The 144,179-nt window shown below is 35.5% G+C and overlaps 1 long non-coding RNA gene and 2 pseudogenes across 1 annotated transcript; 2 read left to right on the top strand and 1 right to left on the bottom strand.

Moving 5' to 3' along the window:
* Positions 1-42,903: 42,903 nt before the first annotated feature.
* LOC120597978 (uncharacterized) lies at positions 42,904-43,022 on the top strand (annotated as a pseudogene).
* Positions 43,023-44,995: 1,973 nt separating this feature from the next.
* Positions 44,996-80,673, top strand: LOC120597862 (uncharacterized). Its single transcript, XR_005651460.1, has 3 exons — positions 44,996-45,034; positions 52,461-52,621; positions 80,526-80,673. It is a non-coding gene; the product is annotated as an uncharacterized LOC120597862 (long non-coding RNA).
* A 43,671-nt stretch (positions 80,674-124,344) lies between these two features.
* Positions 124,345-124,463, bottom strand: LOC120598012 (uncharacterized; annotated as a pseudogene).
* Between the last annotated feature and the right edge of the window lie 19,716 nt (positions 124,464-144,179).

Here is a 144,179-nt window from a genome sequence, read left to right as displayed (position 1 = left end):
AAAGGTGGGGGAGGAAAAAAGGATAGGAAACCCTATGCTACATAGCTCCAATATTTGCTCTCCTTCTTCTGCCACTACTGTTTCTCCAAAATTTTCCTTTACTACTTTATTACTACTGCCTCTTAGGTTGGAACAGGAAGTTGTAACATGATGCCATCATGATATCATTACTTTCTGCCTCTGAGTTTTGATGCCATCTCATTCCTTTTCCTTCTTTGTAGTCTGAGACAGTATAGAACAGCCAAAGAATTCAGTTCCTCATATTACAGCAAACTCTCCACATTATGAAATATTTCCAATCTGTAGTCAATGATCTATTTATTATAGGTAGATTTAGATGTAATGAAATTCCTGAACTTCTTAAAAATATGACACTATCTTTTGGAGTTATGGTAGAATTTAATTTGTAGGACAAAGTGGCATTTATGTTGTTTATGAAGAGACAGAATGAAAACATTCATCTGAGGCTCAAGGCCCTTCCCAATATCCTGTTGTCCTTCAACACATTGCACCTGGTTCTACAAGACAGTCTAGAGAAACTGTCTTCAAACTTTTCTATAGGGAAGAAAAATTGGCTTCTGGTTGGAAATAAAAGAGATGAACTTAGTTGTTTGCTATCAGGTCAGTCAATTTTATAAATCATTGTAGTTTAAAATACATATATTTCTTTAAAGGATAATTTCTGTTCAACTGTATACATTTTTCAGTGTTCAACACCCTCAGGTATTCGGCACCCCTGATGTTGTACAAAATGACCTGTTGCCTCCCGAAGTATCTTTTCTACATTGTCTACTGTTGTACTAAGTCAATTACCAAGTTGTCTTTTCTCATTTATATAAAGCCATTAAAGCAATGTCCTGTCCTGTGCAGAAACAATAAGCAATCACTGACAGTTTTCCACTTAATTACATGCTTCACTGGGTGCTTCTTGATAGAAAACTCTCTCATAATTTCCTTTGTTTCATGGTCATGATCTCAACCCTGTAACATAAGGGATGATAAAGAAAGATCTGTTTCAACAAGATGGCTTTTCTGGGGAGTGACTGTACCTATCATTCCATTGAAATAGGCAACGTCTTTACCCTTTACCTTCAGGCTGGGATATTGGATCTTGGTTTTCCCCTGTGGATTGCTGAATCTTATTTTCTAGGAGACATTACTCAGCCCTTGGGTTATAACTTCTCCGGAAGCTATTCTTCAGAGCCCAAACACCCGCTTCTACTGGCCTTTTCTGGTATTTGTTAAGAGCAAAGTACCTGTGACATTTTTATTCAAATTTTTTTTCAACATCCTGACCTCTTGGTCAATGAACCAGTATGTAGTGAGCTCTTACAATCCTCACGACATGGCAGATAGCTCTCAAACAGTTTTTAAAAAAAGAATTCCTGAAACATCTTGGCCCAATCAATAGTGTTATTTATTGGACCTAGAAAAAACTTTGAACTAGAGTTGAAGCGATGGGTTCTTTGAAATGAAGGTTTTGTTTGAATTCTTGTTCTTATATCACTGAACTATTAACCTTTGATTTTTTTTTTTTCTACTTGATAGTCATGTTATTGCCCTGGAATGATAAAAATATGGGTATACAGGTTGACCTCATGAATAAGAAACTACCCATTGCATTCAGCATTCACTTCCTTTTCCTTTCCAAAATTCTCTTTCTAGAAGAGCTGGAGAAAATATAGATTCATTTATTTTATTTAGAGTATTAGGACTACTGAAATAAAATTACTCCAAAAAGAAATAAAAACTTAGGAGTTATTTATTAATCACTGGTTAATTATTTACCATGTCTATAGTGCCATATATTGAAAAATGTTAGAACTGAGAGGAAACTTAGAGAATCATCTTATTCAATTTCCTTATTTCACAGACAAAGAAAAGGAGGCACAGAGATGAAGTGACTTCTCTTGGTATTGACTCTATTAGAACTGGCACCAGAACACAGATCTTGTCTTTTTGTCCATCATTCTTATAATATAGCTTGCTCGTGGAGTCCTTCATTAGAGCAAGTTTTGTCAGAAAAGGTAAAATCTTAAAGGTTTCAGTACAGAGAGGCCAGCCCGAAGGGGCAAAGGAGGTAGAGGAAAAGAAGGCTGAGATTATTATTATGATAATTTTTCTGGAGGCTAACTTGGTTGGGCAGTACATCTCAATTCCATCTGTAGTCTGGGAGGCATCTGATATTGTCTCAAATACCTCAAGATAAAAAATGTTTGTCTTTTTAAGACTGAGCCATTTCTTGTTTTTCACTCAATTTGGGAACTTAAAATTTATTAAAAGAATTTATACAAGAAAGATAAAAAGGCATTTATTAATATTTGCATCTCTATGAGAGAAGACAGAACCATTTCTAACCAGACTCCTTGGGCCCTGGGTGACCTGGGGAATCTGTAGTAGTTCTGGGTGAAGTCAGAGAAGGAGCAATTAAGTTTAGACACAGTAGTCAGGATAAAAAGTGAGACCTGAGCTTGTCCTTAAAGGCCAGGCAGAATTTGAACAGATTCACAAAAGCTGGGGGGTAAGAGTGCTCATTTAAGGCACGCATTTGGAAATGAGCCTTGTCCCTCACTCTTGAGTAGGATTTTAGAGATTAGTGGGAGATGAACTTGGTGAGCTAGAGTGGGCCTTGACTGGGAACCACTCGAAGGCTCCTCATTTAGGATAAGATCAAGTCAACAGTAGGTTCCTGAGTCAGAGAATAGCTTTGGAAATGTAGCTCTGTAGGAAATTGAATCTGATGTCTGGCATGGATTGGAAAAAGTGGAAGCAATGAAAGGAGGATGCTACAGAACCCAAGACAGAAAGTGAGGATCTGGTAGCCCTCTGAAGAGGAGGAATAAGCCTGTGAGACAAAACCAAAGCAGCACTGATTGAATGCAAGAAATCATGGGAAACACAACTTTCAAGATTTCAAGTTGGAAAAAAGACTGGCATCAGTGATAAATCTTATAAACATTGAATTAAAATATAGGGCTACTTGGTGAAAAGTTGAATATCAGAGATGAAGAGAAGAGATAAGTAGACTGTGATTACAGTGTAAACCTTTACAGAATTTTGGCCCCGGCCTCTGGTTTATTTGTCATTCTTTCTGGGAACATGTTGGGGGTGAGGATTGTACTCCATTTCTCTGTCCTTAGTATATGTCATAGAATCACATATTAGGTGCTTAGTAAGGTAACATGAATGTGGGTATCTGAGAGAATGGTAATATTATAAACAAAAAGTAGAAACTGTAGATGGGGAAGGAATAAAACTTAGAAACTGTGTTTTTGGAAATGGAAGGAACCCCACAGAGAAAAGTCTTAACTATTCTTGGGAACACTGGACTTTGGGTGAAATGTCAGGCCCAATGATAAAGCATCAAGAATTGGCAGAATGGAATTTAGAGTTGAAGTTTTAAGACTGGATTAACTCTCTGAGAATGGGGAATTAAGGAAGGAAGAGTAGAGGTTTGAATATAAAATGTCAGTTTCCACAAGAGTACAGTCTGAAAAAAGGAACTATATGCAAATCTACTATTTATTATTTTTAGAAACTTTTGTTTGCCTGGCAATTTAAAGCAATTCCATAATTTATTTGTTATACGTCTTTTTCCTCTTTATTTCCGTTCTCCAAAAGCAAAATACAGCATCTCAACCAAGTCAAGAGGGGGACGAGGAAGGCCAAAAAGCCTTATTCTCGTGCTGTCCTCGCTAACCTTGAGACATGAGCACTAAAGGGAGGACTTGGAGGTTAATGGAAAGATGATGAAAGGAAAAAAAATACAAAACCTAAGAAAATAAGACTAAGTTGCAAGAGAAACCTGAGCCAGAGTAATGAGGAGTTGAGCATGAGATGGAATTTTTAGTAATATTTATTACTAATATATGAAAAGAGAGTAAGACCAATAGAGAGGATAAGAGAGTAGATTATGGAAAAATGTGAATGGAACGTCTGAAAGATCAAATTATCTTTTCATTACTGCATTTAAAAAATACGAACATTTCAGAGATTGAAATATGTTCTGTTTTCCTGGGGAATTATATTATTAAGAGCCCATTATAGCTTCTTTCTAGATATTAATGTACTTGTGAGACCTAAGGAATCATGGCTAAAGATTTTGTAGCACAAATCAAAAAGCATTTAATGAACATTATAGCTGAGTAGTGCCAGAAGGCAGAAAAGCAATGGCCTTGAGCTGTATGAACATGTCTCAAAAATCACAAATGCTGGATCCACCTGCAGCCCAGACTAGCCTCAGGGTCTGTGGTATGCCTGGGCCATAATGGAAAGTGAGTGGATGGAGTGGTGAGAAATGTGGCTAAGGAGATCACCAGTGACGAGGTTACGTAGTCCTTGTCTGTAAGCCTGTTTAAGGAGTTTGGATTCTCTTGAAGAAGTAATGTGATCTATTCCCTGTTTTAGAAGTATGGTGATTGGATTGTTACCAACATTTGCGGAAGGGAGACAAATAATGTAGGTAAGAGAACTAGAATGAAAGTAGGGGAAGTGGAAAGAAGTGGGTGTATTTAAGATCTATCTAGAATCACGAGTTGGGGTGAGGGACTGGGTATGAACTGGAAGACTCAGGAATCATTCCTAGAACTCTCCTTGGTTTGAGCCATTGGGTGGATCCATTTGATCACTGAGAGAGGGAATCTGGGAGGACACACCTGGTCTGGGATACTAAACTTTAAAAAATTTTTTTTTTACTTGTAAAATACCTAGAATGTAAGTTTACCATCTTAATCTAAGTGTAGAGTTCAGTAGTGTTAAGTACATTCTTGTTGTACAACCAATCTGCAGAACCATATTCATCTTACAAAACCGAAACTCTATACCCATTAAACAACTCCTCATTCTTCCCTCCTTCAGCCTCTGGCAACCACCATTCTGTTTTCTGTTTCTATGAATTTGACTACTATAGGTGGATACATCACATAAGCAGAATCAAACTGTGTTTGTCTTTTTGCGATTGGTTTATTTCACTTAGCACATGTCCTCGAGATTCGCCCATGTTGCAACATGTATCAGAACTTTTTTCCTTTTTAAGGCTGAATGCTATTTCATTGTATGCATACACCGCATTTTGTTTATCCATTCAGCCATCGAGGGACACTTGGTTTGCTTCCATCTTTTGGTTATTGTGAATAATGCTGTTATGAACATGGGTTTACAAATAGCTCTTTGAGATGTTTTCAATTCCCAGAAGTAAAATTTCTGGATCATATGGTAATTTTCTTTTCAATTTTTTTGAGAAACTGCCATTAAATTTCCTATGGCTGCTATACCATTTTACATACTCACCAATAGTGCATAAGGGTTTTAATTTCTCCACGTCTTTGCCAACACTCATTATTTTCTTTCTTTTTTCTTTTTTTTCTTTTTTTAAATAAAAGAAGTCTTAAAACAACACTATGTTTATGGGAAAATTGTCCCAGAATAGCTAACAATGAGACATATTCTCATAAAACTATTGGATAAGTAAGAAAAAGAACAAAATTCTTTGAGTTTTGGGGCAAAACATTCAGTCACTTATAATGGGGAAAATGTCATAGTTAAAATGCTTTTTTTACAGCAATACATTGTGCCAAAATAGAACATTTACTATACTCGAAGAAAGAAATGTAAGTTAAGAGTTTTGTATTCTGCCAAACTGACAGCCTTCAAGCATAAAAGCCACTGATACACTTATGAACATGTAAGGACTCAGGGGATATTGTTTCCAACATCCCTTTCTGAGGAATCTTCGGACAATTAACGTGACTGGAGAACATTGACATATCGATCTATGAGTATCAAATATACATTTACTTGTAAAACTGAGACTAAATGATAGAGTTAAGGGAAACAATTTATGTAGATGATAGCAATGATCTGACAATGCAGATTCAGCACGACTCTAAAAAATATTAGGAGATAAATTATACACATAGAAAATGTAATATAAACTTGCTGATGGACTTATTGTTTTATCCTGAAGTGAGCTGGAATTTCAAATTTGATACTGGTGGGGAAGAGAAACAAAAGATAACTAGCTAATTATCAGTATTGTTCTTAGTAGAGAACCCACAGAATGCATCTTAAATGACTAATGAAATTATATATATTTTATGCACTGTCTTGTAGGAAAATCATGCATTTTTCTTATCTTACTTGACTCTGAAAGTAACAGAAAAGAGCAAGATCTGCATTGCAAAATCAGTTTTACCTTTCCTCCCTGCATTATAAGACACATAGACATTCCCCCAATCCTTAATTTGGTTTGGTTAACATGGTACATGGAATAATGTCCCCTCACCCTCAAGATGTCTATATCCTAATCCCTGGAACATGGAAATATGTTAGGTTACGTGGCAAAGGGAAATTAAGGTGGCACATGGAATTAAGGTTGTCCATCTCCTGACTTAAAATAAGAAGATTGTCCTGGATTAGCAAAGTAATTACAATAATCCTTAAAAGGGGACAATGGAGGCAGAAGACAACCAGAGAGTTAACAATCTGGGAAAGGGCTGGTCTGTTGTTGCTGAATTTGAAGATGAAAGAAGAGGGCCATGAGCTAGGAAATGCAGGCAGCCTCTAGAAAATGGAAAGAAGGAACTGGACTCTTCCCTAGGGCCTCCAGAAAAGAATGCCACCTTAACATTTTGATTTTAGCCCAATGAGACCCATTTTAGACTTCTTAGCTATAAAACTGCAACCTAATAAATTTGTGTTATTTTAAACCACTATATTTGTAGTAATTTATTATAGCAACCATAGAAAACTAACACAGTTACTTTAGATATAAATTCATCTTTATTGAGTTTATGTTGGTTTTTGTGATTAGTGCTCAAAGTCCATTCTACCTTCCTTATAGTACAGTGGATATCAAACTTTTTTGACTCTAGTCCATGTGATCATTTTAAATCATAACCCAGTACATGCACACACAACCCTGAAATAAAAGGTGTTGTAAAACAATCCTCCTCTATTTCATAGAAATATATTCTATTCTATTCTATTTCATTAAAAATCAATTGATTTCATGGCCTATTAAATAAATTGATTTTATGATTCACGAGTAATTTACAATGGGGAATTTGCAAAATGCTCTTTTAATATGTCTACCTGGCTGGTGAAACTATACTAGAATGCTAAAATCTTTATTTTCTGGACTCTTTTGATATGGGTCTAGAGGTCACACTTCAACTTTTTTTTCCTTCTCTTGTTTCTTCGGGAAAATAGAGTTGTGGAGACACTGGATTTTTCCACAGTAGAATTCTCATGTCCATTCACTAGCTTTGTAGGTGTAGGGAGGTAGGACTTGGAGCAGAGCAAAGACAGAGTGTTCTTGAAGTCGACATTTCCAGTGGCAGCTTCCTGATTGCCCTATCTGTTGATTGTGGCAAAAGAAGCAGTTCTCTTGGCAGGTCAGTTCTGAAGTGATTTTATGGGAGCCATTCTTCAAAGTCCAACCTAGAGCTTGCTCCTTTAGCTCCACCAATGATTTTATAAACACCCCAATTTTTTTTTAATTAAATTAAACTCCTTTCTTTCTAAAGTAATTTCTCTCTTCTGCAAATCATAACCATGACAGTATTATAACTCTGTGGGTATAATCAGTGAGTTGATCCACAGGCAGATCACATCTACATATCCTGGATGGCACTAGACCTGAGGGTCATCATAAGGTGCAGTCATATCAGAGATTCAGAATCTTCCTCTTTTGAGCAAATCTGACTTTGAGTGACTATTGAGCTTTTGGAGGTGACGATGAATTCTTAATGGTCTTTATCTCTTTGTCGAGTACCTGAAATTACGGCTGTTACTATAGGCCATTAGAAGATAGTTACTTTGTATGATATGTTTGATTGAAGTTGGGATATGTGTTTTTAATTTTGAGGTGATTTTTTTTTTTTTGCATTCTTTGGTTTTTGAGAACCCAGAGGAACAAGGTTTTTCAAAAGCACGGGTTGACTTTATATGCAAGTATACATACATATGAAAAATATTTAACTACTGGGATGACTCAGTCATTGACAGACACTAGGCAGCTGAGCCAGTGTCCCACAGGCTGACCATCAGCTTTGTTTACTAATGACACACAGCTTGTCCAGAAAGAAGGAAGTTTGTTTACAAAATACAAGAGGATAAAATAAATGTAAACATAGAAAGGTAAAAAGTTTTGGCCAAAGGAAAGAAAGTTGGAATGGCGAAATGAAGCCTGGGAGAAATGAACATATAACATGCATAGTATAAGATCTTAGGCATTTTTTAAGGGCCAGAAGGAAAAAGAAGGTGTCTTTCATCCTATTCCACCAGGGGGCACTGACCCTGTGAGTTTACTACTCTGTATTTGAGGTCAGTCATATTTTCCATAAGCCAGATTGATCATCTCTATATTTTAATCATGATTAGTTAAATAAATCTTTACAAAAATTCAGAGCATTTTTTATTTCCTAATGCAAAAATTTCTCTGAACCTTCTCTTTTCCCTCAGGGCAGAGGGAAGAATAAACGAGACATGGCTCCTCTGAACAGAATGAGCATATTTGAATTCAACTTCATATGGCAGACTGTCTCTGAGTCACGGTAACCACTTAAGCATCATGCAGTTTAGTAATAAAACCAGAGTCTGGTTTTCAGCTTCATTCTCTTAACCAGCTACAGATGACTTCTAATAATCACTAGGCTGACCACTCCATGCACTCTTTCTCTTATCAACCTAGCATATACATGTTTGCTTTGTAGAATTTTACTTAGCTCTTATTTTCTTTGAAATACTTGGCTTGAAATACTTGCTGTGGGGAAAATTCTAATAAAGAGTAAATAAAGTTAGCTCCTTTATATTGGGGGCTCCGAACAATACTTAATGTATGAAGTTAATGTATGAAGAACAAAGCTGGCATCTAGCAAGTGCTTTTATTATTATGCTGTTCAAAAGTAACTATTAGAAATATTTCTCATTCCCCATATCAGTTTTCATATTCAAGGGCTAAATGGTTAAAGATATAGGATCACTTACAATTCCAGCAAATTCGTTAAAGCTGTTTTGCTCCTCGAACAAATGTCAAAAAACAACACGACTTTAGTCTGTTAACTGCTAATCTCCCAAGTAGTTGAAACAAGAGAATCTGCAGAGCTTTAGGTTTTAAGCCTGAAACCAGAGATTAACGACAAATGCTTTTTTCTTTTTTTTACCCAGGTATTTTCCTCAGGAGAAATCATCAGCCCTATGGCTACTGGAAGATCCTAGCAATTGAAATATAAAAATATCTCCCGAGGAGAGTCTCCAAAGTAGAGGACTTCACGTTAAGTTTTGAGCAGAATCACATAAACCCCCTTTAGAACATTTGAGTGAAATTGACTCAGATTTCTTGCTAATGATAATAATAATAAATAATAGCAACCACAGCCAACATTTATTGAATATTTAATTATGTGTCAGATGCTGTGCTAAGTATGCAAGTCTGTTGCATTACGTAATCCTCACAACTACCTTATGAAGAAAGTACAGGTTTTACAGGTAATGAAACTGAATTCAGAAAAGTTCAATAATTTGCCAAAAGTCTCACATATATTGTGGTAAAGCAGATTTCTAATCTAAGCAATCTAACTCCAAAGCCCCTTATAACTTCTATATGTCCTGCCTTCTGCACCCATATAGCTGAACAAATATGAGTCGAGCAATTTCCCGCCGTAGCTTCTGGGCTGACTCAATGATTCATGATCATTAGATCATATATAAAACCTATTTACTGTAACCAGAGTTGGTAGTTGATAGGTTAATCTAAAATGTCCATCAGTGTGGAAGAATTGTGACAAATGATAAATGCATTCAATCAGATTCTTTTTGTGTTTTTGGGACAGCTTTTTTTCTTTTTTTCAAAATAAAGATTGTTTAGGAATTAGATTTTAAAATAAATCTTTGATTTCTTAAAGCAATAATATCAAGAATCTAATTTATCTTAAATATTCAGTTTAACTTAAAATATTATGATTCTACGTACATCCATACAATTACTTTTAAAATAGGTTTTACAACTTTTTTTGCAATTTATAGATTAAATTATCCTAAGCATTTAAAAATATCACTAATAAATTCTTTTAAAAGAATTTTGACAAAAACTTTGCTTAAAGTACTCAAATAACTCTATAGTCTAATGAAATAAAGTATAAATATGGTAAATTCTGAGTTATCTTAACATTCGAATAGTATTACCAAACAAAAATTTTTATATATTTATACTAAAATTCAGACAAATAAATCAATTAATTATATATATTTTTTATTGTGGCAAAACACTAATAACATATTACCATTGTAACCATTTTTAATTATATAGTTCACCAATATTAAATATATTTACATTGTTGTGCAACTATCACCATCTTCCATCCCCGTAACATTTTTAGTCTTGTAAAACTGAAACTCTATACTCATTGAACAATAACTTTCTATTTTCTCCTCCCCTAGCACCTGAAAACTACCATTATATTTCTGTCTTTATGATGTTGACTACTCTAAGTATCTCATATAAATGTAATCATATAGTATTTGTCTTTTTGTGACAAGCTTATTTCACTTAAAATAATGTCCTCAAGGTTCATTCATGTTGTAGCATATTACAGAATTTACTTTCTTTATGAAGCTGAACAATATTCCACTGTATGCATATACCACATTTTGCTCATAAATTTATTCATCGATGGACATTTGGCTTGCTATCATCTTTTACTATTAACAATAGTTAATAGCGCTGCTATGAACATAGATGTACAAATATTTCTTTAAGACTCTCCTTCCAAATTTTGGGGGTACATACTTAGAAGTGGAATTTCTGGGTCATATGGTAATTCTGTTTTTAATTTTTGAGGAAGCTGCCATACTGTTTTCCATACAGTCTGAATCAGTTTACATTCCCACCAATGGTGCACAAGGGTTCCAATTTCTCTATATCCTCACCAACACTTATTGTTTTCTGTTTTTTTTTTCTTATAATAGCCATCTTAATGGATGTCAGGTGGTATCTCACTGTACTTTTAATTTGCATTTCCCTAATGATTAGTGATGTTGAGCAACTTTTTATGTACTTATTGGCTAAAGACATTATAAGACATGAAAACTACAGATCAATATCCCTCATAACATAGATATAAATATTCTTAACAAATTATCAGCAAACTTAACTCAACTATAAAACTACATATAGTTTATGTAACTATAAAAAGACTACTATACCATGACCAAGAGGGATTTATTCCAGGAATTTAGGTTGTCTTAACATCTGAAAATCAGTTAATTTAAGACACCATATTATAGGAATAAAGCACAAAACCACATGATGATCTAACACACACACACACACACACACACACACACATACACACACAAACACACAGAAAAAGCATTTGACAAAATTCAATACCCATTTATAATGAAAACTCTTAACAAACTAACAGTACAGGGAAACTTCCTCCACCTGATGAAGGGCATTGGTCAAAAATCTACAACTACTATCATATTTAATAGTGAAAGACTGTCAACATCTAGACTAAAAAGGAAGAAATAAAAGAGTATTATAAGATATTAAAGTACTATGCTAAAACATGATCCTGTATGTACAAAATCCTAATGAAGCCCAAAAGAACACTGCTAGTACAAATAACCAAGTTTAGAAATGTTGATTCTGAGAAACATGGAGGAGAGAGAGACATCCTCAGATCTTTCCCCTTGAAACAACAATAAGCTGAACATCTAAAACTCAACAAAAAACACTCAAACTGCACACCAGCACATTTGAGCGTGATATCTGCACATAACTACCACAAGTCAGAACCTCGGGTGTCCGGCGGTGGACTGGGAGAAATAAGGAAGCTGTCTCTTGCAGCTGGAGCTCCTTGGGGGAGGGAGGAGGGTTGGGGGTGGCAGGGAGAAGGAGCGGCGACTTCCCTGATCAGCCCTCCCTGGAAGTACTGGGACTTCTATGCAGCCGGCAACAGGGCCCAGTCATCAGGGCAGAAAGCAGAAAAGCGGGACAGGACCGCAAAGAAACAACAGTTGATTTTTACTGGCCCCAGCCGAGGCTGAGCTGCAGCCCCCAACCCCCAACCCAGAGGGCCTCTCCCCTCATATCCTTTGAGACCAAACACCGTGGAGCCCCAGGGGAATCGGAGTAAATGCTGCCAAGACTGAAGCTACCTCTCCCAGCCTCTGGAGCTCCCTGCATGAGGAGGCAGAGGGGTGAAGGCGTGGCAACTTCCCTGAACAGCCCTGCCTGGAAGTGCTGTGAGTTCCATGCATCCAGCGGCAGGGCCCAGTCATCAGGGCAGAAGGCAGAGAAACGGGGATGGCAGAAAAGTGGAGATGCCAGAGAAATAACAGTTAATCTCTACTAGCAGCAGCTGCAAAGCTGAGGCTGAGCTACAGCACCAGCTCCCAACCCAGAGGGCCCCTCCTCCCATACCCTCCAAGACGGATCACTGCAGAGACCCAGGGGAACCTAAGCAAATGCTGCCAAGACTGTCGCTGACACTAAGAGGGACTGAAATTGAGGGTAGCAAGCATGATTAAATATCTACAAGAAAATTTTTAAAAAGTGTTATTAAGACTTTATATAAAACAGGGATCCAAGAGGCTTAGACACCACCTACTGGAAACCAAAAGAAAAGCGCCTTCTTCGCAATAGGCAAAAGAGAGACCTTTATATAATAAATCTTATTTCCGGAAAAACTGCAGAATACACTTCCATTAATGCCCAGGCAGAGAAATAGTCCATTAAACACCATGAACAACCAAGGTGACAAGGCATCTCAGAAAGAAAGGGAAAAATCTCCAGAAAATAAGCTTACAGACATAAAAATATGCAACTTAAATGACAGAGAATTCAGGATGGAACTTCTGAAAATACTCAATGAGATCCAAAATGAGTCATATCAACGATTTCAAGAATTCAAAAAACAACTAGATGAGCAGAGCAAGGAGACTGAAATCCTCAAAAAGAACAGAATAGGTCTTCTGGAGATAAAAAAAACACACTGCAAGAGTTGAAAAATTAAATAGCAAGCTTGGGACATAGAGTTGATCAAATGGAGGGAAGGATCAGTGATATCAAAGACAGAAATCTAGAAATAGATCAGAAAGAAGAAGAGAGAAACCAAAGAATGAAAAATAATGAAAGAGAAATACAAGAACTAGCTGATACCATCAGGAGAGGAAACAGAAGAATAATGGGCATTACTGAAGGCGAGGAAAAGGAGCAGGGACTAGAAAGCATTTTCAGACAAATAGTTGATGAGAATTTTCCAAATCTAAGGAATGAGCTGGAACCTGGAATTCAAGAAGTCAGCAGAACACCCGATTATCTCAACCCAAAAAAGCCTTCACAAAGACACATTGTATTAAACTTATCAAAAATCAATGACAAAGATAGAATTCTCAGGGCAGCCAGGGAGAAGAAAACGGTAACTTATAAAGGAAAGTCCTTTAGATTATCATTGGATTTCTCAGTGCAAACCTTACAAGAAATAAATAGAATCAAATTTTTAAATTATTAAGTGAAAAAAACTATCAGCCTAGAATAATGTATCCAGCTAAGCTCTTCTTTAGATACGAAGGAGAAATAAAGACCTTTCCAGACATACAAAAATTGAGGGAATTCTCCACTACGAGGCCTGCACTACAGGAAATACTGAAAGGGGTCAGCTCACCTAAAACAAAATAACAACAATAAAAATATATAATTAGGAGTAAAGTGACTATCAGACAAATAGAAGCAGAGGAATGCAATACTAAGAACTGGGCATTATAAACTTAAATAATAAGAAGAGAATTGCTATAGCAAGATAGTAATGAATGTTCAGCATACATAAGAACAAATTGAGATAACAATGACTGAAAAGGGCAGGATTCAAAGACCCAAATTTGCAAAGGGGAATGGAGATAAGGCACACACATATATATATATATAATATATATATGTGTGTATATATATCCAAGTTTTTCATATTCATAACCACACACCAAAGATTCAGAACTGAAGTATATAACATAAAACAAGAAGAATCAGATGGTAAATCCACAAAAGCTAACCAAAATAAAGAAAACAGAAACACAAAGCCAAGGAAGCAATGGAAACACTGAGCTACCAAAAAGCAAAAGATAAAATGGCTATAAAAAGACCTCATATTTCAATAATCACTCTAAATATAAATGGGCCGAGCTCACCAATCAAAAGGCACAGAGTGGCAGAATGGATCAAAAAACAAAACCCAACTATATGCTGCCTCTAGGAGACACATCTCAGCTCCAAAGACAAATACAGACTCAAAGTGAAAGGGTGGAAAATGATATTTCAAGCAAATGACATTCAGAGAAAAGCGGAAGTAGCAGTACTAATATTAGACAAAATAGACTTCAAAATGAAAATGGTAAAGAAAGATACTGAGGGACACTTCATAATGATAAAGGAAATCACGCACCAAGGAGACATAACACTTATTAATATCTATGCTCCCAATCAGGGAGCCCCAAAATATGTAAAGCGATTACTAACAGAACTAAAGGGAGAAATAGACCAAAACTCTATCATAGTAGGGGATCTAAATACCCCATTGTCAAATATGGACAGATCATCCAAACAGAAAATCAATGAGGAAATAACATCCTTAAATGACACATTAGACTAACTGGACATAATTGACATTTACAGAGGTTTCCATCCCAAAACAGCTGCTTATACATTCTTCTCTAGTGCACATGGAACATTTTCAAGGATTGACCACATCCTGGGACACAGAGATAGTCTCAGCAAATATAAAAGGGTTGAAATCATATCAACCATATTCTCTGATCATAATGCTTTGAAACTAAAGATCAACTGCAAAAAGAAAACAGGAAGAACTACAAATACATGAAGATTAAACAACATGCTACTGAAGAATAACTGAGTCAGAGAAGAAATAAAAAGAGATATTAAGAGATACATAGAAATGAATCATAATGATAGCACAAAATATCAAAACTTTTGAGACATGGCAAAAGTGGTCATAAGAGGAAAGTTCATATCATTACAGACCTATCCCCAAAAACAACAATGAGCCCAAATAAATAACCTAATGCTTCATCTTAAAAAACTAGAAATGAAAGAACAAATGAAGCCTAAAGTCAGTAGAAGGAAAGAAATAATCAAAATTAGAGCAGAAGTAAATGAAATTGAAATTAAAAAAATAGAAAAAATAAATGCAATAAAGAGCTTGTTCTTTGAGAAGGTTAATAAAATTGACAAACCCCTGGCTAGACTCACTAAAAAAAAGGAGAAAGAACACAAATAAACAAAATCAGGGATGAAAGAAAGGAAATTATTGTATAGTCCACAAAGGATTATACAAGAATACTATAAAAAAGTATATAACACTAAATTTAATAACCTAGAAGAAATGGACCAGTACTTAGAAAAATACATCCTTCCTAGACTGAATCAAGAAGAACTGGAAAATCTAAATAGACCAATCAGCAATATGGAAATTGAAACAATCATCAAAAACCTACCAAAAAGTAAAAGTCCAGGACCAGATGGCTTCACCAGTGAATTCTACCAAACATTCAAAGAAGATTCAATACCTATTCTCCTCAAACTCTTCCAAAAAATCAAAGAAGAGGCAATACTTCCCAGCACATTTTATGAAGCCAATATTACCCTGATACCAAACCCTGGTAAAGATAACGCAAAAAGAGAAAACTACAGACCGCTATCTCTCATGAACACAGATGCAAAAATCCTAAATAAGATAATAACGAACCGAATACAGCAACATATTAAAAAGATTATACACAACGATCAAGTGGGCTTCATCCCTACTTGGATTGGGATTGTTCAACAAATGCAAATCAATTAATGTGATACACCATATAAACAAATTAAAAAATAAAAATCATATGACCATATCAATGGATGCAGAAAAAGCCTCCGACAAGATACAACATCCATTTATGATCAAAACACTTAACAAAATTAGTATAGAAGGAAAGTACCTTAACATAATAAAGGTCATATAGGACAAACCCTCAGCCAGCATTGTACTTAATGGTGAAAAACTAAAAACTTTCCCTCTAAGATCAAGAACAAGGCAAGGCTGTCCACTATTGCCACTATTATTCAATATAACATTGGAAGTCCTAGAGAGTGCAATCACTAGAGAGAAAGATATAAAAGGCATCCAAATAGGAAATGAAGAAGTCAAACTATCACTATGTGTGGATGACACGATTCTCTATATAGAAAACCCTAAAGACTCCACAAGAACACTACTAGAAACAATAAGCAAATACAGTGATGTCTCTGGATACAAAATCAATGTTCAAAAATCCATAGCATTCCTATACTCTAATAATGAAGCATCAGAAAAAGAAGTGGAAAAAATAATTCCTTTTGCAATTGCAACAAAAAGAATAAAATACCTAGGAATAAATTTAATGAAACGAGTGAAGGACCTATATATTGAAAACTATAAGACCCTATTAAAAGAAATCGAAGAAGATACAAAAAAATGGAAATATATTCCGTGTTCAACATAGTTAAAATGACCATATTACCTAAAGCATTATACAGATTTAATGCAATCCCCATCAAAATCTCATTGGCATTTTTTAAAGAAATAGAACAAAAAATCATCAGATTTATATGGAAGCATAAAATCTGCCAATTATAGATCAGATAAAGGACTTGTATCCAGACTAAATAAAAAATTCTTACAACTTAATAAAAAGAAGACAAACAACCAAATTTACAATGGGTAGATTCAGAAGTGGTCCTAATTAAGCTTTTATAAAATGTACCAGCCATCTGCAGAAACCTCTATTGGGGATTGTTCCAAGGATCAAATAAGATCGGGCTTGTAAAAGTGCTTAAAATTAGTAAAGGATTACAGATATTTAAGGCATTTCACTTAAATCCTAATAAAGAATGTACCACTTGAATCAGGTGGATAAAGATATTAGCTTTAATGTCTACAGTTAGAAATTGAAAGATTTCTCTTATATGGAACAAAAATAGAGCTTTTCTACCTCTGCTCATCTACTTATTTTGCTTCCTTATGATTGTTGCCTGAAGCATGGACTGATATTGCTGTGTTGGCTAGAGGACCACACATTCCATTAGCTGATCCAATCATTGTATTACAGCAGACTTGGTAAAGTCTGACTTCTGCAGTGAGGGATAAGGCACAAAGGGAGGAACAGTTAGATGTCTTGATCTGGGGAGAACGACACATTATTTATCTCAAATCTATGCTCTTATCTGCCACTCTTTCTCATTTACTTCCCAGGAAAGAGCTGAGCACCCATGAAGATTCCCCAGATATCTAGGAGCTTGGAGACAAGTGGCTTGAGTATCATTATGTCTTACTTTGAGTGAAATAAACATGCATGTGTGTTTATTTCCAGTTGTTAATCCTGCCTAACTAGAACACAGAGTTTTGAACCAATTTGTTTCTCAGGTTTAAAGAAAGAAAGCAAGTGGCAGATTTTGAAGTGAAAAAGCACATCAATATCTATCTTTTAGAATAGGTATTGTTGAGTTAAAAATGAAATGCAGGCACGGAAGTGAATGCTCCTCAGCCCTTTTTTTAACAAAGGAGAAATACGTCTAATTCAAATTAATACAAATTTGGCAATAACCATGGTTACTAAAACCTGTTCACTTTATACTCATTAAGAGAAAGCAGCATGACAACAGTTGCTCAATTTACAACAGTAAACCTCTTCATAGCTACTAAAAATGGAAGAGTCAGACTATCTTTGTAAGCAATTTATTACAGCCTGGGACTATTGATTTAAGCTAAGCAACACGATGAGATGCTTAAGGTAAACACCATGATGGGATGCTAAGATTTGGTAAACACGCAGACATGCTCGAACGAAGAAACAAAGTGATGAAAGTGATTAAAGCATGGCACAAATGGCTTAGAGAAGTGGAACAAGATTTTTCTTTAGTACATTTATCAAGCATAGAGTGGATCTAGATAATGGGACTATTCACTGAATTATTGCCCACTATTACCAGAGTTTTGATTTTGGGAATATCTACAAGGCACAAATACATTTGATGAAAGAAATTGATGCTTAGATTCATTATACATTTTGACAGTATAGAAAATGGATTCGTATTATTTGACCTACTTTCTGAAGAGGAAGATGCACTTTCTTCTTAATATTCAGTATGCTTATATTTGAATTTGATGTATTGAATTTGAGAATTCCTGTTTTTTTTGACACTTACCTGCTATTGATCCATAAAGTATCCGTCCATTTTCCTTTATCTACAACAGTTTGCTTATAAAAATGGAATAGTTAAAAATCATACATAATATTGATTATGGGCTAAAATGTGAGTTAATAAAATACTGAATGAAGCATTTAGAGAATTTCAGGATTAACAACTGGAAACATACACACATGCATGTTTGTTTTACTCATAAAGATAATAACACTCAGGCCAGTTTTCTCCAATAAGATGTGAATACAAAGAGTTACTTGATTTTTTTGTCTTTATACAATAACTCTTTTAGTCTCAACTTTGAGTCTCAACTATGTGACAGGCAGTGTGAAAATCCTTTCCTTATTTAATTTTAGGGAACTGTCCTAACAGATCATAAATGAATGTATTTTAAATACTGATCACAATGCACAAACTACAGAATATTTTGGTTGAACTATATGAGAGTGCCATATTTGACCACTATTTACTTCTAAAAATAGCAAGCTCATAAGCTTTAATATACACACACGTAAAACTTCAGCTAAACAAAACTTTGCATTTACAGTCACATTTTTTTTCCTATATTATATTCATTGCTTATTTCTATCAACTTCATGATTGTATGGAGTATGGCTGAGTTAACTACTGCTTCACAACAAACCACTACAGAACCTCAGTGGCACGTAACAATAAACACACAAGACACTCTGCTTATGAGTCAGATTTTCTGGTCTGCTTTACTTATCTCTTAATCTCCTTGGCCCATGGCACTCTCAATGTCTGTCCTTGTCAGGACAGTGTCAGCAGTACAAGAGGGCAAGCAAAGCATACAAGGATCCTTAAGTCCTAGACATAGAATTAGCACAATGTCACTTCCAACACCCCATCCTAGGGCATAGGTATAGGAAGGAGGTGAAGAATTGAGGTCAATAATACAATCTCCACAATGACCTAGCATTAAGAAAGCAACATGTTATCTCTTTATGTCACTGAAGGTTGCTGGAAAAGTACTTTTCTGGAAAGAAAGGAAAATAGCATCATTGTCATCATCATCATCTTCATTGTCATCATCATCACCACTATGATCTCAAACACTGTTTTTTATACGACATTCTCCTAAAAGCTTCGCATTTGATTTTTGTAAGAACTCTGTGAGGTAGTCACCATTACTATCCATAATTTACAGTTAAGAAAACTGAGGAACAGAGAAATTAGTAAAAATGCTCATTGCTTTCCAAGAAATAAAGACTATCTGGGTGAGTTTTAGACTGTGCTATTCTAATCACAGATTCATGTGTTACAGGATGTGGCCATGTTTTAAGAGATTTTAATTTCTTATCAGGGCACTTATCTTCCCTCTAAGTCAGGGGTCCCCAACCCTCAGGCCACTGGTCCATGGCCTGTTAGGAACCGGGCCCCATGGCAGGAGGTGAGCGGTGGGCAAGCGAAGCTTCATCTGTATTTGCAGCCTCTCCCCAGCGCTAGCATCACCACCTCAGCTCTACCTTAGATCATCAGGCATTAGATTCTCATAGGAGCACCGATCCCTGGTGCCAAAAAGGTTGGGGACCACTGTCAAGAGAGGAGGAAAAACTCTACAATGGTGTGGCCACAGTGCACCAATGGGATTCTGTTGGTTACTGCCCCAATTCAGTGGGTTAGTCGATCAGGTATTTATTGTTCTGAAATGTTTAGACCTTTTTTTTTTTGGCCTGAGAATGAGGGAGTCAGGACTTACCACTCACCATTGTTACTTTCCTTCTTAATGATTATTTTGTTCACCTGTATATTTATCCTTTTAGCACACTGGTAGGGTTCCACTTAAACATCTTGCCAAAAGACTTTTATATACCTTTTACAGCCAATAGATTAATACAGCCACTAGTCCTGCCTGCCATACTTAACCCTTTGCTCTTTAGAACATGAGTTTCCCTTTGGCTGCAGGAGTAACTTGACCCAAAGAGAACCAGAGAGCTAGGGCCAAGGTGGAGCCAAAGGAAAAATGGATTCCTGAAGCATTCATTTCCATTTAAAACCTAGGCAAAAAAACACAGGCTAAGTCCAGTCCAGTGTGAGAAAATACTCTCAGTACTGTATTCAAAGAAGAATCAAGGCCTAAAGGAATATATATTATATACATTCACATAACTTTGGGTATATTCTTGTATATCATTAATTGCTACAGGACTTAAAAGAATCCTTGAATATATTTTTTTAGATGTGCTGCCCCAATTTTTTAACTCAATTTTTAATTCCCACAAATCTATATTAAAAGATTTTTTGCTGCATATATTAAATTATAGCTTTTCTCTTATTTTATTTTAATGTCTAGTCATTTAAGAATTATTTATATACTCAAGAATTAGGAAAATGCTTCCTAATTAGTTCATCAACATCAAGTTGCTCAGGATGTTCTACCTGCCAGGGGCTGGTCCGGCTGCTAGAGCCACTGAATAAATAAGGCTCAGGACTCCTTGTCTCAGTGCTGTGTTTCAGGTCTTACCTGGGAATCTGACCTTGCCGTTCCCATCATTTACAGGGTGAGTGACACAGGCTTCACATGGAAAGGAATGCTGTGACATTGCAGAGTAGTGATCAAGAGCTCATCTTTCCAAGCTCCTTCCCAACCATCGAGGAGGTGTCAATCACTAGAAATGTTTAAGAAGTGCATTTGATAACACGATCCCTTTGAGGAGTCATTCTGGTCAGAAACTTTTGGGCTTCCCAGCTTTAACTGCAATGATGTTTACTAGATTACAAGCTCTCATCTCACTAGGCAGTGGAGGTGCTATCTGTTTCATTCGTCAAAGAACCCCCACACCTAGTATGGGTCTTGGCCAGCAGAAGGAGTGAGTCAAAGGCTGCCATAAAGCTTTGTCTTTTCCTCAGCATTGATTGCTTTGGCAAAACACTCATGAATTTTTATTTAAAAATGTTTATTAACTTTTTGTTATGGGCTGGGCACTATGCTAGGCATTGGAAATAAAACAGGTAATGAGAGAAGCATGATCCCAAAAATAAAAATAAAAGCAAGATAGTTCATGGCAAACTTTGGGGTAAGGTTAGGACTGTAATCCATGAGTCTTGGGATAAATGCTGTAGCTACAAGCGCCACTGGCAAGTATTCTTGTGGCAAATGGGACATGGTTTACAAAATGATGGATGAAACCGTGGCTCATGCACAAGTTTCTCTGGAGACCTTGACATTCTGCTCTCTAACTCCCAGACAGAGCCTTGGCTTTCCTACGAGCTGGGGTCCTGTTAAGCTGACAAAAGCTTTTTTTCAATTTAAATGACTTATGGTACAGAGATGATGCTTTCCGTAGAAATGTTCCTGAAGATTCAGTTATTAAAAGAAAAATGATTCAACTAGAACATGGTATGTTTTTAGTTTTTAATATTATTTGTATGTGCTTCACTCTGAAGCTAGTTTTACACAGAAGCATTCCTCTACTGATCATAACATGACTAATTAAGTCTTTCTTCTCAGAAGAATTTTAAGCAATTTGGTTTAGGGCTCTAGACTTACAGAAGACAAGTAAAATATTTGTTGGTTGAGTGCTATGACATTTGAACTTGAAGAATTAAACAAATGTGCTATAGTCTGGATATACCATTGTTGAATGAACTACTAGTAAACATATTTTTACAAATTCTTCTCGGAGAGATGTCTTCAAACAAAGAGTGTGAGTGTGTACACATGTTGTTTTTCAGGAATATCTACTATCTACAAAAGCAAAAAAAAAAAAGAAGAAAATTTAAGACAATTTAAAAAACATAGTGAGCTGATTTTATAACCCCTTTCTTCTAGGGAGTGGAATTTAGGATTTTTCTTTTAATATGAGCCTCTGGGCTGTGCTAATGGTTGGACACATACTGTGTTGCCAATTGAGAGAGTCCACTGATATGTAGCTAAGCTCACAGGACAGTGCAGGGAATCATCAGGAAATCATCAGGGAATGGAAACTGAACTATAGATCAACGCCCAGCCCCCTTCCTCACTTGAACATAGGCTGGAAGTGGAGAGCTTCACTAAATGAAGAGCCTGTCTGCCTAGGATCTAAATGAAGAGGAGAAATAAGCTTGGCCCACTTTTCCTACACATGAGGTGGATCTCCAGCTCATAAAGAAAGCCCTATGTCTCTTCTTACTCGACTCCAAGGGGTTCATTGACAGAATGTCTCTCTTGCTTCATGATCAGTCCAGATAGCTCATAGAAGCACCAGCTTTTCAACAGCTGCAGAAAAGAGAAGGGCAGAGATGGAAGAAGCCAGTTAACATCCTGACAATGATTTTTCTTTCTTTCTTTTTACCTCCCTCCCTCCTTCCCATCCTCTCTCTCTTAATTGTTTCTTTTGTTCAAAAGTATGTTTACAAAAGTATGGCTTTCCTACTTGCTCTTGTCATCTCTTGGAATTGAGCAAGGCTTTCAGTGATAAGATATTGCTGGCAAATTGAACTTGGTACCTTGTTCCAATTTCATTGCTACACCAACAAAATGATGTATTGAATTTCTCTTATCAAAGAGATGAGCAGTAGGTCCCAGCAGCCAGGCTGATAGATGTCAATAACCTGTTGAGAATTTCAGTTTAAAGCAACTCCTAGCAAACTGGGTCCGAGTCCAGGATAAACTTTTATGTTTCTTTGGAATTTCAGGAATCTTTAGATGTTTATAATGGAATAGATGGTGAGGACTGTTTTTTGACATTTTTTGTTCCTCGAGTGGTTTATCAAATAGTAAAAACCTCTTATACACTTTCGAAGGTGAACTCATTTTTCTATGATCACACACAAACTCTGGGAAATGATAACGTGATTAATACTGTTTCTCAAGCTTTAATGAACACATGGATCCCCTGGGAGTGAAGATTTCACTTCAGAACATGCTGTCGAGGCCCAAGATTCTGCTTTCTAACAGGATCCCAGTAAGGCTGCTGCTGCTTCCCCAGGACTACACTTTGAGAAACATGAGGCTATGATGTTTGAATAACTATGATGTAGAATGGACTCTGGAGGGTGAATTCCTACTTTTCAGAGAGTTTACTATTGCCAGATCCAATTCGAAAATGTGTCCCTAAGTGATGCTAAGGGAATTGCCTGTGGTGAAGCTTTGCAAATTAGCTTGAAAGATAACAAACTGAATACTCGTGGACTGTCTGCCCACAACTAAAGACTGCTTACAGGCTGAAGTTGCTCATTGCCTTTATAAATCTTGTCTTTTTTTGATATGCTGAAAACACGAAGAACCACAAGGGAAGCTATGACCACAAATTCAATGGCAGAGGATGTCCCAGTTAACAGGATGCCCGTGGCTGGGACTTCCTGTTCCTGCCAATGAGTTTTTGTGAACCTGAACAACAAAATGACTTTTTCTGCCTCAATTTCTACAGTTACACATTGTGAAAGTGAGAAGATGGCTCTTTTCCAACCCAGCGTGAAGAGTTGGTGAGGTTCTTTACTGAGATTATACAATGAAACATGGGACTTATGACTTACATACTATATATTTCATTCAGATGGATCTAGGCAAATTTGTAAAAAAATGTAATCTTGAATAATATTGCTTACTATATGCCAGATAGTCCAAATGCTTACCATACAATATCACATTTAATCCTCCAAACAATCCTATTAGGAAGGTATCATAATTATCCCCATATTATGGATAGAGAAATAGAGGTACTGAGATGATAAATAACTTCATCCTATGTCAAATCAAGCACAGGGGGCTTTTATGATAAGTTGCAAGTTGGGAGTCTACAGGTATATTTTGTTTGATCTGCTTGAAGATTTTTTAAAAGTTGCAATAGTTGTTTACAGTTACAGGCTACTTCTTGCTTCTTTTGAAAAACCATAGTGTCTGGCAGCTTTAGGCTTGGCATTCCTGGAGCAGAATAGCGACCCTGCCCTCACACACCTCAGGGTGTGAGTGCTCCAGGTTGCCATAGTTCTCTCTTGGCCAATTTCACTTATATGTACTACTTTCTAGTTCCAATAACCATTTGCATTTAAAATCCCTGTGCACACTGGCATCATCAAGGCTCTTTATGTAACCAGGAATCACCACTCTTAGCGTTTTGTCGATATTTCACAGGGTGGAAGTCACTGCACTGGACTCCACAGGGCTCTAAGAACACATGGCCCAGCCCTCAAGATTTCTTTCTTCTGTGATCATGGACAGAAATATTTTTCGTGGTTTAGAAGAATAACGTTTCCTGTCAGTACATCTAAGGAATGTGATTCAGGAAGCCTAGGGAATTAGTAAGCATGACTCCACAGTGACGTCCGGGGTACTAATGCACTAATGTCCCATCTCGCCTCTCCTTTTCCTCTTCTGAGATCTACCAATGTGCTTTTTGCAATAATTAATTAAATAAGAGGCAGAAGGTACTGAGTTTATTCCCCAAGAGAGGAATAATTTCAAAGATTTGTTCTATAAAAGCCAAATATATATTTAGAGAGATTATGAGTGAGATAAATGGGTAATTTCACTTGTTAGATGTTTTATCTTTTAGAAAAGAATTGGGATATCTTCTTAAAGAATTAATTGAATAAAGTCATTTTCAAAGTCAATGACTGACCCTTTACTTTCCACAATTTGAGTCACCATAGATGTAGTTCTTCTAGATCTTCTAGAAAGAATGTCCAGGACCTGGGGACGGTCATATGAGGGTGTGTGTGTGTGTGTGTGTGTGTGTGTGTGTGTGTGTGTGAGCACGAAGAGGTAGAGTATATGTGGATAAGGTAGGTGAACACACGTTTAATTAGCATGACACAGTAACTAGCATAGATATCTTCTGCTTCCAAGCAGTAAGGCTGGGCCCTTAGGAGAGAGCTCATTATTATTCCTGAGGCATTCTAGAGTCCTTGGCCTCTAAGGAAGTGGGACCTGCTATAAATCTCTCTGTTCTCTGACTTCTGTAATCCCTCAGCAAAGCCCTCCTGCTCCCCACTCTGCAAGAGCTTCACAGGATGCGTTTTTGGACTATCTATCTCCAGAAAGTGACAGGGTCTCCACCAGCCCACCCAGCTTCAAGGGCAGCAGGAGTGGTGATGCTGAGCGTGTCCTGGACACTGCCAGCTGAGGCGTGGCAGACAAAACACAGAAGTAATGGAAAGAGGGAATATAGAGAGTGGTCTACTGCTGAGGACAGAGTTGTGGAGAGATTTCCAAAAGGTCTGAGATAGAAGAGGGGAGCAAGAAAAGGAGGATTTGGCATGACAGAGGAGCCAGCGAACAAGGGCTTGGGAAGCATCACAGGGAAAAGGAATACAATCATAACAGCAAAGTTACTGAGCTCTCACTGTGGGACCGGTACTACGAAGTACTATGAGGTACTATTATCATTCTCATTTTACAAAGGAGGAAGCAGAAACACAGCCAAGTTAAATAATGGGCCCAACGTCACATAGGTAGTAAGTGGCAAAACTGGGACTCAGGCAGTCTGATTCTTCTGCCGAAGCTCATAAAACATCGGCGATTATGAAACAGAGAGGAAGTAAGAAAACGAGGCCAAGGCTGGGGCTGAACTGGTTAGAAGACAGCAAAGTGAGAAGAAAGTAGAGAGTTCTCCACACTGTTTGGTCACATTCCAGGTGAGGGCCCCTGAGATGTGAAACCAGACTTGAAACTTGAGAACGTGGCTTTGAGCCTCAGTCTCCTCATGTATAAACATGTATATAATTTGAGTAAGTGCTGGTCAGGATTCAACACAATAAGGCAGACAGAAGGCATTTTGGGCATTATTGGATGTCTGTATGGGGTGGAAGCTTAATCCGACCATTGCACTTGTGTGCACGGTAAACAGGCTTCCTTATGTGACTTATTTTCCTGGCTGATGTCCCTTCGTCCCTGCTTTTGGTTAGAGCTGTCTTCTTCTTTATCTGGCTCTTGCTGCTCGGCTGATTTTTACAAGTGTCTGCAAGAGCGGCATGTTTTCTTCCTTTCACAGGATCAGCGATCCTGGCCTCCTGAGATGGAGTTATTGACCACCCTGTTAGTTACTGCCATTGCTAAGAGGTATCAATGGCAAAGTCACTGCTATGAACCCAATAGCTACTTGGACTCCCAAGACTGCCGCCCCCCCCTTTTTTTCTGCCTTCCCTTAGCAGGGTCATTTGCTCAAAGTCAAACAGAATTGATTCTTCTATTTTCTTTACAGTGACTGATAGCATCTCAGAGTTTACAAGTCCCTGTTGTCACTGACCCTGGTGCTGTGTAGAGGATGCTTTTGCTAAATGGACAGAGTAGGAAGAGGAAACATGATATGCACAGTGGAGAGAGAAGAGGCAGCAATTTCACCCTGTTTCCTGACTTGCCTGTATATAGTTTATCTCAGTACATCATCGTCTCTATCCAGCACTGGTGTCGGCACACCAGTGACAAAAGCAAGTCCTATTTCCCTTTGGTCTTTCCTTTTGGGGACCTGCTCTGCAATTCACTTCACTCTCTGACTCTTGTTTTATTCTCTGCAGGTTGTTAATTAATCCTTATTTGAAATGTCACTGCTGCTAGCGGTGTTTGATTTTTAATAGAAAAATGATGAAGAAAGAAAAGCCTGTAGGACCAAAGGACACATATTTTGGATGTAGAGTTTCACGTTTTGGCACAAGGATTCATAGCACCTGAAATCTCTAATTCTGGGCCTTTTCACTTTGGCTTCCCTGTGTTCTGATTGCTTTTCCTCCTGAAATGCAGTAACCATTCAAATATATTAATCTGAATATCAAGCATGATGAATCATGTTCCAGTTACTGGGCAGTTTCATTTTCCATAAAAGAAATGAGGGGAGAAAAGGTCATTAGACTTTTTAAAGGCTGTTTTGCAAATGTTTTCATTACCATTATTCTGCCAAAATTTAACATTTTTAGGATTCGATTTCTTACTACACAAAATAGTTCATATCCTTCACATGCTGGTAAATGTTATGGTCATGAAGAATTCTACCTTTCTTTTTTCCTATTTTCTGCAAATTTTATTAGGAATTAATTAAATTCTGGAAAACTTATTAAACACTCATCATGAAAAAGTGTGGTTGCCACCCTCAGTAAACTCACAGACTGGTTAACAAACCCCAACTCAGAGATCACCTGGTGTATGAAGGCTTGCCTAGCTTTTGCCAGTCATTGGTATTTTCTGCTGTATGTGCCTGTAGCTTCCTGGTCTTAGCCATATTATAGAAAGACGTTTTATAATTACCTTTTGTTTTTTTAAGCTTTATTATTATTTTATTATTTTTCAATTATTGTTGACATACAATAACATATTTGTTTTGTTTTTCTCTCTAAATGAATAGAAGGTGGAAAGCATGCTATGTTCTTCTTTGTATCTTTTGAGATATTATTTTCCATGACATTTCACATCAACTTTTGTTATGGACTATCTTTTCAAGGATGTTTGTGTAATAAACAGCTTTGGAAGATGTAGTGTCTCACTCTAAAAAATCTTCAGAGGGAAGATTTTTTTTTTTCTGACCAGGATAATAAAAATGTCTCCCTTGGGGTAAAAGTTAAGTAGATTTTCTAGAAACCACCTTCAAATGATGGCATTTCCTAAGCTCCAGATTGCTTAACTGTGACACAAACCCAATGAGTATGCAGCATCTACCTAGGACCTACTTCACATCGCCTGCAATCAGTTTGGGAGGAGGAGGGAAAGGAGGTTGGTGTGAACACAAAGTTCATACTGCCCAATGTGCTACGGGTTATCAAGTCTTTTTCTCTGATCCCAGGGTCTTGTATCTTTAGCCAACATCCATGAAATGGGGCCAGCGAACTCGTTAGCTTGCAAGTAAGGCAAAATCTCAGACCCTTCACCATTCTTCTCCAATATCTAGTATGTTGCCTGGCACAGTGGAGTGGAGTGAACTAGATGTTCAGTTTGCGTACATTTAATTTGATTGCAATTTTATTTTATTTTAGCTATAGAGTGAATGTTGTCATCAATATTTTCACTTACTAGCTGTATTATCTTAGTAAATTTCTTAATCTGCCTCACCTCAGTTTCCTTCTGTGTGAAATGGGAAGAATAAAAGTATCTTTTTTATAAGTTTGTGGCAGATATGGAGATGCATTGCCCAAACACCCCCTTTGGGGAAGGGTTTGTTGCTCAGCTACAGGGACTGCCTTTAGGGTCTGTTTTAGCTGCAAGGTCATATCACCTGAGGTCACACCCTTCCCTGGACAGTCTGCCCCCAGTAACTACACTGTGTTTCAAAGGTCCCTTCTGTATTGGTAAGCCTGCATAACAATTCGATTTCTTCTTCTATGCAATTATACTTCCTTTTATAGATTTCTCTTCCTTTTACAGGTTTTGATCCCTAACAAACATCTTACTCTCCCACTTACTCCCTGCCCCAACCTCTGTCTCAGCATCAACTTCTGGAGAACCCAATCTGCATCAGGATTATTGAGACAGCAAGAGAGTTAGAACACGTAAAACACTCAGAGAAATCCTTGCACATAGTTGGTATATATTAAATACTAGCTTATTGTTATTGCTAATATTATTATGATCAATCAGATGGAGTACCTTAGAAACATGGTTCTTGAAACTAAGAATATTTGTGCCCTCTTAAGTGTGTCTGGTGAAGAGCACAAAAAGATCATGAAGTAATTCAAAACCATACTGTAAGGTGATGAAACAATCGGAGATACTCAACCTGGAGATGGAAAGCTTACAAAGAACCTGGTAGCTATCTGCCAATACTCAAAAGGTTGTGATTGAAAATGACATTAGGCTTATTTTATAGGTGAAGTGAAGATAGGACAAATATAGATATCAAAACGAGGAGATAGGACAAATGAAGTGAAGATAGGACAAATATAGATATCAAAACGAGGCGTATTTGGGCTCGAGATAAGGAAAGATTTTTGAACATGGCTGCTTAGAATAGTCCAGGCTCACAGTAGAGGGGTCCTTGTCAGAAATACTGTCGAGAGAACTCAAAGTCTTGATGACGATGGGCAAGAGGGATATGCCCTGATGATTGCTGAAATTACTAGTGGGAAGAAAATTTAGAACTACATTAGTTAAACTTTTCATAGGAAGTAGAAAGCTCAAATTTACTTTCTCAGTATTTCTAAAAGGAGTATCTTAGAGTTGTTAGCTGTGTACTGTTGATTCAATATAAGTAATGAACCAGTTCTTAGTGATGGCAATTTTAATTTCTGCTCTGCTAGTTTATTTCATCTATTGTAACATATGTGCTCAAATAGACAGCTAAACATCTACACAGCTTCATTGTGTAATGGAATTCCTGGAGATGCGAAACCTTAAAAAAAATATACACATATTTAACAAGAGATGCTGTCATAAAAGTTCCTAGAGAGCAGGGGGTTTAGGACATTCTGGAAAAAACTTTTTCATTAAGGAAGACAACTTCAGTGGCTCCTTTCAGTAAAGTAGATGTGAGGTAAGGATCCTACTTCTGACTGTTTTAAAAGTTGCTAGGGAAGAGATAGGCAGCTTTGCCAAGGGATCAGAGTCTTGTGGAGACATGGTGCTCTAGCCTTTGATAATTTTCCTTTGAGTTTGAAAGTTATTAAACTCTATCTGATGTACTGAGGTGGCTCTTCCTGGACCAGCCCTGAGGTAAAACTGACTGGAAGGAAAGTCACGTTCTAAATTCTGAGCTGGTAATGCAGGCCTTCGAGAGGTTCTAGGGAGCCTGCTCACAGAACAGCATATGGCCAATTCAGCATTCCTGACATCATAAAGAGGGCTAGTAAGTGTGCATGTGAGTGGATCTGGGTCACAAAGAAAGGCATAAATAGCATACTTTTACTCTGAATTATTTTAGTCACACATTGTTATCTTCCCTCAAGCCCTGGCAATGCCTTTTGTTTCCCCATAGTCCTGAAGGGGATATGCTGCTGTCAAACACCTTAGTTATGGGCTTTTCAGTGGCAGTGGGCAGGCTACATGGACAGTGGCTGGAAAGGGAGGTTTTATTACCTGCATCCAGTTCTGGTAGACATCAGAGTCAGGTGCTTTGTGGCAATTTGGGTGGAGCAAAGTTATACATAATAAGCAGTGTTCTCTCTCTCTCTTTCTCCTCTCTCTCTCTCCTTCCTCTCCTCCCTCTTTCCCTCCATCTCTCTCTCTGTGAGTGTAGCCATGTCAAACTAGAGGTTTCCAGTCCCAATCCAAAACAGATTCCTTGGGTCTATATGAGGACTTCTCAAGAGAGCTCTTTTGTGATGTTCTGAACGAGCAACTATGCATTTTCAGCAGAAGGTGCTGCTAGCTAAGTCTGGCATGCAAGCTCAGCATGCTGTCCTATTTCAGGCTATGCAAACTGGCCCACCCTTTTTTCTTTGGTTGTGTTAGCCCGACAGACTCATTTCACTTTTTCCTCCCTGCATCCATTTGATTTTCTTGGGTGATCATTGCAAAGCTTAACAGAAAGTGTCCTGTCACCTAAGAAGGCTTTCTCCAGTTTCCAATAAGCTTTTACGGGGAGACAAAGGTAGTTATAACACTGGGAAGAGACTTGGCCTTTTTTCTGTTCTCTTCTGAGAAACTGCCACTGGAAAATCTGGTATCTGCATAGTTGATGCCTGGATCACTAAATTACTGTAGGACACCATGATTTTTGGCAGCAGCAGGAGCAAATATGATTAAGAAGGTTGCATTTCAGGGGACTGATGAGACTTTCCGATGTCTTTTCTCTGAACACTAATAACTATGACTGGCCCTCTTTGCTTGAATAAGACCCTGGGCTTCATAGACTTATTGTGAGAAAGGAGTGAGACCCTAGTGAGAAAAGAAAAACATTTTTCAGATAAGTGGGAGGAGCTCAGAATGAATTAATTTAAATACTAAAAGGGATATAACCTTCTTTTGTGAAGTGGAATATGCCAGATGCCACTGGTTAGGATAAGCTATCTCAGGACAAAATCTACAACCATGCACTCAGAGTCCAGTGAGCATGATTGGATTTCAGTCAAGCTAAATTTCAGACCCATATTAATATTAACCACCATATTAGTCATTCTCATGGTGCTTATATCTCCTTTGTTAGTTTGGGAACCTTTAGGTGATGAGTGCTCCTTATAAAGGTAGAAATTCAGTCATGACTCAATAAATTTCAAGCACAAAGTTATTTGTTCAAAAAACATCAGCTTAAAAGTCTGATGAAATGATGATGCATCAAGGACATAAGAACTATTTTTTTTAAGCACTCATGAAAAAATGGAAATGAAGGTTTTCTAGCTAGTAATGACACCCTCAGTGAGTGCTTCGGTGCTAAAGCAAAAATAATGTAAAATTCATATGTCTGCAGGGGTAGATCATGAGGACATATGTAGAGAAGCCAGAATAGAGGGTCCTGCTTAACTGTACCTGTAAGTGCCTTGTCAGAGTGTATAAATGTTTAACTCAAAAAAAATACAGAAAGAAATTGTGCCCACTATCTTCCGTGATATGATCTGATGTTCTGATGTTTTCCCAAATATTCTGCAGTTGAGAGTAGCAACTTTTCTATCCTTTGAAGCAACTGATAGGAAAGTCTTTGAGGTCTTACTTAAATTAAGTGCTAAAAGCTGATTCCAGAAACTTCCTATTGTCTGAAACTATTCAGTTTATAAGCTCAACGCAGAGTCTCAGAAAAAGAAAAAAAAGGTAGAAAGAAAAAAATGAAAAGGAAAAGACAGGCATCTCATTCAATTTCTTCAGGTGTTCCCCTTTACACATAACCTTTGAGTTAGATAATTCTCTCTCAAAGAAATAACTCTTTCTGTCACTAATCTCTGGATAACACAGCCAGGGGAATTAGGGAATAGATACAATAATAGATTTGAGTCTCTGTATTTTACACTTAGCCATTATTAGGGTAGAAAAGGGGCCAGACCAAAAAATAAAAGAACCTAGAGAGAAAATATCCACTTGTCCATAGAGAAATCACATGGACTTGATGGAAAGAAATCCAGAATATATAAGATATTTTTAACTTTTTTTTATTTTTTATTTTTGGCAAATTATAAGTGTTTTTAAATGCTGTATAGGCAGGACAAAACTAGGGTGGTGCATCAGCTGTCAGTCTGCAGGTTGTTTGTTTGTTTGTTTGTTTTGTTTGTTTTTTAACTTTTAAAACAATCCTTCAAATACTCTGGAGTGGATTCATTCTATTTTGACCAAAGCAAGTGAGTAGGTGTTATAGAGTTCCATAGCAGCATTGTTCTTAAGAGCAACTGACACGAAATAATCATTTCCACCAGTATGTGATTATATAAATCAGGAGTCAGTAAACTCTGATCTATGGGCCAAATTCAGCCTGCTCTCCTGCCTTCTATGAATCAAATTTAGTTTATTTTCAAATGCAAATGTATTTTCTGGAAAGTTTTGTTGGAGTACAGCCATGCCATCAATTACATTTTGTGCATGGCAGAGTTAAACAGCTGTGAGAGAGACCATATAACTCAAAAATCTGAAATATTACTATATGGCCCTTTGCAGAAAAAATTTGCCAACCACTGATATAAATGGTTGCACATATGCTCATTGGAACACTCTACCACCCTTAAAAAAACAGAAAAGATTGTTATATGATGATATAAAAAGATATCTGATATCGAGAAAAAAGTGAATTAAAATAGCGTGATATTTTTAGATTTCATTTGCTTAAAAACAAAGAATATAAACGTACACCAAATTTTTCTAGAAGAGTATACAAGAAACTTAACAGTGATTACTTTTGGGGAGTGGACGTAGAAAGCGGCACTGGGATGAGGGAGAGAAGAAGGAGGGAAGGAGAAATATTTATTTGATGTTCTTCTCTATCATTAATATTTTTAAATTCCCATATATTAGATTTATATTTGAAAATAAGCTAAATTAGATTTATAGAAATCATGGGCATTTGTTAAGAACATACTTATTTGTAGCATGAATGAATATAATGTCCAACAGCATAATAGCAATGCTAGTCTTTTTTTCTTATCTTATGAATATTTTTGCTGAATATCTACGTAATATCTGCTATTTATTTTAACTAGTAAACAGAATAAGTGTTGTCTCATGTTTAAAGATTTACCTGCAATTTTAGGTTCACTATTTGCTTTAAGTAATTACAATTTACCTCTTCATTAATTTAGTGAAGAAATCATTAAAGCACTTTATCCCAATTAAATAGTTTATATCTTTTTAATATATTTTCAATATGAAGAATTTCATATACTGGTACTTGTTTTCCAATGTAATTTATAAAGCACTATTTTAGATCCCACTTGAGTCTTTAAAATTTTTTTCCTCTTGAAGACCTATTTTGTTAAATTAAATGTAATGGTGTGACATTGGTTAATAATAATGCCATATAAGTTTCAAGTGTACATCTTTACAATACAACATCTGACACTCTACTTTGTGCTTGTCACCTGAATTCCTGTGTCCTTCCATCACCATATACTTGACCCCCATACCCCTCCTCATCTTGAGTCTTTTGTTTCTAATTTTATAGAAAAATGTTTATTTAGGACAAATTTAAATGCTTCTTGACTGTTTAATCTGCAAAATGGAAAGAAAAATGCCACTGGCCTCACCAAATAAAATTTTTGTGTTATAAAGAATTTTCCAGTGTTCGACTAATTATCAATTTTGTCAAATATATCATTTTGGCACAGTTTTAGTACATTCAAAATGTAGACACTCACAATAATTATCTTTTTTATAGTAAATGTGTATGGAACTGATTAAAAGAGGCATTGTTCTAGAAGATCTAAATTCTGGAATTTTAGTCTCTGACTACAAGTGATCCTGGGAAATTACACATCAACTCTGAAAAATTAGAGAACATGAGCTTCAAATAAAAGCAATATGCGGGTAACTAATTTTTTTGGAGCTAGTGCCTCAGTTTCTCATCTTTATAATGGGGGTGGCTATGTTACTGAATCACCTCCCCAAATTCAGCTTCCTGTGCCCGATTACACTAATAAAACCAAAAGACTGAAATACCAGTGCTTGGAGACAGAGGAACTTTTATTTGATTTGGCCAAAGCGAGAGAACAAGAGAGCAAGATCTCTCAAATCCCTCTCTCAAAAAGCAAAAGTAGGGCATGTTTATGCAGCTAGAAAGTAAGGAAGTTTCCGGGAACCGAGGGGAAAGTCTGTGTTTCTTCAGTCACAGACACCATGTTGTGCAACCAGACTTTTGGGTGTCAATGGGTAGTCACAGTTTCTTAAAGACGTTTATTCCTTCTGCAAAACAAACTCAAACTCTCCTTATGACCCAGGAGTTATTGTCCCCTGCTTGACAAAAGAAAAAAAAAAAAGCAAAAAAGCAGTACATCAGCAACACAAAATTATATTGTGAGAACAAGGGATAATGGGTTGAAAACCAAGATTGTGCAAAATATCTCACAATTGTGCGTCAGTGAGGTTACCTTAAAGCAAAAAGCAGAAACTAGACACCTTGTGACTACTACCATTGTTTATATCATTGTTTTGTGCTTAACTAGCTATATTTTTCTATTATATCAAGCAAAGCATACTTTTAAACATTTCTCCTAGGTCTTGCTTTACAGGCAAGCCTTTAGAACATGACTAACATATTTTGACTATAAGCTAGGTGACAACTAAAATAATCGAAATATTTAGTTAAAGCCTATACCTATATCTCTAGACACTATAATCTAATATCTAAACATATTTACTATTGACTGTAAGCTTCAGTTATACCTGCTTTGTCAATTTTTGTGAAAATTAAATGAATTAGGGTATACTAGAGAAACTTATAAACTATAAATGTACATAACCAGAATTTTTCAAAATATGGTATATAACCATTTTTGGTTTCGCAAGATGACTTTTGGGGGGATGGAAAATTACATATTCTAATGATTACATATTTATTTTATATTTACTTTCTACTTATGGTGAGTGATATGTTATACTTATGGTAGCTTCTTTTGAAATTAGTTTTCAGAAGTAAAAATGTGAGTTACCTTAGCAAAAAATATTAAATAACATACTACAGGTGAAATGCAAATATGATAAAAATGATGATCTTATGTGAATGACTAAAGTTCAGGAAATATTGTATTACAGATATATAAATTTAATTTGGATTTTTATATTTTGCCTTATGGTTCTTGACTGGCGTTGTTTAATCTGCTGTGGCCGCAAACATACCATGATAGAACAAAACATATGGAGCCCTTTTGCAGTAAAGGAAGAGAGAAAAGAAGCAGATGCTTGAAATATTTAGGAAAGGAAACGCAGTGTAGCTGAAATACTGGCCAATGTGGGGTCAATAGTGCCAAGTTAACGTAGGTTGGGCTGCTTTCACCAGAAGAAGAAAAACAACAGTTAACCAGAGGATTGAAAAGTATGCTTCTAGAAAGGACTTACGGTCTATGGCCGTTCCACCTTGAACAAGCCCAATCCCATCTGATCACCTAAGAAGACCAGGTGCTGTAAGGTGTAGAAAATAAAAAAAAGGGATTGTAAACTGACAAGGTTCTTACAATCTGTAAGGTCAACCAAGGGTTGCCTCGCCTAAAATAAATAAATAAACATAGAAAGGACTTCCAATATTTTTGAGAAATTAACTTTAGGCACACTAAAGAATGCTCCGGAGAAGTGTGATTCCCATGGTAGGCAAATCCAACTGCTTGTCTAATTTGACTCACAGATTTGCCAGCCCAGTGTGTCGCCATCATTAAAGCTGCTAGAATTAGGAAAGGGCAGCAAATAAGAGAGAGGAGTAGCCTGAGGAAACCCACCTCTGTGTTCACAACCGAAAGCTTCTGGAATTCTGCTTGAATATGGCTTTCACGACTGTAGGTGACAGAGGCAAACCAAGTTCAGTCTGAAAGGGAAAAAAAAGTTGGGTTGGGGTGCGTGTCTACCTCTGTGACCTGGAAAACAAAAATGTCATGTTCATAACACAGTGACAAACCCATCCAGGAATTTCCTCCCAAGTTTTTCCTATTTTTCCCAGGGCAGAGGCCTGAGGGCACTTGTTTATTTTTACCTTTCTTCTCCTTAAATCTGTCTGAAAAGAATACACTTAGTTCTCTCATCCAATTCCATGCCCTAGAAATAGGAGTCTGAAGCAAGCAACTGCGTTGAAAGTTGAGGACTCTCAGTCTCGCAAAGTTCCAATCTCTGCCCTTCATTTAGGAAATGAAAATTTCTAGATGCTCAGTACCTTCCTGTATGACTACTGATTTTTTATGTCTCTGTAAATTCAGATGACTAAGGAACTGCTTACACAGCAGCTCAGTAACAAGATGGAGTATCTATCTTAATTATTTATTTAAAAAATTCTTTGAAGCCTGCCATTTAACCCCAGCAGGGGATTTAGGCTTTTTCAGCCACACATCGTGATTTTATTCCTCTGGAGCCTTATATGAACTATTAAGCTTTTTAGAAAAGGGAGCAAATAGAGTTCTGCAAGGTAATCAAAAGCAAATATGCTAATTTGGGTCTATACGACAGCATTTTTATCAGAAAGAACATTAAGCTTAGATTAGTTATTCATCTAAATTAAGAAAATCGAAAAAGAGAGCAAGACTAGCAAATTACCTTAGCTGATGGTCGAAACCAGCCCTATCTTGGACTCTTTCTTAATCGTCTTTCTCAGTGTAAAATCTAGTTACTAGGATACGGCCGTGTGGCAGCATCTTTATTAGAAATTGTGTGGGAGAAAAAAGGTCAGAGGCTCATTTCCAATAATGGTTTGACAAGTAACATGAAGAAAAGGGCAGGAAGGAATTGAGATTTGTGGTGTTTCTCTATATCAAGATTTTGAGATAATAGAACTTATATGAATGGGAAGTCTCCAGGAATACATTTTATTATTCTCAGAATTGAAAGAAAAAAAGATATAACAGCATATTATCATCAAAATTAAAGCCAGGAAGCCTAAAAGTATATGTAAATATTCTTTCTAAAGGACCAAGTAAATATCAAAATATCAAGAAAAGTACAAAAAGTCCATCATCTATCATTAATGAAAATGCTCTTATCTTAACTCTAGCTAAATCCAAGAGCTCTGCGATTATATAGATAAAAGTCAAAGCTCCAAATATCATTATCTGGAAATAGTGAATAGTTGAATGGTTAAGCATTTAGAAAACTTGACAAGATTCAGGTTGCTCCCCTTGAAGAAAGTCTACAGAGAGGACATTATTTCTCTCTGTAATAGTATATCTTTAAATCGAAAGAAATGTATATTTGCAAACTTTGCACTAATGAAAATTTCTTTGAATTAAAAAACTATCTTATCGTTTTTTAACAAAATAAGAGCTACACTAACAAAGTACTAAAATTCACATAAAGTAAAAGCTCTGCAGTAGAATGTTTAAATTATTAACAATATAATTTGCTAGATTGAGAGATGAAAAAAAAACACAAGAAAATAAAAATACCTGATATCCCAGATGCTCTGCCTTATTTTACCTTCCCTGCTCTCCTCTCCTATCCTTACCACACACTGGAAAAGTCTGGGCTACGAAGAGCTTGATAGTTTGGCTTCCAGTAAACTTGGCATTGAAACTCAGATCTACCGGTTTATTAGCCGTGTGACCTTCAAGAGATTACATAGCTCTTCCAAGGCTTAGTTTCCTCAAATATAAAACAAACTTAACAATTATTTTTAGGCTTATTGTGATAATTAGATGAGATCATATATTTAAGCCGAAGGTATTTAATAAATATTAACTATTATTATTATTTTATTATTATTACTGGAGTTTTAAGGGGGAGCCAATAAAGAACACTCTTCTTCCTTGCATAAGGTTGGAACCAGCAGAGAAATGGACATGGACATCGGACAGATGGATCCCAAATTACTAATAACAGCTCGATTGAAGACCTGACTAGGTATGGAGGCACATTGGGCTGGCTAATGATTCCCCAGTGACTAAAATCTACCCATCCAGTCGCTGACACAGCTGAATAGGAACAGGCCTCTTATATCATGGAAGAAGATAGCAAGAACATACTCTACCACTAGGCAAGGCTGCTTTGAGAGAGAGAGCGTGCCTGGAGGACCTGAGTCCTGCACCCCCAGACAATTCTCAATGCACCTATTATTCCCTTTCCTGGGAGGAGTGGACAAGGGATGTGAAAGAGGCTGGAAGTCCCTCCATGTAGGAACATGAGAGGTAGAGGAATTGAGATTTGTCTCAAAATATTATTGTATTTTTGATAGCTATAATTTTAGATTTTTAAACTTTTTTATCAGTTTAAAAATTGATTAAATTACTTATAAATTTATATATAAGTATATATATATGTGTGTGTTATATGTATACATATTTTTTTCATCCCTTCTTCTTTAGATATTTTTCTCTTACTACAGTGAATTGAACTGTTGCTCCTGATTATTACCTCCCTTGCACTACAAAGGATTTTACATGCTTTTTGTAAAATTTGCCACAAATTTCTCAGTATCTTCCCCATAGGAGGAACACACGTCCTTGTTCTATTAACTTTGGCCATGGTCATGGGACATGCTTTGGTAAGTGGAATATGTGTGGATATGAGATAATCCATGTCAGAGCAGAAGCTTTAAGTGAGTTTGTGTGATTTGTCTCCATCTACTGTTGACCATCCGTCTTCCACTGTGAGAACACCAGGACTTAAGTCTGGTCACTCCTTCAGTCTGGATCCCGAGATGAATAGATACACGGAGCTGGCCCAGTGGACCCAGCTCAGCCTAGGCATGCCCCTACTTGATTACCTGTGTAACCAATACACCTGCAGCTGACTAGTATCTTTTATGTGAAAAAATGACTATTGTAAACCACTGCAATTTTAGGGTTGTTAGTACCACAAAACAGTTGACTAAATTGTACATCATTTGTTCTTACTAGACTCTTGACCAGACAGCTTGCAGAGTTATATCGCAGGTGGGAGGCAAGGACAGCAGTCAAAGCTCAGGACCAGCCCTTCCAAAACCTGTGGAAATGTTCTGAGTAAACTTGACACCTGCTCACTTGTTACTAACATAATGGTGATGGCTAGGCTTCTCACTCAGTCTGTTAGCACTTTTTCAGCTGGGCCAGGAATAGGATGTGGTCAGACGCTGGACAGGTGCTGAAGTGTTCTGTGAATACCAGAGGCAGTGCCACATGTACCAGGGGCATCTAGATCTCCTCATCTGTTTATTCAGAGGGAGTGTTCTCTTAAAGTGACTCTCCTTATTTTAAGTTCTAGTAAGTTCATGGCAGTCAGAAATATACTTAATTGTCTTAGCCCTTCTGCATAGTATACTTTAACAAGTAAGCATTCCATTTGTGCAGTTGGATATGTGAAAATGAATTATGGCAAACAGATTAAATCATATTATAATAAAACATATTATAATGGAGTGATTATGATCCAAAAGACTTCCAAAATCCAATAGTGGCCAATCTATTCCGAGAAATACTGAAATAAAACTTGGACAATGTAATTTTATTTACAAATGTTTTTCTAATGGGGACAGTGTACTGCAGAATGACAGGGTAAAGATGCGTAATGAACAAACAGGACTCATTTTAGATGCTTAGTTACTCCAAGGACTAACTTTGTATTTTGGGGCAAATCACACTGAGATGTTTCCACTTTCCCCACCTGCAAAACAGGGACAGTAAAAACCAACATAACGAGGTTGAATAAGAGTTATATGAGATTATATATTTAAAGCACTTAGTACACTGCTGGCATATTGTAAGCACTTGATTTTTGTTAGACATCTTTTTGCTATCAGCTTTGCCGTAAATAATTATGTGTAAAGTACAAACAACATTCAATATTTTTGAAAAGTTTCAGCTTTTGATACTTCCAAATGATTAAACTATGCATAAAATTTCATCAAAAACTGAAACTCTACTGTCATGATAGAGGGGATAAAAGGAGAAAAAGGGAATTCTATTTTGTTTTGACAAAAGACAAGGCAGTAAATTCCATAAATATTCAGCAACTAACATCAAGTAGTTGAGTATTTCAAAATACCTTTTAGTAATAATTATACTCCTTTACATTCCATAATACTTACTCTTTTCAAGGTATTTTGCTGGCTATTTTTAAATTCTCCCAGCTATTTCATTATAAAAATTATTTATATATTTCATATCCATATGTCTTCTCTATCAAAGTCAATGACATTTCTAGAAATACTGAATCTTGAAAACTTCCATACCAAATACTTTCAAGGTTTTATTTTTTTTTTGCTCAGCTAATTCACTTCCTTCTTCTAGATGCTTGTTCCTTTGACAAAACAGACCCAAATTTATAGATTGACTCATTTCTTAAATTTTTTTATAACATAAAATTTCAAACACACAACAAAAGTAAAAATATGAATATGAATACACATAATCACACCCCGAGTTTTTATAATTTTATTAATTTTAAAACAAGACACTAGAGAAAAAGCTGAGGTCCTCTTTGTAACTTACCTTCTTTTTTGCCTCTGTACTCCAAATGCGCTTACTATTCTTGAATGTGCTACATCTTTGTTTATTTTAAGCTTTATATAAATGTTTCATGTTGTAATTATTATGATGCGAATTCCATTTTTCACAGTATCATATTGAAATGTATCTATCTTGGCTAATGTAGATCTACAGAATTTGTTGAAACTGTCGCAAGTGGCAATTTATTCATTTTCAGGTTTGTGTTTATATATTTTTGCTATTTGGCATTCACTTCTTCAGACTTCTTTAGACTTTAGCTTTGTTCTTTGTACTTAATACTAGTAAATCAATGTGCTGAATTTGATTTTTTAATAAGCATCCATTACCTCTTTTTAAAGTATAGTTGCCCTAATTTTCTCTATGTGGTTGAGAATATGAACTCTTAATTTTGTGTATAAAACCTGGTGGGCCTATTCCTACCTCTCGAAGCTCATCTTAAAATAGCCTGTCTTTGCTTCAGCCACACTGACTTACCAGCTCCCCCAAAGTGTGTGCTCCTTCTGTATCGGGGCCTTTGCACATATTATTCCAAGTGTAGGATATGATCTCTCCTTCCTTCATTTATTAATTTTCACTTGTTTTCAGACTTGATCTCAATTGCATCTTCTCTAGAGAAGCCTCCATTATCTTCTTGACTATACCCATTTCCCTCTTGTCTGCCCTAATAGTACCATAGACTTTGTGTTGGCAGTATTTATCAGAGTGGCAGTTTTATATTTATTTGTATGATTATTTGATTGATGTTAATATTACTCATTAAAACTTATTCTTCATCAAGACATAGGGTATTAGTTTCCCCTCACCGTTGTATCTCTGGCATACAATACAATGCTGAGTACATAGTAAATTCCCAATGAATATTTGTTGAATGACTGACTAAATGAATAAAGTGTTGTTCTGTTTCCTGCAAAATTAAATCCAAGGTACAGTCCTCCTTTGCTCTCATCTTCCATGAGCAGCAAGAAAATACATATGAGCAGAGCATAAATTGAACTTTACCTGCTTTAGCCAAGTAGTTTGGAAAACTTCCAGGATATCAAGATACCAGTCATAGCTTTCAGAAATCAGTGACTTCCTGCAGCAGTTCTTAGTGACCTACTAGTGCTGACTCTTGCCCTCTGAAAATTATATCGTCCCCAAGCAAATGCCAGAATGCTGTCTGTAATAGTTGGACTCCAACTGCAGTCCACTCTAAATATACTCAGGTGCCATTTAACTTTAAATTTCTATCTAAAAATAATCAGGTTGTTGAACCACAGAAGAATAATGCACAATTTAAATTCAGGTTCCAAGTGGCATCTTGATGTTTAAGAATAAGCCATCTGGCCTTTGTTTTCTGACATTAAAAAACCTGTCTTGTTAAGAGGCACAAGTTATAGGCAATCCAGAAATAACATCACACATCAAATCTGACACTGACACTGAGAGCAGCCAATATATTATATAACATACATATATATCTGTATGTACATATATGTATATATATACAAAGATATGTATAATTATACATGTGTAATTATTAAAATATATATATACATGTTTGTAATTGTTATACATACACATGTGTAATTATATATTATAATATATAATTTATAGTTGTGAGGCTTTATTTACAGATAATAATGTATGTAATTAAATCTGACACAAGGACAGAATATATATACATGTGTAATTATTATTATTATATATTATAATATATAATATATATTAATATATATTACTCTGAGGCACAAATTATAGACAACCTTGTAACATCACACACCAAATATGACACTAAGGGTAGCCTATATATACATATGTATATACATACATATGTGCATACATATATGTGTGTAACCACATGTGTAATTATTACATATACATATGTGTTGTATATTATATGTGCATGTGTGTAATTATTAATATTATATACACATGTACACACACATATGTGTAATTAAATCTGACATTAAGAGCAGCCTATACATATATACACATACGTACACACACACACATACACATATATATATATATATATATATACACACACACACACACACATGTGTAATTATTATTCACACTTTATATTTAAAAAACTTATCTTTGGCAACACTAGACTTTATTGTCACTTTTTAGTCTTAATACTATGGCAATAGATTATGGCAGAGAGGATTTTAAAAAGCACTTACCTTTTAGCAACTTTAGTAAAGTGAGTTCTCCTAACTCTATCCCCAAATCTCTTTTTTAAAGTTTCCAAAATGACCATGAGGTTGTGCAGATAAAATATTTTGACTTTAGTCTATGACCATGCCACCTTGAACAAGCCCAATCTTGTCTGATCTCAGAAGCTAAGCAGGGCTGGGCCTGGTTAGTACTTGGATGGTAGACCACCTAAGAAGACCAGGGACTGTAGGCATAAAAAATAAAAAATAAGGGATTCTAAGCTGGCAAAGTCCTTGCAATCTGTGAGGTCAACCAAGGGTTGCCTCTCCTAAAATATTAAAAAATATATATTTTGACTTTAGAGTACCATATTTATGCATCCTTATTATAAATATCCTCACAGTATTTATAGCTATGGCAAGAACACGGTCCATTAACAGATGCTGGCAGTTAACAGGACGTATACAATGGCAACACATCTATGTTGTAACTGGGCCACGGCCTGCCGTGGCAGCATTGTCTGCTGTCTCTCCACAGCCCTGTTAGCGAGTGCTGCTCAGGGCCACGCAATTGAACCATAGAGAATTGTCTTCTCCTATGTTTCAGTGTAGACAAAACATTACTTGATCTAAACTTGCCTCTTTCAGACCATGTGAGTGAAGGAACAAATGCTTGCTTTAAATGAGAGGAAGTGATCAAAGTAAATGGTTTGGATAATATGGCTTTGAGTACTGATTTAGTCATTGACTTAATCAGGAAGAGAAATTATTGCAGAATATGTTCATGTGCAGTCCTGGATTTCCTAAATTAATGAAGACTCTCATTTCCATTTTCAAAGAGCCCTGCTGGGTATCATTCCTGTTTCATGTCACATTGTGGCTGGATTGGTAGTGAATTGGCACTAATGGGGTAGAGAGAAGGTGCCAGTCAATGCTAGAGTGTCCCAGGAAGTAAGAGCGCTAATAGAACATCTGGGTTAGAGAAACAGCTGCTTTGGGAAGACGCTGATCCTTACAAATTGAGTGATAAAAGTCGGTGAGTCAGAACTTATATTATCATGTATTTCATAATAACTTTCCAGCACAGTATTAGGGTAGTGTGCCAGGAATGCTATTTACAGAGGAACCATTTGTACTTCATTTTATTTCACTTTGCCTCCATTGCATTGTGGGAAAACTTGTGCAGAATTTTTTGAAAAAGACGACATTTTAATAGTGAACTTAAGAAATAATATTGAAAATTGAATCTGTAGTGATGTAAAAGTCTGTGTTTTAAATTAATTTTCTTTGATGGAGTAAATGAACATTGATGTGAAAGGGGCTTTTTACTACAAAATGATAAAATCCTGTAACAACAGTGGCTATTTCTGGCTGGAGGGTTGTGGATGATTTAAAATTCTTCCTTTTTGTTTGTTTTTATTTTCTAAATGTTTTATTTGTAATATAAAACACATATATATGAACATACATGTATGCAATCATATATGTGTGCACACATACACAGTTACATATATTTAGGTGAATATTTTCCTCAGGCAGAACTGTTATTTCAAAGGAACATCTATTTTTACACTCTGGAATTCCATCTGAGAAGTGTTTATGGGATAAGAGAAATAGAAGGGAAAAGAAAGGATAGAATAAAGCAGGAGATTTCACCTCCTTCCTTGTCTGTAGCTGTTGTCTGAGTTGGGCTCTGAGCTCCCATCTCCCTCTCTATCGTACCTGGCTTAGTTATAGGAATGTCACTTTGCAACTTTGATATTCAAGACAGGATAAATTAATGACTTGGCATACTGATGACATTCTGAGATCTATATGCTTCACAAAGACCTTCACTTGTGTGCTTCATGAACTTTCCTTAGCAAAGTTTGTGGTCTGTTGCTGTCATGGATATTGTTGTTTGCTTATAGAATAGTCGTCTCCTCGACCTTAAATGTTTCCTTGCTAATGAAACCCAGTGTTCATTCAGGTATCGTGTGGCCGGCCACATTTTAGTCAAAGTCAGTAGTGATCATTCTATTCCTCTTGCCAGCTATGGTGTAAGCATGGACATGTGACACAATCCTGGCTGATTATGTACAAGTGAAAGTTCATTGGAGGGCTTTTGGGAAATGTTTCCTTAATCTTAAAAAAGAGATATCAAATAGTGGCTTGGGTTTTTTTTCCTCTATTTGAATATTGTCGTATGAGGATGAAAACCATAGAACTGCTGCAGTCATCTTGCTGCCATAGCAGAACAATGGACAAAGTCAACATGCTGAAGAAGGTAGGAGAGAAAGATGGGAAAGGCTTGGGGGTCTCTGTTGATATTGCTCTGCCCCTGAGACCTTCTACCTTTAAATTCCTCATGATGCAATAAGTTTGCTAAATGTTTTATCCACTTTCTTTTGTTGTTCGATCTCTTATTTATAGCTGAAATCATGGTTCAACTTACAATCATATTTCAAAGTGAGTTTTTTATTTTCTCTCATGCCTCAAAAATAAATGATAACCTCTACTTGGATAAAGGCAGTATTGACTTCTGACCCATAAAATGCTCTATTTTAAGGAAAAGGAATACGCAAACACAAACACGCACACCCACACACATACCCTGCTGAGTGCTTTAAAATAACTGTTTAATGCTTCATTCATGTTTGGAGTAAGATTTTGGAATCAATTGAAATACCTTCTAATACAGGGATACTTGAATATGGTATATAATAGACAATGGAATACTAGGCAATAGGTCCATATGGATTTATCTGGAAAGATCTTCAATATATATTTTAAGCATAAAGTTGCATACCTACATGTGCAATAAATTATTTTACATTTATGCATATGCATAAATGTATTTGTGTGAATAAATTATATTTTCATTTATATAGATTGATAAATAGATAGAAAAAGTTCCAGGAAATTTAACAATAAATAGATGATAGTGGTTCTCTATTGAGAAAAGGAGCTAGACTGGGGGATGCAAAAGGGATGTTTAAAAGTTGTACTTTATATATTTAAGTAATATTTAAATTTTTACTGAAATAATTTCTTTATGTATTACTTACGTAATTAAAACAAAAAATTCGCATCAGGTTAAAATGTTTACAATTGCTTTTAGCCCTGTGATTATTCCCACTTAATCCATTAAGTGTGATTATTCCCACTTAATCCATTAAAATATTTATTAATATTTTGAACAATACATAGCACCTCCCTTTTGTGGGACTCTTCTATTGTGTACAGTTTACAAAGGGTGAGTGTTTTCTACCTTCAAACTTCTACTTCTGGTCTCTAATTTGAGGAGGGTCCAATACCTGGTTCAGTCAGGAGTAGGAAGGGCTTGTTCCTGGAGCTTTTATGTGAGAGATACAAGGTGAAAAGAATGTTTTGGGATCAGACTGATCACAGAAGGGACTCAAGAACCAAATTTTCTTGTGGTAGGGCATAGACTTTTTATGATCCACGCTACACAACATTCAGACCTCTTTGGGTTTCTGCTACCTCTCCGTTGGAGCCCCCACTGTCCTTCCTCTCTTTTTGCTGGATAGCTGAGCTTACTTTTCTTGCATGCAGCCAAAAACTGACTGATACAACTAATATTAACTACAACAGACGTGTCTCTTTTTCTATGTGAGATGATCAATAATCATTAGGAACATCCTATGGGAAAAGACTATTTTTGGAATATAAATGTCCACAACAAAGTTTTAATTTGTGATTTATACAACAGCAAGCCAACTTTGGAGCTTTCTCTAGTTAATCACAATAATGATGATGTATTGTTCTTTTCCATCCCTCAGGCTACTTTCACTTTTGATTATATGGAGAAGGAACAGAATTCATAAAGATGTAATGAATCGAGATTTTTGCCTGAAGTTTAACTTTTTTTAAAAAAAAAAATTCTATTTGTAACTTCTTTACAGTTGTAAACTATGGACCTAGAGAATGATTGTCATTGAGTTTAATTCCTGAAAAAGAACTCAGTAGTTGTTTGGGAACATACTTTCATTTTATAGCTAAGAAACCAAAGCCCACAGTAAAGACACTTACCCCAAATCAAACGCTATTTAAAGGCAGAAATGGGCTTAAAATTCAAGTTTTCTGAATCCTAGTCCAAAGTTCTTTCTCTAGATGATACTCTCCAACGTTTCCACAATTAAAATAATGAAAGACATAATTAAAAAGCCACTTTGCTTTGAAAAGAATCGAAACATATTTATAATAACGCTTTTCAGACTATGGCTCAATAAAAACCCACCCAGCATTTGCTTCACTTACCACTTATGTTGTTTTGCTTAACAAGTTATAGGAAACTCTGCCTTTAGATAAGAAATGGGAAAAAGTAAAACATAATTTTAGATGTTTCTTTTTTTCAATCCTTTCCTAAATTCTACATGTCAAATGTGTTCATTTCCCTAGTGTAGTAAAGGTATAAACAAGCAGAAAACCCATCTCTGAGATGTTACCTTCTTTCTAAAAGCACGATTGTAGCATGGGCTTCTGCTTGGTGCAGCAAATTGGAACAGTTTTAGTGTTTTGGGTACTGTCTCCAAACTTCCAGGTTTTGCTTTTTCATATTCTTCTTCTTTTGTTTATGTTGTGCTTCCCGAATGAAATTGTCCTCTCAGAGAGGGCTTTCAGCGGATGAGTTTTGTTGGTTTTACTTTCATTCGACAAACATGCACTGAGCAGCTACGATGTGATCTGCATTAAGATAGGGAATTAGTGGCCCAAGGATGAGAAATCCAACACCTGCCCTTAGGAAACTCTCTATTTGGAGCAAGCATTTTAAGGTGACAGGCGATAAGAAATGATATACAACAAAAGTAGGGTACTATCATTCCTAGAAAATCTATGATATCTTTAAGAACCCAGATTAAGGAGTGCTAAGAACTTCTAACTAGGTTTTACTTTGGGCAGTCTAGATGTGGCTCTACAGTAGTCTGTGAAGACAATTTTACTGATAATTTGGACAAAATACATTTATTTCTATAATTAATAATGAAATTATCCTTAACATTACAAATTGGTCATTCAATTTCCAAGATAAATGGAGTCTATGTTTTCAGCAAATGTAGATAAGAAAATGCTTTGAGCAGACCATTGTAAACCAAATGGTGGCAAATGGGCTGAAAGCTCTGTGAAGATTAAAGGAGAATGGGCAACATAAAGATTATAGAGTAATAGGGTTGATAAGCTATGGGCTTAAAAATCTCCTTTGTCCTGGGAACAATATTGGAAGGCTCTATGTTTTTTATTGCTGTTACAGATACATTTATTTATTCAATATATTTCTTTTGAACCTAACTTTGTGTCAGGCACTGTTCGAAATACCAGAGATACAATAAAACAAAAGTGCTTGTAATTGTGGGACTGCATTTTTGTCCTTATTGCTTAAGACACTTTAAATTAATTGCTATACACTCAGGATAAAATCCAATAACATTAGTACAACATACAAGGCCCTGATAATTTCTTTGGCTCTTGAAACCCTCATTTTCTTACTCTAAGCTCCAGCCATGCATAGCTACTTCCAAATTCTGAAAACAAAGAAAGAAAATTCTGTCCAAACTTTATATTTCTGCACATATTCTTCTTTCTGCTGTGATGATCTTTGCAACCCCCCAAATCCTACTCAACTTTCAGGTATCAGCTAGCTCAAATGTCAGTTTCTCAAAAGCTTCTCCTGATTTCCAGAACAGTCTCTTCTGTGCTCCCTTAACACACATCACCACACTCTATGAAAATTGCCTCTTTATCTGTTTGTCTTTCATTCTAGACTAGAGAGCCCTTGGGATCATGGACTATGTCTTGTACATCATCACATCCCAAGTGCCTCACGTGGTGCCTGATACCTAAATATTTGCTTAAAATGAACAAAACATGAGGAACCAATGAGAGGTTACCACCTAAACAATTACATCAGCCATAGGATTTTTTTTTTAAAAGAATTCACAGATGATTAACTATCTATTACCTAAATCAAGTATCAAATCTCAATCACAAATGTTTCATCAATGGATTAAATATGTTGTAAATTACAATCATATGCCAGGCTACAGTTAAATGCTGTTGTATCTTTAGGGAGACCAGCCTCAAGGTGGAGGTAGAAAATTAATATAATTAGGGAGCAAGCTTGAAAAAAAACAATTAGAAAAAAATCTGTACAGGATATATTTAGAAGTTCTTAAGTATGTGAGGCAGATTATGCTCATTGTTGGCACTCAGCAGAGAGACCAGAGACATGAGCAATCTCTAAAAGCTTTTTACATATACTATTTCATTTAAACTTTAAGCTACCCCCATTGTGGTAGTTACTGCTATTATACAGAAAACAGAAGCACAGAGAGGTTAAGGGTCTTGTTCAAGATCACACAATTTGTGAATAATGGTATCAGGATTCAAGACTTGCTCAGCTCTAACTTCATGTTTCCTCTTGAACATTTTATTGGGGATGAGGACATCTAGCTTTTGAACTGTGGCACAATTCTAAGCACCTACTTTAAAAAAAGAACATACTCAGAACTTTTGCCTCTGTGCATGTTAGAGTAACTAAGACAAGACTTCACCATAAACAATAAGAAAACCAGAAGAAATATATAAAAGAACTGTTTGCAAACATTGGACATCAGGAAATGCAGAAAGGGAAAGCAAATGAGGTAGACCACACATTTTTCTTGGCTTTCTGCCTGGAGATATTTATGGACCACAGTACAAGAAAGGGACCCAACCAGAACACAATGGTCTCACTAAGTTGAGAAGAAAAAGATTCATGAGTTGAGGGAGGCTGAGGTGGCTGAAATTTTCAGGAAAAATAGCAGAGAAATAACTTTAGAAATTTGCAAGAAATCCTTTTGATCCTGCTGCTAAATACTCGGCCACAGACGATGTTGGAAAAAGAACAAGAGGAAGCTTTCAGCTGAAGCAATTTTCATAGTTTATAGGAGGCTGGAAGACATTTGAGTTCCAGAGTAGAGTTCTCAATGAACACTTGGGACATTCAATAGAGACCCAAGAAGGCTCATGTTTTAGTGGTAAATCTAAATTAGACTCATCCTAACAGCATTTAAAATACAAAAACAAACAAATAAACCCTAAAAATAATCAAGTTGATTCATAAGTAACTTAACTATCTGACAGAAAAAAGTTCAATACTTTTTAAGAAAGAAAACAAACCTGGAACTCAACAACATAAAATTTAAAATGTCCATCTCATAATTCAAAAAATATAATAAAGAAACAAGAAAGTGACTTATTACCAGGAGAAAAGGTGAGCTACTATAAGCAGACAGAAACAATATAGATGTAAAATTAGAAGACTAAGACTTTAAAAGATAGATAGACATTGAAGGAAAATATGAACATAATGAGAGAAAAATGGAAAAAAAAAGACCCAAGTAGAAATTGTATAGCTGAAAAATACAGTGTCATGAATGACAAATGCACTGGATTGTATTAAAAGAGGTGAACACTGTAGAAAAAAATAAGACCAGCAAACTTGACGACATAGAAATATATATATTATATATTATTATCCAAAATGAAGTCCAGAATGCAAAATGTCTGGAAAAAAAAAAAAGTGAACAGAGTCTCTGTGACCTATGGGACAATGTAAAGCAGTCTAAAATATGAGTCAATAAAATGCTGGAAGGAGTGGAGAGAGAGGAGCACAAAATATTTGAATAAACAAAGAATTAGAAATTTCCAAACTTGGTAAAAATTATAAATTAATAAATTTGACAAGGTTAATGAGCTACAAAGAGGATAACACAAAGAGAATCACACTAAGGTATATCAAAAACAAATTAATGAAAATCAACGATGAAGATAAAATTCCTTAAAGACTATGTAAGTGGGGGAAAAAAAAACACATCACATGTAGAAAAATGATAAAATACTGTAGACTTCCTATCAGAAATAATGCCAGCCCTAGGACTCTAGAAAACATCTTCAAAGTTTTGAAAGTAAATATTATTCAATCTGTAATTCTATATCCTGCGAAAAGATCCTTGGACGATAAAGGTCAAATAATGACATTTTCAGACAGATAAAAGTTGAAAGAAATTTGTCACCAATAGACCTGTTTGAAAAAAAAGTTAAAGAGATTTCTTGGGCAGTACATACAGAGAAGCCATTATAGTGGTTGGTCATGGAATTTACGTCAAGAAAGGGAAGGAGAGAAGATGTCAAAGGGACAGGGCAGAGGCAGATAGCAATAGATTGGTTGTCTAGATAGCATTATGAGAATGTTCAAACGAGGTTCTTGAAGGAATCAGGTTAAAAATAGAGATTATCAAAAGGTAGTATGCATGAAATTAAAAATATTGAAAGATCTATAGTTGATGATGAGGAGGTTCACAGTAAGGTCCATGAGTGTGGAATTTCTTTTAAAAATGAATGCATGTAGAAATGATACATAACAAGAGATACATCCACAAAGGTGCAATTTTAGTCATCCTGACAAAAAGGAGGCACCCTCTATCTTTTATTACCTACACAACTGCTGATTATTCCTACAGGTACTTCTTTCTGGCCATCATCTGCTACGACTTTTACTTACTGTCTCAGGCTCAAGGGCAGTGGTGGGCTACCTTCCAGTTTTGACTTTGCAGTAACTATTTTCTAGTGGGGATGAGCTTTATAAAGTAATATAAAAGCTGAATTCTATAGTATTTAACTGAATTGTTAAAATTTAAAAAAAAAAGCTTTCATAGAGAAGAGGAGACAGAGATAAAAGCAGTTTTCAAAAGTGCTGTGGGGACACTGTAATTCCAGTTAGACCCATAGGCCATCACCTTGGCAAACTAGTGGACAACCATTCAAACCTAATGTCACTAGGGACGTGTTTGCCGTTTTGACTAAGTGGTGTGGAGTGACTCCTCTTCAACTGCAGGTCACTGTGATTTTTTTCTCTGAGAAATTGATGGATTGCTAACATTGGGTGAAACGGGCAAAGGCTGGCCTCATGTACAGCTCTGTCAAGTGTTTTTGAAACTTTCTACTTTCAGGCTAATTATCCATAGACTTCTTCAGGATTTATGTATATATTTTTCTAAGCTGAATAACAAAATAACGCATGAGGAATAAGGAAGTCTATTCTAGAATGAAAAGAGAGAAGAATAGAAATTTTTGAGAATTTAAGAATAGATTTTAAATTAATTCGATTACTTCATTTCCCCCAAATTATGATTCTAATCCTTCGGAAAAAGAGTTTTTACCCACCAAGAGAGTGTAAACAATAAAACGAGAGACGGGCCTATTTTCAGTAACCCGCAGGTAGTTCCTCCTAAATGTGACCCGTCTAAATTCTACCCTTCATTATAGAGATTGCTCAGGATTAACTTCCTCAGTGAATTCTTCTCCGGCTATTTCAGTTTTCTCTGGTCTCTTTCCTCTGAGTGCCAGCAATGAGCATAATCTCCACACCTAATTATGCACTTCTAGATTTATCCTGTATTGCTTTTTTCCTAATTGTTTTGTTTTTAAGCTTGCTCCCTAATCGTATTAGTTTTCCCTTTCCAACATGATGCTGGCCTCCCCAGAGACACAACAGTGTCTAACTGTAGCTGGGCACGTAATTGTAATTCACAACTTATTTTTTTCCATTGATGAGAAACTTGTGATAGAGATTTGGTATTTGATTCAGGTAGTAGACAGTTAACTAACTGTGAATTTGATCTCTATCCCCATGATTCCTCCTGGACCATCAGCACCTCCTGGCACTGGTTCTCCTTTCCGGGTGATGGGGCTCAGAACCTCTGCAAGTACTGCTGGAGTGCACAAATGTGCCTTGTGGGAAGTGATGCTGAGGAGTCTTTGAACTGATCTGGCTTTGAAGCGCTGATTTCCTGGTCCTGAATAGGGCTTTGAGGTAAGATTGAAAAGTCTGATATACCTATAGGGACTGTCTCTATTTGATTCTTGTAGTGTCCACATTTTATTAGAAGCTTTCTTATGGGTTATCTTATTTGATAATTATAAGTACTCAACCAGATCGACTGGGTATTTTTGTACTCATTATATCTCCATTAAGTTTCAGAAGAGGGAAAGTTCAAAGCTAGGCAGTGATCTGGCAATACTAGAGACATCTCCTGAATTCCAGTTAAATCATCTTCTCACTAGACCTGGGAGGTTATTGAGAAGAATTAAAAGGTTTCTTAAGGTGCTTTAAGTTACTTTAGTAGGTGTGAAATGAAACTCCCTGAGACAGGCCTAACAGCCAGAGGTCTCCCAGATGTCCAGAGTCATTTCATCAAACCTGACATCCCTTAAATTAGTGATGATACTGAAGGTGTCCTTGCTACTATTTAATTTGGAACAATAGAGCAAGGAGGTGGTCTCTGAGAGGAATCTGGGAGACTCCTGGAAGGTAGGAGCCATGCAGTGAAAATTTGTTTGCTACCTCAAGCTAGAAAATATCCTGTGATTGGGTCCTTTGATTTTGACAATGAACCTGGATTCCAGTTTCCTAGCTCATTCTTAGGCTCAGAAAATATCCAGCTGAAAGAAGCAGAATATTGGTCACTGCCCTGGACATTGTGCATAGAATGGGGAACTTTCTGGTCTGGTCCCCAAGAACTGTCGCTTTAAAGCCTCGCAAGTTCAGACCTGAAGATTCATCACTGTGAGTGTGTTGAGAGCCTTATGACAGGCAGTTCTGTAAAGTGAGATCCCAGAGTTCAACAGTGGAATATGTTAGAAAGGGAAACACTTTATTGTGTGAAGAAACATACCCTTCAGCAAATCTGTTAACTTTATTTTAACCTGGACCCTTTCCTTCTTGAATATAATAAAGCCTCTGAAATGATTGTACTTGGTGAGAGGGTCTCTTCTGTCATTTACAGTAGCAGAGAATTCACAGAGTAAGTGAATTACTTTGGTTTTCAATAAAAATGTTAATGTCTACCTTAGATGTGAACAAAGGGCACTGCATTTCAATAATGAGACGATCAAATCTGTAGGGGCTGAGATAGAGTGTGTGGCACTGCCGCCAGTTATTGAGAGAAAAAAAGGAGGGAGGGAAGAAGGGAGGAAAGGGAAGGGAGGGGAGGGAAGAGAGGGAAGGGAAGGGAACGTAGGGGAAGAGAAGAGAAGGGAAGGAAGGGAAAGGAGGCAAGGCAAGGTGAGGCAAAGAGGAGTGAAGAGGTATTAGGAGTACACGTGAGCGCAGAGAGGAATACAGGTAAGCATAGAGAGGAAGAAAGACTTGGAGATGTGCAGGCCTTTAGAGGAACTCAAACTATGCAAAATGGGATTAAGAAGACAGCAAATCTAACTGCCTGCATTACATAACATGTAATGCTGTGCTAGTAGTTTTCTCTCCTGAAGTACAAGATGGCTGCGTGTGCCTTTCTTCTCTGACTCAGATACATGGACCCCTGAAAATTCTCTTTGGCCTTTCTCTCAGCAGTCATAAAAAGACACTTTAGAAAATAATGTTTTTTTCTTCCATTGCATAAAATACAGGTAGCCATTAATGAAGAGCAGCATAATTTTAACACAGAGAAATGGTCATACCTATCAGCATTATTTTTGTATTTCAAGACTCAAACTGCCTCCAACTAAAACCCACAGTTTATAGATACCTTGTTAATGAGATAGCAAGACTTATTCATACAAGATTCTGATTGAATCATTTTTTCTATATAGTGTTATCAACAATAGCTATCATTTAATGAGAATTTACTCTGTAGGAAGCGCTGTGTTAAAAATAGTTGCATGTAATATCTCTTTAATTTTGAGCAATTTCATAGGTTATTTTACAGATGTATAAACTGAGGCTGACTAAGTAACCTGCCTAAAGTCAAAGAATGAAAAAGAGTTGAGTTTTAGCTCCGGTAGTATGGGGAGGAATCTGTGGAGAAAATTCACCATAAATGGCATTTTCAGGCAGTGTGCTTCCATTTATCTACATAAGACCCAAGAATAGGCAATCCTAGCACTTGGATTCTAGTTAAGGATTTTTTTTTTTCAAAGATAACTTAGGTAGAGCTAATGTCTTAGCTTTATCTTGGAGCTTCACTCATGCCAACTTCATTTATAAGTAGTATAATCATTGTTTTGTGTCAGTGATAGATCTGAATAACTGAATAGTGATTGGCATTCATATAGATGGATCTGAGGCCTTTAAATACCTTTTTCCTTGAAGACTTTGTTCAATCTTGTAATGTAACATATGAAGTGGTCTCATTCAATGAAGTCTATGTGTACTGTGTTCCTTCATACTGCTACTCCAAACAGTTGACCTATTTCAGCTTCTGTAGTTTTCAAGGGTAAGTTATGTAGAAATGTAGGTTACTTATAAATAGATGTACACTATTAACCAGCCTATAATAATTTCCTACACAAAGTGAATTTAATCATTATGCTTTTTAACCATCTTCTCAGCAAAAACTGATACTTATTCTGAGGAAGCGACTAATCAGGTCCTCCAGGGCTCAGTTGAATTTGATAATTCTAACCTTTCTCAAATAAATTTGGTGACTGGAGAAAAGGATATGTGTCTAGAGGTTACTGAAAAGGAAATGAGAAAGGGATCAAGAGACCCAGGAGCCTATAACGACCTATGCCCTTGGATATTATCTCCTGACCTATTTCTGAACAGGTGGATGCTATCTTCTTAAATGTCAAGATTTGAAGAAATAACAACAACAAAAATTTCCCAGGGTGAATATATCCAAATGTCACATTTGAGTTGCAGTAGAAAATAGATAATTTCTGGAAGCATGGTCTTTTTTTTTGCTGTGTGTTTGTTTTAAAATGTTCCTGCTGGCATAGGTTAGAAGGCAAAAATCAAAACAGCTTATAGAACATGGTCATCCATGAATTTTTCATCTACAAAAATGTTTACATACGGTTTCCTAACTACCAAGTAGTATGTCAACCAATATTACCACACCGCGATCTCTGCCAGATGTTGACATTGTCCTCATCTGTATCACATTAAAATTACTTTATTTTATCCCTTACACCTTCTTTAATGGGTAGTAAGATCATACATTCCTGACTAAGCTCTCAGGTGGGATGCTGTGGCAGACATACTCTAAGATGACCCAGTGAGTCACACCCTTGGATAATCCTTCCTGCTGAATTCAGGATGGACATGTAGTAACTTATGATCAATAGAATATGGCAAAGGGATGTCACTCCCTTGATTAAGTTGCATTATATGACAAAGGTGCTGAGACCTCATTCCTGTCTTTATGTGATGTTATATCACTTAGCAGAGCAGAGTGAGAGCTCCTGCTGGCCTGGGAGAAGTAAGCCAGATATTGTGGGATGGCCCATAGAGGGGCATATGTAGCAAGAACCTAGTGAGTCCTCTAGGAGCTGAGGGTAGTCTGCAGCCAACTGTAAGTAAGACCACTAGGAAAAACATTTTCCAAACAACTTGAATAAGCTTCAGTCTTGTGAGACCCGGAGCAGAGGCTCCACCTAACTAAGAATCCTGACCTATGGAAACTGTGAGATAATAAATGTATATTGTTTTAAGTTTGTGGTCATTCATTACACAGCAATAGAAAATGAGTATAGATGATATGGCCCACCTGTCCTATTTATTCTCATTGTCCTGTTGAAAAAAACTGAGTCATGATAGAATTCTAGAGTATTACTATAATTTAAAATGGTTCCAACTTTTAATAAACTTTAAACACTCACTTAGAAGTTACTAGTAAATTATCGGCTCATTAATTGTATATAAAAATGAAAGGCTAAGGAAGGGTAAGTCATTTTTGCATTCAGATGGGATCGAATATAGAAACCAGTTGTGGGATCTCTTTGAATGAGCTAAGGACTCGTGTGGAGAATCACTGCTTTCTATTTTCCCACTTGGGTCTTCTTTTTTGGAAATCTCAGTTGCTAAGCACTATAGTCACAAAACACAAAGATGTTTTCATGATACCAGTTGCTATTTTCTGAGGTTACAATGGATAATGTAATCAGAAGGGGTATTTTATAGAAGAGAGAGGAGAGAGAAATTGTGGACTACGACATTATTCCTGAATAAAGCTGAGGACTCTAATTTAATGCAAAGACCTCTTTAATTAGCTGCTTGTTTCAGTGTTTTAACAACAACAAAAAAATCTACCTGGATTTATAAATTATAAAATTAAAGTATTCTCAAGGTAAAAAAAAGTCAAGCCATACATAAATATACACTAAAATATCTGTTTAAAATATTTTAAGATCTTGAGCCTTTTCCCCACAGGCAACTACTATCATCAGTTTCTTGTGCATCTGTAGGAAATGCGTGATACATTTAGATGTTCACATCGTTTTGGAGCTTTATGTGAACACATATCTTTTTGGAGATATATAGGCGCACAGGACTCACTCTGTTTTTTATCTTCTTTTTTTTGAGTTTTTTTGATTTTTTTCTTATCAACAATGAGCTTACATTGTTTTAAAATAAATTAATATATTACGAGTTAAAATAATTTTAAAAACTTATAATTTTTAAATATCACAATATTGCAAATGTAACTTAAAAATATTACAGATGAAAATATCGCAATTTAAAAATACTGTAATTTAAAATGTATACATATATATTTTTATATACATATGACCCATATTGTGTCATAAGTACTTTGAATGTGTTAACTCATTTAATGTTAACAACAACTCTCTGAAATAGATACTTCTTTTAGCACCACTTCACAGCTGAGGCCACTGAGGCAGGGAGAGCTTAAGGAGCTTGTTCAGGGTCACAGAGCTAGTTAGCGGTGAAACCACCAAGACACTGGCCCTGGCAGTAGAGCCCTAGGGCTCATGCCTGCTTAACCCCCCTAACTATGTGGTACTTAGGTTGCTCCCAGTGTTTTGTTATTGTTGTTGCAAATTATGCCTCTAAGCATTTTTTTTTGTACATTCACAATTGCACACATGTGCAAGTCTATTTGTAGAATAAATTCCTCAAGATCAAATTTCTGAGTTGGAGGATAATGCACATTTTCAGTTTTCATAGATACTGTCAAATTGCCTTCCAAAGAAGTTATGGTAATGTGTACACCCACTGCCAGTGTGTGATAATGTCTTTTTCCTCACAACCTTGCCAAGACTGTATACTATCAAACTATTGCCAATCTGGCAGCTAAAAAAATGCTATCTTTATTTTGCTTTAATTTGCATTTACTTGTCAGAGGAATTGGGCATCCCTCCATCCACTTATAAGCCAAGCCATATGTGTTTATTTTTCAGTGAAATGCCTATTAATCTATATTGTTCTAAAGTATTTTGGGTATTTTCTTTATTGATTTTTAGGAGAGTTCTATATTTTAAGGAAAATAACCTTTTACCTTTGAATATATTGCAAATATTCTCCCCCAATTTGTTTTTTGGCTTTTGTGTTTGTTTATGCTATTTTGTCTTAACCACATAGAAGTTTTAAATTTTCATGAGAGATAATTTACCAACATATTCTCTTATTGGTTTCTGGATTTTCTAGTCTCGATTTTAAAAATTGTTAAACCTCAGGATTTTGAAAAATTGGGACATATATATATATATATATATAATGGTTATGATTTTTATGATTTTTCTTTCAAAGTTTAATCCAGCTGGAAATTATTTTGGTATAAAGAGTGAAAAAAGAATTTACCTTTTCTCTTAGTTTAAATAGCTAACTGGTTTACAGTAGTCCCTTCTTATCCCTAGAGGATATCTTCCAAGACCCCCGGTGGATACTTGAAACCTTGTATAGTATTGAACCTTGTATATACTGTTTTTTCTATATACACATACCTATGATAAGTTTAATTTATAAATTAGGCACAGTAAGAGATTAACAACTAATAATAAAATAGAACAATTATAACAATATAATGTAATAAAAGTTATGCGAATGTGGTCTCTCTCTCAAAATATCTTTTTGTACTGCACGTACGGCATAAATATACTGGACAAAGGGATGATTCACATCCTAAGTGGGATGGAGCAGTGAGAGATTTCATCAAGCTACTTGGAACAGTATGCAATTTAAAACTTATGAATTCCTTATTTCTGGAATTTTCTACTTAGTGTTTTCAGACCACGATTGATCGTGGGTAACTGAGACTGCAGAAAGCAAAATCACGGATAAGGTGGCATGACTGTGTTTATATCTCTGACCTCTTTGTAACCACGCCACCTAAGCCTCCCTCCATTTCCCGTCTGCCTTCCTGATTTTCTTCAGAATTTTCTGGCTATTCTCACATGTTTATTTTTCCCAATTAAAATTTATTTTTAAGATAAAAATTGTATATAAGGTATACAACAGGATGTTTTGATATACATATACATAGTGAAGTGATTACTGTAGTCAAGCTAATTAACATACACATCTCCTCACATGGTTACCATTTGTGTGTGTGTGTGTGTGTGTGTGTGTGTGTGTATGTGCGTGCGCGCGTGGGGAGAGTACCCGAGATTAACTCTTTTAGCAATTTCCAGCATATAATACAGTATTAATATAGTCATCATGCAGTACATTAGATCTCTAGAACTTATCATCCTACACAATTGCAACTTTGTACCCTTTGACCAACATCTTTATACCCTTTGACTATTTCCCCTTTCTCCTAGCCTCTGGTAACTACCACTCTATTCTCTTCTTCTATGAATCAACTTTCTTAGATTCCACATATAAGTGAGATCATGCAGTATTTCTCTTTTATTTCTGGCTTATTTCACGTAACATGATGTCCCCCAGAAATTAAACTTTAAAAATAGTTTTCCTCTTTACCAAAAAAAAAAAAAAATGTTGTTATTCTTAAAGACACAGCACTGAACATTTAGATTAATTTATTGGAAACTGTAATATTTATTATTGAATATTCTTAACTGGGAATAGAATATCTATTTTAATTAGTTCATAATCAGAAAATTTCTAAGTTCCCTTCCCATTTCTTGTTTGTGACCAAGTTGTATGTAAGTGCGTGTATCTGAGTATTGGTATTGATAAATAGGATTTTTCTGTATATTATTTTTCAATCTGTTATAGTTTTTACATAGGAAAGTATTGGACTTTTAAGATATCAATTTCATAACAATTGACCGAAATATTTTGTGGTTTCTTTCCTTTCTTCCTCCCGTCTTCCTCCCCTCCCTCTCTTCCTCCTATCCTTCCTTCCAATTGATTTTCTAGGATTGTTCAGAAATATAACCATATCATCTGTAGAGAATTTTGCCACTCTTTTCCTCCAAAACTTGTATCATTGTTCACTTAAATAATTGAAACATTGAGACTTTCAGAACATTGTTGAATAAAACATTTAAAACTTTATCTGTTCTTGACTTTAATGGGTAAACTGATGTTTAACCATTAAGAGTGCTTGCTGTAGGCTTCTAGTAAATATCTGTTATCAAATGTATAACCAACTGTTAATGGTATTTTCCAGATTTAGTCAGGAATTCTTGAATTTTACTAAATAGTATCTTTGGTTATCTACAGAAATAACATGTTTTTGTTTGTTTGTTTGTTTTTTGGCTTTACCCATTATGGAATATTATATTAATTGGTTTCCTAGTATTGGTTTCCATCAATTATGCTTATATTTCTGAAAAAAATTCTACTTACTTCCAATGTATTGGTCTTTAAATGTGCTATTAAAATGTATTTCCTGTTTTATTTAGAATATTTTTATTGTTATTTATTAGAAACGAGATTGGTCTCTAGTCCATTTTGTGGGCTTTCTTTCCCAAGTTTGTGTTGAAAATTATGCTGCTTAAAAAAAAGTACTTGGAGACTTTTATTTGTTATATTTTGGAACAATATAAATAACACTGAAATGTTCTGTTCCATCTACAGATACTTTTTTATTTTTTGAACTATTCTGGACTTTTTTCATTAGAGAGAAAGTTCTTATTAAACTCTTATCAGAACCTGATCAATTATTAAATATGATTAGTCAATTTTAGCTTTCTGGAATTGATTTTAGTAAGATTTTTTTCTAAAACAGGTAGTTCATCCAGATATTTCAAATTTATATGAAGAGTTTTACAAAATATTTTTGGTAATTATTATTCTCTATTTATTATTTCTAATTTTGCAAATTTATGCTTTTCTTCTTTTTCTTTATGATTTGCTGGCAGATTATTTCCACTGCACCAAGAACCCCCTCTTGTCTTTGTTCATTATTTCTCTTATTATATTTATATTATGGAAGTAACTTCTACTTTCATCTAACTTTTCTTAGGATATTTTTCATTCTGCATTCATTTTTTTCTACTTTACTCAGTTATTTTTAGTATTTTTTCTTGCATAACATGATTTAAATTTCTACTGAGTATTGCTTTAGCAAAGTTACAAAACTTGTGATTGGTAGTGTTATAATTATTATAATTTTCTGCAGTAATGTAGAGGTATTATCAACCCTTCCTTGCTTCCTCATATTTTCGTTATTTTGCTTTCTCTGATTATATAACCATGCATTTAAACATCCTGAAGATCCTATTACTTTATTTATCATCCATAGATAGAAACTGATGACTCTATCCTATGAAAGATGAAGGAATCTCAGTCTTTTTTCTCCTATCTTCTGAAGTTTATTTTCTAAATTTTGTTAGTTGAATTATACATTTTTATTTTACTTCATAATACTGATATCATTATATTCTGTATCTGTAATTTATTTAACATTATATCTACTTTCAAAATGATTCAATGCCTACAGTCACTAATTTTAAAATGGCTTGTCCAATTATTTCTTGTTTTTTTGGACTTTTTAATTCTATTTTTCTCCTCAAAACACATGGTGTTTGTTGCATTTAAAATCAAACTACCTTATTCATGTAATTTCTCGTGTCTTATTTCTTTGGTTTTAGAGTGTGCTCTACTGTCTCCTTCTTATCCATTTTTTACGATTTCATTATTTTATTTTTAATAATATTTTATTGCTACAAAGCAATACATATATGTTGTAGAAAATTAGAAAAAAAATAAACAAAAACAAAACCACAAGATCACATTTCGACCCCCAGATATTACCACTATGAAGATATAGTGCCTATCCTTCAGATATTCCCAACCGTATATAAATACACACATACATAATATTTTCTCTGTCATCTAAAATATGAAAGTTCTTGTTAATAATTCAAGGCCAGCCTGTTTGTATTCCTCCTTTAGTACCTTGCTTTGGCCTGGATGGTGGCATGCTCTCAAACTTGAAAGCTAATAATTTTACCAAATTGTGTACTGTATTTATTGGTCATTCTATAATTTTTCACCAGGATATGTTTATCCTTTTAACTTTCAGTTTCAGAATCTTCTTTATTTCAGTGTTCTGATATTAAAATCAGAAAACATAACAGTTTATAGGCTCAGGTACCTCTGAAAATAATCTTAAAGTATCTTGGACCACGGGAAGAAAACACTGAGACCCTCCACAGGGTTGGCAGCATTGTCATTTCAAACCATATGTAAAGACCATTTTCCAGACCGCTCTACAGATAGAATTATAACTTTATTAATAGTTTTACAACTAGTTCCCTGGTTAAGAAACACAACCAATTCTTTTTCAGTTAGTTCATTTATTTAAAAAGACACCATTTCCAGCTCTTTCTCTTGGCACTTCCCAATTTCTACCATAAATTTTAACTGGTACATACTAATTCGTGAAGGATTTTTGTTTTATTTTATTTCAGATTGTTCCTTTTATTGCTTCTTGTTTTCCTGTTCCTTTCTCTCTCTCTCTCTCTCTCTCTCTCCATGTATGCATATACACATGCTAACACATACAAGCACCCCCATGCAGACACACAGATACATTTTCAATTTTTCACTGTGTCATGAGCACAGTGACAATCTGAGAATTAATACCATTATATGGTACTGCATATGAACTTACTGCATACTCACTGGATAGCTTTCTAAGTATTTGTGAGGTCAATGGAGGTTTCAGTTTCTGTTGAAATTTCCCAGGGAAAGGAAGTGAAACTTCAAATATAATCCATTCTAACGATATTCTAAAAATTGCTTTGGGTTTCCTTTTTTTCCCTTCTCGTAAAGATTCCTAGGCAATCATGGAACACCCATACAACATGAGGATATATGGGAGATGGTGGGAAAAAAGGATTAAAACAAGGCTAACTGGTTTTATAACCCAATTGTCCTTAGAAAACCAGGCTAATGAAATGCACTTTCCCTCTAATGGCTTTCATGTCAGGATATTGCGTGGTTTACCCTGAAGATGCGACGAATTTTTGCTTTACAAATCATTTTGATCTCCTCATGTTGTCACATTCTGTCTAATTTTGCTGAGTTACTGGCTGTACATTGCCTACAGTGATGGAAAGCTATCACTACCCGTATTACCAGGGATCAGAAAATATGACTGAAATCATATCTCTCACTAAGAATGCTGGGACCTAATTTTCCTGCAGTTTAATTAGTATGGGAAAGAGGAAATGATATGTTGCTTTATAATCCCATAGGCTTGACTGTGAAATACCAAGTATAGAATCTGATTCGTTATTAAATGACTGATAGGCAAATAAAAGCATGTGATTTAAAGAAATAATCATGAGGTTTGGGCTCCTTAAAAGGGACTGTTTATGTCTAGGATAATGTAGTCATTTCATCCTTGATTATTTGGTCCAGATTCAAAACAGTTCGTATTGCGGAGACTTCTAAACCTCTGCTACTGAGAGAGAGCAATTCTGTGCCCTTGGATGAAAATCTTTTTTGACAATGGTGCACACACCCACACACATTCATATGCTCATTCACACATACACAGTCACACCCAATGCAGAAACATTGTAGCTTAAATTAGCATTGCTCTTGCTATCATACTATAATGAGGGAAAAAAACTGGGAAATAGATCAGCTTCCCATTTTATTGTTCATTACTGGCTGACTCGAGCTCAAAGCTGACAAGATTAGCTCCCAAGTGGTCCCTTCAAAGTTTGGAGATTTATTTAGGATAAGCATCTGAAAGATTGGATGCTTATCTATACTAGTTAGTCGCATCCAGCCCAAAATCTGTTTAGAAATACGACAAAATTCTTTCCTGTGAGATTAAGCTGGACCTTTCTCTTGTCAGCAAAACTCAAATTGTTGGATTTAAATTTGTGAGGAGTAATTTTCCAGCTTCTTGTAATTTAGCTGTATTCAGGAAGTGACCATTATAACCAAAGTATAATTTACATATTTTCCACTCTTTCTGAAACCTTCTTTGGGAAATTAGAGGATATTGGAGATTTATGTGTATTTTTTATTCTTAATAAATTCAAATGTGATTGGTTTTGTGAAAAAGAACGAATTGAATACCTTAAACCTGTCCATTTTGAAACAAAGACTTTTTATTTATCAGTTTGTTTGACATCACAGAAACACTAAGTAGAGTGCAAACTATTTTAATTCTCTTGAGGATATACAGATAAACGATTTGTAGGATATGTTCCAGTACCAAGGTAATGGCATTATCTTGTTTTGAAGGGACAAAACTTTGGGTGGTTTGAGAACTTTTCTGGGTCAGGGACTGTAGCTTTGGCGAGTCATATATAGAACTCATCTTACAGGGGTTGCTCATATAGATTAATTTTAAAAGCCCAGGATCTTATGTATTATTCATCATAATTTAGTGATGAACCCTCTCCCCACTAGAATCATAGATTTTAATATAATAAAAAATTCAAATAATCTCGTCCAGTAGTTTTCTTAAGATAAAATTTTAGTGTTCAACTTTGAAATTCCCCAAACACACTGAGAAAGAATGGAAAATAACAATAACATGCATTCACTGCCAGTATTAAGCAGATGGTAACATTTTGCTCTATCTGTGTCACTTCTCTTTTTTAAAAATAAAAAAAAAAAACTATGCCCGATGCATCAAACCTCCTCTCTTGTTCTCTCCAGCCCTTTTGCCCAGAAGTAAACTAGATCTTGAAATGCATACGGGTTTTCTAAAATCTTTTCAACACATTTATTTATTCAATTATACGATATGATATTGTTTTAAAATTTACATAAATGGAATCATATTATGAATGTCATTTTGCAAAGCTTTTTCACTCACTGATTTTTGAGATTTTTACCAACACGTTAACATAACATGTTGGTAAATGGAGATTTAATTCACTTATTTTAACTGTATTATATTCCATTTCACATTTGAGAAATGTTAAAATTATTCTCAGGTTCTTATTATTCTAAACAGTGCTTTGGTGAGCATTCTTGCATGTGTCTCCTTGTGCACATATCTCTTGTACTTCTCCGAGGTAAAAAACATGAAACTAGAAGTGGAATTTCTGTCATAGACTGTTTATGTTTTAGATTTATTGGCTCTTGTTCTGTTTCTCTCCATACTGCCTATAATGACTTACATTCACCCCAGCAAATTGCCACCTGGCTAAGAGTTTATGCTCTCAGATTTATTAATTTTTTCCAGTCTGGCAGGTGTGAAATGGTATCTCATTGTAGTTTATCTTGCATTTCCCTGGTTTATTAGTGACAGTGAACATCATCTCCTGTGACTTATCATATGCAACATTTTTTTTACTGGTTTCTTATTCTTCTCCTTATGGTTTTCTATGACTTCTGTCCATATTCTGGATTGTTTACTGATTGATTACATGGGTTCATATCTCTTCTCTTCATGTGTGTCTTACATTCACTTTGTTAGTTATGTCTTTTGGTAACGAGAAATTTATTTTTATATTTTTTTGTGTCTTGTTTAACAAATTCTTATTTTCTCCAATGTCATAAAATATTACGAATTTTCTTTGAAAATTATCACATTACTGAATTTTCTTCTTTACTTCTTTAATTCATTTGCATTGTAAATGACCTATAGTAAGAATGCCTTCTTTTCTTTTTCCTTATAAATAGCCAATTTCCTAGAACTATTTATTGAATAGTCAACTCACAACTCATTGGCCAGATCTAGTCACATGGCCCCATCCAACACAAAAGGGCAGGAAATGCCATGTCTACAGTGTGCCAGAATTGAGGAGAACTGAACACATTGATGAACAACAATAATTACCTATGTAGATGTTCACAGATTCTTTGACACTACCCTTTTCAAAAGGTGAAGGCTCTGCTTTTGAATGTGAGCTGAACTTAATGACACACTTCTAATGAATAACAATATGGCAGAAATGATGATGTATGACTTGTGGGATAAAGTCATCAGAGGTATTCCTCCTTGCTTTCCTTTGGATCACTCGCCATAGAGGAAACCAGGATGTCATGCCACAAGGATGCTCAAGCAGCCTTATGGAAAACACACGTGGTGAAAAACTGAGGCCTCTTTGCAACAGACAGCACTAACTTACCAACCATGTGAAGAAGCTACCATAAAAGCAGAATCTTAAAGGCTTAGAAATTCTGAGGTTTAGTTTTTGCTCATGTTAGACAGCTTCAGGTTGGCTATGGCTCTGTCATGTCATCTTCACTCCAAGACCCAGAAGGCAGAGCATCCTCTAGTGGGAGCAGTGATACTTGTCATGAGAGAGGAGAAAAAGTCATGAAGGACTTTCCAGAAGTGACATTGTGTCAGGGTCCCCAAGATCACCTCTAGATTTAGTGTTTCACTAGAAGGACTCACAGCATGTAGTCATACGGTGATGATTTATTACAGTGAAAGGATGTGAAGCAAAATCAGCAAATGAAAATGTGCAAGAGTAAAGTCTGGAGAAAACCAGGCACAAGCTTTCAAGAGTCCCCTCTCTGTAAAGTCACACAGGAGGTGCTTAATTCTTCTAGTATCAATTGTGAGACCATGTGTGCAGTATTATTTACCAGAGAAGCTCATTGGGGACTTAGCACCCAGGGTTTTTATTGGGGATGGTCATGTAGGCTCACTCTGCTTAGCACATACCACAATTCTCGACTTCAGAAGGGAATGATGTATTCAGCTAAGCTACATTGTTTGCATTAACAGTTTAGGTACAAGGGTCCATTCTTATCAGAGAATGATGGGAACTTTTCCAAAACCAACCTCCCCAAAGCCAGCCAAGGACAAGCCTTCCAAGTGGGCCTTTCTAGTCTAGCAGCCTCAGTCTTGCTATGCTAACTCCTTTCTGCACGGACTCATATCACTTCTGCTCAGACTCATATCACTTCTGCTCATATTTAATTGGACAGAGCAAGTCTCATGGCCCAAACTGACATTCTTGTAGTGAGAAAGTATAATCCTCCTGCAGGAAGTAGCAGCCCATATTTTAAAACAGTTAATACAATCTACTACAGATCATTAGCTATAGATCCTTTCAATAAAACAACGTTAAAAAAAAAAAAAGAAGGAATTGATACCTTCTATATATGTATATATGTGTACCTTCAGATTTTCATGATCTGGACTCATATACTTTACATATTTTTATTGAAAGGAATTGTAGCAACAAATATTAGAGAGACACTGGGTATTGATTAATAAAAAAGCAATTATTATTCTTTCTACATTATAATTCTCTTTATTTCTCCCAGATCAAATGGGTCTCTGATTCCTTTTGGAGGCTAGTGCTTTCATTTTGCTTTTGACTTTCTCTAAAGCAGTGCTGTATTCATTAAAGCTCTTATCCTCTCGGGCATTTGTGCTTAGACCTCTGAAGGGCTGTTTCACAGCCTTTGCTATGTTTTCTCATCACTGTACCTTTTAAGCTTTCAGTTGTACTTCCAGTTCTGGCCTGCATATGGCCTTCAGCATAAATTCCCATCTGAAAAGTGGTTTGCTCCAACGCTTTCCTCATTTCTTTCAATTGTCTTTATGTTTCTTTTTATCATCTAGCCTCAGCTCTTTGACCTTTTATTCATTAGCTCAAATTACATGAAATACAGTTTTTGGCTAAGAGTTAAGTTGGAAAAATCAAAAGGTAGTTGGCTTTTAGAATATATATATTTACATGTTTTACTTTTCTATGCTTGTAGTTCCTGTACAGTTTTTTTTTTTATTTTAAAAAATCTTGTTTTCTCCCTTAAAAGAAAAAATGATGTTAATTGCTTAGAAAAAAAAAATAAAAATCTTTCTGGTTTTAAAAACAACAGCTTTCAACCTCTGCCTCCCCCGCTAAGAGACAGTTATTTAGTAGAAACTCACAATCTATTGGAGCATAATTTTAGGAGATAATATCTCCCTTTGCAGTGAAGGGAGGATTTTATGTGGGTCTCTTCTTTATCGTGAGATGGCAGAATGTTTTATTGCTATTTAAAAAAAAACTGCATTAAAAGAATGCAATATTGGTTCTCTCAGAGTGGAATCTATTTGGAAAACTATCTCCAAATGGCTGCAAATTTTTAAGAATCTGCCAAGAAGACAAATCAGGAATACCATCTAAAAGACTTATTGCAGCAAGGGATGCTTTGGAGCTCTTAGGACCTCCTCGCCAGCTTTTTAAAACCTTCTGCTCCCTTCTTCTCCTCCCATTCCAAAGTCTGCAAGTGACCTCGTTTTGTATTTCACAGAGAAAATAAAGACTAACAAGGGAGAACTCCACTCACTCTCTTGCCCTGCTTTCATATTTATCTGCTTTTATGGCTTCCAAATGCCTTTTTCTCTCACCTTAGTGGAGGACTGTGTTCTACTACATCCAAGGCTGATCCTGCCAGGTGAGTTCCTGCAGCTTCAGAGTTCCAGCTCCATCAAAAGCCTCTCCTCACCCGCAGTTTCTCCTCTGCCTCTTTTTTGGCTCTTTCCTTTCAGCCTGTATATTCACTTAAGTTTCTTCAGTTTAAACAGCAGCAACAACAGTAACACCACACACTCGCATTGGTTCTATCTCCTCTATTTCTCTTAATTAGAGAGGCTGCTACTCCACCATCCATGCCATTATCGCAGGCGAGGCACTGGCCTGAGTAAGGAATCCTGTTGCAAGGGGAGAGCAGTCATGGTGAGGGCTGCACTCTTACAGCCACTTCTACTTACTTTTCATTCTTCATCTTATAAAACGGGTAGCTCAGTTTGGCTGAGCATTTTTGGGGGTAAATACCTCGCCCAGTAAGTGCTTAAAAGGCAAGGAAATGACCTCATTATTTTCTCTCAATGGAGCCATCGAGGGACATGTACTGAGAATTTAGACACTGAGCTAAACCTTTCATGTGGATTATCTCATTTTATCCTAATGATAACCTCATGAGACAGACAGTATTATCATTCCCATTTGGCAGATGAGGGAACTGAGGCACCAAATGTTAAGTAATTTATTCAAGCTCACACAAAAAACAGACTGCAGAGCCAATGGTTTTCCTGTTCAAGACCTCAAGAGCATCTGTCTCTGGAGGTAGAATACTTTGTACCTAGAATGTCAACTTTCAGATAACAGAAGTGTCCATTCTCTGCAATTCTCCTGAGGCCACTGATATACCTCATATATGTCTTCATGCGTGCTCATTCATTCTCTTGTCACAATGGTTTTTAACCTAGGCAAAGCATGGACATCATGCTAGGCTCCAATCCAGACCAAGTGAATCAGAATCTTGGGTGAAGTGTGGACATCTGTGCTTTGCAAATTTTCCCCTGCCCCCAAAGTGATTCTGATCTGCAGAGAGGGTTACCATTTCTCTCTTCCCTTCAATATCCTGCTTCCTATTGCCTTTCTTCTTCTGTTGTATTTTCTTTGGAGTAGAGAAAAACATACATTTTGAATGATGAAATAGTTTGATGATCAGCTTCCTGTGAATATTGTTACTGAAAATAATCTTGTTTATGAAAATAACGTGTTTAATTATTTACTGAAACTAATGTGTTTAATTATTTCACTAAAAGGTATAATTCGTATTTTATTGACTAAATACTTATGGTATTGGGAAATGTATTTTTAAAAGCCTCATTTTTCATCTGGACACTAGAAAAGCATGAGTTAGATGTCTTTAACCTGTTTCTGGTCAAAGGTTCACTTAAGTTTTAGAAATATCCAGTGAATCAATGTTTCCTTTCAGTTTCTCAGCTAATACCTTAGTTGTGTATCATGTATTCTACTTCATAGACAGTTTCCCAGAAAAATGATAAATTTACATTTTGTATTTAACACATTATTTATTGAGTTTAATTTCTTTTGCTATTAAATATATATTACCAAATGAAATTACCAAGTTACTGATGTGCTATGTTACAGGGAAATAAAAAATGATTTTGAAATGATTAGCTTTTCTTCTCTGCCATTTTCAATTCAACTCTGATATTCTAACTAAATGCCAACACTAACTTAAATAAAAATAAAATAATTTAAAAACCATCTATACCACTTTGTAGAGAGAAAATAATTATCTTCAGAATATATCTCTTACTTTGCAAATGTTGAGAATAATCTGTGCCTCACCCACTGAGACCCTTTCCTTTCTGATGTGGTGGGCCTGTCAGCAAAAATTACTGTACAGCCTTCTGAATATCAGTTTTCATCCTCAGAAAATGTACAGTATTTCTAAGATTTATGACACTAATGGAACTCTCCTAGCAGCAGTGTGATTCATTTTGCTGATATACAGGAAGCTGACACAACTCTAATCTCCTGTTGCACATATCCAAAGAGTGAAGAAACCGATGTCTTAATTAGCATAGAAACGAGAGATGTGGAAGTCTTCGGTCCCTGAATGAAGTAAGTCTTGTAATAGTCACATATAAAAGAATTAGGCTTGATCATGTTTTTTTAAAAACTGCAATAAACATCGGCCATTATGTGCTACATTGCTTTACCAAAGGGCAATCAGAAAATAACTCCAAGTGGGAATTTAAAGGGCAACCTCTATTTTATAAGATAAATCTTGTGACTTGAAAAATAACTAGTATATAGATTTAGCCCAAGGAAGGAATAATTTTTACATTTAAAAATATGTAACTCTGAAATATGAGTGTGTCAAAATTAAAGAACACTAAAATGAAGTCAAATTGAATTTCAATCCAGTTTTTCCTTTAACTGGCTGCATGGTTTTGGGCCAATTCATTTTTCAGGACTTCACTTCCTTTGATGGACTAGATAATCTCCAAAGACTTTTCCAGCTCAATCATTTCATGATTTCATTAGGTTTCCCAGTAAAAGCTAATAAGTGAGCTGGAATTGTAATAAGACTACTCTTCTATAGTGAAAAGAAGTGACTATTGGACAAAAGAACTGCATTCTACTCCCTGCATCACCACTTAAAAACCACGTGATCCGGGCAGTTCTTAACATCTTGGTTTCCTCATCTGTAAACTAGAGATACCTCACTGCATTGGTAGGAGTTTTAAATGGAACACCACATGCATTAGTCCGCTCAGGCTGCCATAACAAAACACCACAGACTGTGTGACTTAAACACCAGAAATTTATTTTCTCACAGTTCTAGAGGCTGAAAGATCCAAGATCGTGGCCTGGCACGGTTGGCTTCTGGTGGGAGCTGTCTTCCCAGCTTGCAGATGGCCTTTTGTCTCCCTATGTCCACACATAGCAGAGAAAGAGCTCTGGGTTCTCTTTCTCTTCCTCATTGGCACCAGCACTATCAGATCAAGTACCCACCCTTATATAGCCTTTATACTTAATCACTTCTCTGTATGCCCTATCTCCAAATGCAGTCACATTGGGGATTAGGGTTTCAGCATTTGAATTTTAGGGGGGGACACAATTGAGTCCACAGCATCATCTATGAAAATTCTCTGTAAACATAATTTTCTAATAATGTCCTAATAAAGGTCAGTAGTAGAAATATATTGGGCTTTCAAATCCACTGTTGGTAGGACTACCCAAAGCTACAATGTTTTCTAAGTACTATTTAGTAATGTCTATTAAAATATAAAGTGCTCATATCTTTTGAACCAGTATTTGCATTCTAAAAATTTATATTCCTGAAGCACTCTTAGAATCGCACAAAGATATATGTATGGAATAGTCATTGAAATATTGTTGAAAAATTGGGGAAAATGAACAAATTTAATACACTACAGTAGATCATACGGTGGAATATTTTATATCTACTATGTACCCATAATATGAAATATTATATACCCATTAAACATGTGGTTAATCTATAAATACTGACATAAAAAGGCATTTAGAGGAAAAAGAAGTACGGTTGCAAAATAGTTTCTATAGTATAATTTCTTTATTATCTTTTTGGTAAATATATATATTTTGAAGGAATTATACATTAAACTGTCTGCACTGGCCTTCTCTGGGTGGTGCAGAATTCCAGGAGGCTTTTCCTTTCCAAGTTATACTGTTCTCTGATTTTGAATTTCATTTTAAGAATATATATCGCACTTGCTTTAAGAAAATAAAAGGCTAAGAGACTGCAAATTATCACTATCTCTGACTCTGCCAATTCTTCACTTTACATTTGAAATACTTTTAAAGTTAATTTTTATTTATGGAAGAATAAACGCATGTCGTTTAAACAATTGCAAAGCTTATAATGAAAAACAGAAGTCCCTGGCCTTGCAGCTCTCTACTAGTCACCTGGGGCGATCTTATTCTATTTTCTCAGCAGTTTCACCTGATACTTACCTATATATTGTGAAATAACACGTTGATCATGGTTGATTATTTCATTTTAGACATTATCTCTTGATTTTCCTCTGCAGAAGGTTTAGACTTCCCTCTTTGCTTCTTGTCTCTCTCTCCCCTAATATCCACCCCACAACCTACCACTTTACATATATCACAACTTTGGCTTAATTGATGTTATGGGTTTCTATTAGTATTATTATGTAATATTGTTCACCACTGCTACACAGTACATTATAATGAAATATCCTGCCTTATACAACTTTTTTATTCTTATAGTTACTAATTATCTTACATTTTATTTGCTTAGTTTCTATGTGCATATCGTTATTTCATTCCCAAATCTTTACTATTTCTTTCAATATGGTTGAACACAGCAGGTAATCTATTCTATTTTTTGTGGTGTCATCTCTCCTGGTTCATTATTCAGAAAGCCAATAGTAAGTGTTTCAAGAGCTATGCTTATGAAATAATAACAACTCTCTCTCTTGTTTTTTCTTTAATTTTTAATCCTTTCCTCTGTTTAGGCAGCTAGATCATTCTGTTCTCATTTCCTCAGGTTAAAAAAAAAATGACAACAGAAATTGGGAAGTTAGAAGAGGGGAAGGAGTTTTTTCCTGACTTTGATTTTCAAAGCTTATATCCTGAGGGAATGGAAAGGGTTTTTGGCAAATCAAAATATTTTGAATAAAATCTAAGAGACAAATGTCTCCTATTCCACTTCTCCTGTCAGACTAAAAGTCAGAGGGAAAATAATGAAAGAGAGGATGGGGTGACTGGGATTGAAGACATAGCAGGTCGGTGCTGACTGATGGCCAATTATCCACTCCTGTGAGCACTTTCGAGCCCACACCTCGGGCCTAGATCAACAATTTTCATATCAGTTCCTGGTTAAAACATCCCTTAAGAGCAGCTAACACGTCGTCCATGGAGCACCCCAGGTAGGGGATACCTGTATCTGTATAAATATGCCCCTCACCCGCTGTAATGATGCAGGACATTTATACACCTGACTTGGGTCAGCTGTAAAGCACAGGTGCAAATGCCTGAGGGTGAATTGAACTGTTATGTAGGCTGTCCATTGAAATTGTTGAATCAATGAGTTAGAGAATAAAAATAATAGAGAGTTCACATAATGGCCCAGAGGAAAGAACAAGGAGCCTAAATAGAGGCAGGTCAATATGCTACACCAATTTCTCATCTAAAACAAGGACCCCAATAGCTTTCTACCCCTCAGAATGGTTGTTAGCTGATGGTGTAGGAAAAAGTATATTGAAAATTTAAATGCATAACATTAGGTATCATTTTATAGATAAATCAAATATTTGACCTAGTCATTGATTTTATAATTCAACAAACATAAATAGGTTATAGACTCCAAATTTGAGCGGAAGAGCAAAAGCATATTTTCACAAGAAAGCCCATTATTAGTATTGCAGCATGAGGAAAATTATATCATTTGCCTCTCCAAATGATTATACCCGAGAAAGGTCACTCAAATGTTACATATTGATTCTAAATACTTCTCTGCTATTTGATTTACATTTGAAGCTCAGTGCCTACTTGTCAGATATCATCTGTAAACACTATATAGCCCCTATGGGTACCACTACGTACTTGTCATCCATGAAGCAAATTATAAGATCTTGTCCCATCACCTGAGAGCCTTCAATCTGACCATGACTGAGTGCTGAGTTTTAGTAGTAGAGGATCTCTAAGTCTAAAGTTAAATAATATCATGGTGCCTCACAAAAAAGCAGACTATAAATTATTAGGATTAATAGCTCTCACCAATTGTATCTTCTTTCTTTGGCAATGAGAAAGTGGGGGAGAAGGAAAGCTTCTTACAAAAAAGTTCCAATTAATAAATATAGAAGGAATGAAAAAAATAGAAAATCATTAGGCAAACAATTATTGCAAGTAAGATCCACAGAAATTGCTAATATTAGTGAGTGGATGTTTGAGGACAAGTTGGATATTTGCATAACCTCAAAGGGCAAACTGGGTGAAGGGTGTATAGAAACTCAAACTTTTTTTGTTGCAACTTTTATGTAAGTCTGAAATCATTATCAAATTCAAAAATGTTAAATATGCATGTAATTTATATGTTAAATTTTCTTACCCAAAACATTTTTTTTTGGTTTCTTAATTCTACTTTTAAACTTATGCTTGGCCCTATGTTAACCTCCAACAGTGTGCACCTTCCTTATACTCATCTTTTAAATTATTTACATATTTGCCCTCAAGTACTTCTTAATCATCTTCTAGTACTAGGAGAAGACTATAAACATTCGATCAAGAAACATCTTGAATACATACCTCTTATGTTCATAGAAGTGTGCTAACAACTGCAAAGGACTAAAAAGCAGTCTACGATCCCTCCCTTGAGGGGATAATAAGCACATTGGGAAGATAATTGTGCACGTTAGAGAATAAAATAGTAATGTGTGAAATTATGTGAGTCATGTCTTATTTTTATGATATTAGTTATAGGAGTTGATAGAGTCAGAGAAAGGTGATGCATGTATAAATAAGAGCAAGTGGACCTAAAACAGATGTAGGTCTTGCATGGTGAGTGGATGTAAGGAGTCTGCACAGTCTTTGTGGGAGTGTGAGGCACGTGGGAAGCAATCATGAGACATGCTTGAGTGGGACAGAAAATTTGAGGTGATGAGAAGGACAATGGACCTTAATGGAGTTGAGCCAGATCAGAAAAGATTGTGAAAGTCAAATTGAAGAGCTTTTGGTCCAGGGAGGCTATTTTAAGGGCTGTGTTAGGGTCAAATTATTTTTCTGGCACCGATATAAACATGTATGGCAGATATCAAGCCAGAAGCAGCTCCATTTTTGAAAACCAAATATTTAATAATAGACCTTCGAGAAACCTTTCCTGAAATGCAAATTGAACTGTTCTCACCTTCTTCACCTGACCTCATCCTTTCCTTGCCTGAAGGAAAGAGGTTTCTTTGCTTTTAAGATAAACACCAAAATACTTAATATGCTCTCAGGGCCCTCGAAGATTGGACCCCTCCCCATATACCTAGATTTTTCTGTACTCTATTCCCCTCAAGGTCTGCCTTCTCTTGTTTCCTTTAGGGCTCTCTTCTGTTATTAGACTTTTGCATATACTCTTCCCTCTGACTAACGTTATCTACTGACAAATTTATTTCTTTTCATTCTTCATATGTCGCTTTAATCCAATTATCACTTCTAGTGCAGAAGTCTCACTTCCTGCTCTGAATGAATCTATTCATAATACCAGGTACCTCAATTTGTAAAACTTTCCACATTTGTATATTTACATATCAGGTTATTTGATTTAATTCTGTGATTAATGCTTTTTTTTCTTTTAGACTACAGACTTCTGAGGGCAGAGACTATTTTCATTTGTATTTCCCATTTTATCTCCTGTCCCTAGCACATCATAGTTACTCAATAAGAATTTAATGAATAAATGAAATATTAAAACATTTATTTTTTCCATTCCCAAGACACTATCCTATTTCAGTGATATGATCTGAATCATGAGGAAAATGTCCTATCTCAACTTTGAAATTATAGTATCCATAGCCCAATATTTTGTAACTTTTGGAATGTGGACTCTAAAAGCATATTTAGGTGATTACATTGAACTGAATTACTAGAGCTTAAATAGAACTTGTTGATCAATAGATTGATAATTATGTGCAGGGCACTTTACTCAGCACTGTGAATTATTCCAAGCTAAATAATATATGGTTCCTGCCTGGGTTATAATCAAGTAAGGGATCTATACAAAACTACATTTATTATATGGTAGATTGTGAGGGCTCTAAATACTACAGAAACATAGAAGGGGAAGATTTATTCTGACTGAAGGAATCTGGTTAAGCTACAGTGAAAAGTACATTTTGACAGCCAGACTTTGCGAAGACAAAAATTTCAGGCAAAATAATAATAATAATAATAATAATAATAATAATAATAATACAAAGCACTAAAAGCAATAAGCTCTGTAGTAGAAAGTCAAGTAGGCTAGTAGGCTGTTAGTATGTTGTGACAGGGAATAGACTAGGAAAGTTAGGTTCAAACCAATAGTATGCTACACTGTTTGCACTTATTTGATGTGTAATTTGCAGTTACCAAGGATGTTGAACAGGAAAGTGCCAAAATCAAAGTGTGTGGGGCCTAGTGGTAATAAGATGGGATAGATTGGAAGAGGGCTCTACCAATTAAAGAGGATGGGGAGACCAGCAACAAGAGGAAAACCCCAAAGCTAAGGGAAGCTAAGGAGACCTGACTGGGTTAATAGCGGTGAAGCAGGGAGAGGATGGATGAGGGAAGCACTCAGGTTCAGCAAACATTCAAAATAGAAATTGAAGAACAGAAAGCTGCAAAGTTGTTGTTGTTGTTGTTGTTGTTTTTCATCCTCCAATTGCTCCCTCCCTCCCCTGGCCTGAAAACTGTAAAATTTTGATCTTATCATTTAACTGATGATAATTTAACTAAGAGCAAAAAATAGTAGTGAGAATGGGTTATTAAAAATAACCTGTTCTTATTGTTTTAAACTTTCTGGTAATAGTAATACTGTTAATATCAAAATCCCTTGATGATAAAAAATTACATCACTTGCATTTTTACATAATCTAATAAAATTTATTTGTAGCTCTTGTTCATACTTGCTAACTGTTGAGCCTTTTCTGATTCAAAATACTGAAGAATTTATTGGTATCTATTCTTTTGCATGCTCCCTTTTACCTCCTCATTTTTCTAGTTGTCTGATTTTACTTATAGAAAACATAATTATGTTTTACATGTGGGTTAAGAATAACCCCTTCTTGCTGGCTGTGACCTTCTTGCTTCTATTATTCTTTGAGCAATTCATCCAATGGACACTGCCCTATCTGTACCTATCTGCCCAAGATCCTGGGAGTCTCAGATGATTAAGGCACTATCTCTCTCTTTAAGAAGCCTGTATAAGTGTAGGTAGAACGTCAAGCCCAATTAAATATGACAATATGGAAAGTGCCAAAATAATACCAATAACAAAAGCTACCACTTAAGTCTCCTCTCCATTCCTTTCTACCTTCCTTTGACAAATATTTTGAGAGCCTCCAACAGGTTTTTGGCCAGGAACGGAACTTAGAGCGGTGAATAAAAACTGACCCAGAGTGTTCCCTTATGGAGCTTATTATAGTCAAGGAAGCTTACACTAAAAGATAAAAAGTAAATAAATATATGTACGTAAATATAATTTAAATACAAAAATAGTATGTAAATTCAGGTTGAGGATATATTATGAAGCATTGGTCATAATAGCAATAATAGCAATACTTATAACTTAGTATGTTCTAAGTGCGGGCACTCTGATGCCAGAGCTGACCACTTTATATTTCATTACAAATACATTTTCTTTGGGAAGGTGGTATCTATTTACATTGTGTGATAAACGAAGACTTGTCTATGGCTATGTTTAGGCTGAGACAAAGTGGATAAAAAGACAAAATCTACACACAAAAAAATTAGGGCAGAGCATTTCCGACAGATGAAATAGGACATGTAAATGTTCTAAGAGAGGAAAGAGCTTGGCATTTTGGCATAATAAAAAATAGGTTAGAATTGAAGATAATGAGCTATGGGAGAAAAGGATTTGAGTGAGACTGTAGAAATAAATATGAACCAGATCATGCAGTAGGTCTTGTCACACAGAGGAAAGAGATTAGCTTTTATTCTGGTGGAAATGAGAAAACATCAACATTGTGTAAGCAGAGATAGCGATATTATTCTATTTATATTTAAAAAGGATAAATCTGACTTCTATATGGAAAATGAGTTAGAAAGTGTAAAACAGAAAGTTAAAAGGTTAACAACTGACAATCAGGATTTTAATTCAAACCATTATGACTACAAAGACTTGTAACCACCATATTATGCTGTCTTCTACTTTATGGTACATTTGCAACTTGGCTGGGGCATTGTCCTACATCAGAGATCTATAAATTGACCATTTCTTATCTTCTCCCTGCCTCTTGACCTCCATTCTGTCTTTGTTAGATCTAAGGGCAGGGACATAATCAAAGATTTTCATGAGGAAAGAAGAAATGATGATGATGTTAATGACGTTTTTTAAGCTCATCTTTACTCTCTTTTCATTAGAACATAACTTCCCATCTCTGCTACACTGGCATATCATTGTGGTATTTAAAGTACATCATTTAACATGGTTTTTACTGTACGTAATTAATTACCTAGTGGGACAGGGTGATCAAAATGAAAATGTGCGGGTCACATCTTCAGAGATTATGATTTAGCACTCCTGCTAATTCTGAGGCAGATGATCCAAAGACTACATTTTGTAAGACATTGGTTTGTAGGGGAAAGCTTTTAGATTTTATCCTAAGTGTGGTACAATGACTTAGACATATCTATTCTATTAATATTATCAACATTAGAAACCATCAATTGCAAGTAAACCCAGACTTTAATAGCCTATATATTTTTAGTTGACTTTTCTCCCCAATGCAATATAGTACAATACACAGATAATCAGTTTGGTTTCTTTCTTCAGGCAAGAGACCATGGAATTTATATAAACAATTTCCTGACTGGCCAGTCACAATGTGGGCTAAATTTATCATGCAGATTAATGACGGAGGGTTTTTACAGCTAGGTGGAAACAGAATATTACCTTCCCAATATTAATACGAGGTTACATATAAGACCCAAATAATTATTACCCAATAATTCTCTTGGAGGTGGTTTTGTAATATAGAAAACACAAAGAAGTAAATGATAAATGAAAGTAAATCAAACTTTTTTACTACAGATCTTGCACAAAATAATTATTAGCCTAGTTAAGTAATTATTTAAAAGGCAATAACAATAGCCAATAAGATGGGTCACAATTATAAATCATTCTAAAAATCAGTACCATAATTATATTTGAGAATCATATATACTGAAGAACATTCAATGTAGTAGTCATCTAGCTTGCTTCTTATAGCTGTGCCTTTTGTAAGAATGGCTCACATCATTAGTGATTTTCCTGCCATGTAAAATCCTTTTCTTTGTTAATATCATCTGTAACCAGGCCTTAGGTCATCTAATCTTTCTAAAATATATTGACTTTTAATCTCTTACATTTGTCTTAATTAGTCTGCATTTTAAATCTCCCAAACGAACCAGGTAGAGAATCAGAACACATGCTGTGTCTGTTGAGGGCCAGTTTTGAATTTGTGTCAGCTCCAGGTGACCTTTTGAGAAAAGAGGTTTTACCTCCTTAATAGTCTCAGATACAACAAATATATAATAACTGAAAGATTGGTTATATACTCTTATAGAAGCAAGGTTTTATTAATCATATTTCTAAGTGGCTTTAAGAGTTATTCATTTATTTCATGAAATAAGTATTTGTTGAGCACCTAGTAAGTACCAGGCAGTATTCTAGGCTCTGGGGCTATCCAGAGGTAAAAAAGAAAAAAAAATTTTGTGCTCCTGAAATTTTCATTCTAGGGACTGAGACATACAATATGCAGAAAACCAAGGGTAATATGATAGATAAGTGCAATGCAGAAAAATTAAGACTAGTAAGGGAATGGAGTGTGACAAGAGTGGTCAAGGAAGATCTCTCTAAAACTGAAGACACTTGAATGAAGCAGAGAGTTCTTTGGCCACACTTAGGCTGGAATGATCTTTTTTGAAATCTAAATATGATATTTCCCTCCCGCTTCTTGGAATCCTAGGATGGCTTCTCTTCCCAAGTGCAACACAGATGATGATTCCATTTTCTGCTCAGAAGCATTGGAAGAGAGTTAGACTTGGGGAGAAGAAAATGAGTTAGGTTTTGGATATATTAGGTTTAAGGGGCCTTTGAGACAGGCTAATGGAGATGTCAAAAAGCGAGTTAGATATTTCGGTAGGGAGTCTGGCTGGAGATGTTATCTGTCTGTAGAAAGAACTCAAAGCCATGGCATAGATAAGAGCACTCAAGAAGAGGTTATGAAAAAGGAAGAGAAGGAGACTGAGGACCACACCTTAAGAATCATTAGTGGAAAAGAATATATGTCTATAAAAGAGACAAATAAGAAGTAGCCAGAGAGGTAATAGAAAAACCTAGGGACAACAGTGCCATGAAGGCCAAGGGATGAGGGTATTTCAAGCAGATGTGCATGGTTGACCACATGGGATGCTGCTGAGAGTCGAGAAGTTGAAAATAGTCAATGATCCTTTGGATTTAATGCACATGGGGAGTAAGAGCTGGCATAAGGAAAGAACATTGTTCTTGAGACACAAAAACTGAGATTTATTAACTTCATCACTAGGCAGATGTATTGGCAAATTATTCAACTTCTTGATGCTTCATTTTCTCACCTAGAGCCTCTTATGCCCTCTTCAAGATTTCATTTACAGCTCCAGCAACAACTTATTGAACTCCATGGATTCAACAATTTTGGCACTGGGGACCGGTGCTCCTATGAGAATCTGATGCCTGATGATCTGAGGTGGAGCTGAGGCGATGATGCTAGCCCTGGGGAGCGGCTGCAAATATAGGTGAAGTTTCACTTGCTCACCTCCTGCTCTGCAGCCTGGTTACTAACAGGGGTTGGAGACCTCTGCTTTATAAAACTTAAGGTTTGCAACTATACGTTTCTTAAGACACTTATACTTAAGCATGAAAATATGTTAACAGAATTAGTCATGAGGAAAACGCAAAGTATAAACATAATGTGATAGCACTACACACCCATCAGAGTGGCTAAAATAAAAAATAGCAATAACATCAAATGTTGGTGAGGATTTAGAGAAATTGGACCACTCATATACGTTGCTGGGAATGTAAAATGGTACAATCACTGTGGAAAACAGTTAAACAGTTTCGTAAAAAGCTAAACAAGCAACTATCTCCCAACCCAGAAATTGCATTCCTGGGCATTTATCCCAGAGAAATGATGATTTATGTTTATACAAAAACCTGTGCATTAATGTTTATAGCAACTTTATTCATATTAGCTAGAAACTGGAAATAGCCCAGATATTTTTCAATGAGTGAACGATTAAACAAACCTTGGTGTATCCATACCAATGGAATATTATTCAACAATAAAAATGAATAAACTGTTGATATGTATAATAACTATATATACACTCAATATATACAACAATTATAATCAGGGGAGCTGATGGCGTAAATCTCAGTCTGAGGGCAGGAGAAGACCGATGTCCCAGCTCAGTAAGGCAGGCCAGGCAGGGAACAAACCCTCCTTTCCCCTGCCTTTTTGTTCTGGGCAGGCCCGCAATGAATTAGATGATTCTCACACACATTGGGAAGGGCAATCTGCTTTACAGAATCCATAAATTCAAATGCTAATCTCATCTGAGAACACCCTCACAGACACACCCAGAGATAATGTTTAATCTGGGCACCCTGTGGCCAGGTCAAATTGACACATAAAATTAACCATCACAGCTGTTTATTTGGGCAACTGCTTCTTCCATGCTTTTATTCTCATAATAGCCTCGCCCCATCGCTTGTCATTCATCTCTTTAATATAAACTCATAAGATAGTTCCCAAGTGTTCCAAACATCAGTTTTCCTTATCATTGATAAATTAACGATATTACTTGCTTCTAGAAACTTCTTCCTTTAGTACTTTCAGGAGTTTCAGAAGCTCTTGTCCATCCTGGGCTTCTATCTATGGCACTCCTATGACCTGTGACACTTTCTGTTTGAAGCTTCCAGTCTCAGGAGTAGAAGTTTTACCTTTTCCAAAACTCTCCCATCTGCCGTTCAGAAATGTACTGTCCTTGGTGTACGATTTATGTTTTCCAAATTGTTGATAATATATTTTGTCAGTCCTGTTTGACCTTCATAGCACATGTTTAAGGTCTGTTAGGTTCAGTCTCACAATTCCTCACCTTCTTTGAGTTTAACTTCCAATGTTCTCCAGCCAAAGACCACCATAACACATCCATAAAGTGTTACATTCATTATTAAGTTAATTATTGTTAGCTCACAGTTTGGTTTACTTACTACGGCAGTAAGAGAAATGATGGAGTGTCTGGGCGAAGGTGTTACAAAAGACGTACAGGATTTGGGCTGTGATTATCTTAATAAATCTTATCCAGGAGGAGGGCAAAGAAGATCAAGGGTAGTGTTGTAAGCGGTAAAGCAGCAACAGTCACTCTTTATAGGGTAATTAGAATGGCAAGCTTTACAGGACAAAGAATCCATCGTCTTCAATAATAAAAAGAAAAAGCTGGCAGGGAGAAGCAGTAGTCACTCATATTGGCCAGGACGGGGGAATGCTCGGTCATCTTTGTGGCCTGGATGATGTTCCTGTTTCGCCTCTGTTCAGACATGCTTACAAAGTGGTCTTGGCTGTCTTGATCTATCACAACCATGGGGTGGCCTTGTCTGACATTCGTGTTCTGTGAAATTACTTCTGTTTAGCAGGGCAACACCAAAGCATAACTGTGAGTGAGAAGACAACTGTAACAGCACCGAAGTCTAACTGATAGTTCCAGGCAGCTCCTGGGGGCATAGACATACTTTTCTCTTTCTCACACGAAATTATGCATAAATTTCTCCTCTGAATTACTGTAACACTTACTATTACTACTTCTTTTCATGACATTTAATTTGATGCAGCTTCCTTAGTCAGTGGACTGCATGTGTGCCATGTCTCCTCAAGGAGATGAGAGCACCTGCAGGGTAGTGACTAAGGCTTAGAATTTGGGATCTCACTCGGAGTTTAATAGCCTCTAGATGCAATTCTAGTAAGTAGATTCTTATTGTTAAATTTTAAAATGAATGAATGAATGTGTGAATTAATGAATAATTCGAATCCAAATAAAGCTCATTTCGGTTTTTCAATTTTAAAGAATTAAAGAAAAATAAATCAATTCTTGTTTAAATCAAACAAAAAGATGTTTTCTCTTTATATGTCAAATAAAAGAATTGAGCTGAAAGTAAAGTCGATCAAGTCGATGCAAATATTTGAATGAAGAAAAGACTTGCTGGTTATTTAAGATGTCAGTAATATAAATCTTCAGCTAGGTATGAGGCATCATTTAATAAAAAATGGAAATTGCTTTTTATTTCAAAACTTTATGGAATATTTTACTTGCCAAAAAGAAAATTTATTCATTATTTACATATTATCTTCTCGTACATAATACTTCTTTCTTACTTCAATTGATAAAGCAATTGCTATTTCAATGAGTTTCTGTAAATTTCAAATTAAATTAATTCATAGATGTATAAATATTGATGTTTAATTGATCTACATATTTTTTACTTTTTTTGAACTAGGTATATTTCTAATAATTGCTAATCACTAAAATAAATAAATATTATGTGTAGAGCACTTAATAAAATTGGGGGATAGGTATTAACATTTACAGAATATGTGGGTTAAAAATATCTTCGACAAAGAACTCAAAATATGAGGAGTAATGTCATATATACCTTATTACATATATATAGAAGTAGACTTATATATATATAATATTAATTAATATGAGAGAGAGAGGGATTGATTCTAAGGAATTGGCTTAAATGATCATGGCTGTTGCCAAGTCTCAAATCCATCGGGCAATCTTGTAGGCTGAAAATGGAAGTAAAAGTTGATGTTGCAGTCTTGAATCCAAAGGCTGGAAACTCAGGCAGTCTGGAAGCAGAATTCCTTCTTCTTCAGGAAACCTGGGTCTTTGCTCTTAAGGCTTTTAAGTTGCTGGATGAGGCCTACCCACATTATGGAGGGTATTCTGCCTTTCTTAAAACATTTTATTATGTTAATCACATCTGAAACATACTTTTATAGCAACATTTGGACTAGTGTTTGACTAAGCAACTATTCTCCCTAATTTAGCCAAGTTAAGACATAAGATTAAAGATCACAATATATTTTTTACTAGCCATTGAACTGATAAAAAGTCTTACGCTGAAAGTTTCCTTCCACATTCACACATTGTAAAACAGTTGATTTAAAAAAATCAACTTCTTAGCAGAAAAAATCATTCTGTTGTATAGAAAAGGACACGATATTTGAGGACTGAATGATTTTTTAAGGTCACTAGTAAGTCTATAATGCAGCTTATTAACAAAGAACTCGAACTTTTGTTCTCAATCCAGTGTATCAAGGTCACTCCATTTCTATAAAATCTTGGTGTGCATGACCATTTTTTACACATTTGGAATGTCATTTTGGTTACCCACTGAGGCATTAACAACAGCCATCTATAGGTGCTTTCATAATAGTCTCCAGTTAATGGCAGCTTCTTTTTAAATAAATAACTTCTAGATTATGCAAGAGTAATACCCCATTCCCAATCCATTAGAATATTGAACTATCTTTGTTGCTTCTTATCTCTACTCCTGACTTCTTTAATTTGCGAACTTCACAAATCCTATTTTAAAGAAGAGTCAGAGAGCTAGGTAGAGAACTGTGACAATTGTATGCCTTACATTCTTAGTTTCTATCTACTTGAATAATTTCTTACTTTAATATTGTGCTCTCCATGTTTGGACCCGTACCTCTAATGTTGTCACAGCCTATGTCCCTCAGTTTTGAACTTGCCATTTATTCAATACTCCCATTGGGTTTGAATCCTGTATTTGCCATTTAATAACTTTCTGAGATTCAATTTTTTATCTTTTATTAAAATATAGACAAAATTCTAACCTCACGAGATTTTTTAACATGATGTATGCTATATACATACCTGTCTACCGTGCTTGGCACAAATTTGCTCTTTGATAAATGCTAACCATCTTACCACTCACCAGTGATGCTTTAAATCTGCTTACAGGACTCCTAATCTGACTCTAGTTTCATATTCTCTCTTCCCTGATCAAATTGAGAAATGTCATTTTCTACAGTAGTTAGAACCACAGTAATGGAAGGTGACAGATAAAGAGTCGAAATATTATTTTACCCCATTGTAAAAGCTTCCAAGCTAATCCCAAGAGATAATGACAGGTTTTGAAAGGATCCCTAATCAGATTCTACCAGTTGGAGCTGCAGCAGCAGGTTGTTATTGGGAGGTAGAGAGTTGACTTGAAAGAAAGGTGCAATAACGAGGAATTCAAAATTGTACTCTGAAAAACTATTGAGTCAAAGTGAAATAAAAATTCCTCCAAGGCAATTATTTGTAGTTTAAACTTCAGTTGCTAAAAATGTGCTATCTGGAGATGATCAGTGACTATTTCATGTACTACTCTCATAGGTAAAACCTGTAATGAAGAATAATCATAATTTTGAGTTTGTCAGGGTGAATATTCTGTGAAATGGTGCATTTTAGAGTATATGACATTTTCCATCATAAAACTAGAGTATCAGATGGTGTTCTAGTTACCTAATTAACTAACAGCTGTCATAACCATATCACCCACAAATATCATTAGTCAAGAGATACATGAGAGAGTGTTCAGTGCCATATAAAATAGTATACACACTGGTGTATTCAAACCTGCATGCAGACTTTCATATAATTATTGGAAAAACTAAAAAGTTACATTCTAATTTTATAAATCTTCAGAAAATTTTTATTTCTAAATATAGTGTATAAATAGTGATGGTGGTAGCGATGATGATGTGATAGAATCTGTTGCTATCTTAGCTGGGTAACTATAGCACTTTATACCTCTTTCTCTTAGCACATATAACACATATTTGTAGTTTATTTATGTACCTGTCTCTTACACTAAATCGTGATCCCTTTGATGGCAGATTCTATGTCATCCATCTTATCTTGGTGCTCAGCATCTGCCTGACATGTTGTAGATAGTCACTGAACATTTGATGGATTGCATTTTGTTAAAGGATAAAAGGAAAGAACTCCATCATATCATGACTTTAGTGTTTACCAGGCTCAAGGAACTATATTAAATCTTATGTTTAGCTAAAGCAGTTTAGACACAGACCCTATTGTCATGCTTCTTACAGTGGGCTGATTTAGAGAATTTGAGTATTTACTGTTACATGACTCTGAGCTTCCCTTTCCTGGTGGTCTGGGTGTTTAAGGGCACGTTCCTGAAGGCTGACCTATGATTTTGAGCTTGGGAGAGGTGACTTTAACCTAGTAGAAAAGCCAGCTCTGGTATCCAGATTGCATCTAAAATACATATTGGCTTGTGTACAGTTTCATGAGAATTTGGTTTCTAGGCAGGCTTTGCTAGATCAAGTGTCCATTGTGCTAAAGAATTTAGTCATTTGGGTATTCAGAGGAGGGAAGGAACATTGTTAAATTGTGCAGCAACATTATACTTTAATTACATAAGCAAAGAAAAAGTAAAGTTAAAAACCATACCATGTCCTACAATACTTGTAAAGTCATGTTCATTAAATGTTAGAAAACATTGTGACATACCACAGATAACTCTCAAATCATCTTAATTGTTATTTCATATAAGAAATCACAACAAGTCAATTAAATAACAGATTGCTAGGTTTTAAAAAAGATACATGCTTTGGTTTTATATGGTTTTTGAACTTTCGGGATCAAAATGATTTTAAAATATCATGAACTATAAAAAAGTAATTGAATTTACTCAATTCCAAGTGTCCAATTATGAGCATTGGTAAGCTATTCATGAGCTGCGTCCATCCACAGCAAACATGTGCAGTTGGCAGCATTTCTATCAAAGGCGGCTCAACCATCGGCCTCTCTATATAAAAGGAACCATTTGACATGTGATAAGGATCGTCTAGAAGTAGTTTTATTTTAAAAATTTAATAACTTAGGTTATATGTATATTAGAGATAAAAATCTATAAAAGGCGCCTAAACTCAATTATTGTAAAATTCAGGATCACTATATTATGTATCTTTACACGGTATATTTTCACTTCCAATCTAGAGAACAGCAACAACAAAATAGCTGATACAAATCCTAAGGCTGCCAGAATATTAGCTCTCAGAAAAACAAATAAATAAACAAAAAACAAAGTACGAAACCAAATATAGCCTTTTGTTAGATTTTCAAAGTAAAAAATTAAAACTACCACAGACATTGTTTGAAGGAAGATTTACCAGAGATAAAGCCAAATAAAGCACGAGTAGTAGAGATAAAGGAGGGGAAAGAAGAGTGAGAATTGGCTTGTGAATATCACTGTGTTGTTTTGAGTTGTTATTGTTGAATATTAATGTTTAAATACAAACCTCTACATGTATGCTTAACTTATTTCCCTTGCTCTCAGTTTAGACTGTAAGCTTGGAAAGGGCAAGAATTATTTATGTAGATATAAATATGGGTATAGATTTATAGATCTATCTAACTATATATCATATATATATATATGTGTATATATGATTTGAAATGTATGTGTGTGTGAGTGTGCGTGTTTGTGCGTGTGTATCTCCACGGCTGTGTTAGCATATCCTTTGGGCTATTTGCTGAACTAAAGTGTGGGTAGAGCAAACCTGCAGTTTTACAAGAAAAGACCCGTGGTTGTAAATCATCACCTTCCTTCACAGTCTCATTCGCACACTGAAATTGCGTCACAGCAGTTATGATACATTTGGAGGTGAAGGAAAATGATAAAACAGAGAGATTAGTTAAATCTATTTGTGGGTTATGTGAAGGAAATGTAATTCTGCTGTTCATCAACATACTAGTCTTTACTTATTCATTCATTCATTCATTCACTCATTCATTCATCTGTATTTACCAAACTTTTATCTAGTGCTATAGGTCCTGTGTTTCTTGAAGCAAGAGCTTCAACATGAGCGATACTTTTCAGTGGCTAATGAATTACTCATTTTACCTGAATAAAAAAAGGGAGTCACAAATAAATAGAAAGATATCCCTTATTTATGAATTGGAAGACATATTATTAAGATATTGATAACACCTAAAGTCATCTATAGATTCAAGGCTATCTCTATCAAAATCCCAATGACTTTATTTTTGCAAATATAGAAAAAAATCCATCCCACAATTCATACGGAATCTCAAAAGATTCCAAATTGCTAAAACAATCTTGAAAAAGAAGAACAAAATTGAAAGTCCCACATTTCTTGATTTCAAAACTTACTACAAAGCTACAGTAATCAAAACATCATGTTACTGGCATAAGGATAGACATATAGATCAATGGACTAAAATAGAGAACTCAGAAATAAACTCTCACAGGTATGGTCAAGTGACTTTTGACAAAGGTGTGGAGGAAGAATGAAGTTGGGCCCTTAACTTACAAAATATACAACAATTAACTCAAAATGGATTAAAGATCTAAACGTAGAAGCTAAAACTATAAAACTCTTAGGAGAAAACATAGGGGAAAATCTTCATGACCTTGGATTTGGCAATAATTTCTTGGACATGATATTAAATGTATAGGCAATCAAAGGTAAAAATAGAAGTTGGACTTAATTACAATTGAAAATCTTGTGCATCAAAGAACAATAATAACAGAATGAAAAGGCAACCCACAGAATGGGAGAAAATATATGCAAGTCATATATCTGATATAGGGATTAATATTAAGAATATAGAAAGTTACAACTCAACAACAAAAAAGAATAAACAATGCAACTAAAAAATGGGTAAAGGACTGAATAAATATTTCTCCAAAGATCTATGGATGGCCAATAAGCACATGAAAAAGTGTGTAACATTACTAATCATCAGGGAAATGCAAATCAAAACTACATTGAGATACCATTTCATACTGATCAGGATGGCTATTTTCAAAACGAAACGGAAAATAACAAATGTTGGTGAAGATGTGGAAAAATTTAAACATTTTCCCACATTGCGTTGCTGGTGGGAATAGAAAATGGCACTGCTGCTGTTGAAAACTATGATGGTTCCTAGAAAAATTAAACATAAAATTGTTGTAAGATCCAGCAATTCTACTTTTAGGTATATACCCAACACAATTGAAAGTAGAGACCCAAATAGATATTTGTACATCAATATTCCTAGCAGCGTTATTCACGATAGCTAAAATGTAGAAATAACTTAAATGTTCACTGATGGATAAATGGATAAATAAAATGTAGTGTATATGTATATATAATATATATAATATGTTATAGGTATATAAATATATAATACCATGGAATATTATTTAACCGTATAAAGGAGTGAAATTCTCATATACTGCAACATGGATGAACTTTGAAGGCATTATGCTAAGTAGAAGTCAGACACTAAAGTAAAATATTGTATATAAGGTATATACCATAGTCAAATTCATAGAGACAGAAAGTAGAAAGTGATGGTTGTCAGGGGCTGCCGGGAGGAGAGAATGGGAATTATTGTTTAATGGATAGAGTTTTAGTTTGGGGAAATGAAAAAAGTTCTAGAGATGGATGGTGGTGATGCTTACACAACAACGTGAATATTCTTAATGCCACTGTACTGTATACTTAAAATGGTTAAAATGGTAAAATTAATGTTATGTATATTTTACCCAAACAAATAAGCAAACTATCAATAGCTTAATGAATGAAATAAAGATGTAAAAGCTCATGGAGTTCCTCAGAAGAAAAGAGCTCCACGCTAGCAAGTGAAAAGGCAAGTCATTGTTCAGATTCTAATAAAGAGATATCACGGCTGAAAGACAATATTTCACAGGTTTTGCTTGAATCCCCAGGATTGCCAGTTTAAATATAAAAAGTCACCCATTCTAATGTGTGTACTGTAATACTACTGAAGAGAAATCAAGAACTTGCTTTTTTTCTTTCCTATTTTAGTTGCATACAATTTTCAGAGCTCTTATATGTTCTCATGAGAAATGCCTTTTAAATTTATGGATTAACAACTATACTCTTCTTGCATGTTATTTTAAAAAAAAAATCAAAGCTTTTGCTAAGAAGTAAAAAACGATCAATGCCACCAGGAGATGTTTTTTCAAGGAGAGGAAACTGGTTCTTATTGAAGAATAAGTTGTGTATGCAACCCAGAACACAGTTGGAAATCTTTGGGTATGACCAATCTCAATTATTAATACCTTAATAAGTTCCTGCTGTCCTAATTAACTAACCTATAAACTCAGAGGTGACTGAATTAAACAGAATAGAATGCTTGTGTAGTATATGTTATGAAATTAGATCCTAATAAACATTTAGAGAGGTACCCACTTCTACAAAAGTTTAAAGGAAACTGTAGAAAGGTTAGACTATTAGCACAAATAACTTTTCTGAACAACTCAGCATTGAACTGGAAGGCAAAAAGAGCTTTGCCAGGAATGAGGACAGAGACATTCTTTTCCTAAGAAGAGGCCCTGGGACTCCATCCCTCTGGACCAAAACACCATTGATCTATAGGCCGGTCCAAATCTGTTTTCCTCCCACTTGTAATGTAACTCTTGCTACTTGGGAGGAGAATAAACCATAGGAAGGACAAATTTTTTCCCTTTGATTGTTATTTCAATTAAATGTATAATTTTATGTGTGTGTGTTTGCTCTTTATTTTCTCCCTGATATTCCTAACTATTTTTAAATTATGTGACGGGTAGAAAAGAAAAAAAAGCCTTTTGCAAAAAATACATATAGTACTTTGTGCATTATGGGGTGAAAATGGAAACACTGAAATTACATAGATTCTTTTTTCAAATTTTTTTGTGGTAAAAGTTTTGTTTTTAAAAGCAATAATTTGTCCTGAAAATCCTCAAATCCTGAGGAAAAAGTACTACAATTTTAAGAGTACTCTTTATTTCCTGGAAAGAAAGTAATAACAGAAATAACTTCCTATCAATTAGAATAGTGTTTCTCAATTTTTATTAGTGTATCAGAATCACCTAGGAAGCTTGACAAATATTGGTATCCTGGCCCCACCCTAAGTCTGAATCAGCATTTATGGGTTACTAATATTTATAGTTTTGATAATTTCCCTATTGATTCTGATGCACCAAAGACTCCGAACTATAGATTTAGGATGTCTTTGACATTCTGAAAGACAGGTAGTTAACATCATGCAATTTTTCTACTCTAAAGCTGAATGGAGTTTTTTTGGGCCCCACTTTTTGTATTAACATCAGTTAGTGTTACCTACATTGACCAAAGTTCATGAATATGTAAAAATACCAACGAGCGAACTGTTGGAACTACCTAAAGAGACTATATAGGCATCTCATACTTTTAATCAGTAGTTGGACCAGTCTATAACTACACAAGAAGAACGAAGAAGCAGATATAACTTTATTTGCAATAGAGAAATCTATTACATGATGTGGTAAATAGAAAAACTTCCATATGTAGATCTTAAAGTGCTTTTTGATGAGCCTAAGTAAAGAGGAAACTTCTTCGTTACGAATATTTTCTTGAAGCAAGTTGAAAAATTCTGGCAACATCTAAATTGAGTTTCATGAGATTAATTAGGATATTGAGGCAACTGGGAGGCATAGGATCTAACCTTTATGTTATGTTATCCGTCATGAAGACATAAGTTTTTCTTTAAACTAATAGTATTTCCATGTAAACACATATGAAATTAAATCTACTTCTGATTTCATTCTCTCTATTCCCTCAAGACTTGTTCTTTAAGTAGTTACCAAGCTGCATGATTAGTTTTGGAACAACAGGCATCTCCACAATTACAGATTTATAATAGGGAGAAGTGTTAGTATATAAAAACTCAATCCCTAAAAAAAAAGTAAGGTGAGGTTATTTCTCATTTTCCAAGCAAGGCCTATGGCAGTTTTAGAAAGCTTTTTCTAGAAAACCTAGAAAGCTTTTATAGAAATAGAATTATTTTATTTTTCCAAATGTTAAAAACCATAAGATCAAAGCTATTCAGCAAATTCTTTCCTTCCTTTTGCTTTTCTAGTTATAAAATGTCTGCAAAATGTTAAATTTGGGCTCTTGGTTTTTTGGCACAGTGTATGGGCTAAATTCAGCCATCATGGTGCTTCTTGCTTATACGATAGTGATAACAACAGCTGGAGCTCCTAGAAACCACCTTCGACATTAATTTCTTTTTTCTTGCTTCAGTTAGCATTTTGATTCTGTCTCTAATGATTCCAGGTCTGACAGTGGCAGAGTAAGTGCGCATTGCTGACTCCACCTAACAGAATAGATTAGGACGATAAATCTCAGGGTATGAACCACTTACAGACATCCTTTGTTTAGATATTTTCTGTGTTGTAATTACAGATGAGTATACCCTCCAGGTTCCTTTATGCTCTGGGGAAATTGTATGTATGTTTGAGAGGCGTAGTCACTCTGCACTTACATCTTCCTATCAAGGCTTCTTTCCCCCAGATTTTAATAAATTCACCAGCTCTTTACTAGAGAAATTCATTAGTTTGATGAAGTCAAATGAAAGGTGATTTTTAGACTCATACTTTCCATCTATTACAGAGCAAGTAAACAGGAAGCTGGAAGTCCACAGTAGTTTCTTAAAATGACTTGCTTTTTGGTTAAAATTGAAGCTAACTGTTCTGCTACCAAAAGATGAAGAATTAAGTAAAGATTATTATAAATTTCTCCTTTAGCTGTCTATTATTTTATTATATATATATGGAATGTAATCTTTTGCTGGGCTACAGTCATGTTCCACTTAATGATAAGGATATGTTCTGAGAAATGCACTGTTAGGTGATTTTGTTGTTGTGCAAACATCAATAGAGTGCCTTTACACACACTTAGGTGGTACAGCCTACTACATACCTAGGCTGTATGGTATAGCCTATTGCTTCTAGACTACAAAGTTTTATAGCATGTTCCTATACTGAATACTGTAGACAATTGCAATACAATGGTGGATATTTGTATATCTAAACATATCTAAACATAGCAAAGGTACGGTAAAAATATGACATAAAAAATAAAAATGGTACACTTGTATAAGGTATTTACCATGAATGAAAGTTGCTCTGGGGGAGTCAATGAGTGAGTGGTGAGGGAATGTGAAGGCCTAGGACACTATTGCACACTACTATAGACTTTATAAACACTGTACACTAGGCTACACTAAATTTATAAAACAATATGAGATTAAATCAAGCACAAGCAAAATAATGAAATCAAGAGACGCAGTAAACCTAAGATGTATGAGGCTGTTGCTGACCTAACAAGGCTTACTGTTTTACAGCAACCTTTTTTTATAATTAGAAAGAGTATGCTTTAAAATAATGATACAAAGTATAACATAGTAAATACATAAACCAAAAACATAGTTGTTTATTATCATTATCAACTATTGTGTATTGTACGTAATCGTATGTGCTGTACTTTTATATGACTGGCAGTGTAGTAGATTTATTTACACCAGGATCATCATAAACACATGAGTAATGCATTGCATTATGATGTTATGATGGCTACAACATCACTAGGTGATAGGAAATTTTCATTATAATCTTATGGGACCACTGCTATATATGCAGTCAGTCATTGACCATATCTCAATTTTGAATACTCTAGCTTTGTGAGTGTATTTGTGCGTGCGCGTGCGTGTGCGTATGTGTGTGTTTAACTCTGATTTCCGGAATTAATGAAGATAACTTATCTTTGATTCATTTAGTTCTTTTTCTGGGGTTTGTCTTTTTCTTTTGTTTGGAACATATTTCTATATCACCTTATTTTGCCTAACTCTCTGTGTTTGTTTCTGCATATTAGATAGATCGGCTATGTCTCCTGGTCTTAAAAGAGTGGCCCATCTTGGTGTGACTTTTTCTTTACATGCTTAGCTGTAGAAAATCTGTTCTGTTATTCTTCAGGTCATTCTCAGCCATAGTTGTTCTAAATGTGGTTGCAGTTTTGGTGTGTTTGTAGGAGGAAGTGAGCTCAAGCTCTTCCTACTCCAGTATCTTAACCTCCAGCAAAGTAATGTAATATTTTTGATCCCACACTGTCTTAAGGTTAAATCTTTGTTTTTCTATTTAATAATTAAATGGCCAAGTTCAAACCAGCTTAACTATTCTGAACTTCTGCTTCTTTGCTTCTAGAAAAGGGAATAATAAATCTAGCTCAGTTAAGTTGTCCTAAATAAAATAGATAGAATATTTAAAATATCTAAAACTTTGGTCTGAACAAATAAAGCCTAGCAAACTTTACAACGTTGCCTGTATTTTCAAAGAGAATAAAAGAGAATGTAGAAACTGCAAATAACTTAAATTCTATTAATAAAGGAACATTTGTGTAAATTAAGGACACACAAAATATGGGAAATTATATAGTTATTAAAAAGAATGAGCTAGATCTATATTTATTGATCCAGAGATACGTCAATGATATACTTTTCCGTGGCAAAAACACAAGTTGCAAACTAATGTGTATAACACAATCCCATTATGTAAAAAGCATTAAGACAGACCATATGCATGTGTTTACATTTGGAATATTTATATGAGCACAGAGAAAATGAGAGAAAGGTATATTCACTCACTTCACCAGCTTCATGTATTCACTGAAGTGCCACTTTCTCAAGAAGGTGTTTCCTGATGGCATTATTTAAAACTGTTCACTTGTTACACACCGCTGTCTTAGCCTTTTCTATCCCCTTCCTTGTTCTATTTTTCTCCATAGCTCTTATCATTTCTGATGTAATATTTATTGTACTTATTTAGTTTTAAAAGGTTTCTCTTCTTCCACTATAATGTAAGCTCCAGAATGTAAGCAGGTATTTTTGTCTGTTTAGTTCACAGAGCAAAATAAATAAATTAAAAATAACCACCTTTGTCATAACAGTCACCAGTCAATAAATATTTGTCGAATTAATACATAAGAGAAACTTTTGTGGTTGCTGATCTTAGGAGAAGAGAGCAGTAGGAATGCGTGTGATGATTACATTTTACTTTATTTTATACACCTGGTTGTGTTTGCATTATGTGAGATGTACAAATTGCTTTTGAAATCTAAAAGAACAATCTAATAGTTTATTAAAGAGCAAAACTCAAAGTATACGTCCTGGCATTACTTGATGCTTAATGAGTGATTATTCCTTTCCTCCCTCACAAACTCCTCCTCACCCTCTACTCAGCCTGCCACATGTACTCTCCTTCTCCCTCTCCCTCCCCCTCTGTGCTCAGGAAGGGCTTTTCTATCTTTTAAAATTTAGTGTAAATTTTAAATGACCTGTTAATTTTCTCAAGGTTGTTTGCATTTAATTATATTGCCAACTTGTTTTGTTTTCCTCTGGCAGTGACAAAATGGATCTCTGGGGGGCAAGCTAGGGGTATATTTGGTTTCTAGGGTAGCAGAGTGATGATGGACGAAAACGGAGGCAATGAGGAGGTAGAGGAGGAGGAGGTGGTTGTGGCCTGGGGACAGCAGATGACAGGAGCTGGCCCCTAAACTAGTAGAGGAGGGGCTGGCCACTAAGGATGGCTTGATACTAGGGGCAAAGAGATTGATGCAGAGAAATGGGGAAGAATGATGGGTTTCTGGTACCTATTCTTATTACCTCCTGGTTATCATAGAATCATAGACTAGAAGGTTTGTGATAGTACTTAGTTTACTGCCCTCAGGTTCCAGACAAGGGAATTGAGACCTCAAAACTCATCCTCCTACCTCTTACACAGACATCTCAAATGCTAGCTGTACTTGTAGCTCACTGTCCCTTCTTCCAAGGGGAACAGGTATGCAGTATCCAGAGCTTGGGATAATGCACAGTTCTAATGCCCTGGGCTGCTGAGGAAGTACCCACTTCTATGGGTAACTACCGTTTTAACGATTCTAAGCCTACCCGTGAAATTTAGGTGGTACACAAGCTACCCTTTTCTAATAAAAAATCTGAAACCTGATTGCAGAGACAAAAGATGCTATTAAGTCTGAATTGAGAGATCTTGAAACACATCCTGCAGGAAGTCCAATTCAAGGCAAGGTTTATGAACTTGAACCTGAGTCCAGTGGTCAGGTGAGAATAATCTCAGCGTGGTATTAAGAAGACTTTCACAAGTCTCCACTTCTATATACACTTAAAAAATTGTTTGTGACTGAATCCCACTGACGACTAGTATTTCTTACCAACATAAACTTTGGGAGATTTTTGTGCTTTACTTAAACCTATTTGTGCTTCTTTGTGGGCCTTATGAATGCCAGGCTAGAAAGAACAGGTAGCTTAAAAAACATAAACATGTTCTCTGAACCTTCACCACCAGACTGAAAAGGAAATGAATGTCAAGATCTGCTGTATAAGATAATAAAGTTGATTAACAGAAAACACTCATGAGTGAGAACACTGGGACAGGAAGCAGCAATATACCGTGACTGGTGAGGCAAAGCTGAGTGTCAGTGCTTAATTGTAAAGCTGGAAACCATTATCTTCTGGCAGCAATTCTCCCCGTGACTTTGTTTGTTTTATAACAAATTATTATAGCAGTGGGAGAACATTGTACTAGGTAGGAAACACTGCCTCTGACAGAGACTCTCTCCTGCCCACTGTGGCACCATGGCTTGGTGATGCTTGCTTTAGAAAGCTGGGAAGTTTGAACTGAGATTGAGAACATGGAAGGGGCCTATGCCCAATGGGAGGCACATGTAGGCTTCTAATTACACATGTCTGGATGTGTAGGGATTAGACCTCTGGCTGTGAGATCCAGAGCAAATTAAGCTGACCAAACCTACTGGGCAGCTATGAGAAAGAGCCTCTCAGACCACCTACCTCAGGGAGAGTAATTGAATCTGGGTCCCAGCTTCGAAATCTATCACACGACTACTAAGGCAGACTTATCTCTGGGAGACAAGGGACACCTTGATGACCTTGGCTCAGGGAACTCCCCGATTGACCATTTTTAGCTCAGAAACTTCTTGATGATGTTGGGGAACTCCCTTAGATCATACAGTGTTCTAGATGCTTTCTCCCTCCCTCCTTCACCCAGGGGAAGACATGATGCATGGTGTGATGCCTCTCCCAACCTCTCAGCTCCTTTCTTATTTCCTCTCACACAAGCTTCTTCTTAATAAAATCCTTGCAGTTTTAATCCCAGGTAGGCATCTGTTTCTAGCTGGCCCTAGACTAACAAAGCCTCATTTTCTTTGTTTATAAAATAGGGAGCACTCTTTCATGCCTTTTTTGCACAGGTATTATAAAGATTAAATGAGACAATGTATGAGGAACACTGAAAACAATCCTGGCATCAGCAGCTGATCATATAAATAGTAGCTGTTTCACTGAGCGGCATGTGAGCTGAACCACAGCCCAGAAGCTGTTGGAAACCTGTGTTCCCAGTATGTATAAAAGCAGAGACTGTGACAGAAAGCCATATTCCCCCACCTACCTCATGGGTTCTGACATATTGAAAAGTCAAATACTCATCTGACACATTTCTAATATTCTAGGAAGTTGCTCTTTTTTTTTTTTCCACGATGATATAGAACTATCCAAAAAAGATTAAAATCTCTTTTGTGAAGTATGGAAGGAAATTAGTTCTCTGGCCCTTTGAATCTTTGAATTCCAGTGAACACATCACCTCTCTCGATAATACCTGAATTAAAGTCAGACTCTGATTGCATTCCCTGTTAAATTAGTGAGCAAGTGGAGGGAGTGGGAGTTGGGGCTTCCTATGCATGACCTGAGTGTGTGGTAGTGTAGTCCACCATCCAAGTGATTGTCCTACTAATAAGTGATGCAAAACAGTTCTGCGTTCAGCCTGGTACAGGGGGTGAGAAGCTCATTTTTATCAGATTTATTCCAGACACCTAGGAGCCATAGGAATCTATATTTAATTATAGAAAAATAATCAAACTTAGGATTGTGAGATATCTCTGAAGCACAAATGTATGATGAATATATATCAAGGGCTACATTTTTCCAGGCAAACAGACATTTTCAAAAGGCCAACTGGCAGAAAAAAAATCGGTGCTAGTGACCAGGAGTGTTAACATGATCAATGAGGTATTAGGCACATTTTCAAAGTCATCTCTTACCAGCAATTCTGCAGGGGAATGGATTTTTGAAAGGAGAGTTAAACCTTCAGCATAGTTATGTTTGTAAGTCTAAATTAAAGGCTTTCTTTCTTTATTGATGTCCACTGTATGCACCTTCTTCCTTTAGCCATTTAGCTTTTCTTTTCTTGCTGCTTCAAAGACATAATTTTCACCAGAAACAAATTTTACTCTGCAGTTCTCACAGTCCAAGTGTTTTTCAAATCTCTTTGGCTTTTGACCTTGCACCAGTCACAGTCTCTATTTATGCATGTGCCACCCAGCAGGATGTTAATATGTGTTCTCTGTGCCCAGGTGGGGAGCAACCCTTTGCATAGCTGTCATAGAGCCAGATGGTCCCGTGACTTAGCACTCAGTCTAAATGTGTCAGAAACTTTAACCCCTATCGTACATCCATTAGAAAAAGATTCACAGAGGCTAGTTATTAATATTCATTTTTAGTCTAATTTGGCAGTACCAAATGGAATCTAATTGCAATTTTTTTTTTTTTTCCTCAAGGGCAAGAGCTTCGGGCCATCAGTGTGAAAATGTAAGGATTCACAAGAGCCCTGGAAAGGAATTTGGTTATTTCTTCCCATTACAAATAAACAAACCAAGGAGAGGGGTATATGGATGGGTGGGGCTCAGAGCTGGCTGATCCCCTCAGGGCTCACTCTGGCTGTCCTAGAGTCTGGTGGGCTGGCTTGCACAACTTTAGATGGAACATTCTATCTGGAGCGGTGTAACACAGCCTGTCCTGCCATAATGTAGAATCAGAGAATTCTAGAACTGCCAGGGAGCTTTTGGGCTTATACTCCCAGTTCTCAGAGGTTGAGAGTAGGGCTAACTAAGTAGGTGACTCTCCTGAGGTCTCACAGCTGGGCATCTCTGCAGCATTCCACAGATTCAGAAAGTGAAGCCAAGAACACAGCCCACTGCTCCCAAGTATAGTATTTATCACAGACCAGGCTGCCTTCCTATTCCGTCACATTTCAGTGAAATTAATTTTTAAATAATTTTTTATCAATATTTAATTTTAGCAATAATTTAGTGATAATAATTTTTTCAACTAATAATTAACCGATACTTAATTCTTAATTTTAAATATAGTAATATTTGAATTTTAGTGTGGGCAGAACATTTGCATCATTTTTCTCTTTCTTGTTGTATGCTCTTTCTCATAGCAAGGATTTGTAATTAGTTTCTAAACCATAAAGAAGTCAGATCCTTCTATGAGGAAGACCTTTGTACTGTAAAGGTCTTCTCTGGGAACAACATTCCCTTTGGTCAATTTCTATAACAAAAATCATTCCCCTGGCTTTCAGATACAGCTCTGCTTGGCCCAAAGCGGCTGGATTAGCAGGATTAGATGGATTTTGCAGTCTATTTTGTGTCTCAGGGACTCATCCTTGGAACCAGAGGACTCAGCAAGGCACTTCTGGTTGTTTCTCGAAGCTTTGAAAATATTTCATAATGTAGGCATGTGTGGGTATGTATCTGTAGTTAGCTAACAGTTATTGAGTACTTTACTACGTGCCAGGCACTGAGCTAAGTACTTTACATTATTTACTTCTCCCTGGGGGGATTGTATTATTATCCCCATTTTATGGATAAAGAAATTGAGGCCTTTGAGAATTTAGGTGACTTACCTAAAGTTGCATAGCTAGTTAGTGGCAGAATTGATCTTCTGAGTCCTAAAAATCATATTTTTAAGCTGAATGCTCTGCTGTTCATTTTGGGGAAGGAGATACAGGCTATCTCACATCCAGGTCTGAAGTTCTTAAGGTCTGAAGTTCTCAACTTCTAAATCATCAAGACTCACTTATTCTTCATAAAGAAAGCAAGTACCCACCCTCTGTTGCCTAACGTGTCCAGGCTCTGGCAACTAAAAAAAAAAAAAAAAGAAATATAAGAATTTCATTCTTGTCCAGAACTAATTGCTTTAGTATTTCTTTCATCTATATTTCAGGAGCAGCGGAGATATTTAAGAAGGGACTTAATCTCACACAGATACTTACCTCTGAACTGAGGGGAAATGTAATTTTTCCCTTTAATCTAACATCTTAAAAAATGATGGATGAGCTGTCTCTTTTCACATTGTGAATCTTTCTATGCAGAGAGAAAATTCTAAGCTGACATTCCATTAGTTGAGATCTCTTAAAAGCAAAATTCTCATAGAGTTAGTCTGCTTCACTGTGTTTTATTTTGTGGACCCAGACATTGTTAGTGATTAGGAAATAATTTACTAAGAAATGAACCTTTAGCAGACAAAAAAAGAAAGAGATATATACTGATATTCCTTTTACAGATGATTCTAAAATTGCTTCGGTGGTTTCTGCTGTATTATAGGTTAGCACAATTTTGTTTAGCAGAATTAAGACTTTTTTTTTGTATTTACAACGTCGTAATGATAATCCTTAGTGTATATTTAAAAATAGTCCAATATGGTCTCTTGTGAAATGTATGTGTGGTTCAATAATAGAAATGTTCATTAAATATAAATATTAAAGTAATAGAGTAAAGAAAAAAGATATGACAATATTGATAACTACCAAAAAACATATAGTAAAATTCAATAATCATTCCTAACAAAAATTGTTGGAAAGAGGAAGAGAAATACCTTTCGTATTAAACACACACACACATTCACACACGCAATTAACATCAGATACATTTGATAGTTAAACATGAAAAGAATTCCATTAAAGTAAGACCAACACTAGGCTGACCACTATCAATGCTGTTATTTAACTTAGCCTGAACTTTTGAAAAAAACTAAAGCATAAATTATCAATAGACATACTATATGTTTGTTTTATTAGTTAGAGTAACAGCATTTTTGGTGGTCTTGGTATGTTTTATAAATGCAGCAGTTTATTAAGGACCTATGGAGGGTTATGAAATTGAGGGCATTATCAGAACTGAATATTCAACTTTTCACTACTCACTGCCTTGACTGGGCCCCTCACAGCTGTTTGGCAGCAATGTGGCTGTGCCTGGTGTACTGTTATTTTGGTTCTCTGTAATAGACTTTGTACTTTTGCTTCTCCAGATCAGAATAGCAACCCCAGTTTATCTTTTCAATAAAGTTATTGACTCCACATCAATATCTCAGCCAGTCCCAACCTCAGCACATTCACAATGCAGCTTTAGCAAAGAGATCTAAATATGTTATTCACACAGAGAAGTGATACAGCTTAGTGGTTAAGCATGCAAGTTCTTTGGAACCTGACAGTCAGGATCTAATCTTGGCTCTGTCAGTTACTAGCTTTGTGACTCAGGGCTCATTATTTAACCTCTCTGTGCTTCAAAGCCCTCATCTATAAGATGGAAACTATAATATTAATAATATCTACTTCATAGTTTTATTGTAAGGATTAAATAAGTTAATGTAAGTAAAGTGCTACAAAGTGTTTGCCACTCATAATCATAAAGCTTTTGAAGAAAGTGACTGAGCTGGGTAATGTAGTGCATTTGTGTATAATGCATTAACACTTCCTTGTACAATCTCTATAAATAACCTTCACTGCTGACCATCCTGACTGTACCAAAAGTTAGGTAGAGCCACCCCTTCACATATGTCATGGCCACAGGGATGCTAAAGATTGTGTAATAGACTAGTGGATACCAGAGGGCAGGGGGAAGGAGGGAGGTAGCTGGGATAAAAGGGGTCAGATATGTCGTGACAGAAAGAAATCTAACTATGGGCAGTGAACATACAATGCAAATATATACATGATTTATTGTTGAACTGTACACTTGAAACATCGAATTTCGTTAACCAATGTCACCATAATAAAAACAAACAAACAAACAAACGAATAAATAAAGATCGTATAATCCAATTCTCATTTTACAGATGAGGAAGCTCCAATCTAGAAAGGTGAAGTCACTTGCCTAAGCTCACAAATTGGCAGCAAGTTCAGAGTTGATACGTGGTTAGTTACATAAACACCAAACAATCTGAATGTTATTTTATTCCCACTCTTTTAATGAAGTTTATGCTCATAAAACAACTAAAGTAATGAACAATAAAATCACCCAGTCTTACTAGGCTATTTCCCTTGTGGGAGAGTTGAATGTGACATATTTTCTAATTCTAAATTACTTGGAATATGTAAGCAAAAGAAATAATGACAGGCATTTTCAGATTTTTTTACTATTTATTTTTTTTAATTTCTTAAAACAATGCAAAGTGCAATAGTCTTTTGATTCACATCTCCCTTGGTCTCACACAAGGTCAGACTCATTTAATATTTGATGAATGTCGAAGGGAATGTAATTCTGTCACCTACAGCTCACGTAATGTAAATGTTAAATCCAGTGTCCCAACTCTCAGAACAAAAAAGTAACCAAAATTCTCTAGTAATAATCTTTCCGAAACATTATTTCTCAAGAGATTCTATATCGGTCCCCCATCACACTAAATTTGCTTCTATCATCATCATTTTTATTTCCATTCTCATTATCCATTTTTAAAATTATGATGCTGACTTCCAGCAGATTCCTTTTTAAATGTCGTATTAAACACTAGAGGCAAGTTTCTAACTGATGTGGAAGAAGATCTTAAACAGAAATTGTTTTAATGTTCATAGCTACATTCAACTTTAAGGGACAGAAAATACTAACTCTCTGTGGAAGATCCATCATTTATTATTTGGTAATTATAAAACTGGCTGAAGTAGGAAATTGAAAGCCAGATCTTAAAAGTGATCAGCTACAATTATTTTGTTCTGAAATTGCAAAACATACTAGTCTAGCTCCCTGATTCCCTGTAGTAAACAATTTTAAAATCATCACCACAACCTTATGATAGCCTTGTCAGAAAAATCCTTTGACCCATTACTGATGCCTAAAATCTACAATTAAAGAGTCATTCTTTAGATCAGTGTTTTCCAAGTTTGGTTATTTTTCAAAGTCACCTGGGTTTCTTAATCCCACCTGAGATCTGCTGAATTAGAATCTTCAAAAGAAGGATTGAATAATGTGCATTTTTCACAAAGATTCAAGATGTTCCCGGGGGGTTATTATGTTTGAAAAGTTCTGCTTTGATTTAAGATTTATGTTCTCTTATTAAGTGGCACATCTCTGGGAAATTCAAGATAGTTAAACTCTTTAGTGAGCTGTTTACAGCTAAATCTGTGTGATACTATCCTAGAAAAATTAAGAAGCAAGAGCTGTGAACACCATCACTGAAGAAGAAAGAATAGAAAAGCAAGAAGACAAACTTCCACAATGGCGCCCAACAATGAGCCTGTAGCCACTCGGTATCAGCTGGGTAGGAGGAAATTCAGCTCTGCTTGAGCTTTCTTCTGGGACACTCAGCCTTGTGAGACCTTCTGGAATAAAAATGACTGGATGGCTTGAAGTCTGCATATTTTCATTAGAGTTTATAATAAAATAGGTGCTCCTTTTTGGAAAAAAAGGATAAACAGAATAAACTAATTTTTATGCATGTTTTATATGCACTGAGGATATGAGCACCTGACTGCTTAGGTAAATTATACACTACAGATTTTTATTCTTAGTTAAAAAAAATAATAATACTGTAGTGCAAAATAGTTTCTAGGGTATTCTAGTATGTTTGTGTTTTGTTCTAAATTTGTATTACATTATATATTGAAATTCAAAGCGTACATTTCTTTTGAGTGACTGTGGCAATCCAGGATGTGGGCTACCTTTAGACGAGGTCTACAGTACATGAGTGAACCTCTCAATACTGGAATGAGAGAGTAAAGATCCTATTAGATAATCTAGCAAAGTCTTTTCCAGTAATAAACGAACACATGGACAATCAAACAAATATTAAGCATCTGTGTCTGTGTCTATACTTCTTCAAGAACATCATCATATTTGGACTTTTTATAATACAATAAAACCAGAATTACTTGTACATGAGGTGTAAGAGGTTCATTTTTAAATGAATTTTTAAAATTTTTGAAGGCATGGGTTGATTTAATTTCAAGTAATTATATCTGAATCTAAAATTTGAACAGAGCATGAAATGATTAATGCAGATGCAGGCCTTATCATCCAATATAACTTTCTTTAAATTATAAAGAACAGAAAATGTTTTTTTTTAATTTTTAATTCTCTATTTTATGATTTGTATTGTCCTTTGAATCATACATGATGTTAAATGATATCAAACTACAGAGCTGAGTTATATATCAAAACAGTTGAAATGACTCAAGACAATACAATAAAGAATAAATAGACAAGTAGATAAATATATAGATGAGTGGATTTTCAGCAGGAGACAGGACACAACCTTTTTCATATTTCATAAATAGCACAATACTGTTGGTCCAAAAAATGGACTCAAAAGGAGATAGAAGACCAATTTTAAAAATGACTTGGTAAAGAGTGAACAGTGTCTCCCTAAAATTCATGTCACAAGGAGCATTTTGAGCAAGAGGACCTGGTGGTGACCTCACTGAGAGGTAAGCTTACTCTGTGCCAGAGACATAGGATCAGTGTTTGTATTTTACAGTGACTACTAGCCTCCGTTAGCTTGAGCAGCATGACATCACAAATTAGTGCTGACTAAAGAATTTTAGTCCAGGTTTCTCTGACTCTAAAATCACAGTACTATATGTGCGTGCTTTTGTATGTTTTCATATTCTATGTACATCATATGGTATTCTAATTAAACTCTGAGAATTGGTAAAGCCGTTATTATTAGTAATATACTTTATTACATGAACTCATTGCAAGTAAGAGTGATGTGACTACATATCATAAAATTTTACTAAAAATTAATACGACTGAAATAAATAATGAAAATCATTATATCAAACACTAATACTAATTTGAGCTTGGCAGTTATTTGTATTTACTATAGTTAATTTTAAATAAAAATATGTCTGAATGCCTAATATAAAATAAATAATATATGCGGAGAGATTTTTCTCTAGCAGTAAAATTAAAAGTAAAAGGCAATCATTACATATAAATGTTTTAGTGTTCAAATTATTAAAGAGAAATAATATCCATGTTCTGCAGGATTCGTTGAGAAACACTACATCACTGATTTCTTTGCTCTGTAAAATTATGTGAGTACATGCCCTTTACTGAGCAGATTTATATTATGGTAATATCATTATTTTTGTCATGAATATAAATTATTCAAAGCTAGTCTTTCAGTTATGACTAATTTTGTACTACGGTGACTCATATGTATCATCATTAAATAAAGAAACATACTTTTAGATTTTTTAAAGATAACTAAAGCGAAAAATTTGCATAGTTAAAGTTTACTTACATTTCTGTTTACTTAGGTATATTGAACTAAACATTTTAAGTACAATATATGAACTGTTTTGACACTATTTAAGAGGGAAAAGTGTGACAGTTGTCAGTACCAGAGGTCTCTGTGCTATGTTTACCCTCATGTTTATTTTCTCCCATTCGAAGTCTCCTCTCAGCTGCTAAATTGCCAACATCATGACTCAGTCACACAGACTGGTCTCAAAATTCGGTCATATGTTTTGTAACTCTAACAAAAGTGAGCCCTTTGGACTGCTCTTTCTGCCCCAAAAATCAAGAGTGTACCAGAAAGCCCCAAACCAAAAAGAGATGGGAAACACTGCTTCAGACAGCAGGGATTTCCCATGAATCTGTGAGGATGAAAGTTTTTCAATTTCTCATAGCCTCTATGAAGAGGTAAAACAAATTTTACTGATTTTTATACCTCCAAAGGGAAGAGGGAATGGAGACAGATCAACAAGGAGCCCACTAGATAATGACTCCCAGTCATTTAGTGGGATCTCAAATATATAGGTAGAGGACATGCTGGTGTTCCCTGAGTAAAGTTCCAAAGTTCTGAGGACTATAGTTGTCTGCTTGCCGATGGAACATCAGTGGGCAAAACAAGAACTCAATGGAAGATAATTCTATTTAATCACATGGACCTGGGTAAAATTCCAGTTCTGCTACTTGATAAGCATTTGTCCTATAACAAGTTGACTCAAATACTCATATATAAAATAGAAGTAAAAATAATGTCTGCCTGTCTCGCTAGGTCTACTTGGTTGTAGCTGGCATTAGGTCCTACACAAAAGAAATATACAATAAATGTTAGCTTCCATTTTAACACAGAGAGACTACTTTGTAGTCTCTCTGTGTTAACTATAATAGGAATAATACTTTGCCATTCTTATGCCTCAATTTGGTTTATTTTTCAAAAGGTTTTGTGAAAGGTGTTGAAATTAAAACAAAGATTTTGGAATTCACTTTCTAATGGATAAAAGCCACTTTGATGATTTTGGACTTGTGCAATGACTTCCACAGTGAGAAATTTCTTTTTTTAAGGCAGTTGCCAAACTGACTTCTGTTGGTCTAATAAATTTTACTGATAACTCTATCAGTAAAATTAGGAGTATTATGACTACTTGATATTTGATTAAATCTATTTTGAATAACATTTCCTCATTGTACTAATAGTAGGTATTTAGAATAGGGATAAGATTTTACACATGGAAATTATTAAATAAGAAAATAGCAATTTGACATCTGTACCTGACTCTGTGGTTACAGGTTTAGATTTTCCCTACTTTCAAAGTCTGCTAATGGGATCCACTGTTTAATAGCTCAGTCCATTCCACTTCATTTCAGAATCAGTGCCTATGGATTGCTTAATAATCTAGCAAAATTCTGTTTGCTCAGCCAAGAAACAGAAAACCTGCTTGTGGAAGAGTGGTAATGGCTTTTCGGGATGATGTAGTTTTGTACGACTCTCTAGTACTCTGACAATGAAGACCAGAGACTTACTAAAAATCATACAGAGAGTTAGTGGGCAAGGCTGAGGCTAACTCTCAGGTTTCTTGACCGTTAGTCCAGTGAATGTCTACCACAGACATCCTATAGCTTCTTGTTTAGTATGTCCAGGGTAAAGGACTTCAGTGTGACAACCCTCACTCCAATAAGTAATTCTACTTGTCATCACTGATTTTAAGTGCAGAGAATATGGCCCTCTAATCTCTAACCCTTGCAGAGAAGAGGGAAAGTTACTCTCCCAGTACTTGTGTAGGTAATTTCTAACTCACATACCCCTTTTTACTTGTTCTTTCTTCACCAACATATCATCTAGGAACTTGGTCTATGGTCTTAGATCATTTTCCTTTCCTCTGGCTATAGACTCTGTTTTCATTCTAACTTCCTCTCCCAATTTCAGCTTCTTTCCCCACCTATGGCCCCTTTTCCTCCAGGTTTGGGTCAGCGTTTCTCCATCTTGTTTTATATACCTGTGGATGGCCAAGAAAAATATGTGATTCAAGACAACATTGAGATGGGCATTGGAAGAACACTGGGAAAGATAAAGGAAAAGAAAACTTTTCTAATGTGCCATTTTTGAAAAATACCTGGCAAGGTGCACTTGAAAGTCTGGCTGTTCTGTGTGGAATAAATGATCTTACCTCATCCCTTCCCTCTTTGTGATTCTCCTAGCCCAACACCTAGCCCCCACCACAGTGCTTCTTCCCTTCTTCCCTGGAGGTGTCCCTGTCCCAGGTCAGCAGAACATAGTCAGTAACTTGAAACTTCAGAGATGTACAAGGCCACAGTCTGGAACAGATCTTGTCGTGCACTGTGAAGTAGATATATACCAGGCATTCCAATGTAGAATTGAGAATCCATTTTTATCTATCATTAAGTATGAGTGCTCCACACTCGATCATGCAACAGGCTGATTAAGACCAGCATAGCTGTGGTGCAAACAATGAAAATTATCCATTTTCACTTTAAATACACTTACTTAAAATATTTTTAGTCATGATTTTAAAAGGTTATTTTGATTGTTGGATATAAATAAATGTGTCATTTTAAAAAAATAATATATTACCTTGAGTCATGTATAAAGGGATCAAAACTTGGCAGTACTTAGGTCTTAACTACAACCTAATATTTCATGTACACTATGCTTTAAAAAAACTTTTTGTGGGTAGACCTCTGGGCCAACCCCATATGTCTCAATTTACAAATTTGCCAAACTATTAAAAAGGTGAAGACTACCTCTAACCTATAAAATATTTTATCCTTTCAATTAAAATGACTTGAAATTACTCAAAGAAGCAATATGTAACTTAGTCTTTTATTCCTAAGTGAAAAAAGTCATAATAAGAAAAATCTATTAAAGGCAAAATGATAAGAAATTTTTTTCTTATATAAAATGTATTGTCGCTGCACAAATGTTTTATGTATCTTTAAAATTGTATATGTTCTCATGCAAAAGCTATTATTCCCTTTTCTAAATATTCCTCTAAAAGTTCAATTTAAAAAAAAGCAGACTTAATTTAAATGGTTTTTGTTTTGGAAACTATCATGAAACATAATCGGAAAAGTCTTTTGTTGCTCTAAACACAGGGTTAGGATAGTGTAGCTTGTGTAAATGAGGAAGAAGTAGAAAATTCTCTTTTCCTGCCAAATTCTCCCATTGGCCTAAGTGACATGGAATCACCTTTCAGTCACCAGTATCCTCAAATACTATGACAAGGACCACAGGGCAGAACTTCCTTGGCTCAGGAAAACTGCACAGATGATATAGGGGTGAACTAGGGTGGGTGTGATGATAGTGAAAACTATTTCCACCTGCTCCTCCTACCTACTGAGAGAGAATCACCAGCAATATTTTAAATTTCGAAATGATCTCATAAATTCCCAGCAGTGAATCAGTAAGGCAAGAAAATAGCTGCATCTGATGGTCACATTTATTACGTGAAAGTGGATATCATTAATTAACAGAACTAAATTTATTTTTAAGGTTTGGGCTTCAAACTCACTTTCCATAATTTTCTTATAATATAAAAATGTACATGCAAACTAATAACTGTTTTTCAATAACTGAGATTTAAACTCTTTTTTGAGCCTAATATTTGAAATGATTTAATGAAAGAGATAATGGAAAGACATGGTATTTGTATCCCTGATTGCATGTGCACATGGTGGCCCATAGTTAATGTATTTATATATTATGGTTCCAATGACTTATTATACCTTGAATAAATCTCTTCTGTAGTTCCACACTTTTTAAAATTTGGAGCATGAAGTTCCCTGTAGACTATACCTTATACAATTCTATGTCATTTTAAATATAATACTAGAATTGGCTTTTTAACAACATATTATCTCATAGAAATATGATTTTTAAAGTGAAAACAAATTTTTTTCAAATATATGTCAAAATATAAAAGATTTAAAATTTAATAGGGGCGCTTGAGGGTATCTGTATGTACTTCCAGTAGACCTCGCTGTCATACAGTACAATCCATTAATTCAGATGTTTAGATCTAGAACAAAGTTGGGAATTAAAAAGTGGGCAAAAATACCTCCTGAGATGAATGCCTTAAAGCAATGTATTTTCCTGTACCAGAAAAGAACACATTAATTTGCTGCACTCAGTCACCCAGCCACCCAGTGTCTACTGAGCAACTATAATATTCCAGGCATTGCACTGAGGGTAGGATAATCTGTCCTCAAGAAGCTCTGATCAGGTTAACTGGGGAAATACATGGGACCAAATAGTAGTGATAAAATATTGAAGTTATGTAATAAAAGTATATATAAAATTCTAAGAAAACATAAGAGAAATAGTTAATTTTGCTTGACAAAGGCTTCACACAGGAGATGATATTTAAATGGGAGTTTAACTAATGAGTAGACATTTGGAAGACAGGGAAGAAACAGTTGAAATGTCAAGCCACAGCAAGAGTCAAGCACGGGGTGTTTTGCTCAGAAAAGGACAAGAAATCTATGTAGCTTGGGTTTTAGGTGAATGCATGGGGCAGAGATCCTTTTTAAGCAGAGGTAAATGAAGAGTAGCAGTCTCTCCTAAGAAATCACTCATCATTCATTCCCCAAATATTCATTGAGTATCACCAAGTACTCTCTGAGTGGAATTCTTAGGCCAAAGCCCTGTCCTATATAAAAAAGTAGATTTGCTTCTTGTCCACCAAAGATTTCAGTTCAGATGAAGAGATAATATGCAGTGTGTTAGCTGACCAGCTGGGGCAGGGGAATGGACAGGATTGGGAGCAGAAAGATGATACCAAGTATCAGCAAAAGCATGCAGTTTGGAGCAAGGCATTATAGGAAAATGCAGCTGAACTTACCCCGAAGACCCTGAGGATCTCACTGAATCACTGCACAATCCATTCACTCATATTCATCATGATTCTTTGAGTCATCAAGAAAAGGTTACATCATAGACTTTTAAAATCAGAACAGAACTTAGAGGTCATCATGTCTTTTCCATCCCAAATCACCACTGAAAACTAAGATCTAGTTTCTCCTTCTTGGCTGAAAATGCAGTGAATTTCAGTATTTGTGAGGCAATTACTCTCCTTTTCCCACAGCTCTGAGGGTGATAAAAATCTCCATATGTTTCACTGAAATCTGTCTCCCTGCTAATTTCTTCCCACAGGGAATTGCTGAGAGGATGGGATAAAACTACCATCTTCTCTTCAAAACTTGGAGTTTTATTTGATGTTAGAGAAGGGGACGGGAAATGTGTCTTTAGGAGCTTTCAGTCCTCTAAGATCTCTGAGGTGCAAGAAATTTTTTAAAATACTGAACATCCACAGTGATCTCCCCTGTGGGTGTCCTAGCACTTGCTTTATACCTGACTGCATATATGCCAAGCTACAGCCATGCCAGCCAGTTTCCACAGTAATATGTCTTCTGCACATTTATGATTTATAATTCATAGTGACATTTTCCCTTCTTGAGGATGCAAAACCATTGTGCCAATGTGACACACAACCATTCTGAGGCCTGTCCTAAGATTTGTCTTGTATAATTTATAAACATGAGAAAAAAAATCACAAATCTCATCCTAGAATAAAAGTAGAACTCACCTAGAGCCCAAATCTCCTTTTGTGATGAGGAAAGAATAAAACCAACTCGAAGTTCTATCCTCAGTAAAAGAACTGGGGTCTACTATACAAATTGATTATGATTGCTTATTACTCTCAACTATTTTCTAATCTTTCCTAATTCTATCAGCTTGAAGGTTCTCTTCCTTATTTTTACTTATCTACATTCATGGAGCTTCTGACCAATTTTGTGAAACAGATGTGTTTCACGCTTTGAAAACCTTTCAGCATCCTATTCTCTCCTTCATATGTCCCAGGGCACTTCTGCTGTCTCTAATGGCTCAGAAATGTGCCTCCCATTGTATACTACCTCAGTGGGCCAGGCTGGTACCTAAGTCAGGTAGTCAGTTAACTCATGCTTGAGTCTATATTATGTGTCAAGGATTGAGCTGGTATGTAAGAGAAAACAAGGAAACTTAAATCTCTGTTCTGATAGAGCTTTTCTGCAGAGGCAGAAAAATAAGAAGGCAACTTTAAGAGTGCGTGGATATTGTGATTGAGGAAGCATATGAGATGTTATAAGGAACCTATAGAAGGAAAAGGTACTTGGAAGTCTTTCTAGAGGAAAAAGCTGAAACCCGAGGATTATCCTCATAATAATCTCAAGATATAGGTACAACGATTGTCATGGGTGTTTGTATATTATGCCCATTTCAGTTCAAAGGAGGCATCACAGATCAATGAAGAAGGGTGAAGGAGAATGAGTGCTTATAGCTAGAACAGCCTATGATAGCTTGATTCTATTAAGCTTTTAGTTCAACTCACTTTGCTTGTTTAGATACTATACTCTGACAGAGAGTGCTAATTGTCCTTTTTGTAGCAGAACCTCTCGCCTCCGCTTTACATTTATATTTTAGCAGGGTGCATGGCCGCCTTTTTGAAGACTACATTTTCCAGCTTTTCTTGCAGCTAGAGATGATCCTGTTATAATGTTTAGGGCAATGGGATGTGAAAAAAGTGCTGTGTGAAATTTCTGGTAATAGCTTTAAAATAAAGACGTGTCTCTCCTTCCCACATCCTTTTTCTTGTCCCCTTGCCTCAGGCTGGAGGATGTAGGTGGTTGTGAGACAGCTCCAACCACGTGGACAGGGCCACTCTGAGAGAACAGAATGCTACCACAGCAGAATATGGGTCCCTAGATGGCTTCCTGGAGCAGAGTAGCCTGTCTGTCTCGAACTATTATGTAAAAGCCATGGTATTCTGGAGTGAGTTAAAATAAAACAAAAAGGAGACCAACCCGAAAATCTCCCAAGCAAATAAAACCATTTAAGCCACATAAACAAAACTAAATCTAGCTTACTTCATGAACATAAGTGAAACTAAACCTAGGTTATTTCTTGTAAATGCCTCTGATACTCAGAAAAGAAATGTAAGACATCTTTCTAAAATAGTGTAAGATAATCACTTTTAATCAATCCCCTGCCATCTGGAAATCTACATTGTAATAATCAATCATCGTAAAGGTTAAACAACTTCCTCGTTTATCCCATCCTGTGAAGTCATGCCTCTGAACTTCATCTCAGCTTTGGAAGATTCCCAATTTGCAAACTATTCTTTTGCGAACAATAAAATCTTGCTAAATACTATTTTACTAATCAGGTTTTAATTTTTAGTGTTTCTGGACTTTTGACAGATTTCTGTGATACAATATATTAGACTGTACACTAGTGCAAATAATTAACAGTCAACCGTCTAGTAATTAATTGGCTTCTAACATTGGTGATCCAATAGAGAATTAACATTTTTCAGGATTTTTGGCCTTTGTAACAGCTATTAAAAATTATTAACTAATAAATTGATATTATGATTATAATTTCATTTTCCATGTATTTCTGTTTCTGGAGAAAGCTAAACTGATCTTGCAAATGTAAGTGTTCTGGGTTCAGACCATCATTTTGGAAGTCTGGTTATTATCAATCCAACTCTAAATACTCTTGTGGACAAAATTTAGTCTCTCATCCTGCAAGACTATGGACCAGACTGGACTACAGTAAAAAAAAAAAAAAAAATCACTAAAGTTTACTTTTAGGAGGCAGTGAACTCACCTTTCCTTTATGAACCAGTTTAACTTCCCCAAAGGTAATAGATATCACTGAGTAGCCATCATGAAGGCTATGATTTTAATTTATTTGATTTTCTATGTAAAGAAAAAGGAATAAGTAAAAGTATAATATTAATAAAAATCTTCATTATCAATCGCTTTTTCACAACAAATCTTGAGTTGGGCCTGATTCTATGAACTGCATGTTATTATTATTCTGAACACCCCAAATTTTGCAATGTTATGATCTTTAGCTTCTTTTTTCCTTTGCCTTCTTGTTTTAACCTGTTTCTTTTTGTTGCTACCTACCTATTGGGTAGGCTACAGGAGAAAGAGAAAATTTATTTATGTCAATTTTTAGTTATAATAAGGTAAAGAGTTTTATTTGGCAATAAAAGCCGGACAGCAGCTGGCAGTATGAATTCATTTTCAAATAGTCTTGGCAAACAATTGAATCCAGCCTCCATAACCAAATTTGAGCAGACTTCAAATGGCTGCTTTGGGGCCCACTGAAAATTTTGATGTTCTAAATTACTCTTAGGAATCACATGTGAGACATTCATTTTATTTTGCCGTAAAACAATATAGGGAGGTGTTCTAGAGTGTGGTGTTAGTGACTATGTAGGGGGCCAAACATACAGCAAACTAAGGTCTTTCTCTACTTCTATTACACTTAAGAACAGACTTTTGATGAAATGATTGTATTACTAAAGAAGCTCTATCAATCACTGCTCAGATGTTAAATATTTCAAATGGAGGCATTGCAGCTTACACTGCATAGTTTCACCATCTGTCTCAACAAAGAACATTTGGGAATTTTTTATGTGCTGTGTAATCTTCTATTATGAGGGGTTTCCCACAAAGGAATATTATTTGCCTCTCAAATGAACCAAATTTCATAATTTTAATGATCCAGCAAAAAGATCTAGCAAAAGAAATTGCATAACTAATTTTTTCAAATCAAAGGAGCAGTTTTCAATATATGGCAATGTTTTTATCATTTGGGGAAGCAAAGCAGAGATCTATTCATTTCAGAAAAGCAGAAGTTTATTCAGAATACCAAATCCTGATTATTTTATATAGAATTATGTCAGAGTTCTTTTTGAACAGTCAAAGAAGCAAATATAGACTCTTGGAGAGTATGCCATTCAAAAGTTCAGTAGAATGAGCAGTAGTGCCTGAGACTTGATTGTTATTATTTATGTTACAATAAACATCACTAGATCCCTGCAGGAGGCTTCATGTTCCGCAACAATATTCATCCATGGCTGTGATCTCTGAACTGAAAGTGGACTCAAGTCAGCTATGCATTATTGACTGAGTTAAGTTTTATAATTTTATGTTCAAAATGTTAGTTGTTAAGTTGCCAATATTTAAGATTAAAATCTTTAAAAGGTCTTTTTTTTTTAGATTTAAATCTTAAGAAGTTTGCTGAGAGCTTCACTGTGAACGTACAATATGTTTTCTTTATATGGAAGCTTTACTTTGTTAAAGCAAGGACATCACACAAAAGCCTTGTGAAAATGACAGATTTCCCAAACCACTGGGAAGGTGGGAAAGCCTTTATGCCAGTCAAATAACTGGACTACAAGAAGTTGTCGATATATTTCTCAGGGGATTCTGTGAAGAACTGGAAACCTATTATAAAAGTGTGCCAGTCTCATTGTAGTCATCAAAATCCAGTCATTCTATCAATTAGAATGCTAGAAATTTATTTTAGTTAAAAAAATGGAAGCATAAATTGTATTTAAACTAACTATGTTCAAATTTTCATTTACATGGTGAGTTGCACCAATAGCTAAAACTTCTCTGAATGCAGAGGTGAAAGAAAAGTTTAAATAAGTAGAATTTATAAATTTTCTCACTTCCCAAAAAAAAGGGCCTTTATAAGAAAAAAAGAAAAACAAAGCTTCTTGATTAACAATTAATATTCAGGCAGTTTCTAAAGTGCAATTTCCTGCCAAAAGAAATAGAAGGCTCACGTGCTTCAGAGAAAGAAAGGCTGAAACTATATGCCTGCTATATGCCAGGCAGTGTGCTAAGTAAACACTTTACATAATTATTGCATTTAATTCTCAGAACAATCCTATGAGGCAGAAATTACCACCACTTTGCAAATAAGAAATGCAGATTGAGAGAGTATATGTGATGCTCAAGATGACAATTAAAATTATAAGAACTGATACTCAAAACCAAACCTAGATGATTCTAAAATCTCTTTTTCTACTATAGCATAAAATAAATGTCAGTATATAGTAGCTAGAAAGTAAAAATGACTTCATAGAATTTAATTTAGAAAGTTAAAATGGCAGAACCCTAAAAAATTACCCATTTTAGCAAGCTGGAGGCTAAAAGCAATTTAACACAATTTACAGCTACACAGACTGAGTGAGTTTACTTGCTCCCCAGTCCCTGCTTCTTTTTCCTTCCCCCATAGGCGGACTGACCCTCCATGCCAGATTAGACACACACTCATTCCTAGGGCTAGTCCTGGCCTTTGCTGGACAGGTTTCAAGAAGGTAACCACAAATCTGTGTGTGGTACATAGAATAATGCACACTTTCCCTCTGAAGATGTTCAAATCCTAATCTCTAGAACCTGTGGCTATGTCACCTTACATAGCAAAGGAGACATTGCAGATAAGATTAAGGATTGTGAAATAAAAAGATTATTTTAGATTATCCAAGTGGGTCCAAGGTAATCATAAGGATCTTTATTGAAGCTAGAAAAACAAGAGAAGAGATTCTTTCCTACCAACTGCAGGTATAACAGACCCCTACCTTAATTTTAGAACTTCTGACCACTAGAACTATAAGATAACAAATCTGCGTTGTTTTAAGATACTAAATTTCTGGTAATCTATTATAGAAGCGATTGGAACCAACTACACTGAGTCCTTGCCTCAACTTCCCTTTGCTAACTTTAGCTCTGATTTTGTGTTCCAAGTGCGGTAAACAGGCCTTTGTTTTGGTCCCAGTGTTCGAGTATGCCTTACTGAATATCCCAGATCTTAGTCTTCCCAGAGATCTCTTTTTGCCCACTTAAAAAACGAGTGCAGCTGGAAAAAGGAATATACTTAAGAGTTTTTATTATGTGCTTCTCAATGAACAAGTGTAAAAGCAGAAATAAATCATTGCTCAATATATTTTGTTAAAGACAATCTTAGGTAAAGTGTAAGAAGATGTACTGAATTATTATTATTTAGGTGAAAGTATAGCGTGCCTAAACGTGGATATGATGTAAGGGCTGAAACACAAAGTCCCACCTAATACCCTTAACACTTTAGAGGTGGGCTTCTGCTTAGGGTTTGAACTAAAGCTTTTTCTTCCTAAAAGATTTTCCAGCCCAACAGCCCAGTTCTGATTTTCTTGTGTTTTAGCTATAGTGTTTTTATTTTGAGGTTTGTATTTTTTATATTTTTTATCAGTGCAAAGTGCTACTGTTTTCCCAAATGTAAATCATTTCCACTCAACAATGCTCACCTCCCCCCAAATCCCTTTTCTTTTATGGAAATATTGAGAACATTCTCTCCTTTACTGCTCTGTAAATCATAGTACAGTATTGATCTATATAAATCAAGAGAGAAAATGTAATTTGTCTGTAATTTTGCTAGGTCCTTGGTTGGTGTCTATCTTGGACAGTTTTGATGATAAAATGAATATCTACTTTAACAAGTTATTTATCTATAACCAGAATACACTGGTAATTTAGTCTTCTGACTTGGCTGCTTGAGTAGAGCGGCAGATGCTCTCCTGAGGTTTATTTTTGTCTTAGGAATAAGATAATTTCAAGCTCCAGCAGAAAATACAGTTTACTAATTCACTTAGCTGGGAAGTCCGGGGGCTTTAAACTTGGCTGAATTCCAGGGCTTAAACCACATCATTGGACTTCTTACTCTTTCTCTCCAGCTCCTTGGTCTGTTCCCACTGTGTGCTGACTTCATCATTTTTTTTCCTTCAGAGGAGCATCTTCCAGAGAAAATGGCTGCTGACTGCCTCTAATTAACACACCATCCCCTTCCCCATTCATCCTCTGTATTGAGCAGGCAAACCTTTCAACTTCTTTCTGCTAGCTTCCTTATATCAACTCCAGGGAAATCTGATTGGTCCCACTAGTCTACATGCTCATTCCTGAAATAATTAGGGTTCTAAGAGAATGAGATATTGTGGTTGGATAAGGTAGACCTTTATCAATGCCAATCTCTTGGCTAGAATGAAGTGATAAGGTGCGATCAAAACAAGTACATCAATGGGATGGGGCGGAGTGGTGTTAAGTCCCTAAAAGAGTGTTTAGTGGCCCGTCTTAGGAGAAGACATATCTATTTCATGTGCATGAGCGCGCACACTTATGTGTTTCTAGAGCTAAACACAATAGTGGTGTGCAATAAATGTTTGAACTGAATTAAATTGAATTACATTACATTTTAATCTTCATTATATTAGAGTTATTATAGTATAGTGTAGTTAGTAGTCAAGAGCATTGCTCTAAAGTAAACTGACTGTGTTTATATCGTGGTTCTGTTTCCTCATTTGTAGGAAGGCAATACTAATAGTATCTGTCCTTTAGGGTTCTTCGTCCAGAGGAGTCAATACAATTAAAACGCTTAACACAAACATTCCAAAGAATGGTACATATTATATTTCTATTGTGTGTCTATATATATAAACATATGTAAATAGAGATTTTCTTATATCTGTGTATGTATACATATACTTATAGTGTATATGTATGTACACACATATAGTTATACATACATATATATTAGAGTGGGTGAAAAACATACATATATTATTTGTAATCATTCAAAAGTCACATTTCCTAGTAGAATATCAGACCATTTTTCATGTCGAGAAGTTCTAGTTGTTTCTATTTCAAAACTGCTCTTTTTTTAGGTAGAAATATTTCTAAAGTGTTTTCATATTTCCTTGATCTTACCAGAGGTGCAGGTTCTGGACGTGAGACATAAAGGAACCATTTTCCAGTTTATCTGTATAAAATATTTTCTCTTGTTTCCAATATAAATAGCATTGACTAGACTGCTCCCCGCAACACACACACACATACACACAAACACGAGCACGTGCTCGCGCACATATACACAGGTATTACACATACACATACCGTGCATTTATACACAAAGTTTGGTAATTATTTTCTACAATAAACGTCTTCATCATCAGAAATTTAGTTATGTCTATATTAGTTTGCTGGGCAGAGCTCTCTCACTCTGGTGAAAGGTAAGAGTATACAAAAAGAAGAATCACGCAGAGCCATATTTTCGTTCAAAATTCCAGGTCATGCAAGGTGCATCCACTAGGCTAATGTCTCTTACAACGAGGATGGAACTTTAGGTTTGAATAGCACAGAGCCATGTCAGTGGGCTAAGACTCATTTTTCTTTCACATGTCCTTGTTCTTCTAGGTTTTACTGCACCGTTTTTTCATCTTTATGAGTTCATTCATGAATAAACTTTATAGCATTTCATGTATAGAGAGAAATTGAAAGAAATATCTTCTAACAATGAAAGTCAATGTTTTCACAGTAAGAGAATCAACTGGAAAATCTTATTTATAGAAACATATTGACTTGGTTGCTAGAAAAATAATGCCTGGACGTGTGGGTGAAGTCCTCTATTATTTTTTTATGAACCCCAGTTTGGGGTTCCTTATGGTAGATGGTGACTATTCCTTAGGAGCTTTCACCAGAACACAGCTAGCCGGGCTGGTAAGAATAATGAGATGGGGAGGAGTAGAGTGCTAGAAATTTAATCACTGAACCTCCACTGACTTGGAGATATTTGTTGGTATCACCCTTAGTCTATTTTTAGTTTCTTTATCTAAAAAATTAATCATTTGAGCAATCTAAATTCTAGGTAGAGTTGTAAAATTTCAAGAGCTATCAGAAAGAAATGTTTCTGTTTCAATTTTCTTTATCTTCATTTTCTTCCCCTACTCTTTGCCTTACAAACTTCTTTAAATTAATTTTTTCAATTATGAGGTATTTGTGTTTTTTTTATTTTTTGCCTGTCTTTCTATACTTGTCAACCAGTGTGATTTTTTATACTTATTGGATCATTATTGGCACAGCTTGTAAACTTATTATTACTGTTTTTACTTGGTATTGCCAAGAGACATTTTGAACCACATATACAAGACCTGAGCATTGTACTTTTGGGTTTCACAAAGACAGACTTATTATTTCTTCCTCAAGTTTTCAAATTTATTTTTAATAAAATATTCCATGTTAATTGTAAAATTTCCTTGTTAAAAGTAGCAAATGGTCAACTACTCCTTGATTTAGAATGAACCAGACCACAACAATCTCAGGCTAAATTCTAATAAAGGGAGAAACAAATAAATCATATATATTGATTCTTTTAGGCAGACAAATTACCATTAAATAAATTGTCACCTGAACTTGAAAATTTCACTTTGTTGACCTAGAAGAGTCCCTGTAACTCTGGAAGAAAAACAATTTATTCCGCACACATGAGAATAAGAAAGAGTATAACTTAAAATAAGGGCGAGTGTAACTTCACCTGAGGATGACTGAATGCCCTTGTGGATCTAAGTCCCAGTTCTTATTCTTCAGTTTCTCATTAGCATATAAGCATGGAAAACAAATGAGTGAGTTATTCCAAAAGAGTTAACTGAGTGGACGAGCATTCCTAAAGGCAGGGGTGCTTACCTACTCAAGTTTTAACGTAAGCCCTAGTGCGATTTCCTAATGACCTTGGAGACCTTAAAGTGCTAATGTAACTTCCAAAAGTACCTGACTGTCTCCCAGTGGTTGATACCCTGATTCAGTGAGTTTAACATTTCTATATGAGCATATGAAGCTTCTCCTTTAACTAGCTATTCATACTCACAAACCAAAGTAGTGACACTATCCTAATTATTGGTCAATAAAAGTGTGCTGCACCAACTCCACATCGCAAAGCTAAATGTCGATAAAAACTTTAGTTAGTAAGTACTGTCATTATAATATTGAATTTTATTGATCTTTCTGCATAATTCATTTAATATTATAATTCATTAACTGAGTCTACATATTGCGGTACCAAAAACAAAAGCACAGAACTAATTCTCTATTGCTATTGCCATATTTACAAAGACACCAAAAAGCGTGGGTAAAATTTGCTTTAAATGTATGAATCCTTTTCATTCCTCATTAATATTTGCAAATAAACAGCTAAATTATTTGGCAACTTCTCCTGGGGTTTTCTCTTTTCGCACTACCAACTATTATAGTAGATTATTCTTCGACTTTGTTCACTTTTCATTTACAGCTTTATTTAATGAAATCTTAAAAAGGATCATTACTTTTCTAATGCATTCCAGATGAAAATGGTAGTGTAATTATTACCACTTTCAAATTTGTCTGGCTTCAACTTTCTTCATCTTCATAATTTGGTACTTTTAAATGAAATTTTAATTATGCATAAAATTAATAAAGGGCAATTTATATTACCATTGGGTGTCGACTGGTCTGGTGATAAATAGAAGGCTGGATCCTTGATGGATTTTTTATAATAGGAAAAATAATTATAAATGGTCATTTCATCACTATCAAGGAGAAGTTATTGAAGTTATTGCTCCTTACACAAAAGTATTTTGCTCAACTGTTCAAAAGTGAAAAGCAGAAAGAGTTGTACATAGGGAATTAGGATGGGTAACTAGTCCCTAGGCTTTATATACCGAATTTCCAGTCAACTTAACAGCTTTTGTGTGGGTGTAGGACTTAAAATATGATGAGCAATATATTGTACAAGAAAGAATTACAAGTACACAGCTTCTGCACACCAGGAGGTTGTGTGTGAATGCTGAGACAACATCAATACACACATGTAAGGGAGAAATCCGTTAGGTTGAATTAAGTAATAGAGAGAAAAATGTTAATCTCGTTAGGATTTCCAGGCTGTGAGAAAAAAAAAATGTACTATGTCCACTGGGATATGGACATAGTGGTGAGCTACAATATCACCACATCTGTGATAGAATCTGTGTTTGCATTATATTCAAATACGAGGGATAATACTTTTGTTTTCCTTTTATTTTTTGTTATAGTTTTTCTATACATAGAAGATAGAACTTAAAGCCTACAAATTTGAAAGAGACAATTCCAATTTTTAAACATTTTGCCATATGTGCAAGCATATGAATTATCCATTCTGTTTGAATCTCTTTAAAGAAAAAGATAATTTGAGAAATGCAATATTTAATCAAACTTCTATCAGTTGTTTTAAATTTTGGTACCTAGTCCAAGGTGCCTTTCATTTATTCATTCATGAGCTAAATATGTGTTGATTACTTACTAAATATCAGGCATTCATAGTAGGTTTAGGTTTATTTGATTTTATTTGATTTAAATAACAATGAGCCAGCTAGCTAGAAACTCATACTCTCCAGTTAACAGAGAATAGAAAATTTTAGCCCATCTGTGACTGCATAAAAACTTGAAAGCTTAATTGGCTTTTATTTTTTACTTGGAGGAGAGTAGTAGAGAGTTCAGAGGATTATCTTCTTAGTTTTTGAAACATGTCAAAGAAAGAACATCTCAATGAAAACATACCTACAATATTTATGGAGGAGAATAAAGTAAAAGCATTTGGTAAAAAAGCATTCTCCAACAGATAACAAAGAGTCTGTTGAAACTTTGCTTTCTCTAAATCACTAATCCTATAGTTGCTGCCTCTGTTGTGTCATTTTTTGTTTCGTTTCCACTCACAACCATCTGGTGGATCACCCCAGGCCTTTTCGGTGGAGCCACAGACAAGGCACATAGGCTGGGAGGAGGCTGATGGAGGAGAATGGGTTGGTTCTTCCAGTTGCTGCTGGAGTAGACATAAACTTCTCACCCAGACAATCTTTTTCTAGCTCTTCGCTCAATCTCTTCTCTCTTGACCATTCCTCAGTCGAAAGAAGGTGACCTCAGCCCAGTCTGCCTTTACACATAGCTTCTGAGACTAGACTTTAGAGATGTTTTTCCCATTCCAGGCTATTCCAGAAATTCTTGTTAACCTAATTATGCTTGAATAAAAGTATTGATGGGATAGGGAGAGGAGCTGTTGCCTTTCTAACACATTTTCCTAGAAAGTTTTAAGTCCACCTCATCCTTGGGAACCCAGGGGGTAGAGGTTTGTGCACATATTGTAGTAATTGGATGACAGTTATACTCCATTTGTTTTATTCTATTTTAAATTTTTCTGGCCAAACAAAAAGTTATACATTTTTGTTTGGCTGAGCCAAGGTAATATATAGAAAAGTTTGGACCTCTATATTCATTTAGAGCTCTTTATTTTCGATATAAAGCCTGGACTTCTTCAATTAGTGCTTGCTGATCTTTTACCAATAATTGATAAGGGAATCTTAAAAAAAAAAAGCCAGAGAAATGAGTAGAAATACACACACACACACACACACACACACACAATACACACACTCACACTCCAAGTGGGCTAGATATAATAAAATAATAAAATTCAGAGAATTCAAGAAATCCTAGAAATAAGAGAAAGCATTTCTTATGCATAAAGGAGCCAAGATCATCTCTCTTCCTGGGATCTTACATAAAGTGGGGATAAAGGTTTTGGGAGAAGAAGAGGCTGAGGAGCTTATATGTATTGTGGGAGCTTATATGTATTCTGTTATGAATTAGCTGCATATCCCTGGAAAAGTCACTACCCTGGTCTTAGTCTTCTTGTTTGTAAAAACATTGTGACCTTTAAGATTTCTCCTAGCCTTAGTAATAATGAGAATAATAACTCATCATAGTAGCTATTATTTACTGAGAATCTGCTGTTTATCTGAAGTCGCTCAAGCAACAATCATCATTCTGACTAACAGATCAAGAGATTGTGGCTCAGAGACACCCAGTGCTTACCCACAGTCCTGAATTTTACATTTTAACAAGATGCAAAAAGTTAAGAGAAATTCATAACAACTAATAATTAGCAATCCATGAATTATTTCTACATTTAAAATTTGTTATCTAATCTTATTTTAGTAAATGCTTATGCGTGAGCCTGTTATTCAGCAAATGTTAAAAGTAGTGTGGCATAAAGCTATAGAATGGGAACAAGGAGACCTTTCCAGGAACACTGGGCAGGGCACTCCACCTCTGTGGGCCATTTTTATCATCTCTGAGCTAAACCAGAGTTTCTGAATACAGACTACAAAGATGGAGTTTGTGAAACTTCAGATATTATATGAGAAATTATAAAAGTTTGTGTATGTTCTGTGTAGATATATCTGATATTCTGAGGAGAGGGCTCAAAACTCTCACCAATGTCTATCTAGCAGAGTAGTTTTTAACCAATAAAGGTTGAGCACCACTGTTCCAGATGATAGTGAAGGAACTTTCCTTCTCTGCCTTGGTTATTTAGGTATGCAGATTATCTTCATGCTCCTTGGTTTACTTTCTATTTGTGAGCTCTATTCTGAGAGGCAGATTTTTTTCAACTCCCTGTCTACATTGGCCCACCTGGGGGGCACTATTTTCTGATATTTCAGAGATGTTCTTCTAAGTCCTTCTAATGTAGGGAGGAGGCAAGAGAAGTAGATGTTAAATCTAGCTATATTCAGAGACTGCAATGTATTAATCAGCCATACAGCCAGACAGGAGGAAACCTGCTGAAGGAAGAAAGATGTCTGCTGAGGTTACTAACAAACCATTTACACATACCGTGAAGGGAAAACAGAGTCTTTAAGTTAGCCCTACACAAAATAAACACAATCATTCATTCTCTACTTGCTAAAACCAAGAAGAACCTATGGATCAAAGGCTGGGAATTGCCAACAGGCTTTTTCATGCTACATAGTCTTATCCTTTCATACTGTATACCTATAACATCAAAAGAAAATGGATAAACAAAGTCTTTAAACTGTAATTTACAAAAACTAAGAATGATATATTAACTGAATTTCCCAAACACTGGGGTCCCTCTCAATGTCCTTCATTGTTTCTGTCCCTTTCATTGTTTCTGTCTCTGTTCCTGAGTCTCTCTCAGGCTCTCTCGCTCTTTCTCTGAGAGGAGACCATGCTCTTTCAATGGAGCGTTATCCCTTCTCTAATGAACTTGCCATTTAACTCTGACTTTGGCATGCACTTAAATTCTTTACTGCTCTTCAGTCAAGAACCCTTTCTCTCTCCGTGCAGAATCACTCGGGAGAAATTTGCCCTGTCGATTGACATTCTTTAAAAGTCCACCTAAATTTTATCGCAAAGTCCTCAGACTAAAGATATAAATAAAAACACCAAATATCAGCTCTCCTACTAGGAAGAGTACATCCCAGTCTAACGACTTGGTCCTTGCTTCATGACATAAAGATGAACCATGAAGCAGTCTGAAGAGACTGGTTATATTAATCATGTATGAAACATACATACCTATTCCCATTTTCTAAAAACATATATCAATGAATAAAACTCTCAAAATGGGAGTGTAGCATACCTAGTATATTTGACAATTAGAGGAGATTTTTTTTTAAGCCTACAGCACCCAGTATTACTAGGTGGTCTCCCATCCAAGTACTAACCAGGCCCAACCCTGCTTAGCTTCCGAGATCAGATGAGATAGGGTGTACTCACGGTGGCATGGCAGTAGACCAGAGGAGGTCATTTTTTTAACAAACTTTCCTCTATATGGAAAAATAATTTTCAGTAATAATTATAAAGTGAAACAAATAATAATGATGGTCAGAAAATATTCATTAAAAAATAATAAAATATTAAGTCCCAAAAAGAAATGTGATGGGTTAGTACTATTTAATTACAGTGATGTCTTTTTTGAAAGGAAAAGAAGAAGGTGCAAGAAAAAAACACTTCCAGGTGAAATCCTCAAGGTTAAGAGAATGATTGCATATAGAATGACAGGACTGAAAAAAAAATGCACGAGCTATTTCTTCAGCTTTACAACCACCGTAATATCATTGCTTATTCTCAACAACTGTTTAAATGCAGAAATAAGTAGTACCACAAAAGTTGGAGACATGGACTGAGACTGAAGCAAGTTTGAGTAATTCTGACCCCTAACAAGCTTACTCTTGTGAAAATGTGAAATTGAAAACTAAATCTTGGAGAGAAAGTGTATGATTGTTAATTCAGTCCTCTGAGTTAACTTCCTTGCAGAAGATAGTTTTTGTTAAATGATAAGTAATAAAAATAATAAAATTGTGCTAATTCAAACTTTACAGATGTGTTAGTAAACTCAATTGTCACTATAGCGATTGTTTCAACATAAACCAACACGACTTTATTTTTGCTACAGAGTATTTTATCACTGACAATGCTTAGCATTGATGGCACATGGTGATACTAAAGAGCAGACCAATCTTTTGTTGGTTTTATTGGTATTAAATTTACTACAGTCAATGCATTCCCTTAGTGTCTATAAACAGTATGGACCAGTCTGCCCATGATATGCCACAAGGGTAGGAGAAAGAAATTACTTTCAGTTCTTTATAACAAATTATCTTTACCTTAAAAATGAACATATTGCCAATTATGTTACCAGACTGCCTTTTATGCTGTCCAGGACACTGGTTTTATGAAGGCTTTTCCAGAAGGAGGAGCTATAAAAAGCATTTGACTTGCTCCCAATGAATATATGATGAAATATCCTCCTGGGTGTTAGATCAGCTGATTTTATAGCAGACGATCAATCCCTTCTGTTTAGGAAGATATCACATGTATGCCACAACCATTCTAAAGCTGTCCCTGTGCTTCTCCAGGCCATGACATTTTAAACAGTAGGCAAAAAATTATGCTTATCATTCCTGTTTAGGTTCAGAGTTAAAATGAAAATGTATGCCGTGTTAAGCACTCTCTTCAGTTCCATTGAGTTAACTAAATGAGGGAGATTAGGTGAGAAGACTACAGAGGTTAACAATCCAGGCAATAGAGTCGAAAGACAGAAGAAAACAGCTGCATTAATGGAAACAGTACAATCAGGCATTAGTCGTGTTTTCATTAAGTGTGTGATTAGTAATTTAGTGTTGCTCTAGCACTTAAACCAAAAGATATTATCATAAGTTGTGCTGAAATATCCTCCGTCCACACCAATCTCTTCTGTAAAAACAGAAATTCTACCACTACATTAGAGACCAGAACACAGCTCTCATTCTGACACTTTGAAAAAAGGTCTTTTCAAGCTTTTGCTCGAAGTAGGTTAATAACTGAAGTCTTTTTGGGTCTGGGAGTCTGATCTATTCAGATGCTTGCTTATTTTTTTTAGAATGGACACCTAGCAAAAAACATATCCTAAAATACCTGGAATAGTTTAATAGTTTCAATTAATTAGACTTGTATAGTCAAGAGGTGAATAATACAATTTGTCTGTGTGCATTTGAAACATAGAATGCACCAAGTCTTTGTTTTTGTGAGAGGTTTTATTGTAAGATGGTCTATTTTTGTCTGCAAAAAATAGCATTTACATGCAAAAGGGTTTCCAAGAGCAAGGAATTTAGGGTGTATTGAGGTTTTTTTTTAAGGCTAACAAGTTTTCTTTCCCTCTTGTGTCACTCACAGCCTTCAATATGCTAATTTGCATTCAATATGCTAATTGCATCCAAGAGGGGGATATGGTATGATATGTTTCCAAATTGAATACAAACTGGTTTTTTGTTGTTTTTTTTTTTTTCCCATAAAATATCTTTTGAAACTTGGCAGTACATAGAACATGCTTAGAGAAACTCCTGTTTCTCTTTACTAAGTCTCAGGTAGAAACCAGTGGAAAATGATATGTTTCTGCCTCTGAGATCTCTCTTGTTCCCCTCTATCAGATTCCAAAATTCTGCCCAGAAACTTGAGTCCCACATTTTCCTGAGACCACTAAAAGGAGACCACCAGACATAATCTGCCTATTTGAATTAGACAGTCCCTAAGATGTTCACTGAGGAAATATGATACCACAGGAGAATATGAGCTCAAAATAACATTTGAATGCCTTCATCGGTGCCGTCACATCACAGATATATAGTAAATGTCAGTTTGGTCTTCTCCCCAATTATCTGTTTAAAAAATAAAGATTTCTTTACGTTGAATTTGCTTCAAACAGAGTAGGTTTTGAGTACAATCCTAGGACCTTACTAAATGCTATTTGTTATTCAGTATTAGAAAAGATATATTAAAATGATTTGGTAGTAAGACACTCTCATCTATAAGGCAAAAGCAATCAAAGGACATACATTAGCCAATAATATCCATAAACTCTGTCAGTGCTAGCTAAAGGGGGTGACTCCCAAGAAAGAATTTGAAATAATAGGTGGTAGTTTGGCTTAGTCCTCCTTGTCTTTCATGGTACAAAATCGATTTGAAGCTAAGACATTTATAAGAAAAATGTTACTCAAAAATAATGAGTGAGTTACTTGATTTGAAGCAAGTGCATTATGTTTCTGACTTTTACTCAAAATCTACACTATGGAATTTTGATGTGCATGACATTTGGATTTGTTCCAAACTTTAAGATGTATGCCCTATAATTACTGGCATAGGGCAGAGTGCGGGAATTATCAGGAGGGAAGGAAGTTACATCCATTGTGCATCTCCTATATATGAGAAACATGCATGTTCTCTCTTGTAACCCTACTGGCAACCCTATGGAAGATCTATTATTATCTAAGTTTTACAAACTTGGGCCACAGAAGTAAAATGCCCAAGATGACATCATTATTAAGTCTGGGAAGAGTCATATACTTTCCATAAGTAAGTGGTCTTGAAGTAAAAATGCGATTTTATTTAACAAGATATTTTAATAGTCTTTAAAAATATAACAGTAAGTTTCCAAGTGGATTTAAAATAAGTCAATTGACAAAAAATGAGATTTTCCATGTGACCCTTAGATAACACTTGTCATGCTAAGACTATCATACTTTAGATGGCAGAATCCTGATACAATTGTTTTTTTTTTTTATTATTATTCCCCCTCATTATGGACAGTCAACGCACGTTTAAATAACAATCCATAGACAATGCCCATAAGACTGTGGCCAAGTGCTTTGTTTGAACAAACTTTCCCTCTTGCTGATTTGTGATTTTATTAGCTTACATATTTTATGTTTGCTGATTGAAGGTGACCAGAGTGTCAGATATTTTTATCTTGTTATATAAAACACTCATTAATGTAGAGTCACAGCAGGTTTAAATTTGCTTAATGTTCATTCTCGCTTTTTCTCTAGCTTTCACATGGCATTTTCCTTTCTGTCATCATATTTTTAAATCTCAGAAAAATATTTTCCTGAATTTAAGAATCTATTTCTAGTGACTTGAAAGTTTTATTACATAAAATAAATAGGAAAGAGGAATTATGTACTACAAGAACAAAAAAGGAACGTTTGTTTAGTGAATCAGAAACAAATTGAGGTAAATAGAGAACATAGAAAATAGAGCAGCATTTTTACAGTACGTACAATGTTACATCTATTTCTGTCACTTTGAAAAATGGCTTTTAGAATTTGCTAATAGTGTTTCCAAATTGCTAAATTGATCTTAATTTAGTAGGTGAGTAATAATAATAATAAAAAAAAAACTTGTTCATTTTGCAATGTTTACTTGAAGCAAAAAAGAAATGAAAAGAAAAAACTATGTAGATCAAAGTCTCCCTGGCATAAGGGGAATGACTAAGAAGAAAATATATTGCATCTACTCTCTACCAGCCTGACCTGGAAAAAATTGGTTTGTAATTTCTTTGAATAAAAATTAGAAGCATGTGTTCTCTTAGTCTACAAAAATGCCAAATTAAACATTTATATTTGAAGTTAAGAAATGTATGTATTTTGTAAAGAAAAAAATATACTGTGTGCTTGAATTAAAATGAGAATGTAATATTACCATATTTCATCACTTCTAACCAACAAATTTTTCATATTTTAATATTGCTGAAGTCAAAGTTTAATACCAAGAGCTATATGAAAAGACCAGATATAGAGTTAATTCTTATCTGTGTTACCAAAGGACTAAAATTGGACAAATACACGCAACAGGAAATAATGTGGACTATTTCAGACAAGATGTTCAGCTCTCTCCCACAAAGTATTTTGCCAGTGCTAGTCGGTGGTAGCAAATTTAAGATATGCCAGTTTTAGTCTCTGTACTTGTACTTCTCTAGTGAAGGTGCCAATATTCTTGAAACTCTTCATACCTGGAAGTGTTTATCTTTACTCTCTTGATTTGCCCCCAAATCAGCTGAAACAGGACCTTATCTTCAATACCCAACACAAGAATTTACATACTACTCATCAGTAATCACTTGGCTAAGTCTTCATCTCGTCTCCACTCACCCACACTGTCACTGACCATGTGGACCAACCATGCTACACCTTTGCCGATTATTTTTGCTTTTACTTCACTTAGTCACCCACAGCCACACTGCAGACATGGCCCTTTCCAAATCCCTTCTGTTTCTGAAGTCTTGAACACTTGCATCTTTCTTTCTGTCAAGAACCTTGTATTCTTCCGTTCCTTTCATGTTTTTTGCTCACACTATTTCTGTTCTTTCACCTCATTGAAACTTCTTGTCTTTTCACTTCTTCTTTTCCTCCCAATTAGTCAGTCCCTTACCAGAATTCCTCCTTTATTTGAAATAAAGCCAATACTTCATCATATGTAGCTTGTTTTAGCTGCTAAATATTTTTGTTGCTAACACTCTCAAATCCCTTATTCCCTGTTCTTTCATCTAATACTGTAACTCTGGTTCAATTCAAATTTGCACTTTTTCTTTTCTTATATCTAAACATGTGACCTCTGGAAAATAAGTCATACAAGAAGTTGGATTGATTATGTCATAAATCTTTGGCTTCCAACATTTGTCTAGTATATAAACTTAATAATTAGGCTTCCTGCTCAATTAAACTTAAAATAACTATGATAAACCTTTGATTTTTCTCCTTTTGCTTCTGCCCTAACAATTTCCTTGTAGTTTCAGTATTACCTATTGTTTACAATTTCATATTAAAAATAATAGTCATTAACAAGAAACTAAGAGTTTGGCTTTCCACTGACTAATTTATTTCAATCCATACCATACTCCAAACTTATTTCCATTATCTGTGTTCTGGGTCCCATGCTCAATAGGAAACTTTATTCCTTCTCATTCTTTCTCAGCATTTAAATATGCTCAGGTCCCTCCTCCATATTCCTGCTATTTGCAGTCAAGTTCTTGAAAACATTGACCTATGTTTATTCTCTTTTCCTCTTCACCTTGAATAAAATGTTGCTTCTGCATATGCATTTCAGGAAAATTATTTTTTGTCATTTTCTTGGTAATACCATTGAATATATTTAAATCTTTGTCTCAGTTGACTTGCTACTGAATTAAAATGGTAGTATTCTCTAGAATTCTCTTCTTGGCTGAGTTCTCATTTTGTCTACTTTCTCCAGGTGAACTCACTGACTTTCATAGCTTCAACTATTAGCTATTATACTATGAATTTCCTAATATATATTTCCCTTCCTGTGGATCTAAGTATCAATCTATCTATTGAACAGCTCTTAATGAATGTCTCAAAAGAATATCAATGTTTCAAATGAAACATACAATCTTCTCCCTAAATCAATTATTTTCATATTTTCTATAACTAGATTACTAGTTAACTCAGTGACTAGATCAACAAAATCCTGTGTCCTTTACATGGTCTTAAAAACTGGAGCCCAGACTCCTCTCCATTCTCTGAACTGTTTTTGCATATAGGGTCAATATTCTTCAATTTACAGTGACTACCATTTAATTTAAGATTTGATCACTTATTATTTGTAAATAATATTATTACATATACATATAGTTTTATTTTCTAAATGTTTCATATGTTGAAATCCCAACTTTCCATGAAAGCACTAAACGCCTCAAATTTAAGAAAGATGTCTAAAATTAATATTTATTTTCTGCAGAATTAAGCATTTAGTAAGTGCTTAATAAGTATTTTCTTAACAGACATGAAATGATGTATTAATGGCTCAGAGAAAACAAGTGATGAACTTAGATAAATCAAATCAATCTTTTTCTAGACAACCTAAGGTCTATTATTGAGATACTGCATTGCAATATATAAACCAAAATTCATTTATTCATTCATGCACACCTTCTTCATTTATTTTTTAAAAATCAGAGCTTAGCAATTAAGTTTCAAAAATCTGGCAACTGAGGCCCTGAAAAATTTTGGCTTATCCAGTTGCCCTCAATGAGTTGACATGACAATCCAGGCCTCCCCTCCAGCCCCCCAGTCCTATATTCTTTCCACAACACTGTGAGGTCAAGCCACAAGGATATTGGTCTCTATCTCAATCTACATAGCAGCACACTTTGCAACTTTTAGATGACAAGTAAAAGAGGGAATCAATCTTTTATTCTCTCATAGAGCTTTTGAAAAATTTTATGTAAATATTATATAAAATGTTTTGGAAAATGTAGCTACTTTTCTCACTGTATTTAGAAGAGAAGTGTTACTTGCATTTATTTTCCTGCTAATACTACCAAATGATGTTTGAGAAGTTGGTAGTGAAAGTATGTAACAGCTGTGAAACATTTCAGTAACAAGCATGTAGTCTCAATTTACCTGAATTGAGATGAGGATAGGAACGATATTAAGAATATTTAACACAACTATTTATTGGGTTGGTCATAAACAACTATCTAGCCAATATTTTAAGAACTTTTCTCATTTTCCGTGTTATGCTGTCTTTGAATTATGGTAATATCTTTATTTGTTTAGTTATTGCTCTGAAATATTCTCTTGTCTGTGAGAAACCATTTGTGTTTTCTTTGCTACATTGATTTGTGTGTGTGTGTTGTTTTTATTTTTCAACAACTATCTTTAACATTTTTAGCTGCACTAATTCATTCCCTAGAGCACAATAGAAGCATTTCAAGATCTCAGAAAAAAGGGAGTTAGGGCTTAAGGGGAAGGATTTAACAGTGGCCTATATTACTCCCATGTGAAATAAGTGGCACTCTTAACCCTTATAGTTAACAGCACATGATTTTTTATCTGAATGGCGCTAGCATTTTTAGAGATTTTCAAGTCTATCATATTCACTTCACAAACTTTCTTTTCCTAGACACATTCCTCTTTACATTACCCATTTGAAATAAATTAAGATCTAAAACAATTATGACAACCATAGATGATAATGTATTACAGGACCACAATTTCCCTCATGAAACACTTTATTATTTTATTGGTAATACAAAATCTTATTGATATACCATAAATGACTGTATATAAGTAGTAGCAGTAAGTGCTTATCACAATTTCTTCTAGATTATAAATTCTTTTAAGATAAGGGTTGCTATATTTATATTTATATTTTTATATTTATATTTAAGGTAGTGCTTACCCTCAACTCTGTACTCCTCCCACATGAGGTTGGCTCATTCATTATAATCTTCCTCTATGATGGTTAATTGGTTAAGAATCAATCTCTTCTACATTGTAAGCAGGAATTGGGCCGTCACTTTAGCTAGTCAGAAAGGGCTAAGCAAGGGAAATGGAGGAAAAGCACATCACAGTCATATAAAAACTGTGCAAGCCAGAGTAGTGAGGCACTTTGGAGAAAAGGACTAATATCTATAGAGGGCTCTGAAGCATAGCGTGAAATCCTGAGTATAAGAATGGCTTCAGGAAAGATCTATATTATAGTTCAAGCTTCTACAGTTGAATATATCTATGAGGTCCCACCATAAATGAAGGCTGCTTGTGCTTGTCCTTGCCTGTTTACATGCCTATATTTCTTCTAGACTATAATCTACTTCTAGGTAATAACTATGTCTTTTCTTCTACACATCTTCTGTACTTACTCCAATTGCCTGGCACCACGTGCTTTATTTTCTTTTCACAAGAGTTATTTGAGGCTGAGTGAATTCTCAGAATGCCAGGTCATTTATGTGGAATCCTTTCTGAGCATGTGCATGTGTGAGCCCACTCAACAATCTGAAAATATCGACTGAAATGCCAAAAATGTTGACAATCTCTCAATTTCATCATAACCTACAATCTACTGATCCTACCGCCTTTCGCTCTCCTTCACCTCCTTCATGACCTTTGCCCCTCCTTATCCGCTTGAATTCCACAGTCATAATCACGCCCTTTCAAACTCCCTGAATTCCACTGCCTTCTCTTTGTTTCACTTGCTTGCCTAAAACATAAGTCTGGTTAAGATCCATCTCCCAGCCCACTCCGTGACTCCACTCACATAGTTAAATGCATTTAGGGTAAAATAATCAGACAAATTAATTTATTTTAAGTTCATAATCATTAAACTCAAGGGGGTCCTTCATACTACTGGGCACTTATACTTCATGGCACGTACTTTCCTCCTTCCCAAGATAGCTGTTTCACCTTTTCTCCTCTCTCAAGCTCTAAACAGCTCTGCTCCATCCTCACTCTCAGCTGAAGGCCATATTATCAATTTCCTGAGAAAATAGAAGTATTCAGAAGAGAACTTCCTCAAGCTGACACATACCTATCCTCATCCAACATTCGTGACATTCATTCTTCCTCCTATTTACTGTGGATTAACTAACTGTTCATGCTCCTCACTAAAGCCCAGATGTGGTGCATCCCTTATTACTTATTCAAAAAATTGTGTCCTTGATCCTTCTTTCTTTCTTTCCCTCTCTAGGATTATTCTCATCAGCATGAGAACAAGCTGCATTTTTCCTATCTTAAAAATAACCCCCTGGATTCTATTTTTTTCCTCCAACTACCTCACCATTACTTCATTTTGCAAAAAATAATAATAATAAATAAATAAATAAATAAATAAATAAATAAATAAATAAAATAAAAAATAAAAAATGCCTTGAAAATCAGTGTAAACTTTGTGTCTCCAATATAATTCTTCTCCTATTCTCTTAAACCACATCAACCAGATGTTTGCCTCTTCCACTCCACTGTCACAAGTAATCTCCATAATGTAAACTCTGAAGCTGGTTCTTAATTTTCATTTTCTTTGATATTTCAACATTTGCCTTGAAGAATGTTGTTTCTTGGTTTCTGTGACCCCATATCTTTCTGGCTTTCTTCTGTGACACTGGCTGTTCCTTTTGTGTCTTCTTTTGCGGTTCTGCTTCATCTCTGACTCTTTACATTATTCATTTCTTTGGCATTTCATCCAGTCTCACGGCTTTAAATATTGTTTCTATGCTGATGACATGTAAAATTATATCCCCAGCTCCTGCTTCTTTCCTCTGAACATCTAATTCCTATATCCAGTTCCTACCAACATCTCAATTTGGATGTCTAAGAAACATCACAAGATAACATATCCAAAGCAGAATTTCTGATTTTCCTTTCAACCAAACCTGTTCAACATATAGTCTTTCCCATTCCAGTTAATAGAGACTCTTTTCCTAATTTCTTAGGCACAGATGTTGAAACCATTCCAACTCTTTTCTTTCTTTCATACTCTATGTCCAATTTGTCAGCAAATTCTGTCAGCTATCCTTCCAAACCATTCGGAATGTGACCACTTCGCCACTTCCCCTCCTACCACTCTGGCTCAAATGACCAAAATGGATTCACTAGATTGCTGAAGAAGCCTCCTACTTCATCTCTCTGCTGTCATGCTTGCTCCTCTTCAGACAGTTTTCAACACAGCAATCAAAGTGATTTTTTAAAATGTCGTATCAGTTCATTGCTCAAAAATGTTCCAATGGCTTCTATCTCTCACTGGTGAAAGCCAAGGTCCTTACAATAGCTTGAAGGTCCTACATCATCTGCTCATTTCTTACCCGCTGACGGACCTCACATACTACCTTCTTCCATGTTCACTTCACTCTAGCCACAATGACCTCCATGCTCTTTCTGGAACACAAGACACTTCTGTCTCAGGACCTTTACCTAGAGTTCCTACTTTAAGAACATTCTTCTTCATGTGCCTTTGCATGACTCACTCCTTCACTTCTTCCAGGTCACCTTATCAATGAAGTCTTACCCAACTCCTCTGTATGAATTGCAGTCTTCACATTCTCTGTTCTTCTTCCCTCCATATTATTTATCATCTTTTAATATACCATATACCTTTAAACTTCATTTTGTTTTTACCTTTTTTTCCACCTAAAATATAAGCTCCATGAAGGCAATGACAAAAGTTTGATGTCTGTTTTGTTACTAGGTACTTTAAACAGTGATTGATTTATAGTAGGTGCTTAATAAATATTTGTTGAGTGAAAAATTAAAGTAAAAGATGGCAGGCCACAGCAACAAAGAGAAGGGAACAGGCTAATTCCCTGAACACTTAAACATATAAGAAAACTGTGAATAGGGAAAAACTTGTGGTCAAGAATTGATCTTAGCCAACAGGAAGTTTCTTTTAGTTAGAGAAGAAAAAATCACTCAATATGTAATTTTTCCTGTAGTGGGGAAGTTTCAGCAAATGGGGTTAATTATAAGGCCAGAGCTATCCTCAAATAGCAGATCTTTACCATTTTTATCACCAACATAAAGAAAGCAAAGTGAATTTTGTATAACTCATATAGTAGGCACTCAATAAATGTTTGTCAATGGAATAAAAATTAATGAATAATTAGCAAAAGAATTTATTTGGTATAACTTCCTGGCCTCAGGGAGAAATACAATGAGTAACTAAGATAAATAATCTTTTATATGCTGGTAAGCCTCTAGGCAAAATTCTACTTGCATTCCTTGACTTATAAATTTTCTTTAAAAACAATCAAAACACAATACAATTGGAAGATTTAGGGGGCAAGCTCTTCAACTTTTGTTAAATCCATAGTCTTACTCTAGGACTTGATAAGAGAAATCTTCACTTTCTTTTATTCAGACTTCAACTCTTAGTCTGGTATAAAGCTATCATAAAAACAAAAACAGTATCCTGAAAGCATCCATTATACAGCTTATAAAAGTAAAATTTTAACAAAATTCAAATATTCATTGGAATGCTTTCAGCTAGATTGATGGAAATGTTATCAAGCCCTCAATATCTTCAGATTACATAAAAGCATGATAACTTCACTGCTCATCTCAGTTCAAAAACTAATTCGTTTGTATTAGTGAAAGGTTTTTCCCTCAGTCTCTTCCTTTATGAATGAAAATATGCCCTTTAAGCATGATCTATTCATGGAAGTATTCTAGCTTAGCAGCTTTCATGATGTCTGTGTACAAATTTTGCTCTATGTGAATAAAAAGTAATACATTAGATATATTGGATATCTGGGGCATTGGGCAGACTGAACTTTACTTAAATGATTAAATTTTTATGTTTTATTCATAAATGTTGATGATATAAAACTTAGGCTAAGAACTATTATGGTGGTAATAAGGTTTCACTTTTAATTAAATCCTATATAACATTTATTCTCATGAGATCAATGCTATTTAGCCCCAACATCATACTCTGTATATCTAGCAGGGAAGAAGAGAGGTTTTTAGAGGTTTCAGCAGTAGAAAATTTAGTCAAAGAACTCCAGTTTAATTTAATGTAGAACATTTTATTTATATTCACTGGAAAATGAGTATGTACTGAATATCTTGCTAGCAATCTATGGCATAGTTTGAAATTTTATTTTAACATTTTGGAACTTTCAAACTTGTCTGACCCATGCCTTCATGCATAAAAGAAAATCGAATTTTGTTTCGCACTGTTATGAAGTAAATGGTACCACTTTTCCTCCTGCCATAAGAAACTATAAAACTATACAAAATATATGAGACAACTGTTTTCTAGCATTGAGCACAGACCACTTAGGACTGCTATCATTGAGAAAAGCTAATAACACAAGATAAGCATCATATTTGTCTGGCCTCCTGCCTGGGGCATTTTCCAGAGGACAGCTCAGGGAGGTGGAGCCCAAGCAGAAGCTAGTTGCTCACTGAATGCAGGAGGCACAATAAGGGCTTGAAACTACAAAAGCTGCTGGAAACTAAGAGATAGAGTACTGAAGAGGAAAGATCTATGTGGAAATGGTGTCCTCTAAATCCACACTGGAAGGTCTTGGCTGAGGGCTGGTTGAACAAGTGTAGGGAGAGATACTCCGTGGCCAGCCAACCAGAGGGTGGCTGCTCTGGGACTGAGAATTGTCCCACAACAGAGATGCAAAAGGTCTTAAAATGCCAGATGTTTGAATGCTATGCCACCCTCATTGTGTACCTCAGTCATTTAGCTGGAATCCCCAAAAGGCCACATCTAAAGAATAAGAACTAATCTCGAGTAATGGACATGCTTTATGAGTAAGGAAGAAAATAAATGAATAATAATCATAAAATTCAAAAATTTAGTAAAAACATCAACTTACAGATCTAAGAAACTTGGGAAACCTCAAGCAGGATAAGCTAACCACACCCAGGCACGGCATAGTCAAATAGCCAATAAAAAGAAAAAATTAAAAGTAGTTATAAAAAAAAAATACACAGTACACACAGGCAAACAAAGATACAATTGATGGCTGAGTTCTCATCAGAAAAAATGTAGGTCAAAAGAAAGCAGAATAATATATTTAAAAAGCTAAAGAAAAAAGAAAAACATTAACCAGAGTTCTATAAACGATGATTATGTCCTTCGCAATAATAAAATAAAGACATTTCAGACAACTGAAACAACAAAAATTTATCCCAGCACACCTGCCACTACAAGAAATTCTAAGGCTAATTGGAAATGATATTATGTGAAAACATGAATCGATAAGAATGAAGAGTGCTAAAATTAGTAAATATGTGGATGAATATAAATGATTATCTTTCTCCTCTTAATTCTTTTAAAAGATTACTAACTGCTTAAGATAAAAATGACATTTATTTGATCAGGTTTATGATGTATGAAAAAGTAAAATATATAGTAAACATTGCACAAAAAACTGGAGTAAATGGAATTGCACTCTTGTAGGTTTCTCTCATATTACATGAAGTGGGACAATATTAGCTCTAACAACAATATCATTAAGTTATGAATGCACGATCTCTAGTAAAATGACTAAAAATTAGTAATAAAAGAGCTTCATTAAGAGTCACATCTCCAGACCTAACAAATTTGCCTCAAGATTGTCTTGAAGATAATCTGTCAAGTTAAATCAAAGGACCTCAAGGAGAGATCAGATTGAACCAGGTACCATCATCATGGTAGTACTTTATCATGAAATAGTTTCTGCCTCAAATTACATATGGCTTTTTCTCATGCAAAAATAGCTACAGCTGTCTTAATTATTTCTAACAGTTGCCCTTCTTCTCGTTCCTAGGAGTGAAAACCATGTCCAAAACAACTTAGAATGAAAAGGGTTATTTTCTTTGCAGGAAAAAGAAAGCATTATCGATACTGTTTCTTCAATCCTTATGTTATTTTCAGAAGCAACCCAAAACAAAACAAAACAAACAAACAAACATGACTCTAGATGGAAATTATTTAATAGACTGAATGTTATGTTCTAGGTAACTACATGGATTTAACACTATTGTTAGAAGAAGTAGAGGAATGGAAATAATTTTTTTTCAGTGATTTTTCTAACGCCTTGAAATATTTTATAATTGGGTTGCATAGTAGTATTTTATATTCTTTAGCTATTTTTAATAACAGCAAGTTTCACCTTCTGAAGTGCTGCTTGTTGACGGAATTCAAGCCTGAGAACTCGTAACACCAACAGAAGTCCCATATATTCATTTAACTCTTTCCTTTTAGGCACATTCTTTTATATTTTCATTTTTAGCTATTCCTTCATTTTTCCAGTGATAAAGAGAAAGATGAGTTGTTAGAATAATTCTGTTAGTCAAACAAATAAGCTGACATCTGCCTTTGAGAGCAGATTTAATCTTCCTTTGTGCTGAGGTAAATCAGATGACTGCCTGTCAAGCCATGAAATATTTTACAAATTCATTCATTTCCTCCCTTAGTAGAATATGTATTGGTTTAGGCAATAAGCCCTTACTTTAAAGAACTATGTCTTTCTGAAGTCCAATAAATTCTTGAATGCATTATCACCCAAGGCATAGAGTAGGGATGCTTTAGAGCAGTATTTCTCTGGAGACTTCTGCTGATAAAATAAAAATTTTTTAAAAAGTCTTGTTCCTCAAAAATATTAAATAAACCCCCATTTCCCAGACCAAGGTACTTGAGGCTACTATATTGTGCAGAAGCACAGCAAACATAGAGGAAATCATTTAGTCTTTCATTCATCCACCATTAAGACATTGCATGTTGCCTGGTGTCTGACCTCAAGGATCTCATCTCCATTGTAAGAGACACACACAACTTATAATACAATGTGAAAAGTCAACCATCTATATAATTCTCTGTGTGCCCAAAGAGAGATCTAGCACTGGCTCTTGGCTTCTGGAGGTAGTCTCTAAACCCTTGGAAGGTCATGTCTTTGTTTGCCTGCTGACCTTGGGAAAATCAGATGAATAACAATGTGATTTGGGGTGGGGGCTTCAGGTAACACAGTATTAGATTGATTTCCTGAAGGTCTAGAAATAGAGATGAGCCATGTGGTCACTCAACTATGGTTATGTAATGAAGCCTCAATAAAAAAATGTGGACACCAAAACTTAGGTGAGCTTGCCCGGCTGGCAATACTCCATGTATATTATCAGACATCAATGTAGGGAAAGTAAAGCTGTCCTTGACTCAACAAGTAAAGGACAACTTGAAGCTCTAAGTTTGATGCTTTCCTGGACTTTGACCTGGGTAATTCTTCCCTGGGTTCATTTTATTCTGTATCCTTTCCCCATAATATAGCATAATGGTGATAACAACTTTCCAGTAAGTTCTGTGAATCTTTCTAGTGAATTACCAAAGGTGAGGATCATTTTAGAAGCTCAATTTGCAAGTGGTCTCCAAAGTGAAGGTAGTCCTGTGGACTGTGCTTTCTCTATCACCACATCTCCGACATCTTCAGTGTTTTCTCAGGTCTTTACCTGGCTCTGACTTAAACCTGGCTTTTTCCTAAGAACACTTCTTCCCTGGGCACCCTCTCAAACAGTTGTTTCTCTCCCACTTTCCTCTAACCTCTGGACCCAGTGGTGGGATAGGTGCTCTCATTCTCCTCACTGCCATTCTGGACGTTTCTCCTACCTGCTTCAAGGAAACCTCCACTTTTGAATCCCATGCTATCACTATTACCACCCACTATCCTTCAATGTTGTAATCATCTCCCCCCCCCATGCTCCAGATCACTCTCCCCTCAGGTTACCACCTGGCCTGGTGACTAATTACTTTAGCTGTCTCATGAATGTATGATTTTTGTTAGAGAAGCGCCATCCTAAACAAAATCCAGACTCCAATCTGCAGCAATCCAGAGCTCTGTTCAACCCAGGATCTCCCCACCCCAAGTTGATCTTTCCGTAGAACTAAGGCCTATCATTTCTAATGTGATTTTTATTGAATTCTTTGAGGTCATTTGACCACATCACATGCCAAAGTTTGGGTTTTATATAACTCTGTATTTTTTTTTTTTTGACTCTTTAGTCATTTCATGAGACATACCAGTGGTCAGACTAATCCTGGAAAACCCTTTGTGATCCATTCATTTTGTTGATTATACTTTAAATAGTTATTAAAACTGCTATGTGACCAGAAATGTGTTTTTCACTTAGGAAACAAAGATAAAAGACATTATCTTCGTTCTTAGTAAGATCACTGTCCAATTGGAGGGTAGGGCAGAAACTTAAGTATACATTGTAGCACAATGTCATACATACTTAGACTAAACCTATTGGAGCACAAAGAAGGGAGTACTGATGGAACCTATTTGTGGTGGGGAAACCAAAATCCTGCACCAAGTCGCTGTGGGAAATCGAGGAAGGATAAGGATGTGGCCTTCAGCTTTAAGAGAAGAGCTAATCCTATGTTCAATTGGAGCACAGCCAGAGGACAAGAACCTGTAAAGAGGAGAGAAAATGAAATCATGTCAGTCCAAAAGAAAAAAAAAGAAAAAATGAAGCCTTAAGCCTAAGAAGGAGACTTGGTGTGGAAATGATAGCTGAATTCAAGTGTGAGAACTGCTGTCATTCAGAAAGACAAATGTGGTTCTTAGTAGCTCCAGACTACAAAATTTGGAAATTTTCAGAAGTACCAGATTTCAAATCATCTGGAGTAATTTTGTCTCAATTGGAGCCTCTTAAAATGCAATGGCTACTTCATAAAGTAATGAGTGCTCTGTCACTGGAGGGAGGCTAAGGGACAGTTTGGATATGCTTTCTAGGACTCTCGTAAAAAAGATCAAATAATCATTTGATGATTGGACTAGGTGGTTTTTACAGCATCTTCTCTTTCTGAGATTCTATACTCCTATAACTCTTCTGGTTCTCTATCAACTGGCACAACCCAGGAAATAAATGAGGGTGGGGAATAGTGCCCTTCCAGAGGTGACACGATTAGTTTGCACGGCCTTTCTCGCTTGTCTTTCCTCTGTGGCATTTCTTCACTAATCTACACAGAGCATATGCAATCATCAAACTTAAAATGTAGAGTTATTTTAGTACAGTGGAAGAAAATGTCTGCATAAGTAAGATAGAGTAGGTAGGTTTGAAGGTCATAGTCTAACATTATTTAATTAGCACGGCAGAGATTTAAAGAATTAAATAGTGTCTTGCAGACAATCCCTTTTCACCATCTCTATTCACTTGGCTCCTCTTCTGTATCACCAGGATTAAGAGTGCTGACAACACAATTCTCTTTGGCTGGTCTAAAGAGAAACGAATTTATTAAAAAATAATACACGCAGGCATTTTATATAAAATATAAAAAAAAAGAATAAAGATTTTTTTTTTAAATGCACCTTCTTCACACAGGTGCAATATACTTACAGAACATTTTGACTTTATTAGTTTCTTAGGACTGCTGTATGGGTTACTACAACTTGGTGGTTTTAAACCACAGAAAGTTATTTTTTACTGTCCGGAGGCCAGAAGACTAAAGTTGAGGTGTGCCAGGGCCGTGCTCGTCTCGAAGCTTAGAGTGGAGAATCCTTCTTCCCTTCTTCCTGCTTCTGGTGGTTCCTGGTGCTCCAGAACTGTGGCAGCATCACTCCAGTCTCTGTCCCTGTGTTCACATGGACTTCTTGCCTGTGTGTCTCTCTTATGTCCTTACCTCTTCTTATAAATAAAGACACTTGTCATTGGATTTAGGATCCGCCCTAAATCCAGGATGATTTTATCTTAAGATCTTTAACTCGTTGCACCTGCAAACACCCTATTTCCAAATACTGTCACGTTTGGAGGTTCTGGGTGGATGTCAATTTTGTGGGGACAATGTTTGCCCACTATTACTACTGTAACTGAAACTGGGCCCTACCCTGACAACCTTGAATTCTCTCTTGCTCTTACAACATCACAACTTCAGAAATATTCTGAAGGAATATTTTTTCTCAAAACAGATTCTCTCAGTAGGCTAAGGTCTTACAGAATAAAAGCCAGGAAGCCAGCCATATACCACATTGAGGCAAGAATAATTTAGTTTGTTGCCTACTGAACTAGGAAAATAAAGACATAAAACATTAGTTCAAATCTAAAAAAAAAAATACACAACATCTTAAAGGATATGATTAGTTTGCTGATTATACTGTATGGAAAAGGATATATATATTTACTCAAGGGTATGAAAAGTTTCACTTATTGGCAAAAAAGACTGAGTCATTTATATGCAGAAAATCACCTCTGAAAATAGTAGAAAGGAAAGTGGCTGTGCTAGAACTAGTACCAGTGGTCTTTTTACTGTTTCTCAGTTCTCGAAAAAGAAAATGCACAAAACTATAGGTCTTAAACTGAGTATTAGGAACACCTCCGCACGTTAGCAGGAATTAATCAAACTTTGGAGAAAACATTGCATCTCAAATCCTATTACAAAACTCTTTCTTGAGATTATTTCTTTAAAAAAATTTACTGGAATTTTGATGGCATCAGGTTCTTACTGCTTGATACAAACAAGTGAGTTTATGGACTACCGTGGTGTTGGTTATCCAAAACTTTTGTAATAATATTATGTCTTTCCAAGTATAACAAGTTGTCTCAAAATCATCTCTTACATATATTTAAAAATTTTCCTTCTTTTATCATTCTTACAGAGAATTGCAGTGTTATTCTATAAGTCTCAAAGCTTGCCCTAAGGAACCAATTCAGGGTATTATAAATTAGTGGAAGCCAGGAATTACTGACAGTATACATAGTGGCAATGACCTGAGATTACTCTGTGGTCGGATTCTCCCTCTAGAGATACAAGGTCTCATTCCATCCACTCCCAACTCCCCTCCCACGTGTCACCATGTGTATTCTCTGACGAGACTGAGCAATATTCATCAGTTCTCCCTAGCCACTCAATCCTGGTTTTAATATAGCTGGAATATCTCGGGTAGCTTTATCAAGATGTAAATCTTATCATCAAGGCTTAGTTCAAAATTTAAGTTGTTCTAGCTGTCAACTGAAATGCAACTATGTCAAACCTAAAACTTCTTCTGTTGAAATTTTTAATGTTAAAATCTCTCGCTGGTGGGCTTTAAGAGCATGTGTTTTCATAAATAGAATTGGATAGAATTTTCCAAGAAAATAAATAGGTGCACAGATTTTGTAGGTGTGAAAATCAGATCTCTCAATCTCTACATATAGAGAAGAAAACATTGTAATTATTTAAACTCTTACCATCAGAAATTCTAATATTAAAGTAGAGTCATTTCGGTTTACTCTCGCCTCAGTATGAGTGTGAATATTGAGTTTTACAATTTTTTCTCTTTTGTGACTACCCTCTAGTGAGTTAAGGCATTTTTATAGACTAAAAACGCTAATTTCCCACTTAATTGTTTAGTGAAGAGAGGCATAACATTTCAATTAGGAAAGAATGTGCCCCCATCTGAATGAATCTGGCATCTGTATATTCTCATCTTTATTACAACTGTCAGTCAAATCGACGAAGGCCCAAGTGCAAAGCCCCAGGGCCACTTGAAATGTGCATGCACCTGCTCTAGGGAAGGGGACTTTATTTATTTTTAATTGATTTTGTTTCAGCAGCACTCCCTCGCCCTTTCCCGGGAGTACATTTTGGCTGTAATTTTGTGGAGTCAGTACAAATTTCAAAGCAACTCTTTGTCCTGCTCCCTTTATCCAGTGACTCTGTTGATCCACTGCTTGGTGCATATTTGCCTAAGGTGGGGCAAAAGTGAGGCATGATGACCAACACAGGAAAAAAGCCAAAAAATGACTAAGAGAAATACTCATGCAAAAGAAGGTGCCACGCTGCTTACAGTGATGACCATCATGTGTTTAGAACTGAGAAATAAATTGCGGTCAGCAGTTAATGGAAAATGAATTTTCTTTGGAGCAGATATAATAATAGCCCATCAGTCTTCAACTTCTTGCAATAATATTTAATTAAGATGAACTTTTTTCAAAATAT

This window comes from Pteropus medius, unplaced genomic scaffold (genome assembly GCF_902729225.1).
Source record: "Pteropus medius unplaced genomic scaffold, Ma_sr-lr_union100, whole genome shotgun sequence".
Lineage (NCBI taxonomy): Eukaryota > Metazoa > Chordata > Mammalia > Chiroptera > Pteropodidae > Pteropus > Pteropus medius.
Note: the sequence above shows the minus strand (reverse complement) of the source record. Positions and strands in the feature narration are given on the sequence as shown.